This window comes from Cinclus cinclus, chromosome 5, assembly GCF_963662255.1.
Source record: "Cinclus cinclus chromosome 5, bCinCin1.1, whole genome shotgun sequence".
Lineage (NCBI taxonomy): Eukaryota > Metazoa > Chordata > Aves > Passeriformes > Cinclidae > Cinclus > Cinclus cinclus.
Genome location: NC_085050.1, coordinates 69,981,941 through 70,103,836, shown reverse-complemented (window position 1 = coordinate 70,103,836; position 121,896 = coordinate 69,981,941). Strand labels below are relative to the sequence as shown.

Here is a 121,896-nt window from a genome sequence, read left to right as displayed (position 1 = left end):
CCTGCAATAGATGAGCCTTAAGGAAGTGCTGCCATCCCTGTGAGCCACCTCTGCTGCTTTCCTGTAACCCTACATGTTCCTCAGCTGCAAATTCCAGCATGGCATTCTGTCCCAAAGGGACACATGCCATCCGTATGAACGCTGAACTCCATGTAACCTTCTTTTCCCAGCTTAAGTTTCTATTTTAATTAACCCACCAGCTTTGTGCTTTAAAAGGCCCTATGTATATTTGTATGTATATTTCTATGCATATATATATCTCTTTAATATACTGGCTTTTTTTGACCTCTTACACCAGGTATCCATCTATTGCATTCTTTATAAATTCTTTTCATATATGTTTCAATGTTGCCCATACTATGACTTCTTAGATGGGCTCTCTGCTTTCACAAACACTCTCTCTGGATCTTTCCCAGCAGATGAGACCCATTTTACTTTAACACCTGCTTCAGTCACCTCTCCGTTAAGGCTGACTTATATTTGCACTGTATAAAACAGTGCCCTTATTTTAACTCTATCCTTTAAAGAACAGTCTCTCTCAGATCATTAAGAGCTGAATAAAATGTGATGATTAGTAGATATGGTACCAGTATGGTCTCAGTTTCATCCAGAAGAATAAACAGAGCTAGCTGTTCAGGAAAATAATTCCAGTGGGAAATAAAGACAACTGTTGTGACATTTTTCTTCGAAAACAGCATGCTCAGAAATAGAAGCTGCACGAATCTTGGGCAGTTTCTTAATTTCGTGACATGCTGCAAACATAAGGGGTTAGCAGGCAGAAAAGCCAAGTGAGCTGGGTGAATATCCAAACAGAGAAATCTGGCTAAAGGGAGCAAGCAGAGCTGGAATTGTGCTAAAACATGTGTTTTGAAGTAAACATCATTCTAGGCCAGTGGAAGGGGCACTGATCCACACACAGGTGGCAGCAGTAAAGAGAGAAATGCTTAAAAAAATTTCTTTTTTGTATTGTAATTGTAAAGATAAATGCTTTAGCTTATGGATTCAGTAGCTTTCTGGACTGTGAAATATAGGGAAAGTATCTCTGGCAACTGGTGATCTAACCTTGGTAGCAGTGTCCTGTTCTTGAGGATTCCCATCTCACCTACAGCTCCTGTACACCCTGGCATGGTAATCCAGCAAATGTGTGTTTCTGAGTTCCTTTAAGGATCTCCAGAGCAATCTGAATTCCCATTATTACGTTTAGTGTATAAGCACATTAAACACAGCAGGTGTCTTCCAATCAATCTTCATATGGTACCTAATTTTCTGGGGGGAGGGCAAAAAATCTTGAAATGGGGTTGGCCTAGCTGTCCCTCTGAGGAGTGTTTTTTGGTAAGCAGCTCTCCACAGGCTTTTGAGTCAATGGAGGTGATGTTGAAAAACAAAGATAATTTAGAAAATATGATACCTAGAAATATAATATCTTAAAGAAATCTACACCATGGAAATAACTGCAAATTAAATCCAAGTACCTGGGGTTTTGGTAGCACTACCATTCTTGTCAATGGAAAAAATAGAATCTTTTTAGCTTATTACTACTGTGGTCAAACCCAGCAGCATCCAGAAAGCAAATGCTTCCAATGAGAATCTAACAAAAAATAACAAATTACCATACCAAAGATCTGCATGGCCTCTCTAACTCAGACTCCAAGACACGATGAAACAGGAAAACTGAATTCAGTTCAAGTTTCAGCATGTCTCTTCTGTCCCCATGTCTGTCTGCCCACTTAGAATGTCAAAAAAAAAAGACCAACAAAAAGTCAAGACTATATAATCTAATATTTTTAATTTTATGTACAGGAATATAACGTTATGGCAACTTTGTACATGAAATACATACAGTATTTAAACATGAAAATCAGCTAGGTAAGAATTTACATTAGCAATGAAACTGCTTCATGTGCAGCTCAGTTAATACTTAGTTTAGATCTGTATTTTATTGGGGGGAGATTTTAATAGTTTACAATCATAGAAACATAAACATTTAAAACAAGACTCTATAAAATAATTTACAGAAACCCTACCATCTACACTGAGAGAAAGGGCATATATCTGTGAGTTGTGTGTGTGAGTAACAAGGTGGACAAATGATGTACCTCAGCCTTTTAAAGTGTAAAATAATTTAGAAGCAGTTCATGCAATATGGAAGCAAAGGTGTGCCAGTTCCTCCGAGGTTTTCTGCTACCTTGGACATCTACTGCGCATCACATGTGGCTCACTGGACTCATGATAACACCACTGCCAGGTGCTACCAGACAGCACCAGCCTCAGCTCCTCCAGACAATGACTTTTGTAAACATAAATATGCAAGTTGATATCTTTTCTACACAGTACAAATACAGGTCACAACTTCTCAGCTGTGCAAGTAGTCAATCCGTATACTCGGAAGCAGGATAACGCTCAGTCCGGAGTTCCCTGTGTTCCTCTGCCCATGGGCACTAACAGAACTTCCTTGTTTTCACCAGTTTGCTCTGGTATTTCACCGAGTGCCCGCCGTGCCCTATCACATAAACATCCAGCAGGTAGGACTTGCCAGGCTGCAGGCCTCTGATTGTCTCTGTGGTCACTGCTTTCTGGATGTTCTGGCTGTGGAAGTATTTACAGAGAACCTTTTCCGACTTCTTCCTCGTGTCTGGACCCAGGCACTGGTTCTGCTCTCTTCTCTTCTGTTCTTCGTTGTAATTGTCATCCACTTCCCTCTTGTAGATACAGAATTTGTTCCTCTCCTGCGTGCCCAGCCACGCCACCGTGACCGAGGAACACGTGCGGAGCTTGTCGAAGGCTTTGATCCGCGTATCTTCGGGAAGGGAAGGGAACGACTGCTTGTTGGGCCTCGTTGTAGCCAGGACCTTCAGCATGGAAGCACCTCTCTTGCTGCCCTTCAGCCTAATCAGGTATTTAGCTTTTGCTTTCCCCCGGAGCTGGAACTGCCGCACGCCCTCCACGCTTTGAGACAAGAGAAGTTTTCCATCCCTCCTAACTTGGATCTGAACAGCATCCAGGCAAGAATGAATGGAAAAGGTGACTTTTTGGTGAGATGAAACAGGGGCAAAACGCAGAAATTTGGTTCCCTTTCTTTTGATGAACACATCTGTAACTTTGCCATCCTTCAGCTCCACTGTTTTCTGCTTCGCCTCCTCCTTGGTCCTGGCAAAGGTGCCAACATAGGCGGTGCTCATGTTGGTGTTGGTGTTCACTGCAAACATGTCAAAGTAGTACTGTGTGTCTGGCTTCAGGTCAGACACGGTGAAGATGTTCTTGTTCCCAATACAAACTCTGTGCAGGTCAACTCTCGGCTTTGGGGATGTTTGCCGCCCAAACTTGGACGGTTTAAGGAAACCACGTTCTTTGCCAGAGTTGTTGTCTGCAGGGAAGCCAAAATGGGCAAAGTCAAAGGGACTGAAATCCAGACCTGGCTTTGGAGCCATCATAAAGGCGTCATCAGAGCTGAGCTTGGCTTCAACAGCACAGAAGCTTTTGAAGTTGTGCTCTTTGTTGATGACTATGCAGTACTGGATGGGCTGTCTCAGTAAGGAGGCAGTGGGGCTCGGTTTCCATGCCAGTGTCACCGTTGTACGTCCCAGAGAGGTGACATCGATTCTGGGATCGTAAGGTAACTCGGGATAAGGCTGGTCTGACTCTGGAGTCGTGGTTGCATACACTTTAAAATGGGTGTCCTTCTCTGTCGACAGCAGATCCAGCTGGTACAACCCGGATGGGGAACTAGAGGACACAAAGTACTCCACGTCATTGCCTTTGTAGGAGAACAGCTCCGTGCCTTCCTCGTTGGTAATCTGCTGTTTCTGTTGCTCAAGGGGCTCTGGGTCACCTGGAATTCAAGCAAAATATTGTACAGGCACTCTCTGCAAATGTGAAGAAACAGAACTCTAACAGGCATGTTTTACTACATAAAATACAAATGTGAGATGGAAAAGGCTTCTGAGGAACATGTAATTGATCAACACTTCTGTCAAATCAGAGAGCAAAGTTGGTTTGGCACTCAGGTTAAACCCAAACACCATAGAAATGCCACCTGACCAGCGTTAATGGAGTCTCATGAATGGTAGCTAACACCTTCCACTGGAGTGTCAGGCATCCCACTTGGAGTAGCCATGCAGTTTTCCCCAGGAGAAACTCACCTGCCTGCTCCTGGGTATGGACCCTTGGCTTTGGCCACCTGAGTCACACTAAAATTTTGTTGGTAAACACAGTGGGGGCCAGAGGCGTGTCTGCCATACCATGAGGTGTGTGTGTGACAGTTCAGCACATGTGTCAGAGCCCCTGGTAGCCCTTTCCTCTCCTGAACAGCAGCTACACGGCTCCATGTCTGGAGATGAGCCCCTCCAAGGGCTGAGCTCAGTCCTGCTGCAATGCCAGCCCTGTCTCTCCAGTTCTTATCTTGTGTAAACACCTCACAGCAAAGCCCCCATCAAACTGAGTCACTCTGGGTGAACACAGTTTGCTCTAGCAGCATGCAGACCCCTGTGCCTGTATCCTCAGCTTTTACTTCTTTGTAGTCCTTTTTCTTTTCATGTTGCTGCCTGTTGTCTGTCTCCTGCACTGGAAGACCAAAACAGCAGAAGAGCATAAGGACAGGCCTGCTGTGAGACTCGGTGTTCGAGGAACCTTAAATCTAGAAGAAAAGCAAGGAAGGGGACAGGGGAAGTTGCTAACTGCTTGTTACCTGATCCTTCTCCACTGGCTTCCTCTGGGAGCTCCTGCACACTCAGTTTCCACTCCAGAGGGGCATCGCACGGTGTCACTGTCACTGCTAAGGGAGTGTTATCCTCTTCAACCACGAAGAAATACCTAGAGGGAAGTTCAGAGACCCTCATGTTAGGAACTCCTGATGGCAGCCAACTGACAAAGATTGACTTGACAGGATCAGGGATGGTCTTGGTGTGGCCAGGGAGTCAAAAGTGTTTCCAGCAGGCAGTGGGAACATGGGAAGGCTGGTGAACCAGAGCTAAGGAGCAGAGTTCACACATGGTGTCAAGGTAGAGCAGAGGTGTTTCTGGCCTTCTGCCCTCCCCTCCAGCAGCTTTACTTTCTACCCCTAAACTATCCTAGATACAAATAATCACAGAGATGTAAATGAGGGAAATGGGATCTCTCTTGGAACTTAGGGATGTGCTCTTCCAAGCAGGACATAGATTTTACATCGTATCCAGGTAAGCACCAGGAGATACACACACGCAGCTGCCCTCCCACACCCCACTACACATAACCTGTTAAAAAATGTTCCTCAGCAATGAAGGCTGGAGGAGGTATGTCATATGAGGTAATGCAGCTCTTCCCTGAACTCTTTGGAGCCTCAGGCTCTTCCCCAGTCTAATACTCAGTATTTTCTCACCCATAGGGTGCAGTTTGGGAAGTGGGGAGTACAGACCAGGCTGCCTAATGCTGCTTCTTTAAAGCACAGGAGGGAAGAGTGAAGAGGGACAAACATGGTGGGTCAAGCCTGTAGTTTCTACTTTCCTTCCCATTGCCTCCAGATATGGTTAGTGGCCCCACTTCGGGAAAATTCTCCGGTCTAGGGGAGCTCTGGCTCATCCCAGAAATCAAATATACTGGACAGACCCTCATATGGGGAAGCCAGATTTAGGATGGAGGCTCACATATCTACTTCACCAAACAGAACACTGGAATTTGTGTTTTTCTGGGATCCAATTTTTATCTTCAAGTGCCCAGCAACCAAAGCTACAGTCTTCAAAGTCCAGCTTCCTCTTCTGGACCAGACAGAAATATCTTTTGGGGGTATCAGACAGAAATACCTTTTGGGGGTGTCTCGGAAGAGGTAGCTGCTGATTTCAGCTCCGTCGGGGATGACTGACGAGTCGTGGAAAAACGCCTTGTCCCGGATCTGCATCTGGAAGAGCTCCTCATCCCTGGTGGGCAACTTCTGGGGCCTGGAGTGGAGTGGCAGCAGCAGCAGCAGGAGTGGCAGCGGGCAGCGCAGCAGGATCATCCTGCAGCAATGACAGGGAATCCCACCTCAGGAGGGGCACCGCGTGCAGCTCCTCTGTGCTGGAACGTGGGCACACCTACAATAACCTCATGTCAACTTTGTGTTCTGCAGGCACCTTCGCTGCCAAACAAACGCCAGGAAAATTCACTGTCACAGCACTTGGATAAAGGGTGTCACCAAGATTTTCCCATCCTGAACTGTGACTGAAGCAAGCCTAGGACTGGCCTCAGATTGGAATCACTACCAAACAGCAAAAGCCTTCTACATGCTTTGGTGAGTTACACTTTGATGCTTTGCCACAGCAGAAAAGGAGCTCACTGGCCTTAGAGCTACAGTAAGCACAGAGCAGATGGAGGGTACATCAGCTTCGCTTCCCCTAAGAGATTTTGGTTGGGCTTCCAACAATCCTCTGGAAAGTAAATATTTCCAGTGAAACTGTTCTTTACAAAAATAGTGAATTAGGAAAACATGTGATACAAACCCACACATATTCAAAGCACATTGGTATTAGCATGCAATTCATCAGGGCTTAATCCTCAAGCCTGATGGGAATTGCAACACACAAAAGCAGAGAATCCTTTACAAATTAGGCATAATAATTCATAATCTCAGCCTTTCATTATTATGTCTATAACTAGGTCAGAAATTACTACCCTAACATATACAGTGGGACAGGCTGAAAACCTCCTTTCAGTACAGTAGATGATCTCATATATAATCGCTCTGGGATGGGGGGGAAGGGGAAACAGCCCATTTCTGGTGCAAATATATCAAGTTTAAACTGTTAAATGATAACCATTTTTAATTAGGAAAAAGAAAAAAAGACATTTAGGCCATCACCTAAACTGTGTCAGCACTGATATTCTGGGGAGAAACATGGTAAAAAGCTGAGCTGTCAGGAATAGTTTTATCTTGTGCTTTGACTGAGTGTGCAGTAATGCACTGCTCTGGGTACTGCACTGCAAAGTAACTACTACTTTAGAGTAAACTCTTCCTTTTACCTTTAAGATCAAATATGCTGCTGAGATAGTTCTTTCCCACCACCCCTAATATTTTATGTAAAAATTGCAAACATAAAGCTCCTTGAGAAGTGGCACACTGCAGTCCAAGCCACACTAAAACTGCTCTTCCTAAATCCTTCTCCCTGCTGTCTCCAGCTCCCCTTCTGCTTGTCCTGCTCTCAGGACAGCTTAACACAGCCACCTACATGCTGCACAGCAGTGCTACTGACACCAGCAAGGCTGTGGAGGATAATCTTTCACTCTCATTTTGCTTCCTCTGCCTCTGATGTGGTTCCTTCCACCAGCACGCAGGTCCCCCCCACTCACCCCTCCTCTTTACTCTCCCCTGATATCAGCTCATTCCCTCCCTTCTTTCTACTACTGTTTTCTCCAATTCCTGCTGTCCAGCTCAGTTCCTTCATCTTTCTATTTTCCCATTGAAATTGGTGATGGGAGAGGTGAAACACATGGCAAATTCAGCAGTGTCCATAAGCCAGGGGTGACATGCACTGAGCAGTGCCTCACAGGATGCAATTTTAGGTCTCAGATGGTGTGCTCTGTTATCATTTGGGATGGTTTAATGACAGGTTACTGCAGTGTTCTGCCCTAACAGGGCAGAAGGGAAAAGAGTCCAGGGCTTTACCTAACACATGCAATTGCTATCTACAGGTAAATCCTGATTTAGCTTTCCCAGCCTTTGTCAAAATCTATCCCAATCAGGTCCTGAGTTAGCTTTTGATGACAGTGGATATAGTGCCTCAAATTCAGACTGAAGTGTTGATACTTACCACCGAAGTTAAAGACATTTGACCTTTTGGAGCAAAGATCATGAGTCAAAATACTTGCTGGCTTGAGTCACCAAAGCCTGCAGAAAGCTCCCCTCACACAAAGCACGATGAGTTTCGTGTACTCTAACACACTGTTTATTGATTTTTCCAGTATTATTGTTGGCCAACAGGGATGAAATTCCTTCCAACCTAATCACAACAGTTACAGCAGATTATTTGGTTAGGTAAGAAACTCTGACGCTTTCTGCAGACAGCGTCCTCCACATGAACCCCCTGAAACTGCAATCCTGTGTATTCCCATAGTCAGTTCCAGCACAATGTAACCTCTACTAAAATAAACCATTTTGATTATAGGCTAAGCTTTACTTCTTAAATAATTTCACCAGCTAATGCATTTTAAAAACTCCCATAAACAGTGTTTCTGCCCTCCCCTTAACAGTTACACAGCAGTGACAAGGTACAGATTTGTCTCCAATTTCTTTATCTAACTGTAAAAGCATTTTCGCTTAAAAATAACTCCAAAAAGACACATTAAATTTAGTTCTGTGATCCCTGCCCGTCCCACGCATGAAATGCCTTGCAAAGTTGTCACCTATTACTGAAAAAGGAAAATTTTATAATCTCTTTTCTTTGACAAATTAATAGAATTTTGAGTGCTTTCATTTTCACATATCTAATCTTGGAGGCTTAAAATGGGCCCAGTATTCATGCAGGACACTTCCAAAAGCAGGACAACAGCAAAAAGGCATCCAAACCTCACTCACAGTTTTTGGAAGCTGTGCTGTCGGTGTTACACCACCCTTTCACACCAGTTAATAAACAGATTTTAATTTTTGCAGTGTACTCATTATCATTTGGCAGGGTTTCAAGCTAAACCCTCTGTAGTTTACTCATGCAAAGCATCAAGAGCAAAGCAAAAAGCCCATTTATTCATCTCATGTTTGTTTCTGGGCAAGATCACCAATGACTTTGACAGAGTCCCTCAGAAAATGCACTTGCTAGATGTGAGTCTGTGAATTCATGCTCTGCCACCCAGCCCTCAGAAACTCCCAACAAACCATTTTCTTGTCTTGGATTTGTTTTTAGAAGCCAGGTACAAGCTGAGGCCCAAGAACTGCTCTTCTAAACCACACAAATGACTTGAAATACGTTGTATGACTTTTTGTTCTCTAGGCTGTGCCACCTCCTTAAATGTCTTTTATACCATTTTCTACCAGTTTGTCTTGTTTTCTTTTCTTTTAAACTCTGAGTCAATATTTTATTGATATATTCCTGCTGACTGGAGGGATTTGCCTGCTGTTTATCACTGAATTTAAGAGAGTGCCAAAATAAACAGTCCTAAGTGAAATAATAAGCACCGTTTTCCTTCTCCAGGATTGCAAAAGTGCCCTCTAATGGCCCATCTTTACCTCTCACTTCTTCCCCAAACTCTGTCTCAACTGAGCCTTAAGCCCAGAGGGAAAAGTCCTGCTGGCTGACCCACCCTGGGAGTCAGACTGAGCACAGAGCATCCAGAGGGTCCCATCTCCTCCCAGGCAGGGCTGCTGCCAGGGGACAAGGCCACTCAGTCTTGCCTGCCAGACACCAGGACACTGAACCTGAGCAGGCTGAGGGATGCCAGGGCAGGTGACTGCCTTGGATTTGAACCTGGAATGGGGCAGTGCCGTCCCCAGGTGAGCAGCTCCCAGGCTACACAAACACTCCAGTAGCAAGAGCCACACCTCAGGAGAGATTTGCTTCATGAACCCAGCTGTATTTACCTAAAAAGATCAACAGATGAAAAATGCATGCTGTACATTGAACAGGGAGATAGATGATTTTCAACACTTCAAAATCCACCTCCTTGCCAGAGGCTTGGGGCTTTTTCCTTCTTTCAAAAAGTATAAATAACCATTTTATAAATGGCATTTTATAAACTTGAGTTATAAGCACACACATAAAAATAATCATTAAGTCAGGTTGTGGACTTTATGACAATAGCAATTAATTCCTATCTTTTCAATAATCTCCTTACCCAACCTTTCCAAAATCCCACCTACAAAAGCCCTACACAGCCCTCTCTCCTGCCTGTAAGGCCTCCAGGTAACAAACTGCATCTGCAAATATCCAGGTAAACTGTAATCAGGACCAGAAGTGGAGGGGAAAATAGGATTTGCAGCTGGCTCAGGTTCTGAGTCAAGGATCAAATTAGCTGGAGCTGTGGTAGCACCTCATGAGGTTTTCCCACAGGCTCAGCAGGGTGAGCACATCCTCAGCCCGAACCACAAACAGGTGGCCCTGGGGACAAATTAAATCACCCCATTTTTTATTTCCCTGCTCAAGCCTATGGTATTTTCTGACTGACCTTTTTTTTTTTCCCCAGCACTGAAACATGGCTGTGCAGGGTATACTCTGTAAGGGATCAGAGGCTCCCTGCCCACTTCCCACCACAGAAATCCTACCCAGCAACCCAGGAATCCATTTTGTTTGGCTGTTGGGGATCCAAGCCGTTGTGTCCCCCTGTTTGGGTTTCACTGTGCATTTATTTCACACAGACACTGACAGGAAGACTCAATCTCACTGAACACACCCATGCTGTGGAAAAAGGGAGCAAAGTATTGGATTCACCACATGCAACACTGGTACCTGTTCACAGTCATCTCCTTTGATCTATGGAAATAATGTGCTTTAATCCTCAACTGTCTGAAGGTCACCAAGACCTGTGAAGGACCTGTGATACCAAACAAAAAAAAAAAAAATCTGCGTTTACCTGGAACAAATTCATCTGGAATAACCAAACCCTCACGTTAATTACAGAGAGTGGAAAGAGCACGACTGTAATTTAGTGAGGATAATTTCAAGGCACTGCCTGACACAGCACTCCTGTGTTGCATTTCTTCTCTTTTTATTGCATGGATGGTTAACTTTTTTCTTCCTTACATCCTATTTTTAAACTCTGGTGTGCTGGGGGGTGGGTTTTCTTTCTGTTTACATTACCCATGCAGTATCTCATAGTAAGTCTGCAGATTTATTGATGTGATTTAAGTCCAGTTTTGGAAATAAAAGGGCACTGTGTGACTTCTTTGACTTATTATAAGAATGCTGCAAGTAAAGAGGCAGCGAGCTTTTCCATTATACATTCAATTTCCAGAGATATATGCCACAAACACATGCACCTCAGCACACACAGTTATCACCTGAGGAACAGAGGAGTTTAAAAGTGCTTATAAATTTGGATTGTAATGCAATTAGTTATTTTTAATGTGCAAACAACAAAAAATAATGCCTTTGCAATTTAAGCATTTACTGGGAGCTGCTCAGTTTGTTTGTTTAGGGGGAAACCAGAGGGGAAAAGTGAAGGTCTGCTGTTTAATGCTGACTATTCCCTAAAGGATGTGGAAAACACTTGGTATGCTTTTAATTTGGGCTTTTTTGTGGTTCCTTTTTTTTTTTTTTTTTTTTTTTTTTAAAGCATTGCTTTTGAAAACTTGTTGTCCAGTCCTACCTGGTGCCTGGGGAAAAGCATGGACCAGGCAGGGCTGTGGGACCTCTCCAAGGGCTCAGGACAAGGAATGCAGCCCTGACAGGGATCCGAGGGTGCATCACTATCTCCGTGGATTTTAAAGAGCAATTTGTTGTGTAGTGCCACAGCCAGCTTGACATGGCAGCTTCTGTTGGCAGGACAGGAGCTCTTAGGGACCTGTAATCCATGGATTAATGCTCCCTAAGTATTCAGGGACATGATGGACTATAATGGTGCCTTTGAAGCATGGAGGGTCCACCGTGTCAATAATCTGTGGTTTAACCAAGCACCTCTTGCAATTCCAATTCAACCCACAGTTTTCCTTTGCTGGGAGTATTATTTTAGCCAAGCAGCATTACAGGGAAAAATATACAATCATGTAAAAATAGGGAGGAGTGAAGAAATAAGGGTACCAAGATTTCTACCAAATCTTAATGGACAACAGGGGCAGTGAGCTACAGCTTGGGAAGAGGTTAACTGCAAAGGGGCATCATTAGAAAATACAAAGCTGTGTCAAATTTGACATGTTGAAAAGCAAACATACTCAGGGAGACATGGTACCAAAAAAATCAAATTTTACATGGATTATTTTGTTTCTAAACTGAGACTTATTTATTTTTCCACTTTTAGTGGAAACAGATTCAGCCCTGATCACAGCAAAAGCGTCATCCTGGAGCTGGTGGCAGCTGGACCTCAGCTTCAAAAACCAGCTGAGCCAGGAGATGCCATTTGGGACACTCAAGGAAATGCCTCATAGTTTTCCTTTTTTCAATCAGAGACCACATACCAGCACTTCTCTCTTTCACAGCCACCTCTGCCCACCAGACTCAGCGCCGAGTGTCAAACCCAAACAAACAGCGCATCCCCGGCGGCCCCCGTTACAATGCTCGGTTGTTCCGGGCTTCTCCTTGTGAGGGGGTGGCAGCGGCACGGGAAGCAGGGATGTGCTGGAGCACGGGGTGGCTGCCAGCTGGCAGCCCTCCCCACAGGACAGATGTTACCTCCCCTGGCTGCTCCAGCACCGGCTGGATCCCTGCTGCTGTCTCTGCTCATCCTCCCGAGCCCATGCAAAACCTCCGCGTGGCTGGATGCCACTCCTGGAGAGGGCAGGCGTCACGGGATAGGTGACTGGTACCAGCTCCTCCAGAGGAAAATATGTCACACTCAGAGAGTCTGACCCAACTCAGAGTAGAGAAATTTTTCCATAGTCTCAGCAGGGGTTGAGCCCCAGTAGGAGAAATAAGGCAGAGAAATCTCAGTTTGCACAACTCCAGGCCGTTTAAGATAACCAGCCCTGAATGCCACGAAGCTCTACCACAAATCTTTCAGCGCAAGCGCTGGGGGTGTTTTATAATGGAAAGTAATTATTATCCCCTCGTTACAAGCAATAAAAGTAGGGCAGAGACTTTCCTTGTTCAAGGAAATCCCAATATAATCCTTTCCTTTAATCATAAAACAATAGCTACTTTCCTTGGGCAAGTCATTCCACCTTCAGCACAGCTCTCCGGGTGTAGGTTGCTGGCTCTCTGTAATGAATTTCAGCAAGGGGAGTAGCGGGGAGGAACACACGAACAATTACAAATTACAACCAACACCAGCGTGTTGGTATTTGCTACAGAGTTTCCCACTGTTCCTCTGGAACACTTCAGGACGACATTGTGAGTGAGCGCCCTCATCAAAATCCTCCAGGGACAATGATGAAACGTTAGGGCGTGATACAGAGCAGGAACAGAACCAGGATCTGCATCCTGCTGTTGCATCCTCAAACCGACGGGGCAGGAAGACTTGGAAAAGTGCTACAACACAAACCCAAAGCCATTAATTTAATTAACTACTAAAGGAGTTAAGGGCACCTGAGGCATTCCTAGGGAATACTGCTGGCATAGAAGCTGCTCCTGGCCAATAAGGTATTTGCTAAAGGGGAGAACACGAGGGGCTGGGACAGAGTAGGGAGCTGCAGGTCACCAGAGTGACTCCCAGCGCAGGAGCAGGGGAAGCCAAGTTCCAGCAGCAACCAGAGCACTCACATTCTCTGCAAACTTGTGCCACGAACACACCGGAATTCCTTATTCCTTATCCCCTTCTACTTTCTGGTTGGTGATTAATAAAGGGAATATTGCTTGGTAAACCTGTCAAGTGCACAGGGGCTTCCATCAGACATGGAATTTCCTTCAGCATCAGGAACACCACCACACACATACACAGCCAGCCCACAGGCACTGCTCTTCCCACTCACTTCCCTACCTCTACACACACAGTTTTCCCACAACAGTGACTCAAGAATTCTCCTTTGCCACATTACCACACTGCTCTTATTACCACCAAGGATTTCTCACCTGCTGTAGCACAGAGGGACAGCAGCAGCTTTCCAGGAGGCTGGAAAAACAGAGCAAAACAGCAGCAGTAACAATCCACTATGCTAATGTGCAATACCTGGGGAAGAGACTGCATCCCTGTGCTGCCACCAGAATGGTGTCCTGCAGTGGTGCTGACTCCAAAGGAATTATGAGTTTTTCTACTGAGTTCAGAGTTTGGCCCATTTGAGAATTGTTTAGGTTGGAAAAGCCCTCTAAGACCATTGACTGCAGCTGCTAACCCAGCACTGCCTAAGCCACAGGTAACCCGTGCCCCAGGTGCCACAACGACACAAACTTTAGATACCTCCAGGGATGGTGAGTCCACCACTGCCCTGGAAAGCCTGTTCCAGTGTAAAACAACCCTTTCCATAAAGAAGTTTTTTTCTAATATCCAATCTAAACCTCCTCTGGCACAGCCTGAGGCCATTTCCACTTCTCCAGTTTGAGAGTAGAGACCAGTACGCATTACTTACGATCACAGTTACATATGTTATATCGATAGTTGACACCGCAAAACTTCTACTCCCTGAATTATCATCAGAATCCAAATCTTTCTGATTGCACTTACTATCCAAAACTGGATTTAGTTTTAGTATTTTCTGCCTTCAGCTTTAAAAGTATGCAAAGGAAGCCTTAGGCGCTGCAAGTCCTTAATAAACCCTTAAGCTGTTCTCTCATAATGATTTGTTGCATATCAGAGCAATTCACAGATGCTGTGTCTTCTTTTCCCTAGCTGGAAAAGGTCTGCTGAAAATATGTAAACGTTTGTCAAGTGTTTGAAAATGGAAAGTATCAAATGTAGTGCTGAAGCTGTTGATATTTACATATTTCTACCAGCAGCTCTTAGTGTTCGAGCTGGCAGATCTCAGCCATGGTTACAGCAGCAAAGACTCCAAGATCCAGCATGGATATTGTCTCCCACACTTATCCCCATCATCCCCAGGAAGCAGCACACACCAGTTCTTAGCACTGGCTCCTCAGGGGCTGCAGAGGCTGAGAGCACAGGATGGCTCATCCTGGATGAACCACATCCCAGGGAGCACAATCTGCCTCAGCGCTGCTGCTCCTGGGTGCCACTCAGCAAATTCCCTCTTTGGCATGCTCGCTTTTATACAGTACATGGGTAGGTATGAGAAGGAGCAGGAATGCTCACACTGCCTAAATTTTGTATTTATTCGCCCAGCATCCTGCTTTAAAAAAAAAAAAAAAAAGGCACAGGTTTCTACAGATAAATTAGTGAAATTAGCTCAATAAATTAGTGAAAGTTGATAGTGGAGGGCATGAGCTGCTCCAAATTTCTCATCATAGTTACCTGCTGTCCCCACCATGGTGCCTGACACTTCACACTGCTTCCAGAAAAAAAACAAACCTGCCCCAGCTGCTCACCCAGCATCACTCAATCCCTCCAGCACTAAGAAGCCACATGACAGAGCAAGGATTTGACTCCAAAGAGCAAAATGATGGGGAGACAGTGAGGCAGAGCCGTGGAGATTGTCCCGGTCAGAGCTGGTGCACGCACGCCTGTCTGGAGAGGCTGTAAAGACCCCACGAGTCCAACCACAGCTCACCAGCCCATCACACCAAAGCAGGACAGGAGCATCCCTGGGAGCTGCAAGTCTTCAGTCTTCCTTCTAGCACTTTTTTGTTTCCTAAGCAGTGGACTTGTTCATTTCCCACCCAGAAAGTCCTTCCCTAGTGCAAAAGGGATTGCTGCTCCAAAGGGATGCGGCGCCAGAGGTTCAAACCTGCCAGGGTCAGCTGCAGAGCTGTGGTAAGGGGTCTGAAAAAAATCTGATTATCGCAAGGGCTGGTTTCAGCTCCACTTTACTGCTGGGCCAGTGTTTATTTGTGCAGGCTGGCAGGGGAAAGGTTATCCCTTTATGTGCTGGCTGCCAACAAAAGCGGAGGGAACCCATGCGGGGGGGGAGGCCAGGCTGTCATGGGTGAGTGAACATCCAAACACCCCAAAACCTCCGGCCTTCTTATGGCAGCCATACGTCCTGGGCTGACACAGGAGGAAAGAAGGGAGGAGTTTGTGCATTCAGAGATGACTGAAATGCACACCAAGGGCTTTCCTTTTCCCAAAGGAGGAAGATGTGGTGAGAGCTCTGGTGGGGGACCTGGTGCTGCCTTCTGGGGGTGTCCCTTCACCAGTGACTGGAAATGCCTACAACATTCTTGGGTGAAAGTTACTGCTCAAGGACAAAGCGTCATTCCAGCATCGCTGCTGATCATTGTTAAACCTGAAAAGCTGTAAGCTCATAAAAAAGTATCTGCTCCTTGGTGCTTTGTCCCCTCAAAGCATCTCAGCAGAGTCTTGGGCTGGAGCTCTGCCCACGGGGTCGATGCCCCCAGGTCCCACTTCGCTCTCACACGTCTCGCCAAGAGCCACGAGCTGGGGCCTGCCCAGTCGTTGGGTGAACAGACCCACAACGAGCCCACAGAGCCCAGTGGGGATGGTCACATACACTGTGAGCAACAGGCTGAGCCAGAGAGTGATTTGGGCTACTGGAAACACACTTTGCTGAGGTCTGTGGATTTTTGCATTTTCTGGTTTAAGCCCTAGTTGCCTGGATTTTCTCATAAACACCTTGCAACTGCTTTTTTCTTAGATGAGTAGGAATTAGAATGTGCTTCATAAATTAACACAGCACATTTCTTTCCCTGAGCCTGCCACCCTGCTTGCAAGGCAAGTCTGAGACCCTTGCTTTAAAATAACTGCTTAATTCAAACATTTAGACCCGTTCACATGATGTGAGAAGGTCTTAAAACCTATTTATTTTTCCTCTTATTATTTTTTCTGACTATTGTACTATAACAGGATTAGAAAAGTTTTAATAGACTGATATTAAATCTTCCCTGCAAAATTGTAACTTTAATACCCTCTAGGACTATTAGACATTTATTCATTATTTCTCATTACTGAAAAATCAGTTTGAGAGAGCCCCTAGGGTCTTCCCCAAGTAAGGATAAGATCCTATTAGTCGTACAAATCATACTCAAGTAAGTAATTCTTACCCAGGAGACAAAACTCCCAGGGAATTAAACACAGATTTAGTAGCCGAAGGAAGGGAAGGAACGGGGACTAGAAACTGTTAACACTGCTCACTGATGTTTTCCTTCGCATCCAGAGACCAGCTGGCAGCTCTGAGACACTTGGCTCTCCCACACCATCATCATCCTCACCTGTAAACCGCTTAATTTGCATCGTATTTCTGGATTTCAGAATGCTGAGGCACATTTAGATTGTTTGACTATGAACAAATTAGCAGTAAATCTGCTGCACCTAAACAAAGCAGAGAGAGAGAAAAAGAGAGGGAGCACTCACTTCTTCACGATATTCTGGCTGCTTTGTACAAACATCTTCCCTGTACAATCATCCCTGCAAATGTGAGTGAGGAAGCTGTGATCCCGCCACGCCTCAGCTGGTCTGGTGCTGCTCTGTCTTGGTGCTGAGCAAATTAAAGGTGAGAAAGATGAAAAGCATCATTTTTCTCACCTCCTAATAAAGTTCCAACAAAGTTGTGTTTACTCAAATAATACAGGGGGGAAAAGAAATAGACTCAGTTAGGCAAACAATGCTTTTCCCCTGTAAATCACAGGGGAAGTGTCGGCCTCAGTGCTGTGTCACCTTGGGAGCGTGCGAGGGTCACACTGGAGGGGCACTCATATCCGGACCCGTGGAGCAGGGAATGAGGTAGGAGAGATAAATTATTGCCTTTTTCTTTTCAGTTCTCCAGGTGCTTGCAAGTACCCACTGCTTCCTATCTCAGCTGTCACACAAGCAACAAACATCTCTCTAACCCCTGAGTTTAATTACCCTGAAGCCAGAGCTGTCCCAGCTCAGGCCAAACCTGAACAACCCTGAAAAATCTGTGAGAAATGCTGAAAATACCTGCCTGGGTGGAAGGGCAGAACCCACTGGGAGATGCTGTGTGCAGGATCTGCTGCACCCCTCTGGTAACTCAGGTGTGTTGGTGTTTAGTGAAGCAGAGTGGCGCTGGCTTCTCAGGTCGCTCGTGTTGCTGATTACTCCAATGTCATTTAAAATCCATCCATACAGTGCCCCCCATCAGGTTTTTGGTGAAGTTTGACTATCAGCTACCTCACACACATGAGGTGACATGACACACTACCTGTTTCTGACGTGTCCCACATGACTGACGTGCTCCCTGAGGAGCAATCAAAACCATCCATGCAGTCATGAGATTTTCAGCTGGTTCCTGTTACAGCTCTGACTTAACATTTGTCCTTCTCCTCTTTAGTGGGTGTCCTTGCATGCATCAAATGAGAAAATTAATTCTGAAATAGAAAACTTCTTTTTAATATTTGCTCTCTTTCTCTCCCCTCTGAATGTATTTCCACCTTTAAGCACATTCTCCTGAACTTATGATTTATTATCTGGACCTGTTTCCCAATCTAAGGGCAAATACTTCCTCTGCTAATGACATCTTGTTAAAGTTTGCAAACATAACATCTCCTCAGCCTTCAAAGCTCCTTCCATCCATCCATGAGCTTACTTCAGTCGTCTTCTCAGGCAGAAAGTATCCCTGTTTGATCTAATGAGGATTTTTGCCACAGAAGTCCATCTCATGATGTGAAACAGAACAGTTTCTGCGCTCTGCCTTTCCCCCAAAGTGCTGCTCACTCACTCACTGCTCCACTCATGAGTTAGCAGAGCCCAAGCAGTACTTGAGTCCCTTCTCACAAGTCTTACCTGGGATATTCTCCTTCCTTGGATGTAATTCTGATTTCTTCTGGTTTACGCCTGCCCATACAGTCAGTGCCACCAAAACACAGAGCTCACCAGCACTCAGTATCACACCAGGTGCTCATGATCAACATAAACATTTGTCTCATGGCCCATCTACATGTTCTCACATGAAACTTATATTCCAAACATGTATTCCTTGATCTATAACTAGCTGGGCTTATCTTCCCTGATGCTGGGGCATTCCCAGCAGTACGTGCAGTATGCTGCAAGGACTTGCAAACTTGTTTTCTTGTATAGAAGAGGCAGCTCTTCCCTCCTTCAGTCCAGCCTTCTCCTCTGCATTTTATAATCAAACTGAAAAAGAAAGCAAACCCCCCCCCCCCATTACTTTACCACGAGTGGCCGAGCTGCTAGCCCAGAGCAGTCTATCTCCTTCCAGGTTACCAACCTCAGCCCCTTCGAGTGCTGGGAAGGAGAAACGCGCAGCTTCCATGAGGCTGCCCCTAATGCAGAAAACGTGCGCGTTCCGCGGGGGCGAATGGAAACCCGCCCGCCTTCCCCGGAGTGGCCATCGCTACAAATTAGCAAAGCTGCCTCCAGCGAAAGTGAGCCAGGCACTGAGAAGATAAATACCCACTTAGAGCAGCAAAATAAAACCAGCCCCAGGAAGATGCGAGACCCCGAAGGGGGACTGAAGCAGCCCCTTGCAAACAGTGAAGTAATGGGCTTACAGTTTTATTATTCGTATAAAGTTCAGTGACTTCAAAACGAACGCGAAGCCAAGCAAGACTTGTTATCCCACTAAAAATCTGTGCTGTAACTGAAGCCAGTGCCCAGATGTTCCGTGGTAAAATCCACTGCCTTGCTGCATAAAAGCACCGCACACCCTGACGTACAGTCCTGGCTTGCCTTTATCCAAACCTACTTAGATTCTGGATTGTTTTTCTAGCAATCCTTTCAACTGCCATGGGAAGCATAAAAGGTGGTCGCCTACAAAACTTTTTGGTACCAGCTTAAAATGTAACCATTTGCAGAAATAAATCAGGATTTCTTTTTAATAAACTGTTTATCGCCAGCCTCTTGAGGCATAAATCATAGAAGAAAAAGCAGGGTCTGAGTTTAATAAACATCTCATCTTTTTATATATATTAAGGCAGAAGACCCTGGCACACTTGAGAGTGAAACATCCGGCAAACAGCCTCCATCCAGCCCTGCTGAGGGCATGGGATGGAGCAGAAGGCCACTGAATGGATGGAGCTTTCAGGAAAGGGTTTTTTCCCTTCCTTTTTAAGGGGATATCTAAGGTAGGCAAGCCTTCCTACCAGGAGGACAAAGGAGACTTAAAGACGCCCTTTCTGCCCCTGCACGCAGTTCTGGTCTGTGAGCCGAGTTGCTTTGGGGCAGCCTGGGCTCTTGGAGCCCTGAAGGATGCTCAGGCTCCAGCGAACGGGTGGTGCTGCACCCGGGGCCACGGCACCGACCCTGCCCACAGCGCTGCATCCCCGCCCTGGCAGGCAGGAGAAGGATGCGGGGAAAGCCCCGCAGATGGGCCGGGAGCTCCGAACGGCAGAGGAACACCGGCTCTGGTGGGAAGGCAGCGCAGGCGTGACGTGATTTTGAACAGCTTGCTTGACAGTTTGCACCAGATTGTATTTATAAACATCAGGGAAACCTCAGAGCTTTTCCTCCGCGTTTCCGACGCGCTCACCCACAACGACACAAGGCGCGCGGGGCGATCCTACGCACCTCTGCTTCGCCTCGGTGACAAACTTCTCACAATTAAATCAAGGGGCCCATAGTCACCACAGTCATCTCGGTGCGATCAGCAGCCTACACAGCGCTCAAAAATTCCTCCCGTCTGACCACCAAACCCCGGCCTACCCCGGGGCGTGAGGTGACCTGCTGGCCCATGACGCCAGGGGCACTTCACACACGTGTGCCAGGTGTGGCTGGCACCAGGGAGCTGCTGTCAGAGCCCGGCATGTCCCCCCTCAGGAGCAGGACATGCGTATTTTGTCACTTCACTGCTAGGGCTGCAATGATACTCTGCAGTGCCCACCCTCTACAGCACAGAAATCCACAGGGTTTCTCTCCAGGGATACACGGAGACAAGGAGAGTGGGATGCACCCACAGTCCTCATCATGGAAACGTGACAAGGAATTTTGCAGATATATTATAAAGCTCTTTCAAAATTAAGAAGGCCTCGTTGTCTGCTGACACAAGAAGCCCACGAGGAACAGGCATCACTTTGCTCACAAAAGGGTCAAACACAGCCACAAGGACCCTGGATACATCCTCATGGTACCCACATGTGATGCACTACTAACACATCTCACCACATTCCTAATGGCCAAACTACAAGGCAAAAATCCCTCAGTGTTTCAAAAAGTCCTCTCCTGCTTCAAATAGCAGCAAGTTTTAAATTCTAGGCATTGCTCTGAGTACTTCAGAGAGTTGTAGTGGCACTAGAAAGCTGCCCTGGGCAGCTCTCCTGCAGGTACGTGTTTTGCTATGAGGTAGGAGAGCGCGGCCGCGAGGATGAGGCATTCCTGACAAGAAGCAATCCAAAATGCCATTCCTAAAATAGCTCAGATTCAGCGATTTTCAAAGTAGGCTGAGCACAAACACCAAGTTTTTCCCCCTGCTCCCTCACGGCACTGCCAAGAGTGCTGACGATGTCTAACACCCAAGCACTGCTTTTATGGAAACCAGGTTATGGCCAAGCCAGCAGTGCCTGGCCAGGGTCACCGATGCCATAAATCACTCGCTGCCAACCGCCCAGGGAGGAATTCACCCTCACATCACTCTCGCCCCTTCCACTTCTACAGACACAACTCCACTGCCTCGACCAAGAGTGAAATGGGTGCATCGAGGCTGGGAGTCCATCCTCAGTGCCGGATGCGGCTGTCAAGCAGCCTGACTGCGGGATGCTCCGGTGGAGACATTGCCACGCTTGTACCTCTGAACGTCTCCCGCTATCTCTCTATGGCTGCTCACAGCCAGCTGGGACAGGGAGGTCCGGGAATTTACGGCAGGGACCTCTGCTCCCCTCTGCGCTCGCCTCCTGCAGTCGAGCGACTGGAACAGCGATACTGTTTAATTGTTCTAATTAACATTGTAACTAGATGCTAACCAGCTCCGTTGGTGGGGAGAGGAAATCCAAGGCAAGCGAAAGCTCCACGACCCGCTGTCTGAAACCAGCCTTGCAGGGGCTGCCTGGTCCACATCGGTGTCCGCCGGGATGATCTCCAGAGCAGCCCCGGGCAGCATGGCACAGACAGGATCACGCTCATGCCTGGCACCACGCTAACCCGGTCCGGGCAACCAGGGCGTGCTTAACGCTCAAGCGCTAAATTCATGCAGCACCAACACGCTCAGAGAATCGCAGCTTTTCAAAAATCTGCGCTAGCCTTTAACTGCAAAGGTTTAAACACATAAAAGTTCTATCTGCAAGTGATTAAACAACGCTTTGTAGCCATTGTCTCTGAGCTGTCGAAATAAAAACAGATCCAAGGCTGTGCGTAGCAAACCTTAGCACTTACATCCCACCGTAGAGTTTTCAGTCTGCTTTCTTTTGGCAGGCACTTTTTTCTTTTCCCCGAGAACAACGTATGATGCTGGCGAAGCCGAAGCCGCTGCCCGCCTGTCACACACCCGTTCCGCGGCAGCGCCGGAGGACGAGCCGGGCTTCCCGGCGGCCGCACGGGCTCCGGGGCACCGGCCACCGCGGGCTGCAAGAGGGCAAAAACGGGGAGGAAAAACCGAACCTCGAAGGCGAGGGAGGGACGCGAGAGAGCGCCGAGGCTTCTCCCGTCAGCATCCCGCAGAAGCCGCGGCGGAGCGGTGCCGGGACGCGGGGGCAGGGACGGAGCCGGGGTGGCCGCGGCCCCAGCCCCGCTCCGACCGAAGGTCCCGCAGCCGGGTCGGGCACCGTGCCCCCCGCCCGCCCCGGGGCAATGGGAGGGGGCTGCGCGGGCGGCCCCGCTCCCCGTGCCTTACCTTGGGTCGTCCGGTCCCGTCCCGTGCCGTGCTGTCCCTCCCGCGGAGGGGGAGGCTTGAGTTGTTTTTTTAGGGGGACGGGTGTTGACCTAGCCCCCCGCTCCGGCCAAGACGGGCTGCAGCGGGGACTGTGTCACGCACGTCCCTTCGCGCTTTATAGCCCCTTCCCTTCCCCACCCCTCCCCGCGGGGAAGGCGAAAAAAAAAAAAAAGAAGAAAAAAAAAGAAAGAGGAAAAACAATAAAAAGCTGGGGAAAGAAGCCGGGAGCCCCCCGGGCACTCGCCGCCGCCCGGGGCGAGGGCACGGCTCCGGCTTCGCCTCTCGGGAGGAGCCGCGGGGCTGCCGAGAGCCGGCAAAAGTTTGGCGGAGGGGGCGCGGAGCGGCGGCGCCCGGCGCGTCTCGCTGCTGCCGCTGCTGCCGCCGGGGCGGGCGGGAGGGCAGGGGGTGCCCCGCGGGCGCGGCCGCCCCGCCCCGCTCCACCGCTCCGCCACCGCGGGGGCGGGCCCGGGGGGAGCCCGCGGCACCGCGGGGAGCCCGGCCCGGCCCGGCCCGGCCCGCCGCCCCCGGCAGAACCGCGCAGGGGCAGCGCCGCGCCGCCCGGCTTTGTGCCGCGCTGCCAGAGCCTACTCAACATCCATCTTGGAGGGTTGGATCCTGCCCGAAAGCAAAGCCGGGACGGGGGAAATGCGGGGGGCCCGGGGGACGCGGCGCTCCCGCTCCTCTCTCTCTCTCAGGCAGACGCCGCTTGAATCGGTCGGGGCTGCGGGAACGCTGCGGAACATCCCAACAGCGATGGAGGCGGGAGAGACCGTCAAGGATGCGCGAGAAATAGGATTTATTAAACCCTCCTGCAACTGAGCAAACGGGTCTCGAAGGTGCATGTTCGACCTCTCGCCTTTTCCCTCATCACGTTTTGGTCAAAGGCAGCTTTCAGGTTTGGGGACCGAGGGACAATTTTCTTACTATTACCTGAGAGCTGCAGTGAAAAGACAAAAACTATCCCTTGCCATTTAAAAACAAACCTATCTCTTTTTGTTTCCTTTCCAGCACACTGGCCATAAAAACATCAAGTGCTACATAAGCATTAAACAAGTTATTACTGATAGCAGCTGATAGGTAACTCCCAGAAGCCAATTAATTCCTGTCCTATTATTTCAACAGATTGGGGGAGCAGAAATTAAATAAAACCCTTTTTTTTCCCCCCCTCTACTTGCAAGACAGCTGAGCAAATCTGATAGCAAAGCCTCAATGGAGGGATGCAAACTGTCATATTCTGTAGGGTGACATGTAGGGCGACAAACAGCTCCACTTTGCAAAGACACAACCCCCAGAAGAACTCATGCCTTCAGGGAAGCTTAGCTGTCCAGAACTCTGCTAATTGCCATTACTTACTGCCACTTACCTCCCACTCTGTCAACTCTCACAGCAGCAGGGTCCAGCCGGCCAGCATTCTGCCCAAGGGTCTGCTCAGAAATACAAATTCACCAAAAGAAACCCAGGATTAAGAAAAAGAGCCCCGTGGGAGCCCCTATCCAGTTAGCCCTTCTGTTTTCATGCCCCCATTTTTACGTATTTAACAACTCTATTCATCATTTTCATATAGGTTTAAGGGCAGGAGTTTAGGGAAGGGAGAGAGACACAAGTTTAGGATTAATTTATGCATGTTTAAGGAGAACCAAAAAATACCTGGTATTTGCAGACAGCACCTCGAGTTCTCCCTTCCTAGAGGATTGTTTGCTTCCAGCTGCAACACCTCAATAAAAAAAAAAATCTCAGCAAACTACATGCGCTCCTCTTCCGATGCAGGAGACAAAGATTCAATCATCCAAAAATGGGAGAAGCTGACAAAATGAGAAAGCCAAAATTAGCGAAGAAAACCTGGTACATTCTGACGAGCTTCCCCCAAGCCTTCGGAGTGTGCAAAAGCCAGCAGGGAGGGATGTGCTCAGGTGAAGGCAGCAGCTACCCCCGGGTGCAATTCATGGCACAACAGGGTTTTGTAGAGCCTGCAAAAATGGCTGGCTCGGGTTTGAGGTCATTAGAGGTAAAATATTGCTACCCAGCCCAAGAGCTCTAAGAGACCGTGCACCTCACACACAGGCAAACCGATTATTTTGAAGCCAAGGACAGTTTTAGTGCTATTGTTCTTAGGGGGTATCACTGTCTGTGATTCCAGGGGAAGCAATGTGACATCCCTGGGATATTATTTGCAGGGGTGTGCGCACACCGGCTCCTCTGCACAGATAACTCTTGTTTTGGATGCCTGCAGTTCCACCTCTATCACCACTGTAAATCTCCGTCATGATTTAAAGCCCAGCACAGAGCGAGACGTTCAGCCAGAGGCACAGCTAAAGCACTTCCACAACAAGATTCGCCTCCCCCAAAATTTATAAGGTACCAAAACATTCAATGCAGATACAGGAAGCAGATTTGGGATTTAGATGCTGGAAACTGCGGGAATGTCTGGAAGGTGCTGGGGCAGCCTCCTAAATGGAAACAAAACCATGAAAGCCAAACACGGAAAATTCTCCCGTGTAGGTGATTCCTTTGAAATCCATTAAATAGTAGCTGGGATAGTCCCAGCTGCTATCCCAGCTCTCAGAAAATTGGCATTGAAATACTCCCTCCTGGAGCCAGAGATGATTCACAATCATCTACAGGAGCAGGTCCCAGGCATGGTCACGTACAGCACCCAGGGCAAGAAGTCCTCAAGTTTAAAAATGCTGTTCCTTTGTCTTTGGGGCAAAACTGAGAAACCTAAGGGGCAGAAGAGCAGCAAACCTCAAAAATATTTCTCTCTGGGCACTCACCTCCTCCTCCCACCCTGCCTGAGGCTTCCAGGGAACTGAGTAACCAAATCATTTATCCACATGCGGTCTCAACCTCTGTCTGTAGTCGTGGATTGCTTCCTTGGGGGCTGAAACAGCTTTGATTCCAGTGAGCAAATAAATATCCCAAATTTTGAACATCTCTAATTGGATCCCAAGGAGGGCTGCCAACTGTGTGGTTAAAAACTGCACTCCTCCCAGTTCCCCCACACTGGGAGGCCCCGCTAGAGCGGATAGATAGGTGCTACCAGGAAACAAGATGCGTGTTCTCTACGATGGAGAAAAAGAGCAGGAAATGTTTAATAAGCTACCCAGTGAAAAAAAACACTGAATAATAAATCTTTCCGAAACAAAAATGGAAACGGGCAATTGGATATTCTAGGAGGGGAAGAAGGATAATTCATCATATAAATAATTCATTGCAAGTTTCAGCAGCCAGCACTGCCATGCATTTGGTATGGAAGACAGATGACACTTTGAGTGCTTGCGTGTGTGCTTAATTTTGTGCATATAAAATTTTTTTGCCCCATTATATGTTTTCATTGTGATGCAGGTCTGAAGATCTGTTATCAGTAGCCCATCAATTAGCATTTGTTACTAGGGAGAGGGCATTGCTATTTCTTAACATCATAAACTGAGGTGCTAAACCAGCTTTACGGATCAATGCTGCATGATAACCCAGGCTGTGATGGGTTTTAGTTATGCAGCATCACACAGAGCTCACTCTCCCAGAAGAGGGATGGGCAGGACAGCAGGGGCCTCCAGAGGCATCTAGGAAGCATCTGGCTTGGGAACTGCTACTGCCTTCCCCGGAGGAGCCACACAAGAGTGCCCAGGTGTAACCCGAGCAGCGACAGCGCCCAGGAAGGGCTAAAACCAAATGAAGATCATGCTCCTACTTCCAGCAGGAATACTGATGTTTCCTACAGGTTTCATCTGAGGAAAAGGGTTTTTTTTCTGCCCTTCAGGAAGCAGCTGGGTGCTGCTTGAAGCTGTGACAAAGGTGACAGCCCTGTGGGGCCGGGCAGAGCAGCACCTTCCGCTGTGTGCTGCTGCTCCATGAGCACAGCCAGGCAGGGAGCACCGTGCCCAGCACCCATGGCTGGCTCCCTGCTAGCCCCAGCCCTGGCTTCTTTTCCTAACAAGAGGCATTTTCCTCCCCTCTCCTGAGGGAAATCAAAAGCACGTGCAGTGGTTGGCGCATCGCTCGGGACCAGACCCAGTGTTCGTGCTGCGTCCCCTGGGAAGTGCTGGCTGGAGAAGGACAAAACGAGGCACCCCAACAGCACAGCCCCGTTAATGCAACACCACAACATCTCCAGGCTTCACCCAGATGCACTGCAAGTTCATGCATTGCCACTGACCCCACAAAATTACCCATTTGGGCTGCCCTCAACTCATTACTTCCACGTTTTATCCAATTATGTTTTATTTATTAAGCTACTCTTTAAACTCTCCTGGCGTTGACTGTTTTACACCTTCAGCGCATTTTTTTTTTAATCCTACTGTTTTATGAACTGATTAACAAGACTTACTGCTTCAACAGCACAAAAATGCAATACAAATCTAAAATATGGTCCAACTGAATCAAGAATCCAGCACTGGCTTTTCCTTATCACCATTGGAAAACACCTGCTGTTAGACACCACTGCAGCACTAGTTTCATTTTCCCAAATCCAATATAATATTATAAAACCAGTTTGAAGATGAACAGCTTCACTCTAAAATCCCAAATACAAATGTGAAAAGTAATGACAAGCAGAGCTTTCACGCTCCAAGCATTATTTTTTAATCATAACTTCATTCTACTGAGAAAGAAAAACTATGCTACTTTGCATAACTGAAATAATCTAATCTACATCCAGATAAGATTGTTAACAAACCATTGATTTAATCTCAAGTGCCCAACAGACCCTGTGAACTCTGATGCCGTATATCTCTTCTTTTAATTAAAACAAATGAATTTAATAAAGATGACTGGTATGGTAATTAGACATATTATGAAGTATAGGCTACTTTGATCAAGAACATGCACCCTTTAATTCTTGTGTGAAGGTGTTCCCACAGACACGGCCCAGACCCGAGTTCTTGTTATACTCCTGTCTTCAAAGAATAATTGCGTCAGACATGTCAATGCAAAGTGTTGATTTAAGTCACTATTTTCCCACCACAACTTATACACTCACACAATGAAGCAACAAGAATCAGCTGTTCAAAAATGGCACATGACATGAAATGCTAATAATTTTTTAATTTTTTTGCATTTAATGCTTCATGTGCCCTTACCTTCAGCTCTGCACCCATGTGGGCAAAGAGGACATTCTGCTGCTCATAAATCCCCAGTGCAAGCACAGTAGTTGCAATTTTTAGGGCCAATTTGAGGACTCCATGAGTGGTTGTCTGTGAAATGCAAAAGACTGCGAAACCTAGAAGACTTAAATGGGTTTGAAGAACTGATTTTGGGTTTATGTGATGGCAACTGGATTTACAAGAAGGATTTACCTTTACTCAAGACTGACAAGGGAAATCTGTAATGTCCTAATTTCTTCCAGGCCCCTGAGAAATCCATGGCATCAACTTCCTCTACTTTTTCTTCCTCCCTCCAAGTGAGGACCAGCCTTTGATACCCTCAGCTCTCATTTCAAGACCAAGACTTCTTCCATTCTGGTTAACCAGTGGCACCCAGGATTCCCAGGAAGTCAGATTGTGCAATTTAGTGAATAGGCAGAAAGCACAAAGAAAGAAAGACAAAGGGGAAATGATCACTCATTGACCAGTGATAACATTACTGGGAGAACCTGAAACACAGCAGAGCTAGTATCTGATTCTCTGTCATTACTGACAGGGAGCAATAAGAGAACAAACCTTTCTCCTCCGGGGAGCCCCAGGTTCCAACTTTGTCCATTTTCAAGGTCTGCACTACAGGCTGGAACAACACAAAGAGAGGTTAAATTAAGCATGGTGCCACATCTGGCTGCTGCAGAACTACAGCCAGCACTCAGAGCACACATCCAGCTCTGTTAAAGAACATATGCTCCTTTTTTTCCTACCCAAGTGCATCCAGCAGCACTCAGCAATTAGCAGGGATGTTTTGTGTGCTGGCATTCACATGCACACAGCGGAGGAGAGCTCCGGGCAGTGAGAGAGTGGAATGGCCAGCTACAGAAAGGTTCTTCTAAAGGCATTACTGAAGGCAAGCTCATCCTGTATGATTTAGAATAAAAGCTCATCTCACTGGTTTTTGTCTCAGCAAGCAAGAAATCCCATAGCATGAGGCAGGAGGCTCAGCTTCATGCTGGCTGCAATTAAAGCCTCTTAAATATGGACATATTTTTTGGTTGGCTGGTGGAGCTTAAAATAAATCTGTCAGCCAGTCTAACTTGGCTTCACCTTATCCCCAGGATGCCCCCAGCGCCACCAGGATGGGTGGCAGGGACAGAGGCATGCTGCAAGGGTTTGTCTATCTCATCAGGAGGTGAAATGAGTGGCATCCATTTGCTGTGTTTTCCATGCAGAATGTGACTTGTGGCCACCTCAGGCTGTGGGTGAAGCAGTGGCAGAACTCCACCGGTGCCTGCACCACCCATGTCGAAGATAAGCACCATGTCCTCAAAGCCAGAATGTTTACACTGCTCCCTGATGTATTGCTGGACCAGTTGGATGACACAAATAACAAATGGGCTTCTAAAAATGTGTTTCTGAAAAGCTTTTGAAGCACAAGGCCGAGAGGTGACGTGCGCACCAAAATTAGCGTGGCCACGATGTGTGGCTGGACCTCTGAATTTGTGGATTACACCTTTGCAGACTCAGACGTGCTTAATTCTGCTTTCTTTGCCACACTCCAAAGTTTTATTAGCTGTCTTGTAGCTAACTAAATTTAAGGCTGAATACCTTTCCTTTCCACTCCTCAAACGTTTGGGTTTTTTTCCTTTTAAACCACTAAGGAAGCTTTCCACTGCTTTGATTTCATATAGATTTAGTAACTAAGGGGTGGAGTTATTATAATTAAATATGAGAAGCACACTAAGGGACAGATACATTTGAGGGGATGAGTGTTAAAACAGTTCTGCAAAATAAGACAGCGACAACAAAATTAAAACATCAGTGAAAGCCCCAAGTACTTATAGCTGCAAAAAACATTTCCTTTTTCCACATCGTTAGCCCTGAACGTTTCCTGTTACAAGCAAGAGCTTGGGAAGCCAGGCTTGCTCAACTCGCCCCTGTTACTGAAACAATCCAATAAAAAACAGGTCTATGTCCTATTTTTCCAGCTCTTCGCTGGAGCTTGATCCCTCAGACACGAGCTCCATCTGGTGGGCTTTCCTAAAAAGTCGGAGCATCCATCCAGCCCTCCCTGGGGCCAAATACACGTGCCTCGGCATGGGAATTCCAGCCACAATCTGCTTCAGGGGATCCATTTTGGTCCTCGGGGTGAAACCCAGAGGTACAAACAGTTGCAAGGAGAGCTCAGAGGACCGACCATCCAGCATCAGCCCTTTGAAATTAAAGATTCTTCAGCCTCCTGAAGAAAGCGCACAACACTCTCTGAGGGTCCTGTTTGGCCACAGCCCCCTGTGCTGAAGGGCAAAACCTCCCATTGCCAAAAACATGCTTTGGTTAGCCAGTGGCATTTCAGATGGCACTGGGTGACTGTTTTTAGGTGGCAAAGTGAGCCAGGGGTGACACATGGCAAGCAGGGACAGCAGCCCCAATCCCTCAGCACCAGCTCCAGCAACTGCACAGAGCTTCATCGATGGGAGACAGCACAGCTCAGGAAGGACAAAATTCCCAAGTTTGTACTCCAGGATGTTATCAGAGTTTTAAATCCTCTCTTATAAAACTTGGTGTCCTGTGAAAGACATTTTGCTGTGTCTAAGTAGGACATCTCTTCCAAAGATCTATAATTGCTTCCCGTCTCAAGTGAAGAGATGATAAAGCCCAATGCAGCAGATTACAAGTTAATTGTAATAAATTGCATTGGCCAGGAAAGCAAAATTTAAAAACACACAAGATTGAAATGATAGAGAACACAATTATGCAAAGCTTCAAGCCCAACATCTTATGTAACTGCAGGAATTTGCCTGTGCCTCAAGAACACGGTGTGTGGGAAACGCAACCGGTTTGCCTTCGGAAGCGCTCGCTCCCAGTCGGAGCCTCCCCAAAGTGGGCAGGGGAGCAGGATTCACAAGGATACAACCTCAGATGTGCATGTGGAGGCAACAAGACCCACTGGTGTGTCTGTTTTTTCATAGCATTCATATGTTGTGAGGAGCAAAAGGCACAACAGAGACGCTTCTATTGATTTGTCGTTCCCCGGTAGCTGAGCACATCCGAGCTATTCAAAGGAAGTTGTTTGCCAGTCTGGAAAAGCTGCTTGTTAGAAGGTGGGCAATTAGCAGAAAAAAAATGCCAGAAGAAGCTGAGTGTCTGTGTGGTCCCGAGGAAAGCCCATGGGAGAGCTTGCTTCAAGACATCAAGAAATCTGTACAGAAGAGCTGACTATGAAAGGGCCAAGGAGGAATTGATGTGATACATCGAATTAATTTTTCCTGTCATTTTTACAACTCCAGCTGGAGGAACACAGGGAATAAATTGAATCAGAGAGCATGGAAAGAGCACCCCTGAAGTAAGGCTGGAAATGCTTTGGTGGTGTTACTATTCCAAGTGGAATTGTTTGCTTAAAGATAATTATTTTCCTCAGCACCAGCTTTAAGGTTTTTTTGTACAAGCCAATGAAATATTTTTTTCAGCCCCAGTTTGTTCTCCCATTTCTCCACACAGAACTGGCATTTATTGTCTGTAAACGCCCCCACAATCTGTTACATCTACCCCAAGGGCAAGCCCCAGAAAATAAGGCCATCCCCTACCTGTCAATATCCCCAGTGCTGCTGAGAAAATGGGTCTTCCAGGGTTCCTAAGATTTGCCAGGGTTAGCTCAGCAAGGAGAAAAGGAAAGGCAACAGCATTTTACAACCAGGCAAAAGCCAAATAGGAAACACACAGCTTAGAAGCCACCGATTTTCGCCATCACCATCTTTGAAAGCAGGGTAAGATACAGTACATTTGTTTCCAAATGGCATTATACTCCTGTTAAAGAAGAAAGATGGAGCACTAAAGAGAGAGATGACTTGGCACCAGGTGTTTCCTTAATATACCTCATTTTTCCAGAGAAGGTAGAGTGGTTCCTCTGTTTAACCATCAAGATGATGATGATGATGACCATGTCCAAAAATATCCCATTGCCTAATCAAGGGATGACCAGCATCAAAGCACTTCAGCCTGGCATCAGAGATGACATTGCAATGTATCGATGGGATCAGCTGCCAGCTCATTTATCATGCACTAATTCATAACGTTCTCCTGCTTTATTGACAGCTCTGAAGATTTCCTCTGCATTGGCCTGGATCCCGGTTGCAAATGTCCCATAATTTATGTCCTCATTCCCTCTAGAGCCACTGAAGATCCTGCCCAGTGCAAAGTCACAGGTGCAGCTGTTTGAAGAACGTTAAGACCTCCAAGGCAGAGGCGAGTCTGTACACCAGAGTAGTGAGTATATTTTGACACCCTTATCCAGCCGAAGTTCCCACTGCTGAAAATGGCCAGGTTGGATCTCATCTGAACATGCCCTGATTTTTACTTACACACAAACATGCACATGGTGTCACTGACACCTGGTCAGTGTGCAACACACATCCCACATTTATGTGTTATATGGCCTGCCTCTGCCCCTCAGAAAAACCTCACCAGCCTGCACCCTGCAGAGGCAGGAATGGAGATCAAACAGGCCTGGCTCACTGAAGCTAGGTCTCCTGGGGACAGGTCCCACCTGGCTGAGGTCCTGTTTGCATTCTCTGGTGTCCACCAAGCCCAGAGAACACGCTGAGATTTCCTTGAGCTAAAAGGTTCTCCTATCTTCCACCTGCCCATCTTTAGGAAGCCAACACCCTTGGAACCTGCTGGCTTTGTACCAAATTTCACATTTCATAGGTGATGCAAAGTCACTGGGAAGGCCTGACAGACACATGGCACAGCACCATAAACACTGCTCTGTAGGAAACCCAGCAAAAAGCATGGACCTGCTCCACCTGGGTCCCTTCCCCAGAGCTCCTAAAAATGTTCTGCTCCCTGTAACAAAGAGTTTGTGCCTGGCAGAAGGAAACCAGCTCTGAAGTGAGGAAATGGCCCAGAGAGCCTTTGGGGAAGCCAGTTCTTGTGCTGTATTTTTTCTCTACAAAAAGAGAAGTGTTTACATTGACAGGAATGGTTTTTCAGGCCTATCTAAAACAATGTCATTTTGGACAAAACCTTACTCTCAGCTGTGAGCACAGCTCTGCTGGGGAGGCACTGACCTTCTCCATCCTGGTAAAACTCCACATGCTGCTGGGTGGAGAAGGCTGAGCAGAGGAAAGCTGTCCATGCCCATTCCCATTCCAGAGATGCACCAGGAGCCTTTCCACATCCTGCAGGCAGGGAGGACATGGTGGTTTAGCTCCAGAGGCTCCTTATCACCAAAGGAAAAACAGAAGCAGAGCAACAACGCAGTTTTGTGAGCAGGAGAGACTGCTTTGGAGCCCAATTAAACTCTTCCAGTAAACTGGGAGTAGTCCTATAAAAGAGTAAATAAAACCTAATGGAAACAACTTCTCCCTCAGCAGAGGATAAACATAAAACCTGCACTGAGAAAGCGAGCAGGGTGGCAGGGAGTGATCCAACAACTACCACAGGCAAAGCTGCTCAGCCTGGGAAGACTTGAAAAATTATACCCTGGTGAAGCTTGAACTCCAGGCTGAAAGAGAAATCATTTTCTCTCACTACAGCACTCTCCCCTGGGGACACCGATTCTTGTTATGTGGCCAGGTTAAAAGTTTTAGCAACCTTGCTAAACCTCCAGGAGATTTCTCTCCTAGAGGGAAGAGCACGTGTAGGGATATATTTAGCTCTTACACTCAAACCTTCATAAGTGAACACTTGTTTTCTCTGTATGTAATAGAAATGGAAACATGCAAGTATACACAGGAGCACAGACTGTGCACAAACATCATCACCTGAACATACAGGCCCTGGACCACCTGGAAGAGCCTGAGTTTTCCACACACGTTTTTCTTACAGAACAAGGAAAATCCAAGCAGTTTAGCAAAGCCAGACTCTGTCTGGGCTCTGCAGAGCCCTCCCTCTGGGGACTTCAGAGGCACAATGTCTGCACAATTTCAGGGGCTAATATGCCAAAGCTTAAAGTAGCCTGAAGAATTTAATGGGGATTTAGATGCCTGCAACTGAAATGTAGTATTTTTGAGAACAGTTGCCAGAGATGAATGACATCTGCCCAGGAGTCATGAGACATCCTGCCAGTGTCACACCCTCCCAGCACACACAAATCGAGGTGCAATGTCTACATCCTTTTCTTCTCAGAAGGAGCAAGGCTGACAGTTGCCATAAGATGAAGCTGTTCCAAAACAAAATGAAACACTGCTTATAAACAGTAGTGGTGTTTACATACAGAAACTAAACAAATTTGGGCAGAATAGGCTGAATGAATGTGAGCAAACAAGGAACTCGTAAGGGATATTCCTTCCTTATTAATATCCTCCCCCTCCCTGATACTACTCGGGTTTTTTGTTTGCATTTCCCACATTTCTTATCTGTGCTTTCAGATACAGAAAGCCACACAGCATGCCATAGCTTCAATGTTTGCATACAAAGTGAAAATACCTATTAATAAGAATTCAATTATTTGGAAAAAAGTTCCTGCCAGCACAGCACCACCTCGCTAAGTTCTTCTCCAAAGGAAATTTTACTTTCTACAAACCTTGACTCAAAAAAAAAATAATAAAAAAAAAATAGATGGTCTGCTGTGACTCCAAAGTAAAGGACTGCAAAGAAATGAGCATGAAAAGCAGACCATGTCACAAGCATCTGTGGAACAGCAGGAAGTTATGGCCATCTTATGACAGTAGCACTAAGACTCCACATGGGAATGCTATTAAATTAACAGCACATTGAGATTAATTGCCTTTATTTTTTTCCTGGGGATGTATTTTCTCTTTTTTTTTCAGTTGCCCAACAGGTATCTTGTAATGCAGTGGGTTTGATTTGGTGGGGAGGTTTTCTGGTTTTGCAGACCTTTCTGAGCTCTTTCCAAGTCCTGTGTTATTAACTTATCACCCAAGAATAGAAAAGCAGCTCCAGTGCTCTGACCCAACCACACCCAAATCCTCAGGGAAGTCAGATGTCTCTTCAGAAGTCATGGGCAGTGAGATAACATCACACACACGCTTTGAATTTTAATTATCACTATTAAGGATTAGGAACAATCCCTGTGAGCAACAATTTTGCTGGCATTACTAAGCCAGACTCAAGCCTGCTTTTAGTTAACTGTAATGCAATATTCATGCCTCAGACCTGATTTTAGCGAGTTCCCTTCCATTCTGGAGCAAGTACATCACTGGAGGCTTCAAGTTCCCTCTTTGGCTTCCCTACCCTCACTACATTCTTGACCACAGGGGAATTTTAACAGGGAATAAACTAATCCCTCTCTTGCTACTGCCAACATAAGAGACTACTGTTATTCCAGTTCAGAAGAGATCAGCTTTTCTCCTGTTAAGCTTTTCTTTCCTAAACGAAAGCTGGAAATATGGGGAGATTGACTGCCCCTCCAAAGCTGCTTTAGTGTCTGAACAGGTCATTTACCCAAAGAAATTTCTTTGAAATATCCTGGTGTTGATGAACGTGTTTTTCTGGTATCATTGCTAATCCCCTCCTTTCCATGACCAGGATTGTTTCTCCTGACATTATTTCCACAGATTCCATGCTGGGGCACGATTATGAAAGACAGGCTGCAAATCTGGCACCGAGGAGAAAGAGGGAAAAGGAATAGGAACTGCAAAAAGACCAGCTCTCATTTTAACCTGTGGAAAAGTGCAGTTTTTCCTAACTTGTAGCATAGGGAAATAATCTGGCTGGTGCTTTGTGCCTAACCTTAAGTGAGAGTTTTAAGTGACAGCTATATGTAATAAAAGGGAGAGCTGGTTTGGTGAATAACTTGCAAAGAATCTGTGCATGTGCCAGCCCTGCAGGGTAATGCCGTTGTCTTAAACGGATTAACATGGGATTAACATGACCAACAGCTGACACACAGGATGCCTGAGCACAGGAAGGCACAACACGAAAACTTCCTCCAAGAAAATTAAAACATCTCTCTCTCTTCTCCCAGCTAAACCAAGCAACTAAATGAAGGGAACCAGGCAGATGACACAAAGGCCAACAAAGGACCTTTACCATTTGCCAGAGCTGTCACTTCTCTCTCAAGCAGGTCATACGCTACAAACATTAGCAGCACACATCCTGCTTTCACTCCACAAGACTTCCCTTCTCCAAATCCTCTCCCTCGGCCGTGAGAAGAGCCTTGGACCTCCCCTTGGGCTGATATCTCCCATTAGACCAAAGGTGCAATCCAAGTCTCACTGTTGTGAGGTCTCAACTCCTGCACTGACCAACAGACCATGAGGAAGCCACCAGGTCCCCTCCCTGGCTGCCCCAGCAGCTCACCACTGCCAGCCCATGGCCAGCGTGGGCCTTGGGCTCTCACAAAAGCAGCCCTTGGACAGGAAGCACCTGGGTGTTGCCCTTTTATAGGGCAGGTGGAAGCAGGGCTGTTGCTTGCTCTAAGTGAAAACACAGCATTAACCAGCATCCTGGCTCCTGGGGGGAAAGTGTTTTATTAATCAGGAAAATGTTTTCCACCCTGTGGTGTCTTGCAGACCTTTAAACTTGCATCTGCACAAAGCAAGAGAAATTCTTCTGTCATTCTCACAACAGTTAAAATACAGAGACCATTTTTAGACTTCAGTTTTTGTTTTTTTTTTTTAATAAGAAAGAGAAGTTTAACCTGATTAGAATTACCCTCTCAGCTCAGCACACAGTGATATGGGCAAGACAGAATTTCCAGGGTACATTCCCTATCCATTAAAGTGGGAAGCTTAGATTGCTTGACCAAAAGGCATGGTCATACACCACCTGCTTTTTCTCATTCTATTCCAGACCACTGAAAGAGAAGGAGGGATGAAGATCAGGAATGCTGGGTACCCCATAATCCTGATTACCCTGAAACTGCCGTGGAGCAGTGATTGGTAGGAGGCTGGGAGGATGACGTGAAGATAATGAAGTGCAAGTCTTTGGGTGTGAGGAGCCAGAGCCAAAGGGTACAGAGCATTATTTCACCCCACAGCGTTCACCATGCATTTCTAGTTCTGTTTATACAATTCATTCCATCCGAGAAACAAACATTTTCATGGATGGTGCGTTCTTGCTATAATTCATGAGACTACGGAATAAAACAAAACTTCTTCCCCACAAGAGGAAAAAAATTTAAAAAGAAAGTGGCAAAAATTCCCCAAAGACCCGAAGTTTTTAAGGGAGAACTGGGAGTGTTGATATCCAGTTTTGGCACAGCTCAATGAAGGAAAAAATATCCCTGTTAAGAACACTATGGTTGATTTTAACTAAAACAACTCACCCCCTCGGAGCTGTCTGGGTCACTGCAGAAAGCATTTCCTTTGGGGGTGTTTGAGCCTGACAACACTAATTCAGACAGATGACAGCACCTGCACTAGGGGAACATACATCATTCCAAGAAAAATCAAGCGGAAAAGCAACTTCCAGGCATTTTATGTGCAATTTAAAAGATACAAATTCTCTATCATACAACACCAGGAATACCCCACGCTTGGCGTGATTAGGATTTGCGTGAGCCAAAGTTTACAGTCTTGTGCCCGAGCCTGACAAACATTAAAGGCCTGTGACTATAAAGACAGCCCGGCAAACATCCATTTTCTCCCTGTGAATAGCTCGCGTTCAATCGTCCTTCAGGGCCGGCTAATGCTGTCAGATAATGAGTTAAGCACCACAAATGGATGGCGCAAACCTCGGCGGATGGCCGGGGAGAGCAGCGGCGGTGAATGGAGCCCCCACACCGAGCGCACAGAGCGCGTCTGTTCGGGGATTCCCGGCGGCTTTGAGCGCGGGGTGCTCTGCCCGCAGAGCTGGTCACCTGCTGGGAGCTCCCATTCAACGAGGTTACATTCTAATTGGATTTTCCGAAGGCAGCGCATTAGCATTTTCCATGATCTCACCCTTATTAGCCAAATCGCTAATCAGGAGGAGCGCGGCTGTGTTGTGCGCGGGTTACATTATCGGCTGCCGCAGTGTCTGCAAGCCAGCTCCGAACTGACGCAGAGATAAAAACTCCCCTCTCTCCGGCAGAGACTCGGCAGTCTATTGTGGAGCTAAGGTTACAGTCAAACTCCCATTTTCAATAGTTCACCAAAAAACAACTTCTCTCCAGAGGCTGCCTTGCCCAGCGCTTTGCTCCTGCTCTTCCCGAGTCCGCGCTACAAGTTAGGAATGTCAGTTCTTTCATTCCTGTTGGCAGAAGCAGCGCTGCTCTACAGGGTAAAAGCAGAAGAATCCTTTCCCATGGACTGCTCCCCACCGAGTCCAGAATCAACTGCTGGACATGCTTAATCCTGTAAGGATATTATTTCTATGCACAGGCCTTTGTATATTGAAAGGAAAGGAAATACCTGTTCTATAAGCAGAAATGACACATGCAGGCAGTTCTGTAGCTGATGACTGTCTTTGCACAGCCCAAAAAACTGTTAGTTTCACAACTTAAATCCACCTGAAGTACTCCTGAGCTACCAGGAAAGCAGGCAGGGCATCTCAAGTCCTTGCAAAATTCTGTTTCTTCTTTCAGGTGGGGTCCCAGCAGGTTTGGATACCTGGTTCTCAACAGCAGCCTTCTTAAAAGCCTGAAAGGAAGAGACAATCTAGCACATAGATTATCAAGTAATGCTCGCTGGACAGCGATCCACCAAAATTTTCCAAAAAAAATAATTGTCTAAATACAATTCCACTTAAAAAGTCAGGTTTTATTCTTGGTTAGAGGTTACATGATGAAGTTTGGATTCACTACAAGAATAATTTGCAAATATAAGGCCATATTCACTGAGAAGTTAAACCCATTCCATATTTCTACTAAAATTATTGCTATAGAAATAAGTACACATGGAAAAAAAACCCCTGTGATTATGTTTTATATGTAATTGTAGAGCCAGAACAAAAGGAGATGTGACCTGGACTCAAAAATAGGAAGTGGGCACCTTTTATCTGGCCTGGCATTGGTGGTACCCTGATTACAATAACACAAAGGGGCTTAAACAGTGAAGCAGATTTCCCTTTTACCAACCAAGGAAAGACAAAATTCAAAGTGATATATCAACAAATCATTCCCTGGAATCAAATAAAAACCCTCATAACTCCCAAATAACAACAGCAACAACAACAAAAACAAAAACATCACATCACTATTGGGCTTATAAGATCTTGAATTCAAACCAGATGTGACAGAATCCCCAACAAGAAGTGCATCTCTTCTCATCAGGCTTTTAAAAAGATTCTCACAAGGCAGCACAAACAGCATCTTCAGAACAAAGGGCAGTAAGGCTTCCCAGCAGAGTTTAACTGGATCCTGAGGATCACCAGCCTGTATGAGCTGCTTTTCTATTGTCCTTGCAGGGATTTTACCAGACATAAATCACATGCACTGAAGAGACAAAGGGCAAAAAAACCCAAACCCCAGAAGAAAACAGAGTAACGAAGTTGCAAGAGTTCCTTGCAGCCTTTGGTTTACACTTCTCCAGGCCGGAGGCTGTCAGCGATGGGCTCCCTTCTCCAGGGAGGAATCTACAAAAGCAAAATCAATGGCAATTATTGTGACATTGAGAAATACACTCACTCAGGAGTAATTTCACTCTATTTTGTAACACTTTCACACACACACCCTCCAAAGCCAACACTGTGCTTCATTACAAGACTGTAATCAAATCAATAAAAGGGACAATAGGAGTGAAGAAGCAAAAGAGACCAGGGATATCAGAGTGCTCCAAGAGTCTCTGTCTCAACTTTAATCCTGAGGGTTGATACAGAGCAAACAGGAGGGTCTAATGGCTTTAAATCCCCCTGTAAAATCTTTCCAGACTTCTAAAAAGATCAGATGACATTCAGCAGTGCTCTGAGGTGCACACTGGCATTAGGTGCAACCAAGAGAGCAGCTAAATCTGACAGAATAATTAGGTGGTAGTACCCGTGGCTGAGCAGGTGTCAGTGGTCCAAAAATGTGTCTGACTGCAAGTGGTTCAAGATAGGAAAATAAAACAAAATTGAAGAAAGGAAATACGCCATTGCTGGTGCAACACATACTTCCTGAAGCTTCAAAAGGTTTTGGAAATGCTCTAACACATCTCTAGTAGCATAAGCACAAGTGCACTCAGTATTTCACTTAAAGAGAAACATTGGGAATGATGAATCCTGATCTGTTGGCTCATTGAAGTAAAATGATCAAATCTTGCAGCTGTTTAAATCACATATCCTGTTCCTCTTCCCATGAGGCTTTTCTGCCTGGTACTCTGAAGAACTGCAACATATTCTGGGATCTTCAGCTCAAGCTGACTTTTAAAAGCACTTTAACTTCACATGTTCTGGAGTTAGGAACCAGGAGTGTGCTAATGGCCTTTTTGCAGCAGCAGAAATCAAGTTGCATCAGTAAAAATGCTGAAAATAATCACATTTTCATTCCCGATGGGGATGGCAAGCTGCTAATTAAATCTGTCTTGACTACTTGGAAGCACTGATAATTTCTCATGTAATGTATGCACTGAGGACAGGCTAATACCAAAAATGTTAAGGGTCTGGGATTTTTTCCAGGAAAATTAAGATGTCTATTAATTGACTTATTTTTTGTCTGGCTTCTACTGAACGCCTCCACAAATCAATTTTTTCAGTTTTTCATATTTTCCTCCCTCTCCTTACAGATGTCATTATTTTCAGTTGCAAACCCCACACTTCTCCCTCCTCTTCTTCCAATTAGCTGTAATTATAACAACATTAGCAGCAAATTAGGTGCCTTGAGGGCAAAAATCTGGGAAGCAGCAGAGTGTGTGTGGAAAGGAAGAGGAGATGAGATTATAATGGAAGTAAAGGGGCACATCCACATGCTCATCTGGGCACCCTTAGGGCTTTGCAGGTTGAGCTCTGCTGTGCCAAGCAGAGGAGGTGACCAGCTGCTCCCACAAGCCTCCAGAGCTACCCCTGGACAGGGAAGCAAAACGCTCCACACTTAGGCTTCTCCCTGTACCTGGTATCACTGGATCCAACATAAAACCATCCAGCTCAGGCTGGAAAAACCCACTGGTTCTATCTGAAGTTCTGAAAGGCTAACTGGGGTCCTTAAATGCATTTACTGGCAATGTTTCTGCCAAGGAAAGAAATGCAGCAGGATTAACTGTGGAAGTGAAAAAGGCAAGATGTGCCAGCAGTTGCAGCATGCAAAAGGGTTCTTGCTCCGAGTAGGTTTTTAAGCAATAAACCTTTTTTCCAGAGAATTTTGCATTAAAAATCTGGGTCCAGGGAAAATCTCCAAGATCAAGCTGTTTTTTGCAACTGTCTTTTCAATTTTGCACAGTTGGAAAAGGAAGTCAGTCATCACGGCTTGCCAAATAAAGTGACATTAAGTACATTTGCTGGAAATCTTTCTGCCTTGGTCCTTAAAAAAAATTATTAAAAAGAAAAAACAACAAAAAACCAACCAAACACAAATCAACCACAAAAAACCAAACACAGTCACATAACCAAAACCAAAAATGTCAGGAACTGACATCAGGAGTGTGACAGAGCACAGAGAAACTTAGGAGCTAAAGTTGCTCCTAAGGCAGCACTGCTGGTCCAACAAGGCTGGGAGAATTTAAGCACAATTTAGGACCTAAGATTTCCTGCACAGCAAGGTACCTGGGAAGGGACCAGTCCAGAGGTGGAAAAGAAGAGTTATTGTCTTGGAAATACATTGCCACTACAGTAAGGAAAAATCTCATCATGTTCCTTAATCTCTGTCTTGTACCACCTGCATTTCCACTTTGCTTCTCCTTCTTTATTGTGACCTTAAAGGAAACACCTTTGCTTTTTTGGAAGACCAGCTGAATGCTGCTATGAGTTATCTGAGGTTCTAAGCAGTTTTTTGAGGGTTGGGGTTTTTATTTCCTCTCATTTTGCCCACCCTATTCTCCTCATACTTTCCTGTTTTCTGATGAATTTATTGCTAGTTTATTAGAAAGGGCTCAAATCCAGAAGTGCCAGAACCAAACCATCACAAACCAAGAGGGCTGAGTGCTGGACATAACATTGTATAAGTGATCCTCTGCCAACTACAAGACCACATCTCTGGGCAAAATAACAGTCTGAAGAGCAAACTTCAGAAAATAGCATCAAATAGTATTAATCAAATTTCTGTAGCAAAGGGTTGGGTTTTTATTTAAATTTAAAAAAAAAAATCTTCAGAGATCATCCTATATTTATAGATGCTGGCAAAAAAACAAAGTGTTTCTTTAACAAAATAGAAGGATAGAATGGGCTTAACAAAGGCAGCAGTCCTTTGAAGACAGCCTCCTCTTACATGGCAGCAGCTAAGGAAAGTGGTGCCAGTCAGAAGAAAAGTACAGATATGGTTACAGGAAAAGCAGAAAACATGAGATTGCAGCTGGTTACAGAAGGACCTGCAGAACCCAAGTCAAATGCCAAAGGACCTGGGTGCAAACAAGAGAGGGAGGGAAATGCAATGAAAGTGTATCTATTCAAAACTACAGATAAAAAATAGCAAGTCCTGCTTAGTGACATACACCTTTCAAGTCCCAATCCCATAATGAGACCCACAGATTTCAGATAGCTCTAAACAAGGCTTTTCAATGGAATATTATCAAAAATGTCAGCTTCCCGATTCATTTCACTTGTGTTCAGCCCTGAAGTTATAACCTGTGACCTGTGTTTCATAATTACTACTTAAGAAAAAAAAGCACAGAATCAAAGGGAAATTTAAGGGAAATGTAAAGGTTTTCCCTAGAAACAATCTACTGAAATCTCATTCCTAAAGGAAACTGTTTCATGCCTAGAAGTTGCTGCACAGCTGATTTGTTTCCTATAATGAAGACCTAGCTCAGCAGAGAGAAGATTTATTGGTCCATTTATAATCTACTGAGAAAATGAAGGATGAGAACTGAGAATCAGGAATTCTGCTGCACATACTGGCTCATTTAGACCAACCAGGGTAATTAGCACTAGTACAAAATGGAGCAATGAAATAGGAATGTCAAGAATTCTTGCTCATCACATATTCTTGGAGCTTCTATCTTGGAAACTTTTCTGAAAATACTTACAGGCAGATTTAATATAGACAACTATACATAAAGCCAGGCTAGTGACTGGATATTTTGGGAGTGGAAGTTTGATTTCTGTGTGATCAATGGATAAATTAGCAAAAATAATCTGTTTTAGCAGCCAGGATAAAAAGAATAATAGCCCAGAAGGTGTTAAAGCAGACATCTTACACAGCACTGTGATGGGGCTATTAAGAAATCCTCTTTAAAGTGACTGGAGCAAAAAGGGAAAGTATCCAAATATCCTAATCCCTGTCGTGTTGAGGAGGAGGTGTTTGGATATTGTGGGCAAGGAACATTAATAAAAATTTGGAGCACAGATTTTTCAAGAAGTTTTCTTCAGGGAGAGAGAAGTCAAGTCACACAGTCAAGCAGGGTAGAAGAAGAATTCTCTCTTCAGATCCCCCAAGTGCACTGCCCTGGACCACAGCTGCAGTTGGTGGCTGGACTGGTTTCATCCCCTGTTATAAACATCCTCCCTGTATCCTCTGGGGCAGTAAATCACTTGGAGTTTGGGTGGGAGGAATGGCAAAACTCATCTCCTGGTCTGTTGTGCAGGCACAGCACTACTTTCCCTGTGACCACATCAGAATCCTCCAAAGAGCTGACATGTAATTATGGGATGCCCATCAGCCATTTTGGTGAGCTACATTCCCACCCTACCCTCTCTTCTGCGTAAACGTGGATGACAGCAAATTATGGAACAGTTCCACTGTAGCCATCATCTTCTTCCAGATGTAACAAAACAGCTTCTGGACTCAGCAGTCCCTGCCACCCCACAAGGTACCCACTGGCACCATGGGATGGCAGATTCCCACCCAGAAAAGACTCCTTGTGGTGTCCATCTTTTGAGTGATCTGAAACAAGGACTTCAAAACATCCAGGAGTGATTTCAAATCCAGATACAAATATCAATTACTCCTCCCCATATCCAAAAACCAATTTGTACTGATGCTTTGGCAAGTATTGAACTCTGTTCACTTGCACGGCTCTCTTTTCAGACCTGGCACCCTGAACTTCCAGAACCTATCAGGAACAGCAATGGGCAGCATTTTACCTTTAAGGTGAAGCAACATCCTAAAGCCTGCACTTTGTTACCAAGGTGCCCTAAACCTGCCCCATGCTGGCCCCCAGATTTGGCACATCATTAAATTCAGTCTTTGCTGGAAAAACAGAAGCTGTAAGGAGAATTCTGAGGGTATCTTTTCTTTAGAACTATTACTAGGTGTTTAATGAGGCAAATATGTGATCCTGTAATGTGTAACAGAGACATTTTATGAATTGCAATAAAGCTATAACATGGATGGTATTACATCAGAAACCTCACCTGTGTTGCACACACACCAGCCTTGACTCTCCAAGGCAAAGCTGTCACATAAGCACTCAACAGATAAACAGGAAAGTTTACTCTACATCCCTCAAAGGCCTCCATTTGAAAAAAAAAAAGTACATTTAATACATGCTCTGTACAGCTGTTGTCTTACCATCTGCCTTGTGCTGCACATCTGGCGGAAGCTGGTCAGGAACATACCACTGATAGTCTGGCTGCACAGAACAATAAAACATTATTGCAGCAATATGGACTTCACAGGCACTTCAAACAAAAGAACAGTGACATGATAAAAACGTAATTGTGCTGTGAAGCTTCTCGTTAGCCTTACAAAAAGCAGTTGACAAAAAAAAAATCATCTTATATTTAGGTTTGTCGCCACCGATCCCAGTCTTCCAGCTTGCTTCCTTTCCTATGGCTTTAGCAAAATTGGTGTAAACCTTTCTAGATCCCACAAATCACAATGAAACATTAAGAGAACCAAACCAGATTTTAAAAGGGCTAAGGAATAAAGTGCAGCAGAAGATACCAGCAGGCACCTCCCTCTACCCAAGAGCTCCAGAGAAACCTGGCCCACCTGACAGGTGAAGCTGCTCCAGTTTGACTACATCTCTAGCAGCTGTAAAATGCTCCAGTGTGACAGGAATTAACCATGAAATAAAGTTCTCTCCCCTCCTCCCTTTCCTCACAGGTTAGCACTGCTGTTACTATAACATTAGCTGTTATCAAATAACTTCCTGAAAACACCGTGGGATAGGGAAAATTCCCACCTTTCTCATAAGAGGAAGTACTGGGAAAGTTATGTCCATACAGACATAGTTTTGTCCAGGGAAATCTTGGAAGAAATAGTGCATTATATTTTATACCACCCACTGTGGTAAATGAGTAGCAAATTAGCACTAGAGAAAACAACTTTGGGACCAGCCATTTCAGCTGAAGCTGTGTTAGGCTGTCTGTCTGAAATAAGTAGTCCATGCAAGCTTGTCAAATTCTAGGTAATTGCTGCTTCAAATCAGTTACACTGGAAAAATGATTATTGTTTTGCAGAAATTCCACTGACAAAATCATTGAGTAGTCCCAAGGGGAATCTTGCAGATTTCAATTTGCAAGGAGAAAAATTCATAGCCTCCTACAGAAGTTTTGCCTGAATTAAGATGGCAGGATGAAGCTGTAGATAGAGAAAACAGATTTAACTTCTACATTTTGCTGTCATTCATGCTTGTACAGCAGTAATCCCTCTCATACACTGTCAGGAAAAAAAAAGGAGTTAATGCATTTGAAGTTATATTGTACCAGTCACCAGAATTATTAACTAACTCTGTGCTTGTGAGCAAACAAAGTAGACTTTGATACAAAGCTTTAAGCACAGACAGTTTCTCACCAATGGCTCAAATTACACTCAGTTGCATTGCTTTTTTAAGTTTCTGGTGAATTTTATGTTATCTGATCCATTCTTCTCTTTTTACATATCTATCCCTTGCAAACTTGAATGAATTTCAGGAACAAGATATTTATTTCACATCAGACTAACCAAAATGTTTCTACTAGAGTGCAAAAAAGGAAAGAAAAAGTGCAAGAACAGAAAAAGAACAAGAAAGCAAAAGCACAGCTGAAACACGCAGGATTATATATCAGGACACCCATTAAATTCTAACACCTTTCTTCATTGCTAACAAATTGCTCAGGGAGGTACCCAAAGCTCAGAGCAGCAACTCACACAGGCAAAGAATTGGGGGGAAAAAAAGGGTCAGAATGAAACTGGGAGTTACAAAGCAACCAGTCAGACTGACACCGGCACTCCAGCAGGAATGACAAAGTTGTAAACCCAGTGATCCCTCACAGAATTAGAAACCCAGATGATGAAAGTTCAGGGAGAAGAGCCAAAATAATCTGGGCCAGTGTCCAAATTGCAGGGAAAAACATTCTGCAATACTTCCAACTTTGATAAATAGGCAGATAAGCACACTCCTGAAGCACACAAATTACTTGTCTGACCACAGCTTTTCCATTGGATTTCTACAGCCTTAAAGCCTTGCATGCATTTTGGAAAAAGTCAGCTATAATTTCTCAAATAATGAGCATCTTTCCATATGTGACAGCTTTATAGCCAGAAACAGATATTGTGTATTTAAAATGACATTCACCATGTTCAAATGCATTCTCACTAGATTGGAACAAGCCAGCCCACTTAGATAACCCAAAGCACTTCAAAAATATTCTTTGAAGCAGTATTTTCCTTGGAATAAATAACTCCCACTCACAGAACCTGCTCCAGTGCAAAGCTATTCTTCACGCTGAGGAAGACAGGACCTTTTTGTGTTCCAGGAAAAAAGGCACATTTCCCATTGTGTTAGCCACACTCAGAACTTCCACTTCTGCTGATTTGGTTTTTATTATCTGATGCTGAAGGCTATGAGCAGACCCCTAATTCAGAAGTAGGGCAATTATACAGCTAGAAAGGGCTCTAAATGTGTGTCATGGAAATAAATTAATCTTAGAAATCAGCAAGATTCCAATCAAACAAGCTTATTTCTTTAATTAACAAACAAATGTAAAATAATCCTGTTTTTCTTCTTAGTGCTGTTACACATAAGAGTGTTTGCCAAAGTAAATTCGATCTTGATCTGGACTAAACAACATGCTAGGAAAGCACAGATTGAGTTGCTGCTGAGGATGGCAAGGTGATGGCACCTGTGGTGACCGTGCTGTGAGAAAAGCAGCATCCTTGTCACACAGGTGATGCTGGGAGCCTTACCGAGTGCTGCTGCTGCTGCTGTGCCCTGTGAGGCACCGGATGCACCCGAGGATCCGGGCAGCGAAGAACCATCCCACAACCCCCATAACTGACACACGGAGAGAGGAAGAGTGGAGCTGGGTAACTGGGCCTCTCAGGCTGCACTGGATGGCCTTTTGCCTGTCAAGAAAATAAGAAATGCATCAGCAGTGGAATACAACCAACAGAACATTCAGGTACAAGCGGGTTGCAATGCTGCTTGTTTAGACCCTTCAGACTACTTATCATTAAAAAATTATTTAAGACAGCTGACTTGTGCCACACCAGAGTCTTGGAACACTGGTTTCAAGACATGACAAGCATATTCCTGTGTGTCTTTTATATTCAAAAACAATTCTATACTTGCATTACACACAGTAGCTTTCAATAGTTTGAAGCAGAACTACGTGGACAGTCACTTGCATGACAAGAGAAATAAATAATTTTGGTATAGGATCAAAGTCGTTGGCCTCAGATTTGGGTCTGCTTTTCTTAGGCCCTCTGCATTCCAGTAGAGTCAACAGGAATTTGCCTAAGGACAGAGCAAGGAGGGGTAAATGATGATTAATATTCTGTGACTCTGTGAGTCACAACTAAATAATCTGCCTTAAGAAAACAAACTAATAAATATTTTATATGCTTGCTCTCATCTTTTAAATCCTCCACAAGCTCTCTTTAATCAAATCCCAAGGCAGGAAAAGACAAACAGGAAGATCTCCAGAGTGAACTGCTGGTGCACTGCAGGGACAGTCAAGCACAACATGGCTGAAACCAGCTACAGTGAGGGGCACTGGGCAGCAACCAGCCTCTGACACTCCAGCAACACCCTACCACCCTTGATGCACAGCTTGGTTGAGAATAAGACAAGCCTGAAGTTTCTGTGTCACAACAATGTTGGGGAGGACAATAAATCACCACAGAGCATTTTGGTAATCAGCCGTTCTTTTAAAGCCTTGCACAATTTTGTCAAGACAGGAAACCTCGGAATTTCGTCATTCTTAAATTGGGATTGAGCAAGCTCAGAGTTTTGCATGCCATGATTTTGCTATTGCTTCCTACTGACACTACTTTGAAGAGATAAAAAGGATGTTGCAAGAAAAAATTATTGCAGAGGCTGCTTAGCTAATTTGTATGGAGACCGTTTTTTTCCTCAGTGATATTAACATCAGTCTGTAATTCAATTGCAGAGGTCAGGATTAACTACAGAAGCTCTTTATTTCAAAAGTTGGTTTGATCTCACAACTCTTATATCAAGTGCCAGTGAGACAATCAAAGTCCTCTGGATTTGTTTTTGGTTGTGTCCACCCTCCCCTCCTCCATTTTCAGATATGTTTGTAAAGTTTTTGCAATAAATACTCCCTTCATCTACTTATTTTGGAAGTCTTCTCTAATCGTTTCTCATCTTCTTACTGCATTACTTCAGAATGATTTCATCCCAGGTGGTGACCTCATATAAAATCCAATGTCAATTAATGGAAGCCAGAAAGCCTTGAGTTGTGTGGAAAGTGAGAAAAAAAAAATAAAATACACATGTGCTGGCAATGGGAGCTTTCTTTTGACTCATACCTGAGAGCTGAGTTTACTCAGTTGAGATTGTAATCTCTCATTAATTTTCTGCAGTACTTCTTTCTCCTCATTAAGCCTCTCTCGGTCAGATCTCTCCTTTCTGAAGTCTTCCTCATATATTTGGACCTGCAATCATCATGAGCAGTATGTGAACTTCAGCAGAGCCACTTGGTGGGTTGGTTGATTTCTAAGCACTTCCCAAGCAGAAGGGTGAATACCAAGGGGATCCCTGCTCTGTACAATCCTCCAAACAAAAGTTTGCCTGGTCTTTTTTGTGACCAATACAAAGTGACAAACAATGTCAATTCTCCAGTGGCACACACCAACAGAAACACTCCCCAGTGCCAGTTTCTGTACAGCCTTGCAATTCAAAATGCTCACTGGCAAATATTAGTTTTAAATATTTAAACGAGATAGCAAATACTAGTATCGATCTTTTTAAGGGACTAGCAGTAGCAGAACAAACATTTTACCAACATTTTTCCAGCTTTCTCTTCAGTTATGGGCACTTTTAACTCTCTCCTGTATCTCAGGTACAAGGACTTGGAGAAGAACCTCCCCATCCCAGTGAAGAGGCAGAGGGGAGTGTAATGTACACAATTCCAAATGGAATGTACAAAACCCCCAGTGGAAACACAGATGTTTGACCCTGTTCCTAGAAAATATGCTGCCTTGCAAATGCTGAAGGATGGAGTGGCTTAGTTCTTTATGTGGTCAGGATAAACAGGGCTTCATCCCATTAGAAAATATCTGACCACCCCAGGCATAGGCAGTGAGCGCACAGATTTGGAAACAAAATACAAATCCATAAATTATTTGACGTTAAGATGACTGCCTTAATTTTTCAGCTAATGGGTAGGCATCCACCTGGTGAGAAGCCCGAAGTTGGTGGCACTTCTACTGACAAATAACAGCAAAGGCATGTTTGGGTGGGAACCACCACTAGAACTTTCAGAAGACCTTTCATGTCCTCTTGGTTGCTCACAAAAGCCTGCTGACAGTCTCTTCCCAAAAAACTGGCTTGCTGTGCCTCATGCCCTGCCCATTGGACAGATCCAGTTGTCTTTTTGCTGGAGGCAGTGCTATGACTTCACAAAAGGGCTAGAAAAATGTTAATAATCCCAGGGGAAGAGAAAGATCAACACAGGGCTCTATAAATTCTTTTCCTGACCCTCAGAAGCAGAGACAAAGCTGTTACTTGCAGACACTGCTGCATCCCTTGTCCGTCTACACACTTCTCTCCTCAGCATTTCCTCATTTCTTCTCTCCCAATTTCTTCTCTGCTGTCTCACCTCCCTCCCACTCCCCAGCTGTACAATCTGCTGGAGCTGCAAGGGAACCTCTTTTCACAGTTTTGCCATTTATTCTGTTGTCCTGACGAAGAGGGGACACCTCCCAAGGAATGAATGCCTTCATCTCCATTGCTGTGACCAGGGATGGGCTGACGACAGCCAAGCTCCCATGGGACTCTGTCACGTCCCTCTTTGTCCCAAGAGTCCCTTCTCCATCCAGTTAGAGCCTTCTGCTCCACTTCACATAGAAGGAAGTCTGGACTCACTGTACTGATTTATACAACTAGAAAAACACATTCATAAAATGGATACCCCATGAGAATTTCAGGAAAAAATGGTTTACTCTCTTTTTATTGTGTAGGATGAAATAACTCATTACTGTACAATCAAGTGCAGGATTTTGTTCTCCAGCATGTGGCAAGCATTACATTAGAGAGCAAAATCTGGCTCTGCTGTCAAACGTGACAGAAACAAGTATTTTATTCCCATTGAATAAAATTCCCATTCTGATCACATCCATTTGTGTGTCAATAACGGTAACCCTGACACTACCCAGGACAACAGACCTGAAGTGTTAAAATGATCTGAAAACTCTATTTTTAAACAGATTCTTTCATATGGAAAGAAAGACAGTGCTCTAAGCATTTGAGTTGCTCAGAACCAAGATTCAAAAATAAATAAACACAAATCTATAGTCCTTGGGATGCAGGTTATGGATGTAAATTGTTTGTCTCTCACTTAGAAAAACTGCAGTGCCAGTGCTCTAGTTTTCCAAGACTAGGATGATTGGACTGTTCACTACACTGGCAACTTCTAAGATAAAGGGAGCAGAAAACAAACCAGTAATTGATGAAATTTAGCATTCCCTCTGGATGACATTCAGCCCCTAGCAGAGAGCTGGCAGGACACCTCCAGGAGTCAGTCATTTTGCTCCTTCGAGTCCTCCCCAAGTCCTTGCTCCAGTCCTTTGCCAGGACTTAGGCAAAGTTTCAGTTTCACTTTGTGGATACTGCTGTGATGACAGCATCTGGGGGAAACATCATTCCAAAGGGCTGGGGCTAAACTGGCTCTTCCTTTCAAAAGCTCTACACAGGAAGTTTACCAAGCACGGGCCATGGCAGAGAAGGCAAAATTATGCTTTGTGAAATCCACCCAGGCACACTTGAGTTGTTCTTACCTGCTGTTTAAGAACTTCAAGTTGAGTTCTCATCTCCTCAATGCTGTTCCTGTCACCCTTCCCTGGAAGAGTCCCAACAACAGGTGGGTGTTGCTTTTTCAACGCATCCAGAAGGGCCTGAAATGTCAAACAGCAAAATTTCTAATCAGAGATTCATTACGTGGAAAAGAAAAAATATCCTTTAAAACTATTAGAAAGAGGTTTCCCCTTCACTTGTAGCTGCTTCAATTATATACAATGGATATAAACCCACTTTACTACAAGTCTGACTGAAACGTTTTCTGCACTAAAAGTAGAGATTCCTTCACATGGAACAAAGTGTATAACAAAGTATGTATCTCGTGTTTGAGAGGAAGTTGTGTTGTCTCGATAGTTTGTCACTAGAGGGAGTTACGAATACACACAACACTGCTACCCCTCAACTCAGTTTTACACTGATACTCTGCCACAGTTCTTTGCAGACTGTTTATTTGTAACAGTACTGCACATCTCTTCCTTGGACTGGAATCATCTTTAAATCTCTCCTACATCTCTCTGTCTATACTACACATCATAATTACATACTACTTTCTTTATTTCTATACCCAAATACCATTCAGTACTTTTCAAATTTACTCACGTAAGATATGAATCCCTAACTTCACCCTTTTTAGAAATTGTGTTCATGCTGACGATCCTCAGCTCTCCCTTGCTGCCCTCACTCCATGCAGGAAGGAAGGAAGATATTTGGAGGGGGAAGAAGTGGCTAAGAAGGAGAACCAGTATCCAAAGTAATCCAAGGATTGGTATTAATTATCCAAGGCCCAATGAAAACCAAGCACTTTCCATGGAAGGCACAGAAGAAGAAAGCTTTTTATCTGATGAGGTGCTGTCCCTAAGAATTGTGCAGAAATGAAACTGGTATAATGGTGGCAAGGTTTGTGTTCCATGCCAATACATAAAGAAGGTTGAACCTAAAACCAGGAGGATGAAAATACAGACACCCTGATTACTGATTAATCCTTCTGCCCCTTTGAATCTCCCTTTAATCCCCTACTGAGGAGGTTCTACAACTCAGAATTATGGAGGATGGAAAAAAAAGAAAAATCCAGAAAATTCAATCTTCAAAAGGTTAATGGTAAGCTGCAGATTATTTTTAAGCTACGTTTGGAAACAATACTTGGAGGTCCTGCTTTATCCATTCACATAAAAAGAAAAAGTTGTTCGATTTCAGCAATTTATAACTTCAAGTGGCTGAACCGGAAACAGCAGGGGACTGAAGTTAAAAGGGCAGAGGGTTCCTTCCTGTCTCATGTGTAGTCATGACACGAGATTTGAAGGATGGAAATGCACAGAAAATCAGAAAATTACTGTTGGGAAGGTGTATATAAAATTAATGCTTCATTTAGAAGAATGGTCTACATACCCATCTGTCTTATTACAGCTACATCATAAGCAAAATAAAACATTTAAATAAGTTGTTTAACAAACCAGCCCTTGACTAAGGTCAGACTGGAATTTTGAGGAAGTCTTGTCAATGCATTTCAAAAAGAGCTAGAGATCATGGATTCTGTCAGATTATTTTTCTTATGGCAACATTATGTTTTCTGGCTTTACTTCTGTCTATCATGGCCCTCTAGCTTATTAAAGCAATTATTAAAGCTACACAGCCATGGTTACTGCAGTGCATTTCCTCAGGAAGTGTTTGTGGTTCACCATGAAATACAAAATTGCTAGAAAACACCCACTGCTTTATGTGATCTTTTGATGAAACTAAATTACATTTATTACTTTCCCTCAGTTAAAAAAAAAATCCCATGTAGCTATTTAATGACAATTTCCTCGGTGAGACATATATACAGATAATATTATAGGTATGAATATGTGCATGTATGGATATACAAAATAGGACAGGATCATGTCTTCTGAAGAGCAGCCATCATTCTCAAACACAGAATACATGTAAAATGAGTTTTTAAGCTCTGTGACCTTTCCTTTCAACCACAGTCTTACACTAGGTGCATACAGAAGTATCTTTGTGCCATTTCCCTTTTGCTCTGGGAAGGGAGGATGGCAAAGGGCTTAGACATGACATATGGAGAGGTTTTATAGGAGAAGCCAAATATTTTTTGAATTTTTCTCCTTTCAATGGACCCCTACTACCTGCCAAGAGCAGCATGAAAAGATCTGAGCTCAAGTGAGTTCTTGCTTGCTTCCCCAGCTCCCAAATGGTGATCATGTGTTGGCCACCAGGTTGTTCACCCAAGACTGAAAAGATGCTATCTGGGAGGTCACTGACAACAGAGATTCCAGAATTAGAGGCATCAGTAGCTCACTCCTGTTCCTACCTTGTTGAGACGACTTATTTCACTCTCATAGTGTTCTTTCTTTCTGGTCATTGAGGCATTCTTCTGCTTCAGGAGCCTGTTCTCTTCCTTCATTTCATGGAGAGCTTCACTGAGGACTTCTGTATCTTTCTGAGATGCAAAAATACATAAAGATGCTGCAGAAATGCAGATGGAAAGAGTTTTCAAGACCTATTTTCAGAATAATCTTTTGACAGATGTGCTTCTTTTTTCTTGTCCCAAAGACAGTTGGGAATGGAGGCAGCAGGAAGGCAGATCATTAGTACACCCAGAGATGATAAAGTCTGGAGAAATTGTTCTGACCACTCACCATATGATGAGACAGAGACAACATACCAGACTAAATCCCTGCTCTCTACAGTTGCACGAAGGCATGGGAATGCTGGCAGGCCAAGCAGATCAAAATCACATCCACAGTTACCCCAGACTTGCATTTCCCTTATGTACTCAGAGAATAAGACCAGGGCTAAATGCCAGTGTGGTCCCAGCCATTCCCATTGCCATAGAACATTGAAGACAAAAACAGGGATAAAAAAAAAGGCATTTCAATTATTTTCTGCAGCTGCTTATGTGAATAAAAAAAGTGAGATCCAACAATCACAGGCACAGCACACCACAGGAATGGGTTTTCTTCTGTGTAAAAGGCCCATCTCTGTGCAGTCAGCCACAGTTTGGGCTCCTCAGAAGTTCATCACTGTGTGCTAATTAAGCCAGTAAAAACCCCTGAGTAATTGTTGCTTACACACAAGAAAGCTTGACTCCGCTGTGTTCTAAGTTAGCTGGGACATTTTCATTTTCTCCAAAAAATAGGCAAGATGAGTAAGGTATTTCTGCAATAAGTACAGGAACTCATCCAGCAGCTAGCTCAAGCTGACAAGCACTTAACTGACAGAGTGCATATCTTAAATCTGCAATTCTTTTCAAGTTCCATGCTGGTTAACCCGTTCTCATAAAAAGGTTTTGGACTACATCATCATTTAGTTCAGTATTTGTGTATGCAGTAAAAAAATTCTGAGTGTACTGCTCATCCTTATTTTTATGGTAGGTATTTTCCCAGGTGTTATACATTAAAAGGCAGGCAGTAACATGAATAGAAGTACGGACTGTGTCACACTGAATCGATGCTCAGAGCAAATACAGGCAGTACATAACACAGTTTGTGCTAAAACTATGCAGATTGAGCCGTGGATTTGGAATCAAGTATGTGCTCAGCTAAGACTAACTGATAAGCAAGCAAGAAGAATGTTCTGCTTATGCAGATGTAAGCTAAGGGGGTTGCATCTCTTTTCCTGCAGCAGCTAACAGACATATTATCTGAGCCTGGAAGTGATGCAATTGTGATGCAATTGCCACTTATTTCAGGTTACCACGTGAATAGAGAAGCCCAACTTGAGCCATCATCACCATCCAGAAACTCTCACTAGAGGTTATGAAGTACATGATACCATGAAGCAGAATGAGAACAGGAAGCACCACCCTGTGGGGTTTCTAAAATGGAGCACAAAGTTTTGGGTAGATACCCATCATTCGGGCTGATGGCTTTACTGATGTGGGAATCCAGCTCAGGGATCTAAATTTAGATGGACAAGTCCACCACAAGAGCCAGTACCTGAGGAGCCCTAAGAGAGCAGCCCTACCACTCTGAGGGTGAGGTCAACACCACTCTGGAGCAGCTGATCAGCCCAGACACTTCCAGCCCTGATAACTGCACTGAAATTGTCATGAAAATCTGCAGGGAGCTAACATAGCTAGCACATTATGAGAGCCTGCATTGTCAATACCAAAACCCTGGAGACTGGAGCTGCATTCATTCCTCGAGTATTTCTTGCCAAGCACTTGCTGCAACAACTGCACTGGTGTTCCTCCCCCATTTGAAATAACTGCAGCATTTTCCTTCACAAAGAAATGCACCCTGAACTGAACTGTGAGGAGGGAAATCTGTGCAGTTTAGATATCAACCTACTCTTTACTCCCTCACACACAGAGTAATGCTGTGCTGTCTCTGCCAGTCATATTGAAATGACTCTTTCCCTACACACAGTTCTGTGATGAGGCAGCTCAGCAGCTACTGCCTTGGGTAGGATATTGAGGAGCCACAGCCTCACCTGTGGGCTGTGCACAGCCCACGCTCTGCCTCACACAAGGGGAGAAAAACGAAAGGCAAGAAAGAACTCACCACAGAGCACAAAAGGGGTGCCACAGGGCACCCTCCTACCTTTTCCTGCAGCAGCCTCTCTCTGCCCTGTGCTCGCCACCTCTCCTCCTCTGGATGCTGCCGGTGTCTCTCCTGCTGCAGCTCGTTCACTCTTCTCTCTGACACGTCCAGCTTTGCCTTCATCTCTGCCAGCTGAAAAGCAAGTGACAGACCATGCTGGGCTCACTGGGGATTCTGAAAGGCACAGCACCTTCAGGGTGTCGAACCAGAGGCATAAAACAGTTCCAGATTAAATGAGGAAGAGCCATTTGGATTCCTCTTCTCTTTGTGGGAAAAAGAAAATGAGTTGAGCTTTCTGGAAAATATTAGAGAGAAAATTTTCCTGATAAGCACATTAAGTCATTCTATAAACTTCCTTTTCATAGCAGGAAACAGTAGTTGAAAAGTGTCAGTCAATGAACCAACAGGTTCTGGAATACCAGATGTAATTGTAAGCACTGAACTTTACTAGGCAGCTGATGATAATGTCTGCAGCAGTGATGCCACACAGCCATAAGCAAGGAATAAAAGCTATGTCAATTGGATCTTGGATAGGGGAAAAAACAAACAGAAATCAAATTATTTATTTACAATTAAATTTCAATGTCTCTGCTGAGAGAGGGCAACTTTCATGGAGAATTTACCAGGGATCTCCCAGGCTTCACAAGAGATGGGACAAGAACCAGCACATATGTGATGATGTGGATCAGGAGCTGGGCACACCAGGCTGGTTTTCTGATAATTGTGCTCTCAGTTCTGTGCCATTTTGACTAGAGTGTGGAGGGCATGAAGATCTCTGCTGTCATTCCACACTGGTTCCTGCTATTTTAGGGACACCCTGCTTCTCTGGTTAGTTTGTCCTACTGCAGATTGACACACATTGGCTTCACTTTTATATGATGAAGCATTTTCAGTTTATGAGCTCAAGACAAAGAAAGTTATTTACCATGACTGGTATTTAAACACAGACTTAACTGTCAGCGGGTGGCACGCATATTGCAACAGAAGTTGTCAGCATTGTTACCTGCTTTTCATAAAGCTGTTTCATACTTCTAAATTGATGATCCCATTGCTTGTTCACCTCCAGAAGCTGTAATTACCAGGAAGGCAGAGTAAATAACCCTTATTTCAACATTTTCATTAAATCAAAAACAGACTGGCATTCTAATCCTCTGCCAGTGAGTTGTTCCCAACCTGCTCATCATCTGGCCAGTTCATTTATTTCAGAAGAAGCAAGTTTAAGGTTTGGCAAGCCTTGCAGCCCATCTGCCAGTGCTTTAGTATTTCAGTTAAAGCACATGAACATTGAGGAAGGAGCACTCAGGAAACACGCAAATACACAAGCTACAGAATAAGCTAGAGGTGGATCATTTGCAACACTGCACAAATCCCAGGCTGCCAACTCCTAAATGGCCAAGGACTTTCTTGCTAGTTTGCTACAAGTTCCATGAACATATTTCCAATTAGAAGGTCTTTGACTTCAAACAAATGAATGGAAGACTTCTACTGACTGGAATACTACTGGGTGCAAACCCTACTTGTTGTTCCTTGGCCTTTAGCAAGAGTGGTCATTAATCAAGTTTGCCCTTTGCACTAAATAAAGTACAGTAAGAAGTCAGCTCTTCCAGATTCCCAGGCATGGTACAATCCATCATCATGTGGTTAAGGGTGTCTTTAGGATTACCTCTCGTCTCTGTCTTTCCAGTGTACGGATCTGTTGCTCCAGAGAATTGGATGATAAAGGCTTCTTTTTGCTCAGTAATGTGTGCCTTGACTGGAGAAAATAAATGTTCAAAAATTAACACCTCTGGCCTGCTTTCCAATATTCTCGTGTAAAGCTCCTATCCACCCTGACAGGTGCACATAAAGAAACTGAAACATTTTCTTACACCAAATTTCTATCTAAATACCTTCACACCTGCTGACAGCTGATTCTGGAGCGTACATCAGCTTTACACCCACTCAGGCTGTGTTTTAATTGAACCATTATACAAATAGTCACTGAAATAACCAAGATCATATCTATTTGTACCATCTGAGACACAGAACACGAAACAGGATTTTAATTATCTGACAGATGACAATACAATCAAGGAGCACATGCCACACAAGTTGAGCGTGACTTGGTGTAAGTAGCTCCCCTCATTTACAAGAACTAGAACAATTATATTATTAAAAATAACTGCCCCTGGTAAGTGCTTGCAGCCCAAGGTGATAAACTTTAGCACAATGGGCTCAAAAGAAGCAATACCGAAAACAAACAGGTAATCTGGAGAAATTTAGAAGATCAGTCTGTAATTATTCTATTATTCTGAAGTGTGGAGTTTCACCCATGAAGGACAGCAAGAGATAGACCCTCATTTATATAATGGCAGTATTGTATATCATAATTTCCAGGAAGTTTCTATGGATTGTCATGAAAACAAACATGTGATCTATTTGAGAGAAAGAGAACTCTACAGGAAAAAAAAAAAAAGAGACAGCCTCATAAAAATAGAACGTACTCTGTTCAGATACATGCTCAAGGATTTTTGTTTCCCTCCCTAAATTCCCAACCAAAGTATATGAAAAACAAGAATAATAGTGTGAGCACTTCTGACGCCTGGAATAAATCTTCTGTAGATAGAGAATTTAATGCTGAAGATCAAAGGACAGTTTTGCTGTGTCTTTTCAAAGGCAAAAATCCCAACCACATATTTGCCCCATGGCCAGTCCTGCTGAACTCTGATGTGGAGCCCTTGACTTCCAAGCCAGAAAACACTTAATCCCTCTTCTTGTATTTCACAGACATGTTGAATTTACAGTATCTGAAGCAATACCTGGCAGCTAATGGAGTTATTCCCACGCTGAATTGCTTCCAGCATCTGGGCCTTAGGCATGTATTGAAGAGGATGTTTAAGAACAGTGATAAAGTGAATAGGACAACTCACAAATCTAACAACCACACATACACTTGGCACCAACTAGCCCAAACATGGCTCACAGCACTTCTGAGGTCACTCAAATGAACCACTTTGCACCCTTTGTGCAACTACCCCATTAGGAAAGGGCTTCTTTCTAAGGATGCCATCTGCAAAAATATTTTTAACATTTCCTTCCACTCTTACACAGTTTAACAACTCAGAAAAATCTATTAGAACACAAAAATCAGCCCATCACTGTCAATCTACAAAGCGACCTGCACCGGCCCCTGTTAACCAGAAAACACTTCATAGAACAGCAAACACAGGCACTTACTTCCAGAGGTTCTTCTGGAGCTTCCATGTCACTCCCACCTTCCCAGGTGCACCCAAACCAGCCTGGAGCGTTTCCTTTACTGTGGGTCTTTGGAGGAAGAAGAGCAATGAAAAAAAGAAGATAAATGATTTTACGTGGGCTAAAGGAGCAGGAGAATTGCTTTCAGACCCAGAAGATCCAGGAGTGCTGCCTGTGGAAGCAGCCAAGGTCCAGAAAGAAGTGGTGGAATTCTGATTTTAACCTTTTCCTTCTTCCTGGCTGGGGCTTCCCAGAATGGATGAAGCACAATGCCTGTGACTAATGTCCAGGCAAGGCAACTCTCTGCTTTGTGTGCATGGAAATCACAATTGCCTGGCCAGCTCCCCCCAGAGAGGAAGTTGCATTTGTAGGGAAGGAAGGGTATTGGCTTTTTCAGTAAATAAGAGGACAGGCTTTTCTATCCCTGCTTCCAGTTATATAAAAGGACTTCAGTAATTACAACAATTATTGACACTAAGAGTGAACTATCAGAACAGAAAAAAATCAGTGAGTCATGCTTCTAAAGGAGCAATAGCAAAGTCTGTTAACAGCTACAAGGAAGAGCACCCCCATACACAAAACCCAAGACGTTTAGGGGAAAACCAAAATTGGAAAACTGATTTGTTTCCCTGAAGAAAAGCTGCACGAAGATGAAGAATGACAGATGTTCTATTTGCACTTCTGCACTTAACCTGAGCATGGATCCAGCTATAAGCTACTCAAGATTTGGGCAGTCAAATGTAACCAACACTCCAAACTTGTGCCTCAGTCTCCATTTGGAGGAAGATGATAACCTTAGTTTAACCAAGTTAAACTCACAGAAAAGATTAACAAAAAGCTCCCACAGACTTCCTATAAAAAGCCAGAATGAAACAGAAAAGTGCAAAGTGTTCTTCTCTTCAGTCTTGCAATTCTGAATAATAATGGATTTGGAGGGAAGCATGACAGAAAAATCCTGCTCCTTATTGTGGAAATATCCCTGGGTCTATGGCTTTTGCAGTGGCAGCAGAGGTTACTTATTTTATTTTCAAGGAATGAAATGAAAGCTAGCCTGTGAAATTTGACATAAAATAATAGAAATCACTCTCTCAATTTCTGAAAACAGATTTAGACAAAAGTAAAGCAATCCTGTGAAATGCTGGAGTTTTGCAGCTGCATTCCAGATCTCTGGTTCACAATGCGTGACTAAAAAACTCCTCTTTTGCAAGATACAAACCACAATTTGGAAGAAAGCTACTATTCTATAATATTTGCATATTAAATATGTCCTGCTACCCTGACGTTCTTTCCATTTTTCTCCTAGTTTATGGAGCAGCTGGAAAACTTATGGAGTATCAGGAGAGCAATAAAAAAACCCAAAGGTTATCTTAATGAAGGCATTTCAGATTCTACATAGGTGTCATCCCACTCATCAAAATTCAGAAGAATTTTATCTGTACCTGTATCAAAACTAGACATTAAGCATATCAGGTACAGCACTGAAAAATATAAACTGGTGCAGAAAAGCATCAACACTGGGTATCTGATTAATAAAAAATATCATCACAAACCTTCAACATTGCATATCTGCTCTTGAGGACCATGCCTCTCAAGACCAGACACCGTCCCTTCCCCAGTTCCCATTCTCACCAGTCTCATCCCCACTCCAGCAGCACGTTCACTTTTAGAGAAAGCCCAGGTTGAACAGCTGCATTTTATGGTCTGGCCTACAAGACAAAGCAGCCCCAGTTTCTGGTTTTCTCACAAGAGCACGTTGGGATGTGGTGAGTGAAGCACTGAGTGGTCCCCGCAGTGGGGACAGAGGAGCAAACCCAGAGCACAGCCCCACTCATGAATCACAGCTCCCACTTGAAAGATATTAATGCTCAAATTACTTTGAAGAGAGGATGAGGCTGAGACCTTGGTTGATACTCTAATTTAGGTCACAACAGTTTCCTGGAGAGCTCAAGTAATTTCCTGGAAAGCTACCTGGACCTTAGGACACCAAGTCCTTTGTTAGTGATTTCTTCATGACTGCAATAATGACAACTTAAAGCGAATGATTTTACATAAAATTAAACAATAGAATTAAGACTCAAGTACTTTTCAGTGCCTGCCTCATCCAGCCTAGCCATCATAGGGATAACTGGTTGCCACTAAAAACAGATCAAAGAGAGAAGAGTATGCCTGATATTATGAATAAAAGAAATGCCAATGAGTAGGGCAAAAAATTCAAAAACAAAAATTCAAGCTCAGAGGTATTCTGATGGTATTCTTCCAGCAAAAACTGGAAGGTTGAATCAAAATTATTGCCAGTCTCTGTGAAAACAGTTAATAGCACCAAAAAGAAAGAGAAGGAGATGACAACATTCATTTTCATTGGTATCAGAGTGATAAAGACACTACATTTTATGTTTACGACTATCAAGAAAAAGTTGTACAACCGCAACCCAGAATCCTGGGGTGATATAGAGAGATATACAGAAATCCTTGAAAGAAGGACACTTTGAGACCTATCAGGTTTCAGAATTCAAAAAGCCCCACAAATACTTTAAAGCATTTATACTTGGTTTGAAGCTCCTGAACAAAACACACAGCTTAAAATTGCTTGGAAAATTCCTGTTGAAAACCAGACTGTAAATGCAGCCACAAACCTAAAAATCTGCCAGGTATGAAAAACGCTGCTCAGAAAGTAAATGGGAGGATTTGCTGCCCTTCACAGTCCCTAAATTAACTCCCAAGTGGCATGTAACAACAACTCAGAAGCCTCATATTAATTTCTATTTTACTTCCATGATACTCTGTATTTCCTATTAGTAGCAGCTTTGAGATTGTTGTTTTGTTTTCATTTAATGTCCTGTTTAAAAATGAGAAATATTTTAGTTAGTATTCTAGGATAACCTGAGCTTCCTGAGCATAAAGGTCTTTCAGGCATCTTTGGGAAGCTTGCAGTGGGAAAAAAATCAGAGCCTTGGAGCTGTAGTCAGCCCTGAATCCTCTCTCAAGCCTCAGCACCACAAGATAATACAAGTTGTCATTTTCAGAGTGCTGGATCTTAATTCTGGGAACAACTTGTGTCACAGTACTACCAAATATCACTCATAAATTCAGATAATGAAAACCATTTCTCACTTCTGAAAAGTTCAGTAACTGCAGTGAAACCAAGAATCATTAAAAGGCCTGATGCAAGCAAATGTGAGCCTTTCCTTGATGATAACAAAATCCACCAAAGTAACAGAGTCATGATTTTTTTCTAGCTGATCACGCATCTGCTGTGAGGTTTGTTGGGGATTTTTTTTTTTAATTTTTTAAAAATTATTGTTCAGTTGCAGACTTGTAGAAGCTAGATTAACTCTGAGATTACTTGAGTTAAAATCTGATGGAAGCCTTCTTTCAGTTAAGCCTTGCTTTTGGCTTTATTGCTGAAGCCGTTATGCCACAATATCCCTTTTCCCATTCTGAGGCATGTGGTGAAAAAGTTAAAAATGAGAGATTTTAGCTGAAGAATAAAATTGCCTCTTGAACCAGAAGAATCTGCCTCTTCCTGCCTCAACCTGGCCCCCATGGCCAGAGAGGAGTGCTAGAAAGGGATTTTACCTTCACTAAGTGTTTCAGGCTCACCCTTTTGTGCTGCTCAGTTATTTTTCTGTTAGAGGGAGCATGTAAATACAAATGCAAATTTGTGTCCTAATAAGTGGGAACCATATAAAATTAGAGCAAGACATGGTTTCAGAGGAAATCAAAATATTTTGAGCATAGGCTCCTGCTTCAGGATTTCCTTTATCCACTAACCATAAGGGCATGGCCTCCCAAGTACCTAAGCATTTGCAAACTCAGACCTGCTGATGAAAATCCAAATTTCATGTGAAAATAATTGGATGACATTAGCAAATCCAAAAAATGCAAATCTATTCCCTTTTTTGGAATGGAGAAAGAAGTATCAGGACAAGTTGCAACTGAAGGATGTGGTGAGAAGTTCATTCTGCAGACCTATATTTTCTCTCTTAAATATTTCCATTTAAAACCACAGCAATCTAATAAATTTTATGGAAAAAAATCCTGGCAAAAAGGGGGATTTATTTACAGACATTTACAGATTAGCCTTGAAAGTGATTTAAGGTCAGATGGAAATGCCATTCTGCAAAGAGCAATTTGTACTCTTCACTCCAGAAAAAAAAAGTTACAGAATGAAAATGACCTGCTGGCTCTGACAAATAACTTCCTGATCAATGAGTGACACTATAAGGAAGGGTACACTTTTGTTCCATTATTCCATTATTGTTTTGTTCCATTATTCCATTTTTCTTAACTCTTAAACATGTAATTTGCCCCTCATTTTAAGTCTAAATCAGCATAATTTCACAAAGAGGTATTTTCTGATGTGGAGGGGTTTTTAATATTATTTCATAATCTTTACAAAGTCTACTAGGTGTTAAAAGTATAACCTCCTTTCCCAAAACACACAATCCAAGACAGGTACTCCTAGCACCTTACGCTGAGGTTGTTGAAGCTCATCAGAACTGTCAAGCTGTCACTCACTTGAAGCCTAGCTCAATAACCAGCCAAGTGAAAAGCTGTTTGTCTTAAAAGTATGAATAAAAAATAGCCAGCACATGTCTAGTGCAGAAATATCATCAAATGTCCCTCCTTAAGCTCTGAAAACCACAGGCACACACACACACACATTTTACAGGCAAGGAGTGCTATAAATGCAAAGAGCACAAAAGCACCACAGATTAAATTCTGCCACAGTCTCCCGTGTGCAGCACTGCAGCATCCTTCAGAAAGGGTCCAGGTGAGCACACGTGTTATCTCTCTTCCCCACATTGCCCAAATCCCTTCCTACATCTCCTTCTGTGGGAGAGAGGCTAACGTGTGGAACTTGGTGTTTCCATGGATCATTTGTGCCTTGCAGTTTCAAAGGTTGGTTCTGCACTGACTTCTGCTTCAGCACGCTTATTTCTCCCCTGCCTCCGGGAATCCCCATCCCTCCCTGTGGCTTCTCTGTTACCGTTTCTAATCCCACCGGTCTGACCCTGCGGTGTCTCCTTAGGCTCGGCTCAGCTTCACGCCCCGAGGTCGTGAGTCATTCTGGAGATGGCGGTTTGCATATGAAAGGAGCTGTGTGTAATTTCGGATTTCGTAGAAGAGAGTCATCTCCCTTTTACCTCCTCATTAATTTCCTGCACCGTGCCTCGGGGTGCAGCCTTCAGTTTTCCTTTCCCCATCCCGTGCTGGAGTCACACAGGTAAGAGCGTCATCCCTTTGCAGGTGGAACATTGATGGTTTAACCACTCCTCTCCTCCACACCCCTCCCTCCTCCTGTTCCCACTTCTTGGAAAACGGGGAAATTCCTTGTATTCTCGCTATTTTAGGGGAGAGGAGTGAAACTGAGAGGGAAACCCAGAACAAGTTTCTGTCAGGCTTGTTAACCACTGCTTCACTGCAGGCAAAGAACTGCCTTAGCAGGTGGCTTACAATTTTCTGTTTGCAATACCACAGAAGTGTGGGTTTGAATCATCACCATTCTCCTTCGCCTCTCTTCCTATTCATCTAAAAGCTTTTTTGACACTTCCACAGGTCTTTGTGTCCCACACCTCTGCTCATTCCCAGTTAAATCAGAACATGCAAATGCACAAAAAATGGCAGTGCTTTGGGAGTTACACAGTTCCAAGGATCTCTATTATCCAAAAGGCACATCCGGCTACAGGGTTTGTCACTTAGGATAATAAACAGTGGGTTTAGCTGACCTTTTAAAGCACTACAAAATCTATCTTCTCAGTCACTCTTCCTCATACCAGGAAGTAGCTATATGGGGGGGGGGGGGGGGGGGGAAGAGTGTAGCAAGTTCATTGCATCATTTCAGAAATCCTAATGTTTCATGCATAGTGAAGGCCCGCAGAGAACATCCCCTGAACGTTCTTTCCTGGCAGATAAACATTGCAAAAGCACGCTGTGATTACCTTAAGGGAACACGAAGTTCTCTGAGGGCTCAGCCTCTCTTGGGCAAGAGGTTTGGGGTCCTCATGCATCTCCAAAGTGTTGCTCTTGCCTATCAGGTTCCTAATTTCAACATCCAGCTCTTGACTTTCACACCTGCTTAGGAAGAAAAAGCAATATTAAACTGCACACCAGAACTTGAGGCTTTCTTCTCAATGTGAGAGTGCAGAGCTGGTCCTGCACCAGGCTCCTGCTCCCTCCCTTCCTGGTAACACAAACAGAGAGGCACCAATCGCTAATGCTTTGTGGCAGAAATTAATTTGAAATACTTACACAAGAAGCCTTTATGAATTGTACCACTTTTCACCTACAAAATTCAAATTGACCCTTTTTGGGATTATATGAAAACTGACATTTACTCTCAACCTCGCCCACTTGCAGCTTCAAGAGTTTTAAATTCAACTTCAGCAAAAATGCAATCAGAATAGTTGAACAGGTTCAGAACTGCAAAACCAGGTGCTCAGTTCACAAAGTCTTTTGATGGCACGCTTTGTTTTCTCTATCACTTTGCAGCAGACACCTGACATGCATTTTCAATTTTTTTTCCTTAAAGGTTCCTTTTAAAAACAGTCATATCTTGTTAAAAATTGGTCTGTTGAGAACACAATTTTTTTTTTTTTTGTGTGAAGATTTTCTCTCGGTCTCTCTGCTAAGAACATACAGGACCTAGGTGCACATAGGGTCTTGTTCCAAATTCACAGAACAAAATTGCAATTAGTTCTGAGTCACGTGATACACTGTAATGGTAGAATGTGACTTCCAGATAATTAACTGAGATGTAGTTAACACAAGCCCCTACATCTCCTAGATGAACCCAAATTTTCAAGAAAGATTCATCTGTTTTGCAAGCTTAAACTTCATTGTCTAACCAACTTAAACTAATTCCAAACATAAGTAATGCATGACCAGAACGCAAACTGCAAGGCTCAGAAATATCACCAATCAGTTTTAGCAATATTACTTCTTGATTTAGGCAGAAAATACAAAAACATTTATTTGAACCACCAGAAAATCTGAAAGCCGTAGGAGTTGATCAATTATACTTCCTGAAGTTCAGACAGGCAAACCTGAGGAATTGCACCACAGGTTCTGAGGAAACTCCTGAAACAAAATTGATAAATTTTTCCAATAAACAAACCAATCTATCTTAATCATAAGAGTAAGTGTGGTGAATTTCATGCTGATAGCATAGAATGATTCATTTAATGCTTCATATTTAAAAAGCAGCTGCCATAGCAGAAATGTATCTTCACTAAGCATGGATACAAAATCATCTCGAAGAGGAAATAAAATAACATCAACGGCAAATAAAGGCTAGTAAAATTCTATAGAGTTTTGTTTGGGTTTTTTTTTTTTTTTTTTTTTTTAAATTTAGTAGCTAGATAAGCTGTACTTTTATGGCATGAGGATTAAAAGCAAGACCTTCCCGGGCACATTTTCATGAAGTCCCGGGTAGTGCAGGAGGCTGCAGCTGCTCTGAGAGCTGGTGGCATTTGCCAGAGCCTCAGCTGTGTGTGGGTGGCAGGTGAGCCCCAGCAGCAGCAAGGGCAGCACGTGGCAGCTCAAGGAGAGAACTGCAGGAGGAAAGCAACGACCCTGGCCAAAGAAATCCAGCCCTCCTCTGTCTGCCTAAATGTTGCAAAATGCTGGATAAGCCAGGGCAAGTGGCACTTTTTACTAAGCAATTCTGTGCTGAGGTTCCCAGACCTCAGCAGCAGCAGCAGCCAGAGCAAGCACTCTGCACTCTCAAGTGCACTTCCCTGGAGAACAGCACCTTCAGCCCATTTGGGCTCCAATTCTAGATCCTGAGACAGCTCTGTGTAACAGAGGTGCACTTATCCTGTGCAGAGCCCTCGCTGGTTCTGAGGCTGCTCAGAAGAACTGAAAAGCCACAGCACGGAAGCAGCCACTCTGCTGCCATTTACCACCCCCAGCTGCCAGCACAGCCTACTCCCCCAAGCAGCCAGTGCTTCTTCAACTCTTTTAAGCCAAATAAAGCAGCTTAGCCTAAGGAAAAAAAAAAAATACTCAGAATAAAGGAGCAATGCCTAGGTGCAGCCCTGGGGACAGGAAAAGACGAGTAGCAATCTGGCAGGAGTGCAGCAGCAAATGCTTGGGCAGGCTGCACTCAGCTCTGCTTCTGGTTCAGCCACAGCAAGTGGAGATGTGTGACCACAACCTCCTGACATGAACCAAGCTGAGAAATACCCCATAAACATGGAGGGTTGGCTCTTAATATCTTTTCTCAGCCAGGAAGTGTTCATTCCTCTGCTCTGCTCCCCACAGTTTGATGTAGCTGTAAATTATATTCACCTTTGGCTGCTCCTACCCTTGCCTCTCTGCGTTCTTCTTTCTGGACTCACCTGGGTAAGAGCAGGACCTAGCTGTGCCTGGGAGAAAGAAACAAAGAACTACAAAAAGCTCACATCTCTACAAAAACCCATTTCTGCTCTGTAATATCCATGTGTTTGAAGATTACCATGAAAGTCAGAAAGTTATTTCATTTTCAAACTGAGAAACTATTACTACGTCTATCTGTATTTTATTATCAGCCTCGTTGATAATCAGAAGGATACAGTTATGGTGAGCTAGAACATTAATCATATCTGATGTGTAGATTTAGAATCTGGACTTTCAGAGCACACAGATGCTCTGAGTGCTTGAATACATCAAGGGACTCATGATTAGGAGCTACCCCAGACCAAGACAAGCTGACTATCAGAGCTTCCCTCAGAGAGCTCTAGAGGGCACACAGCATTCAGATTCTGCACAGAACAGTTTTCAAAACTGCTTTTGGTTTCCTGGAGTTCACAGGTATAGGCTCTGCACCATTAAAACTTTTGAGAAAATATTAAAAGAATTTTTCTGTGGTCATACAAGGTAAAGTATATCCCTTCTACGTGCTAAAGCTTTCTAAAGTATACAAAGATATAAAAGCTACACATAGCAAGCTGTGACTGCTGCAGGAGACAACAAAAAGATTAGAGTGTTAACTCTCCTTTGTATACTTTGAGTTAGTTGCAAAATTTCCCTTTTTTTCAAAAATTAAGATGCTTAAAATAGAAGCAGAAGGTACAGATGCAATGAAGGAAGCTGGCCTCCCAGCACAAGTTTTAGCAGCTTGCAGGGAAAAAAAAAAAAAAAAAAAAAAAAAAAAAAAAAAAAAAAAAAAAAAGTGTCCAACCTTCCTCACAATTTCCATGTCTTATCTGAAAAGCCATATCCTCCAAGAATAAAAAATTAGGCATGTTCCCTTTGGTTTTCACGTTTTCATATCCTTGCAGAACTTCACCGTGCACTCCATTAAAGGTGCTTTCATTTCTCCCATGTGTTCAACTTGCTGCCTTTAAAATGGTTTCCACTTCTTGCCCCATGGTACATCTTGGCACCACTTCTGTTTCTAGGCTCCACTGGTCTATCTATTTCTAATTATTTGCATTACTTATAGTAGTATAGTGCTCTACACAATGATTGTCTGCTTTTTTATAAATAGTTGTGTGTTTTTGACAGCAATTCCATTTTAAAGCTGAGAGCCAGAACATACTTTGGGTTGAACAGCATAGATTAAAGGCTGAGAAATACAAGTTTCTCAAATAAGCAGATACAAGCTCCCTCAGAGTCCCAGTTTTGCATCTCTTGGCTTTCCCTGTTTCTCACTGGTATTATTCCCTACTCATAGCAGTTACACCACAACAATGGACATACCAAGGTATTTATTACCATGTCCCAAGGTATTTATTGCACAATATTAATACCAAAGCCATGTAATTCTATTTTAAATATTAATTTCAAGGCTGGTGTGAAGGGGTCATTCTCTTGTGGTGGTGAAAGCACAAATACACACCATAAACAATTGTGAAAAAAGGCTTTAAGCCAGGATTTACAGCCAGACGCCAACACCATGGAGTCATATTTTGATGGGAAATGAATTCCAGAGTTTAATGGCAAAACATGTGCTTCATCCCCTTGGGTGGGCATTTGGGATGCAGGATTCTTGCTTGGCTAAGCCTATGGAGTAAATACACAGAAAGAAATTCCTGCATTTGAATTTTGGAGAATGAACTAATCAGATAAATTAATAATGTGGCAAATTTCAAGAGAAATTGTTTCAGCTAATATTTCCCCTACTTACGATAATAGACTTCAATTCAGAAAAGAGGCCTGTAGAATAAGGGGGAGAATCAGACTGAATTACAGAATATTTAATCGAACTTGTACTAGTAATAGACTTAGTTTAGAAATAAAAATAGGGATATAATTCTGTAAAATGGCAGTTTATCTGTAGAACGAGCCTATTCTCTTATGTTCCATGTAGTTTTGCAGGATTTTTGCTCCCTTTTAATTCCATTTTGTATGGGATTTTTATATTGAAATCTTCTCTAGATAAGACTAAATAATAGCAAAAGAATTTCCAGTCCAATAAGCAATAGGAAGAAGAAAATTTTGCCAAGAAGACAAAAATACTCGTTATAGAAAAAAAATTTGCAGCCCCATAAGCTTTTGGAAGTTTAGCAGACTGAGCTGACAGGGAATAGTTAAAAAGTGGTGCAGCTCCCTAAGGACCAGTGGTGCTATTCCAGTACTCAACACTCCACTCAAAGTTTAGGCTTGGGAATTTGAGCCAGCACTTTTGAAATTAAGCTCCACTCATTCCATGTTCCACCTCACATGTACCACCATAAAAAATAGTTTATTGGGCATAAAGCATACTGTGCTGGGACAAACACAAAAAGAACACCTGCATTTGATGATTATGAGTAGATACTTTAAAAGAGAGTTTAGGGGGGGGAAAAAAACCTAAAGGCAACACATGATTTCAGATTGTTTCTATCTGAATATTTTAACCTGAGTTTCACAACCAAAAACGTATCCAGTATTTCAAGAGCATAGCTGGAAAGCCAGCCAAGCATCAGCTGAGATCTACCTGGTAGAACTGTGCTGTCTTCAGAGTGAGATGTCCCACAGGTCAGTGTGGGATTAGGGATCATCTCACCCCAGTGCCAAGAAGAGAGCTCCATAAGGTGTATGATAGGGGTTAAAACATGCACTGTGACCATAGCAGAGAAACCACTTAAAACTTTCCCTCAAATCTGATGTAGCCAAAACATCTGCCTCTCACCCCATAAACGTCCCTACACTTCTGTTCCCTTTACGACAAAGAATGGGCCTTTTAAGGCACATTTAATAGCCAGCAGCTGTTGGGCTGTCAAATGCCACATCTGGAGAAGCTGTGTGCTGTTAATGTGAGCAGAAACAATTATTCCCTAATACTTTTGCTTAATTTTAAGAATTATACAGATGACAACAAAAGGGAGGCATGTTCTTAATGGAAACACATCTGGTTTCCTCTAAAAACAAGAAAGAAAAAAAAAAAAGGGGGGGTAGTGCCCAGTGATTAAGTGAAGCTGCACCTAAAATCCATCCCAGTTCAGTGAAGGACAGCTACTGATATACAGGCACTCAGTGTTTGGCTATTCCTCTCAGGAAATTTCTAACATGCAAGAAGACCATGGCTGTTGGTTTGCATTAAATGATGTTATTCATGACAGGGTGCTGTTCCCTCTATGCCTGGATATTCCTGTCCCTTGGGAATTTTCCGTGCTGTGCCTCACTCCTGTACTCTATACAGCTTGTACATCAGGAAAAAGAGCATCATCCCCCTTCCACTTGGATCTCCTATTTAATTATACTACCAAGACATCGGCTGTCTTCCTGATGGACGGCATTTGAGCTGCATTCATACCTCAGGAAACCCAATTAAATTATTTCCATCAACTTCCTCAGGCTTCAAACGAGCTGTGAGTGAGCTGCAGACAACTGTCTCCCTGGAGAGGCAGCAAGTGGGACACTGTCACCCAGACTCATCCCCTAGGCCTCACGTAGCTGCGTGTGGATCACCAGTGGAAAGGGAATTGATTTTTGCCATGGAAATCAATCAACTGGGAAGCTTGGCCAAGCAGAGCCACCAAGCAGCACGTGCTGTATGAGCAGATGAATTCCCCCACTGAAAGGCACACATGCAGAAAGCTGTGGGGAGGTGGCAGGAAGGTGTTGAAAGAACTGAATGCTAGAAGGATATGAAGGGAGGCAAATCTAGATGTTCCCAAGTGCTCACTCTTTTTCTGTGGAGATCAATGCTTAGAAAAGCTTGTGCCCCTTTCAGGGCACTTCCCTGGCCTCCCTACGTGCCTTTTTGGAGTGGTGTCCCTCCCACGGCCCCTTCTGGACTGGCTGCTTCCCCTGCAGATTCAGCTGGAGCCCCACGAGTCTGTTCATGTCCTACATGTGCGTGTTCCCCTAGAAAGTTGTGACTCTGATGCAGTGCAATGGCACAGAGCTGGCATTTTTAACAGGTACTTGACACCACTACTCTCTTTTCCAATCGGGCATCACCACAAGCAAACCCATCCTGCCTCCTACTTCAGCCTGGGCCAGGATAGGGATGCTTCACCTATGCCTTGCTGAGCTGGGCTCACAAGCTGGGCTGAACCTCTGGAGGAAAACAAGCCCATGATTCATTTGAGTACATGTCTTCCACACAGAGCTGAACTATTTGCAGTCATCTGCTAAAAGCACCAGCAGGACAGGCAGATGAAAACCATTTGGAAATGCAGCCAGGAAATGTAACCTACAGTAGCTGACAGGGGACAACCAGCCCTTTAAGTCACGTCAGTTCCCTGCCTGTGGTGGCTGCCAGGCAGCCTCAGCTGAAAGGGAGAGGGCACTCACTGCATTATATTTAATATTCTCAGTATTAAGTATTATTACCTTGTGAAACTGCAGGTGCCCAAAACATTTTTAACAAAGGAGTTTTTCCATGTAACATCAACACAGTACCTTTCCATCTCAATACACTGATGGGGGCACAGTTCCATGCAATCCTCTGCATCTTTCTTCTTCACTTTGAGCTTTTCACAGTGAATCTATTAGGAACAGGAAAGAAAAAAAATCAACACTCTAAGAAGAAAAAGTTAAATATCCAATTACAATGAGAACAGATAACAGCACTCTGTATTTCTATTTTATTCTCCAAAAACTACAAATGGTTGACAAGCAAGCCAGGAATCTACTTCCTCCTCCCTAGCACCATCCTCTCTTAAGTCCACCACTGTGTCAAGGACAGTTCTGCAAGGGCAGGAGCAACAACAATCTCTGGCTGCAGTGACAAAAATCTACCCAAGGAACAAAGCTGCCAGCAGTCACAGGAACACTGGAAAGGTTGCAAGAAGGGCTTTTATTCATCATCCTAAAAGAATAAATTATTTCTCATACTCTAGAATTCAAGCATGCCCTCACATTGTCCAAAAAACTCCTATGCTTCATGGAAGTGCCCAGTAAATCTACTGCTCCACAATTAAGAGAATTTGAGTCATGACTGAACTAAATCACTGGGAGAGAAGAGAAAAGGAGTCACATGTAAGTTATTGAGCAGAATTGTGTTGTTCGAGCTCTTTACAACCTACTAACCAGCTTCCCTCTGGTCAGGCAAGTTACTCTCCAGCACTGCATTTCCAAAGAGAAGGGAGACAAAATCCCAAACCAAGCTCCCAGAGAAAAGGTCTGCTACAGGGTAACAGTAGCAGTCCACATTAAGATAATCCCTTGAAACTGGAGGTTTTGAATTAAAACGCTGCGCATGAAAAAAGCAAGCACCCCCTCTCCATCTCAAGTGGGAGAAGATATTGTATGAGTGAGCCAACATCAACTCATCCAGAGGAATCATTCTGCTCCTGTGCTGCAGGCTCATGACAACCCTGGCTATGTTTCCTCAGACACCTCTAGCTCATCAGAAAAAGAGCCCAGAAGCCTTATTCTTCTCTTTAGAGCAAACAATATAATCATGTTAGTTGCTAGAATTGAAAAATTACAGTTTTCATAAGACCTATATTAAGGACAGCAAGGTAACCACTGAAATGAAGTGGGGAGCCATCCAGAGCTAAACCTGCCATTTATAAGCAAGTAAGTTTCCAATTACAAGTCACTCTCTTCATTGGTAACATCAGCTTCATGTGAAACCACAGCTGAACATTTTATAAAAACCATGCTGCTTCATCTGTGTGCAGGGCAGAAATTTGAAATGAAAGGTTGCCAGCAGAAGATCTGAGGTGTTTGGCATCCCTCCCCCTTCTTAATTCCAATTCCTGCAGGCACTTCACACATTCTATATGCATCTGGTAATCACTAATTACAAGGATCCTATTTAGAAAAAAAAAAGTCAATTCAGTTTCATGTGAAACTTGATTCCATCTTGTCTGAGTTTTATGAGTGTCTGTTTAATCATAATACAATCACACTGAAGTATGGAAAGCTGCATTTGATTGATTTCAATGGGAGCAGCAGACACTGGGGACTACTGAGGATTAAGCCTTAGTTTGAGTCCCTGAACTTGGCCTGCATGTGTCTAACTTAAAAACATCAAATTCGAAAAACATTCATCTGGAATGAACACTCTACTGCCACTGAAAAAAACAAAAAAACAACAAAAAACCCAACCAAACAAACAAAAGCAAAATTACTAAAAGAAATCAGAAGGAAAACAACCCCCAAAACTGAGCCAGAACACCACAGAATTCTAGCTGTTACTCCAGTTCTAATTTGTCCCACTGAGCTTTGACATTTCACCAGTTTCAGATGTATTTGCCAAGCTGGGCACAATATTGCAGCCCACATTAAAGGAATGCAGGTCAAATGTTACTGCAAATATGACACCCATGTTGGTAACACTCATGGAAGAAGCAAGCAAAAAAAAAAAAAAGATTTTTCCTTCTGAAAAACTAGAAACAAAAAAAGCAGTGGTGAATGAACAGAAACCCTATTTATTTAGTTATCAGATTTGTTCTTTACTGGTTCAGCAGTGTGAGCCAGATTTGGGGGCCCTGCTGAGGAGCCCTCTGGGGGTGCAATGAGGGTGATCCTGGTTTTCCGTGTCCCTGCTCTGCCGAGCCAGGGAAACACAGAAAAAATAGCTAAAAACTGACAAATCCCACATCCCTGCATGGAGCAGCTGCACACCCAGGCAGCATAAACATGCATTTCTTCAGAAGCCCTGCTGCTCATGCTGCTGGGGTGGGGGACATTGTGTAGGTCTCCTGACTCTTAGTCATATGCAGATTTTGCAGCTAAAATCCAAATCTCCATTTGAGAACCTGAACGAAAGAGATGCGACCCAATCCTTGTGCCCCGTGCAAATGTTTGTTATTAGAACAACCAGAAGTTTTTACAACCATAATATGCAGTGTAACTCTGTAGGTTTTTATTAGATCTGGCAGACTGAAGCCAAAATGGATAAAATTCAGCTCCTTCAAAGAATTAAGGCTCTGTAAAAGAGGGGGTTGTAATGGTCATGTAAAAGATTGCTCAGAATTACAAATTTTCTGCTTTCTGTCAAGGCTTTTAACAACAGGAACACCCTGAAGTAAAACAGCATCAGTTCTGCTCACAGATTTATGGGGTTTTGCAATAATTAGAAATGTTTGTTAAAAAGTGTGCAGAATTTCCTTGGTGCTCACCCCCCAGATTTATCATGGCTCCAAGCCCTAAAATATTTCCTAGATACACCCAGAATAAGTCAAAAAGGCACCTTTTTGCTTGAGTATTAATTTGCACTAAAAACTAATTTCCCACATGGAAAAAACACATTTGGAAAAAAAAAAAATTACATTCTTCAAGAAAGACAATGAGACTCACTAACTCTAATGAAATCTTCACTGTAGAATTAATTACAGCCAGAGAGGCACTCATCACACTGGTGTTTCAAAATATTTTCCACAATGCTTTTCACAAACATTCTTATTGTAAATGTTAAATCCTGCACTGCTCTTGCCCCATTCTCTTTCTTTCCCCAGGTCTAGTTCTAGCTTAAGAGCATCTGATGTTTCCAAACCCTTGCTCATTGTACCCAAACTTGCTCAGTAATCCACTTATATTTCATTTGTACCAAACCAATATTTTGTGGGAATGCAAAGTAAAATGAATGCCAAAGATGAGCCAGAATAAAAATGCAGAAAAGGGGAAAGGAGTTGTTTGGTTTGATTTTCCTAACTAGATGAACTCGATAGCTCAATTTTACAGATCACCATCATCACCAGACATTGTCCCAGTAGAGAAAGCAGAAAAGAAGCAATACGCCCAATAAACTGAAGTACATGCTAAGAAAATTAATACAAGGAATAAACCCACTCTTAAGTTACCTTTCCAGTAATATACATTTTTCTGTTGCAAAACCTGCAGGGCCTGTCACAGCCAGGCTGAGTAAACTTACCTCATTTAAGCATTACCCACATTGCAAAATAGCTCCAAAACCAAGTGGAACAAACACCATCACCAATGCTGTTGATAAACAAGCCAGCATGTTTCATATTATTTTTGTGTGGCTGTCATGTAGGAGGAGTGGGAGGGAGAAATGCATTATTACAGTAAATGTGATCAAAATGGAAGAACAACCAGAGAAATAAAAGAACATTTGATGCAAGAGAGCCTAAACAGCACTCACTGAAACTAATCTAAAACAAGAATAAAGCCTTCAAGACTTTTTTGGCATGAAGAAACCAAGCATAGAACATTTCTGCCATCAGCCCCTACCTAGACATTCCCAGGTTTGGTTCTCAGAGTAGCACCTGAACCAGCCATTACAGTGCATATCTGTCTGCCCTTTGCTGAAAATGCAGCTTCATGCACACAAATGCTGCCTAGAAAAAGCCACAAACACAGCAAGATCTGCCAGTTGTCTCCTCCCCCCGTTATTTCCTGATAAAGTGCTGAAGACTTCAATATAAGGCAGTTTCTAACCAAAATTTTAAATCTGAAGCTTGATTTTAGCCAAAAATAAAGAGTAGATAGTTTCCTCAGTTCTGTCTTGCCTAATTTAATTTGGACAAAATGAAACTGGTACCTGACGCCCTGTATGATGAAGGAAGATTTAACGCTGTACACCTTAAGCTGATCCCAATATTAAGTAGAATTCTCCTTGATTAAGCTAACAGATTCTGAGCAGCAATCCCCACAAAGAACTTAATTCCCAAATTCCCTCCCATGGAGCTGTGACAGCCACAGCTTGGTAAAAAGTGTGGGCTATGCTCCCCCATACTGGGTGTGTGAAAAGGCTCCTCTTGACATATGCAAAAATTTGTGTCAGTGCAAAACACTGCTTTAAACTACAGGACCTTACCCAAAATCAATACAACACTTGTTTCTTGAACTGAAACAGAGAAAAAAATAATTTACAGGCATATTTCTCCCTTAGCCAATCAGCAAATTTCTAAACATCTTTGGACTGAAAATCTCAAGAAGATGTAAAACTCAGAGGGCGATTCCTCAGTGAATACAAATCCCTTCTTCAAGCAGAAATCTGTTGCACAAATGTCACCAAAAAGCCACCAAAATCGTGCTCAGCCTCGGGTGATACACACTTTACATTTGGGCTTAGCCTGTCAGCCACTCCACACAGGCACCTGCACAAGTGACTTTAAAGCACACAGACTCGTTTGAAAGGCCACAAAACATGAGCTCGGTGCCAAAAATAATTTGACCACAATTCCAACATGCAAAAGAGTCACATAAGAAGTGACCAGAGGAAGTTGCATCTTACCAAGCTATCAAAGTCTCACACAGCCTACCTCAAAACACCCTCAGTACTTCTCCTGTTAAAAAAGAGACTCCTCATTTTTAATACATTTAGGAAAAATCTTCTCTTCATGGCAAATGTTCAGTTCAGCTAAAGTGTGTACAATTTGTGTACAGAGTTCTGGGTGCAAAGTCCATGATGAGCACATTGTACACGATTTCTGTGGAAGTGAATTGCTAATAGAACACAAACTAATTTAAAAAAACCAATCAAATACGTTGATAAAATAAAGCTTTCAATAATTAAAATATTTTCGATGCTATTTTCTCATTATCTGTGTCCAAGTTTTATTTGGAGGTGGACAAGATGGGAAGGAAGTACTTAGTTATTTGTTAAATGTCAACTGTAAATTATGCAGTTAAAAAAAAAAAAAAAACACAACAACTTCTTTATTATTATTCACTGCCAAAGCCTGGATAAGAAGCTTTCTGAAAGATAAAATACAGAAGCAAAAAGGAAAAGTGCTGCAGGATAAAAGCAAGATGAATAACTATGATAGTCATTGATAGTGCCCAAAATATGAGGTTTTTGCTGAACAATTTTTAATAGAGTTGTCACTGCAGGGAAACTGATGTCATGACAGGAAAGGACAAAACTTTCTCATATAATCCAAACCAAGAGATAAAAGTTAGGATGTATCAAATCCATGACTTTGGAATCAAATCTCTGCAGCATAAGGCAGTAGAATATTAAAAAAATAACAGAAAGGAGATTGCTCTAAGTACAGGAGCCACGTGGCTGCAAAAAAAGGCACAGGCAGCCCTATATATTAAAAAAAAAAAAAAAAAGGCAAATTTAGCAGCAAGAAGAAAAGAAGGGTTGATTTAGAAGAGGAATGCAGCTCTGTTCTATGTAAGATTCATGCCCTCCAAAAAAGCTTCAAAATCCCAGGACCAAAAAAACAAAACAAAACCAACTAAGAAGAGCCCACAGAAAGGTAGGAAAAATCCAACCAGCCAGTAACAAAAAAATCACTGGCATTGCTTGGCTGGTAGGAACACCAGTCCTAAACAACTCACAAGCATAGGTTGCTTTCCACACATTCCAGCACTCCCACACTTTTGGATATGTGGTATGCTGCTGCCAGAAATTTGGACTCTGCCGGCAGCACATCATGATGTCTTGAGGATCCGGAACCAAGCCAAGGGAAGATGAAAACTTTTGGTTCATTTTGGGAGTTCCTACAGCTGCCCCAGCACAAACAGCAGTGTGGCCTCTGGCAGCAAACAACACCGGCCATGGAAAAAGGAGGTTGTAATACTGCAGCTCCAAGTATTCCTTACTCAAGGTTAGGATGCATCAAAACTTCTGGTGTGCAGCTTTAATGCCAATTTACAGCCACAAGTCAAGCAAAATATCACCTAGCTCATTCTCAAATGCTATGTGGATTATAGAAAATAATTCGTAGTAGATGTCCTAATAATAGAGCTACCTAAGGGAATCTTGTGACTTCTCCAGGCAGAGTTAGTAGCTCAGAGAACATCCAAACTCCACAGAACAGAAGAAACTTGCCAAGTCCTCAGCAGAAACCTTATCCAAAAATGGGGATTTGGGTCAAACCCAGTACACGTGTGCCGAATCTTTGCATCACTAAATTTACCCCAAAATAACTGCTTCATATAGTCAGTAATATATATGGCAATATATCCTTTACTATTGCTGTACTCTGCATTGTCCAAATTTATTCAGGAAAAGTAAATAAAAGAACATTCCTATGGTGATTCTATATAAGCAGTAGGAAGAAATTAAAAAGCCACTTAGGAAAAACAAACTTGAAAATACCAGGTTTTGGATTTGAGGTCTTTTTGGTAGATGAGAAGGGAAAAGAGGCACATGACTTTACTCTGAGGCTAGGAAGAGACCCACCAGCAGAACTTTCCAAAGAATGCAGATGTTACTCACCATATTTAGGGAAGGTGCCCTTCTCTGTACTGGCAGGCTAGGACATCCCAGTCTCAAATAAAGGCTCTCTGAATCAAATGAGAACTAAGTGGTTTGGAGGCAAATGTGTATCTGTGTATATATATCTCAAGGTTTAACCTACACCCCAGGCTTAAGGGAAACCCCTTTCCTAAAGTCATTCTACCATTGAGAGCACACTCATGTCTCTCAAACAAACACAGCCCACACAGACCTACTTGAAAGCACTGCTTGTAAGAGACCACAGAGGATTCCCTCTCATTCTTCAGATGAGCACGGAACAGTGACACGACGCTTCGCCCACGCACCAGCAAGAGCTGCTCTGTGGGAAAAGTGGTGGTCTGGCATGGTGGAAAAGCTGCATCAACTCCAATTCAATAGAACACAAATATCAATCTAGAAGCAGAATAATTTACTGTAAGGGGCAAATAGGTCAGGGAGCCATTTCTAGGAATGCATTTTAATTAGAATTTATTCTAAAGGTTTCCCTTACAGAACTAGTGCTCAGTTTGACCAACTACAGTCTCCTCATCAGCAGTGACATTCAAGACAAGAAACACCACCCTATCACATCTGATTTCCATTCTCAGGAAGAAGGTTTATAGAGGTGGAGGTTGTAGAAATGCCTCCCCTTCGCCAGACAAGAAATGATGCAGCATTTTCAAGAATCCACTATTCATTTCAGGCTATAGCCCACTGCACACAGGAGTTGATTAATCCATTTTCACAGATGATAAAAACTAACATTATTATGCTGTCACCTAAAAGTGAAAGATTAACCATAGGTAAGCTCAGAAAAACACTCATCTCTAAGTCTGATTGTTGTATCGGTTTCGGTTTTGATGACAACAAAACCTGTGCAGTTCTGCACCGAGGACTAAAAACCCTGCTGAGATTTTTAGGAGACTCCTGTTGTAACACTCGTGATCTAACTGCCCTGAGAGCACTCCCATCCTCCTAGCAGAAATATCTCAGCTGTTCAGGAGAGCAGGGTGGATCATCTTCTGTCAGAGCACTTAGCTCCTCACGTGCACACAGAGAGCAGTCACTTGCAAATTCATGATCAATTCACTGCAGGTTTGTCCAAACCAAACTATTCTGGAAACATTTGCAATTACAACAGAGGAAACAACAGGCCAGGGTCAGGATCAAGATGTGGGAAACCAAAGTCCAATACTTCCTCCTACCTTCCCCTGAAGGGAGTTTAACTGTGTTTGTACTTCCTGGATCGATGTTTTAACTGATGGAGATGCAGGGTGATTTCTCCAGTCTTTTGCAATAATAATGTTCCACTACATATGAAGCATTTACTGTCACTTTCTCAGACAAAATGTTAATGACTTCAGTCTGATGGTTCACACATTTACCAACAAGAGTTCAGATTTACTGGCTGCTTGCTTAAAATAAATTTTGAAAAAAATGCAACAGCATCAACATCTTCCACTTCTCAGAACAGCATCCTATGCACTCAGCTCCACATCAGTCACTTCTTAGTCTGACCTCTTGCTTAATTTTATATAAACATTTATAAAAAAGCTGAACAGCCTCAACAGGGGACATTTGAAACCCAGCAAAAGCTCAGTAGCAAAGTGCTGGAGCAGTGTCTTGGGAAATGAGTGACACACATTCAAATCCAAGCAGCAAAAGAAATCAAAGCCAAGAGGTAATCCTCTAAGGGGAAATGCTTTTCCCAGTGGATGACTGAATAAGAAGGGAATACCATTAAATAATACTCAGCAATGTGTTCACACAGAATGCAGTTAATTGAGCCTTCTCTGTTTTTGGCTTTCACTGCATTCAAGCACAGCTTTCACCTTTGGATGGACCAACACACTTACTTGCAATGGGACTGGAAATAGTTCAGGACGTGGTTGTTATTTTGTCGTCATCTGTCAGCTCAACAGTGATGGGCCTAAATTAAAACTCTGCACGTATGCAGCTCCTGGGTTTATTATCCATCACCTGTTCAACTGAACCACTGTGGTTTCTGCCAGGGATGCCAGGAATAGCCACTTTCTCTTCATGCAGGAAAAGGCAAAGCCAGGACTGTTAAGGCTTTAACGGTCAGATGCCTTCTTATGCCATCCCATGAGCTAAGAGAAGATGAGAATTGATTCTGGGAAGCATTCCCTGAATAAAATGCTAAACACAAATATTTTACCTGGAGTTCTTCTGAGCTTGGACGTTTACTGTTCTGCTGGACTACTCCAAGCACCAGCCATGCCCAAAGCAGGCACAGATCTGTCTGTGCAGCAGAGGTTAACAGGGTACAGCAGCCTTCCTGCTTCCAGAGAAGAGAATAGAAGATGAACATATGGGCCCTTCCTTTCCTGTTAGCAGCAGCTTCACAACCCTCCTGACTCCAACAATTAGAGGGTTTTCTTTCTTAACTCCTGTAAACATTGGTGATATGAAAGTATTGACATTTTCTGCACAGAAAGGCAGGCACAACAAAGTGGTTTGTGAAGGCAGAGAAAAGCAGTCAATGGAAAATTTGAAGGGGGAACCCTTTCTTTTTAACCTCCAGTGGAAAATTGTGGGGGTACAGCAGAAATTGCCTTTTTACCACTGCCCTCATTCAGAAGAAGAAAACTCCTTTGGCTACACCACACATAACTGAACCATAAAAATTTCATTGCTCCTTATGCATACTCAAACCACTTATCAAGGAAAAGGCCAGGTTGGACGGCTGCCATTCAAATTATTTTATTGTCCACTGAAGAACTGCTTGTTTAGGGGCTTCCCATAGGGGAAAAATAAGGAAATGAGTTAGAGAAAATTTAATATAATGCAAAGACAACAGCTTCAAGTACCAGATCCTTGGTGACTTGTAAAGGGCTTAACTGACATGTAAGTATTATTCAGGAGAGAAAAGACAACTACAAGGAAGAAACAAGACTGCCGTGGAAAAAGCAATTTCACAAGTGCTCAACACACTTTGGGACTCCAGTATTCCAGAGGGGCAGCTGAAGAGAGATTTTCTACCCAGAAATGTTCTGAGATTTAACTTGAAGTTGACACTTTGATACCACACTTAGGGCATTAGGAGCTTGTTCTGCTGAAACAAGGCACCCTGCTGTCCTCCACACAAGCCTTACTCACTCCCTGGCTGTCTGCAGCTGTACTCCTCTCTCTCTCTGGTGCACAAATGAGAACTGCTCCCACACACTCAGGGCTTTCTCAAGCTAAAATACTCTCTTCTGCTTCACTCCCAAGTTGGTTGGCTGCTCTTTTTTTAGTTATCTTTGTCTTGAACAGGTTCATATGCCCCAGATCAAGAAGCAGCAGTGAAATAGCCAGTCCCAGTTGTCAGGTTTTTGAGGTTAACTAAACACTTAAAGGTGAGGTTCTCTCTTATTCACTCTTCATACACCATTCAAATATATTTTTGTGCTTACAGAAGTGGCTAAAATCTCAGCGAACTGCTTTGATTTTAGTTTGGACTAACAGCTTTTCCTGAGATGTATGAAAAGTCAAGGCACTTCCCACCCATTTTGTTCCTGCTTGCTGTGTGGCTTCACTGCTTAGCTGTGAACAGAAGACCACCCACAACAAAATCACTCTTCCTGATGGAAAAATTGGAAATGCCACAGCTCCTTTATGAGGTCTTAGAGGGCAATTCTATGAATTCTCTACTTTTACTCAAATATATTATGCTATTTCACTGGATTATCCTGAAGATGTTCATGAAGTTTATACATCAAGTATGAAAAGAGGCTTTACATTAGGCCAGCAGCAGGTTCCAGCAAAACATCCCTTCCATCACATTTGTCAATCCCACAAACTTGAAGCGTGCAGCTTAATGTTATCTTTTCTTGGCAATAAGGCCACCTTGCTCCCCTGCTGGCTGTCCACCCACTGATCTCTACCACTACATTTTTTATTGAATTACTGCAGCGGTTAAATTCTGGTTCAAATTGGAATTAAACCTAATGTTTAGCAGTGTCTAAATCCTCCAAGGAAGCATTTTCTCTTTCTGCACCAACTTCTGAGAGATTTCTTCCCTATCCATATATGCTTTCACCTGCTTGACAATTACCAAGAGAGAAAAGTCAACCCTGGAGCTATGCTAAATTTACTACTCTCTACATCAATGAAATTTTAAGCAATGTTTAGTGGTTTGACAGAAAAGTGACCTTTACCACATGGAGACATGGTATTTTTGCAGGAAGCAAAGCATTTTCACCCAGATTCAGGGACTGCCAAAATCTGCAAGTTGCAGACACTTTGCTGCCTTTTGCTGTATCTTGGCTGAGCTGCAAAACTAAAATCAGACACAGAGCCCAAAGCACTCAATTTTATCAACAACTTCATCTACCACAAAAATAAGTTCTTCTGGTCTCTGATTTTTATCTCAGCAGCAAGGAGTGCAATGAGCTACTAGGTTCACCCAGAACAGTGGATAACTCCACAGACAGGATTGAGAATAGAATAAGGTGACAGACAACAACATGAGTCTAGCTTAAAATGAAAGGAAAAAGGAAGCAAATTAAGAAAAGGAAGAAAGGAAATAACTCTGATGTACCCAGTGAGAGATGGTGTTTGCCCTCAGTACAAGTAACTGAACAGAAGATACCTCCACCTGGGTTTGTGAAGAGAAGTGAGGCTATCTCAGAGGACGTATCCTGGCTGCTGGTGGACTGGAGGAAAGGCACTTGGGTGGACAGGAAGGTGGGGAGAGGTGACACATCTGCATTTCATATGAGAATTGTACTCTTTCCTAGCTTCTCTGGAGGACCTGATGACCTTTCCACAGCCACCAGCATTCATCACAGCACTGAAGCAGAAGTTGTTCATCCCACCTTCCCCATGAAGCATATGAATCTAATTTTCCCTTTTTGTGAAATCAAGAGTAATATCTGCTTACAACTCTGCAATATTGTTCTCCAAGTGTGTGGTAAAGCTAATAACCACACAGGAGAGAGCTCTCTGGCTGTTAGAAGCCAGATCCAAATATTCCTAAGGCTGCTCTCCATCACATAAGCATGCAGACACACACACACAAATCTATAAAGGCAAACACTCCTATATGTCCAACAAGCAAACTGCCTTAGAGTTGTTTCCTGTTGCCAAAAGAAAGGACTATAAAAATGAAGGAACTCCTGATCTTAGGCTGCTATTTCCACCTCATATGACCCTAATTTTATGGAAACTGTACCCTTGTGTTATTTAGATTTTACTCATAAAACATAGACAGCGGTAGTGTATAGGCATTGGGGAACAATCAAGAAAAATGTAAAACTTCTTTGAACAGTAAAGAAAAAAGTTGTCAAAATGATTAATCTTTATAAATAATGTAAGGAAAAGCCATTTGCTGGAGTGGAGATAAGGGTTGGTTTTTTGGGTTTTTTTTCTTTCTTTTCTATTTTCCTTTAAGAAGAAAAAGAAACAAAATAACGAGTTCTTGAAGCACTGAAATATTGCAGCAAACAAAGTTCTACTTCCCTTACATACTTCCCCAGCAATTACAACCTAGAATAAACATTAAACACTGAGGATTGTCTTATAATGTAGGGATATTTATCCACCTATTAATCATGACCTTACTCTAAGCTTCTGCAGTTCTCTGTGCGTCCTAGTCTGAAGGAAGCCTTTTAAAACACAGCAGAGTGCCAGTGAGGCTGACAGATTACTGCTTGTAAGTCTTCTAAATGTCTGCAAGCATTCAAGGTTAGTTCAACCTAAACTCCTAAAAAAGCATATTCAACCTTTGGTCCTGTTACCTGAGAGGATTGCAGCTAAGCAAATCAGGCATTAGAGGGCATTGCTATGGGATTCTGAGTCTTCAGCACTAAATACCTTTGAAGAGATGCCAACCCAAAAGCATTTTGGGGGTTGAGGGACGGAGCTGTGTCCTTCCATTCAGCACAGGCACTCCTGGCAGGAAGCTAGGAGCTGACTGTCTCCCAGTCTGCTTCAGAGCAAGGCCCTTTCCAAGCATTCTTCCTAAGGAAATCCCCCCACCTTCAGCTCTGAGTGGTTTTTTAACTGCTCTCTTTCTTACAGCATCAGTCAAAGGCTATGGGAAATTGTACATCTTTGTGGCTTTTATTAACTTATTTCCTTTCCAGCAATATGCTGTAAAACCAGTAGTGAGACTCCTTTTACACTCGAGTGCTACTGTGGTGCTACCAGCAGCTTCATGGTCCTTTTCAATGCTCAACAACCACAGCTTTCAAGATCTTAATATTGAACACCTTGATACAAAATGCCTTTAAATGGTGCCTTTTGTGGCTTGGGGGGGGGGGGGGGGGGTTGCTTTGCTGTAGCCTGTAGAAATTCTCAGGTGAACTCTGAAAATAAGGATGGAAATCCAGAACTGAAGGGGTGCAAAGTCAGCGTTCAGAGGGTAGACCTGGACTGCCTGCATCCCTGACACAACCAAAGCCTACTTCCAATTACCATCTCCATCATGAACACACAGGGACTTGGAAATTGGTCAAAACTTCAGCATGACAGAGCACTGCAGCAGTTACTTCAGATGAAAGAAAGTGATAGACAACGGTTTCAGAACATTGCAGCTTAAACCAGCAGGGCTAAACCAACAGTAATATAGACATGAAGATAGTCAGATTTATAATGAAAGAAGAAAATTGAAAGCAATCTTCCATGTCTAAAATAACCATTCTTAAAGCAATTCAATTTTGAATCCCTAACAAACAGACACAGACACACAAAAAACCCCAACCAAATTATGCTTCTTGCTGAATTGATTTTAATATCCATTGCCAGAAATACACAAACTGTTATGGTTTGGGGGGGTGTTTTTTGGTTCTTTATGCTCAGCTTCAGAGACATAGAGCTGCTTTTCAGCTAGTGATTGGTTTTCATCTATTAGACTTCTAAGCTGCTTTCTTGTTACTGGAATTGCCATTAGGTCCCTAGTAAACAAACCAGCAGCAACTCTGCTCACTCCCCCAGACCTTTCTCTACTTTCGACTGCAACCTACGCAATGGAACAGGATTCTATTTTAGCAATAATACAATTTCATAGTTGGAATCCCCTTCAGCTTGAAGCAAACAGCAGCAGTGACTCATCACAAGGCGCTTTTTTTTAAAAAGGGGGATTTCCTACTCAAGTAAAGCACCAATGAACATCACAGGAGGCAAAATTCATCAAAGATCACAGTAAAGAAGAAGACTAAAGATTCCTTAGGGATGTGATAGAACTACAGAAAAAAAAAATGGCTTTTATTTCAACTGGAGGCTCTTGATCCAAACTGGATTTGTTATTCTAAAACTGAAACCAGACACACCAGAGTGTGAAGCTTCACTCTGCAAACCAGCAGAGCCATCAGAGAGCTGCTTTCAGCAGCCAGAAGTGGTTTTGGAGCTTTTGATTAATTCTGGCTTCTGGCAGGGACAGAGCCACCATACACATCACCTACAATATGGTACCTGACACAGAAGTAAGCTTGGTTTAACTGCTGAACCAGGCAATAGAGGGGAATGTTAGCATTCCCCAATACCTGGGCTCCTTCCATGAGTCACAGCCAAGCACTCTGCTGTTGTCAGTAAGCATGAAGGTCACCTTTCAAGTTACTGTTTCTAGTAAAGATAAACCCCCCTGCACAGTGAAGGCAGCACAGTGGTTGCAAACTACTTGGGTTGTTTCATACATAGGCTGTTCATAGGAAGGAAGGTGCCACCTTCTGCCTTGAACACAGATGCCAGCAATTAGGATTTTTAGTAACTGGGTGTTTGTTCAGTGGGTGAGGCTCTCAGAGCACTGGCACACCAGCAAGTTGGCAGTGGCATCACATTTTTGGGGAAAGATCAAGAGGCAGAGCCTGAACTCGGGGTTGTTCTGCAACTGGACCACAGTGTTACCTCACCAAGTGACAACTTCTGTCTGCTTCAGTCCAGGAAAGAATGAAAACTGCCCAGCTTCATGGCCCTCCTGCACTCAGCCCACCACAAGAGGCATCACTGCTGACTGGGCTGCTTTAGGAATCATCTCTGCACTGAGTTTGGCTACAGAAATTCTACTTCTTCACTACAGAGAGATGGAAACTGGAGGTAACACCAGCAGGTCAGTCTGTTTTCTGCCTCTACCTGTGCTATCTGCACACAAACAAAACACCACAACACTGAGCAACAATTCAAATATCTCACTTTCAAATGCTAGGCATGGAAAGCAAGAAGTAAGCAGGTAATATCAATTTACATCAATTAAATAGGAAAGCAATTTAAGGGGTATAAAACAGCTTAATGTCTCCACAGGAGCTGCAGAAGAAGACCTGGCCAAAACCTCCCCCAACTTGTTTGTGTATTATTAATTACTATATAAATTAGAGATCAAACTCACCCCTTTTGTAAAGCTGTTAGCCTTTCACGGCAGGGTTCTGTGGAAGGTTCTTTGAATAGAAGAGGTCCTCTGGCCTGATTGATAGATTCAAATGTTACAGACCCCTTTTTAGTTTTCTCAGGCTCAGCTGGCCCAGTGCTTCCATCTAGAAAAAAGACAGAAACAAAGAACACTCTTAAAGGAATCAACTCCACAGAAGCCTGCAATGGCTAAGGGAGGGGTAGAAAGCCAGAGGCACCAGGCATGCAAGGGAAGGCTGAGTGTTTAGACAGGAAAAAAATTTAAAAAAAAGAAAAAGAAAAAAAAAATCGATTCAGCTGGACTGTGCTGGAAGACAACCCACAGCATTTTATAGAAGTCTCCAATTCTTCCTTCTCAGTCAGTAAAGGATCAAGCTAAATTTCCATTCATTATACTTATGCACAAGCAGAAGAAATATTCTTCTGAGCAAGTAAGAAACAGCAAATCTTTTCCAAATCTCTTTGTGCAGTAATTTATCTTGCTACATCACCCATCTCCTCCACTATAATCTCCACACCCATAGGCCCAGCAGTAAAAAACAAAACTTTTATTTGGTTCAAATTATTTCAGTTTGGTTCAAATTTTTCTAAAATCTGGTCTGTCTCAAAGAAACCCTGCTCTGTTCCTCCAGGGTTAGCTGGTGTTCATCTTCCGACCAGTGCAAAGCAGCAGGCATTTTGAAATGCCAGATAGGTGAAGCTGCAATCAGCACAGAACTTTAAGAACATAAGAGATCCTATTTTAACATTCTGTACAGGAGATTTTTAGTTACCCCCAGACCTGGCCATTTCAACAAAATGAGAGCAAGCAACAGGAAACAAATCTTTCAACACATCTACCCAAAACAGTTATTCAGTATCACTCCACAGGAAAAAAAAGGTCTAAGGTGAAGAGCATCAGAAGGTTTTAAAAATGAACTACTGGATAGTGAAATATCTATTAAAGTTCTCTAAATACTCTTTTTTAACAGATTTTTAAAAATTGTTTTGGATATTTTTCCTGACCAGTTTATCCTCAGCACATTAAACATCTACCAGCAGGACACTGAGCTATGTACTGAGTACATCTAAATCATGGCAGCTGCAACTGACTCACAACACTCCCATTTCTCATTATTTCACTCCAAAGTCAATCTGGCTATGTTTATTTCTAAAATTTAAATTTTGTTTCTAGATAATATTATCTGTATATCGACAATGAATAAGTGAAGTGTTTAACACCTCAGAAGGACAACTTGAACATGAGAAGGTTTATCTGTGTAGTTTATTTTTAATTATAGGTGAATGCAGAAGTTTAAGTGTATCCCAGTATTTGGGAGGGTTTTTGCACAACAAACCTTGCCGTTTCTTCCTTCCCCAAAAAAGCTGTAGGCAATTCCGTAAAACATCCCACAGGGTGTCACTAGAGATGCATCAGCCAAAATACTCCCCAAACACCCTTCCCTATCCTTGCTCCCTCTTCCTTGGGAACATGCTAGACAGCTTTAGAACAGGATGTGAAAGAGTTAATGCCAGAGCAGGATCATCCTGGTCCAGTGGGGGCCTTTCAGCTGTAAGCAGCAAGGCAGTGATTTGAACAGCAACTGAACCGAGTACACACAGATCAATGGGCAATGCAAACAACTTCAGGCATCATCCTTTAATGAACTACCTCCAAAAATTGACCCTAATAGAGAAAAATAAATAAAATCAATCATCAGCTGTGCTTCAGTTCCATGCTAATGCTAGGAAAGATTGTTTGTCTCATTATATTTTGATCATTTCACAGTTTCATGCCCATCTTTCACACCTAGCCCTGAAAGCTACACAGATGTCCTGCAAAAATCTGCTATCAGATATATTGGTGTGCTTGTTTCCTCATTTATAGTTACCAGTTAAGGCCCTTTCTATGGAAGGCTGCATGAACTCAGCATGAATTCAAAACTACTGCATTTAAAAATAATACACCCTCTCTATTTCCCCTTCTATCACATCCCTGTATTTCCCTTTCTTGAAAAAAAAACCCAGAAATAAAATATTAAAAAACCCCAAAAACAAAAAGAAAACACCCCAAACAAACAAACAACAACAACAAAAAAATCACCAAAAAAAACCAAACAGATCTCACTGGAGAGAAGGGTTGCTTCGTTTGAAAACTATCTCTGACACAGCTATCAGTCAAAAATTACAATCCAGTATCTAATTATTCATAATCTCTAAAAGATCAGTAGGATTTGGAGCCTTAGAAAATGACAATTGCTCACAGGTGAACAGAGGCACAGCTGCTCCAAGGTGCCCCAAGTACACCAGGTGTAAGGACTTACTTTGCCTATTGCCTGGCAGACACACAGCTGCAGCACATCTTCCAGGAACAAAGTTCCAGGAGCATTTGGGATCTCCAAAACATATTTTAAAAATTAGGAAGGAATAACACAGCTAGTCTGTAAGTTTACTTTGGAGAGGAAAATACCACATGCTAAGAAAACTACATTAATATGTTCATTTAAAAAAAATTTAAAAGCCAGTGTTTGCCTTGTTTTTCACAAGATTATAAAATATTTCCATTAAAAAAAGTTGATTACTGTAATTTCAGAAAGTTCCTTTGCAAACTAATACACATCAATACCTCACTGAAAAATACTACCATTCCACAAGCAAATGATGACAGACTTTCCACTTCTTCTCATGGTTTGTGTTACTTTGGATAGCCAGGAATCTTATCCTCCATTTATATTCTTAACAACTTCAAATAATATTTTCATTTGCCCTAGTATTTGTGGAGCCTTAACTTAAATTACTATGGCAAGACTTGGATTTTACAGCTGATCTTGACAGCCTGATAAATTTGTTTTCCTGCACAAGGGTATTTTTTGGTTTTTTTTAAAACTTTAATAGCAAAATTGTTCCATACCCTTTGAGAACTTAGAGGGCTTTTTTTAGTGTGCATAAAATATTTAAATGAGTATCTGTGGAGACTGTAACAAAAACAGGTTTTGGTTTTCTTTTTTCCCCTTACTTTTTGAGACCTTTTATAATTTTAAGTTCACTCTTAAGAAACTGAGGTTTCTCCTGGTTGCTAATAAATAACACTTTATTCTCTCCCCTTTCCATTTCCCCCTTTGGCTTCCTTCCACTATATCCCCAGATTTGGGAAGGGGGGTGCCTACAGCTACAGGCTTTTTAGTACACTCAGGGGAATCTGGAAATTACTTGTCTGAAGGATTTCAGAGAGCCTTGACCTCTTATTTTTTTGTAGATCCATTCTGTAATTTGTATTTCAAACGCTCAGCTTCAAAAGCAAGAGACCTAAGAGTAGTATTTGTTTAGGAAAACAAGTTTGCCAAACAAAAGGGATGACTTCTAGATGAAATGCAAACATCTGAAATACAATAAAACCAATTTTGACTGGGCTGTTTATACCATTGGTCCTTGTTCCTTCAACGAGCTCCAGCTATTTTTCAAAGCACTATTACACAAAGGAAAAAAAAAAAAACCCAACCCATCTCTCCATGCTTCTCTCTAACCCTAGGGAGAAAAGAACTCTATCAAACCCTTACCAAGTCCTACCATGAAACACATTGTTCCAAACGCCTGCAGGATAACAATTCCCTTTGGATGGACTGGAAGAGCTCGGCTTTTCATGTGCAGCAATGGTGCCATCTACAGCCCGAGCGAGGCCACAGCAACCCCGCGAGCTGCCGGAGCCGCACATCCGCTCTTCCAAAATTCAAGTCTGCCCGAGGATGAAACCTTAATATTGTATTTAATACTCGTATTTAGTGGGATATATTTGATACTTTATCCATGGAGACACTAAATATTTTTTAGCTGTTTTTTGTCAGGTTGCACGGTCTTTAAGATTCTTCAGCTGTGGACTGAACTCACCAATAGCTAAATTGGGTGTTTAGCAGATGTATCTATGGAAACCATGTGGTAGAGGCAAGAAGCAGAAGGACATTACATTTCTGTTGTCACACACGCACAAAAGACGCTGCACAGAGTGTGTTTTCCAGACTGCCAGATGAAAGTTACTGGACCTTTTTCTAAGCCATAGTTTAGCTATCATCTGTACAATGAAGACTGACATCTATACTTGTTATTTAAAGCAAAAAACCCCCACAACTCTCCCAGTGCAGCAGCAATGTTACTAGAGGCCTCACTTCCTAGGAATTAAAGTGGAAATATGTCAATAAACAGCCTGAGAAATAAAAAGTCTGTATATAAGGTCAATTCAGGAACAATATACACACGCAAGCCCAATGTAACCAGTAGAGTGGCAAGGCCGTTCCAAGGGTACCTGAAATAAGGACTGGAAATGCAGTTTGGAATCTGATAATCAGACTTGATGGAATAAAAATTCCAAACCACAGAGCTGCTTCACTTTGCTCTCAAAATTCATTGCCTTGGTTATTCTAATTTGTATAAAAGAGATAAAGTCACAAGGAGTTGCTTCAGGGAAAGCAAGAGGGGGAAAAAAAGGGACAGATACTAAGTGAAGAAGTAAAACAAACCAGTGAGATAAATAAAAAGGAACAAGGCAAAAGGCAGAAGTCAAAGCTCAACGTCCTACTAAAAGTTCAGTTGTTAAGAGAAGAGCTCTTAGGTAAAAACAGCTGCAGAGTTCAGTGACACCATGAAAGCAGAAGGTTCCCAGGGATGCCAAAAGGCAGAGCACAGTAGCCCTGCTACCAATTGACACACTCCACTCAGCAGCTTTCTCATCCTGCACAGCAGAATCTGCACATTGGGGAAAGACACCCTAAAAAGTAATTAAGAATAATTTTTTTTAAACCCCCAAACATGCTGATGTTTTTCTTTTACAAATAGAAAGATTCTTTAGTAAAAACATATTTTTTTCCTAAAATATCAGAAGCCTTTTTCCCCTCCAGTGTGATGGATCTGAAGTCAGTGCACTTCTGCTTTATTAAGTCAGTCAAGAATTTATTTGTCAATGCTGGAAAATACAGTTCAACCCTGACTAATTTTTGCTTGAGCAAACTGGTGAAGCAGAAAATGAAATTAAAAGACTGCATCTGTGATACCACAGGAGAACTATCTCTGCTCCTGCAGCAGTTCTATGTCCATACATTAGAATATTTATCAAGGTGGCATAAATGCAAATAGCAATGCAAATATCAGTCTTAAAGGTGCAGAACTTAATACCAACATAAACAGAACAGAAGATTGGGGATACGAGCATCATAAAGTCACCCTAGGATACAAGGATGCCTATTTCAGATAGGAAAAGGAAATGGATTTACAAATCAGATCCAAGAGCACTGAAAAAGCCTGAAAGCTTTCTCATCAATATCCAAGATGCAACAAGAGATTGATGGAGACTGTGCCATAGATTTTAAATCATTTAATTAAGGCTTTGCTCAGGAGCATGGGGAAAGATGGTATAAGACCATACAATTTAATAACGCATGGAAAATATTAGAGAAAAAAAGGACCATGTCCAAGGGAACAGTAAATTTACTTGATGAGTTCTGAGAAACCCTGGTGAAATTAATTTAGAAAAAATTAGTGATGGCATTGCAAAGAGCAAATAAAAACTAGAAGGCTGTAAAGAGATCTCAACAGAAACTTTTTAAAAAAAGACATTTTCCTCTAACAAGTGCTAATGTAGAAAAAGCTTTTCAATAGAAGCACATTATGTCATTTTAGGACAGAGTCCCTTTCACTAACTGAACATATTTCACAGAATGTTTGGGGAAAAGGTTTTATGATTATTTCTCCAAAGAATAAGAGATAAACAGAAGTTTCTGCTTTGTAAAAAAACAAAAATGGAAAATGCAAGGAAATAAGAGCTTCTCACAGAAAGCTTTGTATTAACTCCATAGGAATCTGAGAAGTAAAACTGAACCTCTGTCAGGCAGCAAGACATCTTTTCAAGTCTTGGTTACCATTTTAAGCACCCTACAGGGCACAGATGCAATTTGTCGAAGTCTGTTTGTATCTCTGCTAGATTTCTTCTTTGATGAATGCATAAGGGACACACAAATACCATTAAACCTTCTCAAAAACAACCCTGGCTTGTAGGGCAGCACTTTTGTGGCAAAACAAACATTGTGTGAGCCTACCTTGTAGGACTGACAGTCTATTTCTTGGAATGAAAGGAACCAGGCCCTAGTGCTTTTGACTGAGCAGGTTTTGTTGTACTGATGTGGATGAGGAGTTGAGGGGAGATTAAACTCTCATAATAAACAAGTATGTGACCCTTCCTCTCAAAACACACCAGAGCTTTCAAAATAACTTCATAATCCATCATCTTCACTAGAGCTTCAACAGTGGAAGCTAATGGTGGCTTGCATGCCCACAGTACTCCTGGAAGTCAGTTTTAGCAGGACTTTGAGTAAAGACAGAAATAAAGAGATTGTTATGTCAGTGTTTCTGAAGGGATATACACAATCTTTCCTCTTTAAGTGTGCATTAAGTCCACATTTACCTTTCTCCTCCTCAGGCTGGTGAAGCTCCTGGTCCCTTCCACTGCTCCCACTTGGAGAGGCACCAAAGGGGCAGTTTCCACTCCTCCCAGCCTTTTGCCCCGAGATGCTGTTCTGTTCATAAAACTGCTCTCTGAAAACAGTTCCCAAACTCTATCAACTTTTCTAACAATCAGATCAGCTCTAATCTAAATCAAAACATAGCTTGCCATGATTATCTTCTGCTCCCATCTCTTGAAGTCAACAGCTCTACTAAAATCCTTTCCCCTACTTACTCTTTTTTTTTTTTTTTTTCTTTTCCTTCCCTGGGCAGTAATAATTTACGTCTCCTCTTCAATGTATTTCTCCCATCACTCAGGTGTCCCTTTCACTCAGCTGAATTACTTGTTTCAACAGTTTCTGCCATGCTCAAAGACTCTGCCAGCAGCACATCCAACCACTGCACAAGAGCTAATCCTGTCATCAGCACACAGACAAGGCTCACACATCTCCAGGCTGAGAATTTATGTACTTACTCCCTGGATGCAGGCACATCACACATCGCTGCTGCTTTGGCCATCGCTGGCAATTGGTTATTCCTTGGAATAGGCCAATATTGGATTTTTTTAATTGCTACCATCACAGTTACTGAGAGGGTTCACTCCCTTCTACTCACTGTTTGCCTTGTTAATGCTCTGGTATCAGTTGAACAAGCTGACCAATCTGACACTTGTTCCTCATCCATTCAATTTCCAGAGTCTCTGTTCAGTTGGATGTGTCCTTTCAGGCTCCTGTCTTCATCAGCCTGTCAGTTCCTGGCATCGTCTCACTGCAACTTAAAGGCTTAGCCCCTTGCAGCTGAGAATAAAAGAAGTTTCTCTTTAATTTTATCAAAGAAATTGTAAGTAGTTCATAACTAAGATAATAAACTTGAATAAACATTTTTCCTCAAACAACAAGCTTTGATAAATATTCCCAGTTTAGGGAAATGAGCGTGGTTATTTTTTCTGTTCTCTGATAAATTCACTTGCCAGGAATATTTTTGTGATCAGATGAACCACGCAATTCTGTTTCTGGAAGACAGAAGTAAGCACAGACAGGCTGAGGGACAGCAGGGCTTTTTCTGGTCTGAAGCACTCAGTTACAGCCACACGCTGGGTACAAGCCACTGCAAGGGACAGGCTACCAGCCTGGACTCAAAACTGACACACTCCAACAGAACATCTGGTTTTGTTGGCTAAATCAAAGCTGAAGCTCTGCCAGATGTAAAAAACATGGGCAAAATCCTGGTGGCGCTTACATCAATGCTGGATCATTTATTGCCTGCAGCCAGGACAAGATTACCTGACTTCAAGACAGCAACTCTGTCAAAAATGCACAAATAATATAATTACCATTAAGGGTAGTATGAGAACTGTGTTTTATATTTTGGTTTCTATTTAATATAACCATAGCCCCAGAAGTCTGTGCTGAAACATTTATCTCTTCTCTTCTACTTTAGGAGGAAGTCCAAGAGATTGGACTTTTTTCCCCCTTTCTCACCTTATTCTGTAGTGTCCTTTAAATCACAGCTCTCAGGATTACAGGAGCAGCTGGCATCTGTAACAGGACTGGAATTTAATCACTAAAGGGGCACACATAAGATCACATGCATCTCTAAACAAAGAGAGACTCTAAGTTTACAGCAGACATCCCCTCATGCAAAACAGCAGCAACAAAGCCATAAAAGAACTTTAATGAAAATAAAATTAATACTACAACAGTTATTCACTGACGCAACATTTTATGAGACAATAGAAGAAGCAGGTAAGACAAAACAAAACCATAAGATACTTGGAAGTTTTGGTTAAGTGCTTGTTAAAATCTGTTACTGAAATTGGCAGTGCAAATAAATAAATAGCTTACAATAAATTAGTTTTCAGTCACAGATTCTGTGCACACACATAGTTCTCACCATCAGGCAGTTAAACTTTACATCTGCTGAGGAAAAATATAACCTATTAAGATCTTAATTCCTGGCCCTCAGGACAAGTCAGGAACTTTCTGTCATTGCACAGGAGTGTATCACATAGAATATAAAATATATATATATATAGGTAAATAAAGTGTGTCACAAACCCATTGCAATCCATAGGTACTAGAGAAGGATCCTATTACTTCCAAATTATACAAGGTTATTTTATCCTAAGTTCTCATTTATAACAAAGTGTAAAGCAGCAAAGTAAAAAAAAACTTAAATTGACCGGCAGAACCAAGGTTCCACAGGTGAGGTAAGGGGTGACAAAAGAGAGCACTGACATTTTACAGGCTGGTAAAGGATCCAACCTAACTTCAGCTGGGGTGGCAAATTCTCCATTTCAAGGCCTGATTTATGGGATCAGATCCCAGTGTGCCAGTCTAGATCACACTTCTCCCCCAGCCCCACACTGACAAACACACCTTTCCAGTGTTGCAGTTTGGCCTACCGAGAGCAAAAACATTTAGAATTTATATGGATATCAACCCCACAATTTACTGTGAAGCCTAAAATAGCAAAGCACTGGTCCAGTTCTCAGGCAGCAATTGATCCCCTTCAAAGATGAACAGACAGAAATATACAAGCATGTCTTCAGAGAAGTATCTGGTCAAAAGACCATGATATTCCATTAAAAGTCTTCTGTGAAGTCCCAACACGCTCTGGATCCTTATAAACTTCCAGAAAATGGCAATACCACCATTTCAACCTGAGAGTCACGTGTATGAGCACGACTGGAAGTTCAATTCAGTATTTGCTCTACAGACCACACCTCCTGCATCTGCACTCTCTTGTAAGCACTATTTCAGCTTCTCCATTTTCCAGCAGAACAATACAGTTTGCAGGACAATACAATGGCATTTAAATTTGTACCCAAATAATTAACCTGTAAAAACAGCACAATAATCATGCATGCATTGTTAATTACTAATATGCTTCATGTTAACAAAATCTGAACGTGCATGCGATGTTCGAATCTTAAATCTCCTCAGAGTCATGTCTGGATAACTCTTTCATAATCCCTTTCTTTCTTTCTAAAATAGAACTGCATCTCAGTCTCCATCTTGAACTCAAATCTGAAGCTGCTGGCCGCAGAGCTGCAGAGAACAGATCTTACAATGTCAGCCCCATGTCAGACTTCCAAGTTTTCCCAAAAAGGTGCATGTTCTCTCCATAGTTCCTGTCTTCTGGCATTCAGCTGTGTACAGTCCAGACACAGAATAAATGGAGCAAGCAGCAGCTCTTTTGTTGTCCTAAAGCAGAGGGCAAACAAGCCCTAAATTAACTCAGGAAGAAATTTATTTTTTTTCTCCTTGAAATCATAGAGTAATGTTATTTTTCAAAGTTTTACTCCACGTCTTTATAAAATTAATATTACATTTTCTCAGCCACTATCCCAACATTATTCGAGTCCACAGATCATTTCCCCCCCTCATTTCAGCATGCAAAGTAGTAAACTCTTTTAAATGGCTTATTGAAATGATCATAAAGAGAATTTATTCTCCATTCCCAAACCCCTTGTGATGCTACTGTCCATTTCCTACTGCAGAGTGCACAGTAAGCTCAGAGCTGAACAGGACCAGGTGCCTCCTCAAATTCCTTTTGGAAGCTGGCTGATCACAGAACTTGACCTCGATGTTGCCATCACTGAACGCCTCCCTCCTGCCTTCATCTGAATCCATGGGATCTCTCTGAGATGCACTTGGCTTTTGTCTCCTCATGGTAATTCCTGAATTTCCAAGCTGCCTGCCTGGGGATGTGTTGTCTTTCACAATGCAGAAGCAGAGGGCAGACAGAAAATTTTTCTTGAAGTTCTCATTCATGAAAGCATACACAATAGGGTTGCAAATAGAATTGAAGAACCCTATGATCTGGACAATTGCAAAGATCATTTTGACTGTCACATCATCATACTCCTTCTCAAAATTACCTGGAGAGGAGAACAGAAATATGCTGTAAGCACAGAACGTCATAAATGCTTACTACTTAGCCTATTTATATCCAGTTTGGCATTAGATGCTTTTGTTTAAAATCAACAAAAACCCACGTTGGAATTTTTTAGCATTAGCAATTGAGTTTCATCAACAAGATAAAATCAAGATCTACCACACAGTCCTGCTTTGTATTTAGGTACTAACAGAATCAAAGAGAACAGAAAATTCATGAGCTAGAAAAGCTGACTGGTTGAACAATTGATTTATCTGGTACAATCTTATTTAACGGGACACAAAGAAACAGTTCCTGCCTTTAGCAAGGAGACTATAATTACTGAAAATTTCCTCTTGTTCCTGCACATAGGCTTATCCAGTATCCATGGAGGAGGTGGGAGATGAACAATGGAAGAACTCAGAGAATAAGGCAAATCGCAAAAAAAGCCAACACAACAAGCACTGAGGACATTTCCAAGCCAGCTTTCAGTAAAGAGCACTAAAAAACTCCAGCTGGATTCATTGGGCATCATTGCTGTGATATCTGGTATTTATATTTCCAATATACCTACCTCAATAAAAGCAATAAATGTTTCATTTCAAGTTTAACTCAGAACAGTTAAGTTAAATTAAATATAATAAAAAACTTCAAGAGGTTTTCTGCTCAGAAATAACTTTTACCTTCCAGCCAAGCACTTTTGACTTTTCAGCAAATGAGGGCAGCATAACAGACATGGTGAGAAAAACAATCTACACGGAGATGCTCATCCCTCTAATAGTCTTGTTTTTCCTCAAGTCTTTCTTATAAGCAGAACATCAACCTTTGCTAGCAGAAGGTATTCTAGAGCTGAATGCTGTAGCATCATCACAACCCAAAGTTACTAAAAATAAAATAAAAAAAAAAACAAAAAAGCAAACCAAAAAGCCTAGACCTTGCTGTATGAGATATGGCAGGTACTCACTGTATTCCATCATCATGTGAATCACGTGGAAAGGGGCCCAACAGACTGCAAAGAGAAACACCACTGTCACCATCATAACAATTGCTCGCTTCTTCTTCCTGAAATTGCACCAAGAATTCCACACTGAATCACTGGGAACTGGCTGGCAGTGACGTACCTCGCTTCAAGTTAGACCTGTGACTGTGCCCTGATGGCTGCAAATGCAAATAAAACCCTCAAGGAATGCTCGGAACTACACAATTCCATTGGAAACAAAACAAACAACAAAAAACCCAAAAAAACAAAAAAACAAAACAAACAAACAAAAAAGCATCATCATATAAATCTAGCATTTTATTTCTTTTTTTTGGGACAGCAGAGCACTTTGCAGCATGACATTAGCATGTCTTGCAAGGCATTTTCAACTTTGCTCAAGAAAAATAAAATGGAAGAAAGCTTCCTACAAGTCCAACTTCCAAGTGTATTTTGCTTACAAACCTTGCTATTTTAGACATTTCGCTCCCATGAATGGTTTGAAGAACTGAAGAGTCTCCCACTCGTTTCTTAATCCAGAGTTCATAGCCAATTTTAGTGTACAAAAAAAGCATCAGCATCAGTGGAAGAAGGAAGAGTATAACAAGAATAAAGGTTGTATAGATCTTCTGATAAATGGGACTGGCCCATTCTTCCAAGCAACAAACATGCACTTTTTCATACAGAAAGTCATATTTAACCTGCAACAAATGTAAAGATGAAGAATCACTAAGGTGATTATCCCAAGTGTAAAACTCAAGCACATCCAGATATTCCTTGCTCTCAACTGAACAACCAATATTCAACAGATTTTTTGAAGTGACAAAATTCTTTGAAGCACTTTTCCACATCAAGTGTTGTGCTCAATCCACACAAAGAGAGGCTGGAAGATGCTCTGATTTTCACTTCAAAGGAGACCTTGGCTACACATTTCATAAGTAAAGAAGGATGCATAGAAACTCACGTTAGCCACGTTAAAAAAAAAAATGAAAATTATTAACATTCAGACTCACAAGCAGCAGATTCTGCCAAGCCTCCTACTTAACCTCCAAACGTGTGTGGTAACTGATCAACTACAATTAGCAGCTAATTGAATTTAAACTAAGCACAGTTCTTCCAGATCTTGGGGACAACTACGTCATCCTCAAACAGCAATCTAAGCCCTCCCCCACTGTGTGCCAGTGCACCTATAAACCAAAAGAAAGCCACAGTGGAAGTCACAAATGTAACTATTGTTCTTTGATGTCATTAGGGAGAGTAGGCACAACTAGTCCCTCTTGGTATTCCTTCTTCCAGTGCATGCAAGTTCTAATCCTTAGCCTTTCCCAGGCTGGCACAAAGAACCAAAGCTCCACCTCCCTTATCCCCCTCTGATTTCACAGGAGTTGATTCAACTTCACCTAAAGGTACAGGAAGATCCAGCAAGGACTGAGTTGAATAAGCAAATCCCCATTTGACCTAACCTACCTCAAGCCGTTGCACGTACCACATGGGTGACCCAACAATAAGAGCCAGCAACCAGACTATGCCTGCAAGCAAATACATTTTTTAATACTTTGTCCAACAAGCAGGATTTGCTATGAACAGTTTAATAGCTTTGAAAAGTCAGGAAAGGCAGAAAATTGTAGCCAAGAAGAAAGTTTTCTGTGAGGCATACATCAGTCAACACCCACATCAATAAGAATATGCTCTTTTAACATCAGCTTTCTGTCTCTCAAACCACCTCCGTTTATTGATATTCCACAGGAAAAGCCACTTCATCTGCATAAGGAGCATTAAGTAAATCTCGTTGTGTAACAATGGAAGGACCATTTCCCTGTGACACTGCTTAAGCAGTGCTTGTACATTTTGAATCTTTCTTGCAAAAAAAGAAGAAATGGCTGCTAAAGGTTTATCTTTGTTAAGTACATTTTTGACTTCAGATGCTAAGTCCCTTGTGAGAGTTTTGGCCAGAAAATACTGTACTTGTAGGCACTATCCTTGAGCTATTTTATAAAGGTCAATTAACTCTGCCTCTGAATCACTGGTCAAATCTGTGCCTTCTGCTCTGGCTGTGGACGGCCATGCCATCCACAATGAAGATTACTTCTCTCACAATTACTGGAGATGCTTAAAATCTTACCAAGCATTGTGAAGGCTCTTTTATTGGTGTACTGCCACTTCATTTTTAGTGGATGCACAATTCCCTGGTGTCTTTCCACAGCAATGCAGGTCATGGTAAGAATCTCAGTTACGATAGCAGTGGACTGAACAAATGGCACCATCTTGCAAGCAAAGGCACCTGCAATAACCAGAAAATAAGGCATGCAACAGCTATTAACACTACACTCCATTACTAAAAATAACAGACCAAGATTCTTAGATTTAATGTAACATCTAAACTGCTAAATCACCTGTTTAAGCCATTTGTCAGATGCAGCTCTCCACAGCCATTCTTTATTGTACACATCTGCAAAACCAAGATTTCTAAGGACATATGCACTTGCTCTGTTACCAGTCTGACACTCCTATTTCACTTTTGACCATGTCTCTCATCATCTGTTTTCAAACATGTCAAGTTGCAGAGACATTTATTATTTTTTCATTTTGGCAGATTACTCTCCAGTTTATGAAGGTGTTAGCTGTTTAAAAGTTTACCTTTTCTGCTCTTGCAAACACATTGCTTAAGCTTGTTTGGGCGTCATTCTATCTGTACACTTTGGCATTTAATGCATCATCCTGTCAAGTGAGATACATAGAGGAGGAGGCATAAGAGGAAAAATTCAACCTCTTCATCATCCTTCTGTTCTCCAAGTCTCCCTCTCTGCTGATTACCAAATTATGTTAGTGCCTCTGTCCAAACCAAATGCATTTTCCTGCCTGCATTTTCTAAGTTGCACATATCCTATTGTGTTTATGCAACTTCAAGTTTTATTGCTGCCACAGCTCTCCAAAGTCCACATTCAATTCTTAACCCGTTAGTCATTCTCCACTACTCATTCTCAAGTCCCAGCCATCTTAGAAAGTGGTATAAATCATTATGTAAAAAATGCCCTTCCCAATCTATTTCTCCCCCATTTTCTGACCCTGAGATAATTCTCTGTCCATATTTTCACAATTCCCTCACACTCTTACTGTTGAGTATCAGCTATTCATTTCAGCAACAGGGTTATTTTCCTTACTAAACCATTGTTTATACCTTACTCAGATATCATCTGTACACTCAGAACAGCCTAAGAAGTAGAATCCAATTTTCAGTCAAGCTTTAAAATACTACAGACACCTTAAGCAGTAACAGCACAGAAAACAGAAAACTCTGAAAACTTAATCCTACCTTCCATGAAGGGAACAAGGAACAGGGAAGCTCCTGCTTGCTAGGCCAGGCTACAAGCCACTCCAGCTTACAACAAGGAACTGATTTGCTACCAAAACCAATTCTAGTTGCCCCAAAATCCCTTTTTCTGTGGCTCCACGAAGGGAAAGAGAAGACATGCAGCATTGGGTGGAAATCAAGCACCTTTCAAGCACATATTCAACACCAGCAACACGACAGATGTGCACACAGACCTGGTCAAAATCAGAACAGAACCACATCATTCAGCCCAGTTAAAAGTTCCTTGAAGGAAATTTTAGCATGGCCAGTAGGAACTGCATGGCTGAGGATGCATATCTGTTTTTCACCCAGTATGTATTTTTCCAGGGCATCAGGAAGAGCCAAACAAGACATCCTCACATCTTGTATCAACTGCAATTTATAAAATACAACTCCCCCTGCTTTTTCCTTGGCTTCAGTAAAGCCTAAGCAAACACCTCATGAAGCGCAGCCAATATTTTACTAACTCAGAACCTCATTGGTTTCTCACTATACCCAGTACACAATATGCTGCACATATGGCACCAGACCCACACTGTCAAATGCACATCCTTCACCCAGTGGGCTTTAACTTCTGTTGTGGGAAAAAAACAAAAGCAAGCTCAAATCCTACCTGCACTCTGAACATTGCAAATGGTGAATGCAACCAGAGAGATGGTTTTATGTTTTTGCTTCACTAAGTTAGAAGGGACTCCTGCTACAAATAACAAAGAGAAAAGCAAAACTTCTTAATGAAATGTTTCAGTTCCTGTTCCACTAAGGAAATGAGTTCAAGTCTGAGCGCTGAAACTGGGGGAAAACTAAAAACAAGCAAACACAAAAGAAAACTGAAAAAAAAAAAAATCCAAACTTTCACCATAGGCTATTTCTTTACAGTTTGAAAAAGGCCAGACTTAAATTAAGTCCACATGAACTAGACCTGCCTTCCAGGGATTTCCCTGTAATACACTACTCCTCCACTGAAGTCCCAGCATCCCAGGGTATCCTTTGGAAGCAAAGAAGTAACACTATTACTGAAGTAACAAAATGAGACAGAGAATTTCACCAGCAGTATGGTGCAATTTCCAGCTGCTGCCCAACCACCCAAAGCATAGAGACAATACCCCAAATTGTATATCCCAAATGTGTGAGAGAATTCCCAAATTCCCAGATGTCCATTGTCTTTTTACAGATACCTTCTCATTTTCTTCCCATTAACCACACTGTCAAAGAGCACAGACCACCACTCACCACGCCTTCAGCTGAACTCCCAGGAGAAAAAAAGGCTGCAAAAAAACCCCCCTATTTCATCTTTTTGAAGACAAACACACAAAAAGTAATCACTCAAGCTATATAAAAGCAGCTAAAAGCAGAAGTCTACATAATGCCAGCAGGTTGAGCCTACTGAGCTAGACAAGGAGTGACATTAGCATTTACAGAAATGGGTAGAGAAAGGGTATTTGCCACTAGACACAGTTGGCTGGAATACAAACAACTGCTCTGAGGCACACAGAACACACTTAGGGGACTTGGAGGCCACAGCAAAACAGCCACAAGATTTTTTTTTTTTTTAAATAAGCAACAAACATGACAATATTTTCAAATTAATAGTAGGTAAAAGCTATTCAAAAAGCATCTATGTACCAATAGTAAAACTAGAACAAAATTTCAGCTTGCTGGAAGCTTCTGGTGCCACCATGCACAGGGTCTCTGGGTATAACTGCTATTAACAATATAATATCATAATACCCCTTCAGGGCTCTCGTGCTTGCCCTGAATTGTCACTCACCACACAAATGCTTCCCATTTTCTGAAATCACAAGACCCTCAAAAGTGCCTTGAAATTCAAACCTTCATCAAGATTTAGAGACTGCTGGGCAAGGAAGTCAACTCCCCTTCACAGAAACGTTTAAAACAGACTTGCTTGGGGGAAAAAAGGAAAGAAATAAATTATTTAGAATGTCAGGGCCAATTGAAGAGCTATCAACCTCAAAGGAATTCTGACATCAGCACACCTGAGATCCAGCTCCACCATCCTTACTCTGTTAGAATGGGATTTAATCCTGAGATGCCAGGAGTCCTTGTACTTGGCAGAATAGTCAATGTTTTTCATATCATGCCTCTTGTTAGTTTTCAAACCCATTGTTTTATTTAAAATAAATATATAGCAGCCATTCCCAACTGCTTAAATAATTACTAGATAATTTCTCCAGACTTTTCAATACAATAAATTACCTCACTTATGTTTTCAAACTACAAACATTAACAGGCCTTTACACATGGAAAATGAAATTTACTGTAAATAAGATAATTATTTCAGAATACTGCATGCACATTTCACTTTATATTTAATCCATTTGTGCAGGACAGACTTTACCTGCAGCAAGAAGAAATTGATACAACCCCAAGTGTCTGTTAGTTCAAAGTCCCTTATGGAAAAAATGAGAAAAAAGGGCAAAATTTTACTAGAAGAAAGACAAACTGAGTTTTGAGGGAAAAAAATTAATTATACTACTAAATATAATAAATACAGTGAAATTAAAATAAGACTGAGACAGGCAAAAAAACATTTGTGTCAAATACATACATTAAAACCATTTCAAGCGAATTTTCACAGTTGTGTCCAAACTTAATGCAGAGTAACAAGATTTTTAAGGATTATACTACCTTAAATCTTTGTTATAATCCAGCTGGTAAAAATGTGGCTGTTTGGAACATGGTTTGAAGATTATATGACAAACAAAAAGAACAAAAGTCCACTTCAGTGAGGCTCAGTCAAGATTATTGAAATCTCCCTCCATAAGTTTTTCCACTGCTGGGTTGAAGGCTACAGTGCTGGGATCACCTCAAAATCACTGGAACTGTGTTAATTTCTGCACTGGTGGCAGTACAGAAAAGTGTTGACTCTCCTGAATAATTTAAATAATGATAACACTTTAGTTAGTATCTTAAGTAGGTATCAAAATGTTTCAATTTCCACAGTGTTAGGCTTCCAGAGAACACTTCCAACAGATTGTGGGTCAAGACAGCACTACAGCATCTAATACTGACCACTTTCAACCGGGAAAGAAAATTATTTGCAGCAGAACACTGGGAACAAAAATAACTAACTGCTTCTCTTTTTCAAGAGGCTGTAAGTATTCCCTATGCACTGCCTGCTAAAAACTGCAGATTATTCAAGCAGTGAATGGTTTTCCCAGTAATAACACATTTGAGACTGCAAATATAAATGGCATTCCCTTAAACAACGTTTTATGCTTTCATTATCAGACATTGTGCCTGGAACTGTGATTTAGTAATTTCAAATATCACTTTCCCTTTTATCAGGGTAACAAAAGTAAAAGCCTGAAACTATTCTCTGATAAAAATTAAATTGCTCCTTTCCTCTGGTAAAATGCTGTTGATCAACCCCTCACACTAGAGTTTCTATCACAGCTTGTAATGAGCTCCCTCCACCTGACTTGAAGCAAACAAGTTGATTTCTCTCACATTTTGTAACTTGGGGCAGTACACAAGAGTCACCATCACACAGATGATATCCCTATGGGTGCTGCATACCTGGGCAATGCACTGTTTTACATCAGCTCTTGATATGGATGCAAGATTTAGTTCTCATCCCTCAGCAAGGAATGCTCATGTGTTCTCACACAGTGGAGTTCTAAGGCAGCACACTGCTTGACACAAGACATTTGGTGAGTAACAGAAAGCACCTCAAAGACTCAGCTGGGAGAAGGTGTCAGTTTTTCACCAAGCCTTTGGAGAAGAGTAAACTGTCACATCAAGAGGCACCAGACCTGACAGCAACACACAGAAGACCCACCCCTCTCCTGAGTGGCAGCTGGAGGCCAGACCTGATACACGAGGACACCTCAATATTCAGGAGTGCCTCTCAAAGCGACAGTCAAAATCACCCTCAGACACCTGTCTTGAGAATACACATTCCAACTGATAAGATGCAACATTCACAAGAATGTACCACGGTGCTGGCTGTATGGTAAGCTCAAGTTGTTCCCTTATATTTCGCCAGTTAGACTTATACAGTTACACTGTTATATCACACAACATGAAATTAGCCTCCCACCACCCCAGGCAGCCCTGTAAAGACAGCACTCGGCTAGCTAAGCAATGTCAGGAAACAAAGCAGCTGCTGTAATATTTGACCCAGAGACAAAAGCCCAAATTTATCTTGAATAGTGCTGTCATCAGTATGACAGGACCACTACTGCTGCCTCCCACCTATAACTACATGACAGCAAGTCCTCAGCTGCTTCAGCTTGCACCAAGACACTACATTGCTGTATGCATCCATTCACTCCCACGTGAGCTCCCATTTCATCCTTCTTATCAATAAATACGATCCCAGGGATGATTTTTGACAAAGCCACAGTCTTCATTTTCTTCTGCATTACAGAGAGAAGGGCAGGCTGGATTTTCATTCAAAGCTCCCCTAGAGATGACAGCCATTTCAGCTGCAAAGTTTAAATTTGGAAGTTAAATCATATTGCCACTATTACACTCACAGCTACACAGATTCTTGAATAGACCAGTGAATCAAAAGCAGGACCAATTCACATCTATTTTTAGTCAATATGGTGCTGCCCGTGTTAATGCTGCTTGATCATCAGGCAAAGTGAGGCACACTGAGATTTTTAACTGCAGGTGAAGTTAACTAAGTGAAAACACTATGGAGAAAGTCACTGCTTCAGCTACTCTCAAACTGTGGCTGTTCTTTTGTTTGCAGTTCTCTCCTCCCCTCTCCCATCCTTCTGTGGGTTTCTGAAGTGAAAGAAACACAAACATGTATACAAGTATGAAAATAAAGAACCAGTTCTAAACTAAGGATAAGTACAAAACACACACATCTCAGCTCACACTACCTAGTACAGATGCTTGTTTTAGTGATGCAAGTAAATCAAGATATGAAGTGATTAGAGGCTCAGAATCCCCAATAAATTTCTAGCATGGGGTGTCTCAGGATGCACCACTTTGTCCACCAAGGATATATCAGAAGTCAAATCACCTTTTTTATAACAGAGTTGGGTCCTGCATCACTCGGTGCATTACAGTGGATGGGAGTAAAATTTTTTCAGATTCCAAAATGAAAGGCAAAAGGCATATTAAACCAGTTAAGCTAGCAAGGAAAAGACTCCTCCAGGACTGGCAGGCTCTGATTTGCAGTACAAATGCAATCACCATTCATGTTTCAGTGTAAGCATCAGGAATCAGATCCCCTTGGGATATCATCAGCCCACATATTTGTTTTCCTCAGCTTTACTTCACACCCCCCATCTCCCAGAGTAAAGGGTTAAACACCCATCAATGATATTTCATATTATATATTCCCAACACTGTGCCAGTTGAAGTTCATGATTTCACCAGATCAAAAGACTACAGATTCACTTGTACTAAAAATGCTCTAGCATAGCAAAGAGGGCACACAAAAAATACAGTAACCCCCAGAGAACAGTGTACTTTAGCTACCCAAATACTGAATATCTGAAGAGACTTGTGGTAACTGTGTTAGACCTTTTACATTCTAGATTTTTGTCAGGCACCCTCATTAACAGAGTGTAAATAAAGACATTTTCCCCACGCTGTTCCACATGCACATGCCCTATCTCTGGAAATTCACACCCCACACAGAGGCTTCAGTTGGTTCTGATCAGATGCTTGGGCAGATCAGAGCCTTCCTCAGGAGAAATAAGAAACACAAAGGTCATCTTCCCCAAAACAGCTCATAAGAAAATAGCACAGTTGTCCTTAGTATCAGTAGTCCCAGGAGCTTTGGATTTACCACTTCCCACTGAAGTTTCTGTAATAAAGCCCATTTCTCACATGTGCTCCAAGGCTCCTCCAACCTGTCCATTCCCACCCAGCATTCTACTCTGTGGGAACTTCTGGAATTACATCTCTATGTTCTCACAATAAGCTTCACTGTCTCCAAAAAACAAACACAGTAAGCCTGGAAAATTGAAACATAAATGTGTCACTTGATCAACATCTTTCCGGATCATTCTGAAAAATATTTCAGTTTGTGGCTGTGACAAGACATTGTCTGCAACTTGCTGCAAAATCGTTCCTTTTATTTTTCCACTTACAGTTGTCAAACACCGTTTTAAGAACAAAAGAAAAGGAAGCTAAATACCATATACAGTTCTACTGCACGTTTCTCTGCTTGCTCTTTAGTACTTTGGAACTGAGATGCGTAGAAAAGGTAAAAAAAAAAACAAAAACAAAAAGCCACACCTTTTTTCTAGGCATCAGGGAAGCTTTGCCAAAAGGTTCTTCACATCAACAGGAATACAATATAAGCCCCAAGAAAAAATGAGTTACAGAAAAATTAAAAGGATGCATTATTTCAGCATAAAGTCTACATGTTCTCTCAGCCACCTGTTCCTCCAAGGACTTCCTTTTTTCCCACAGAATGTTAAACAGGTCTGTCTACGAGCTAACAGCTGTCAGAGAAACTTCAGCTGTAAAAAAATGACTGATATCTCACTTGCAGACAGATTTCGTTACTTAGCGAGTAGAAGAGAGGAAAAAAAGAGAAAGTAGTACGGCAAGGCTTCCTAGCCAGCTCCACACAACGAACCGCTTCCCAACACGCACACCGCAACTTTTTAAGGAATACAAGCAGGAAAGCGCGCTGGGTTATTTTAACCTAACCCGAGGGAGGGATGCAGAAAGCATCCCTCACGGGGGACGGGAAGGGGAAGGGTCCCGTCACACGGAGGGCACCGAGGGTCCCTCGGAGGCGGCGGAACGGCGGCGCTGCCCCTCACGGTCCTGCCCGCCGCCCGCTCCCTGCAGCCCGGCCCGGGACCGCCCGGCCCGGCCCCGGCACCCACCGCCGAGCCAGTTGGAGGAGATGTTCTGCAGCATGGTGAAGGGCACGCAGAAGAAGGCGATGAAGAGGTCGCTGAGCGCCAGGGAACAGATGAAGATGTTGGTGACGGTCCTCATGGCTTTGCTGCGGGTCACCACGTAGAGCACCAGGCAGTTGCCGAAGAGCGCCAGGGCGAAGATGAGAACGCAGATGAGGACGAAGGCCACCTTGGTGCGCCCCGGCAGCTCCGGGATGTACACCAGCGGCTGCAGACCGTAGAGAGCAATGAACTGCTCCCGTGTCACGTTGTTGTCCCGGAGGAGCTGCGCGAACTGCTCCGGGGTGATGTTCAGGGACCGCATGGCGCCCGCTCGGGGACCGACACCCCGCGCTCAACCACCTCAGCGCCGCCGCCCGCGCCCCGCCATGGCCGGGACCGGACCCCGCGGTGCGGCGGCGGAGAACTGAGCGCAAAGGACCGGGAGCAGCCCGCGGGTGGCGGTGGAGAATGGTGAGCACAGGGCCGGGAGCAGCCCGCGGGTGGCGGTGGAGAATGGTGAGCACAGGGCCGGGAGCAGCCCGCGGGCGGCGGCGGCTCCTCCCGGACACAAACTTGGAGCGGCGGCGCCGTCCGCGGCCACGGCGGGCGGGCGGCCGGGGGCGGCGGCAGCCAATCAGCGCCGGGCGCGCGCCCGCCCCGGCCCCAGCGCTGCGGAGCAGGACGGGCGCGAGGCGGCTTCCGTGCGGAGGGAGCGCGCGGGCACCCCCTCACAGCGCCGGGAGCCCCCTCATGGCTGCCCCCCCTCCCCTCACAGCCCCAGGACCTCCTCACAGTTTCCCCTCACACAGCTGCCCCTCGCTGTGCTGGGCCCCCCAACCTCCCACTGTGCTGGGACCCCTCATAGCTGCTCCCCTCGCAGGGCTGGGACTCGCTCACCGATGTCTCCCCCAGCCCAGGCTCGAAATGCCCAAGGTGGGTACTGAAACTCCCAAAGCAACCTCTCTCCTCACAGTCGGATCAGGCTGAGAGGGAAAGGAAAGAGATGATGCTGTGGGGAACACGGCCCCCCCGCATGAAGGGAGGCTCATGCCACCCACAGCAGGTCTGGCTGCTGCTGGTTCATGCCCAGCCCAAACGAGACAGCACAGGGATTTAATCTGCCCCTTCGTGCCGACACGACTACAGGCTCTCCCCAAAGTCCAAACAGCAAAGTAATTTTCTAAACTACACTGAGGCCCCTGAAGACGCCTTTCCCAGCAGTACAACCACTCTTGCCAGAGGAGCTGTGACCAAATTCCATCCCACACAACCTGGCTGGCAAGGCTACTCAAGTAAGGTCATGGAGGCTGCTAAGGTGCACTCAGCTAACTGGCTAAAAAAAAAATAAAATAAAACAATTTTTAAAAAAAGCCTCTGCAGTTTAAACATTAATTATAATGACACTTAAGGTCTAACAAAGGGACCCAGTTGAAAAAAATGCATTGATTTCTCTTCCAGCCTGATTTAAATTGCCCAGTATGGCTTTCTTACTAGCACAGGTAATATTGCCTTTGTACAATATCACATTGAAAACAAGTCACTTTAATCAGTGAGGTAAGAAATTGTCACAAAGTATCCAGAGAAGGCAATAACAATATGGAAGCCTGTCCTGGCAACACTTTCCACCCCCACAGAGATAGATGTTTCATAGGGAAACCACATCACCACAGAAAGCGCTGCAAAATTAGATTTTGTATAGAAAGGATGCTCCATGCCCTGAGTATATAAGTTTACCTATACAAGGGAACTCTAGGAAAGAATGGAAAAATTCCAGCAAAAGCTGTCTTGTTAGAGAGTTTCTGGCTTGCCAAGGAAAACTGGAGAAGGGAGAGTTGACCACCAATTCATTTTCAGCAAAATAAATACGCTCAACAAGACCAAGGACATTTTGTGTCATCTTTGGGGGGAAAAAAACAATAAAAATTAAAAAATTAAAAAAAAAAAAAAAAGGAGGGAAATCAATGGAAAGAAATTCCAATGCCTGCACTCACCTGTTCTGCTTCAGTCCTCCAAGGGCTGACAATCCTCTCTCCTAAGGTGTAGGTCCATGGCAAAGACTGTCTTTATTATCCCCTGGTGAGAGGAGATGTCACTTTTCTTTGGTGCAGCATCGCCGTGCGTTTTCCACTTGAGACCAACGTCATCAGGCTCCCTCTGTGACAGGCTTTCTAAGCCTTGTTCTGGAAGGCAAATCCTTATTAGACTGACTTACGTGCTGACAGCCCCTTTCACATTCCCTTAGGCCTTCCTTGTTGGCTAGAAAAGCTTGGTCTGTTTTTTCCCATAATGATCCTGCTGAGCTTATGCTCCGTATCGCATGGACTTCTTCTGAGATCAATTTTCCCAGCACCCTCCCTTGAACTATCCATTAACTATGCCAGGTACAGCCTGAAGCCACCTTCACATCCTCTGTTCACACATCCTTTCCTGTATTTCTTTCTCTTTTCCCTCTTCCCCCTCCACTTTGTGCTGGTAACAGAAACCTCATTTAGGAGCTCTTCTATTACCAAACAAGCCAGATGTGTTTTCAGCAGATTTCATTCCTATTATTGATAAAGGGCCAAACCTGGAGGCCAGTCTGTCATCATGGACTGCTGTGTTGTATTGTTCATTGTAAAAAGCATCCAAGCGTATCAGGAACAAATAAATGGGAATAAGCTCTCACCTAAATACTGCAGATATAGTCTGGGTTTATGGTTTGCATGGACATTTGTTTTTTCATATATCCTAATATTATTACTATGATTGCTCATTACAAGTAATCAAACAGCATTCAAAATGAACAACATCTGAATGGTTATTCCACAGAATATAAACAAATATTGAAGCTGTAGGCAATGGAAGGGTGCCATTGCATCTAGAGAAGATTTAGCTGGGTTTTTTTGCATGCAAAGACAGGCACAATGCAGATCATTTTACAGCTAGCTTTTCTTGTCAATACTTACCTACATGGAGAAGATAACTGTAGGATTTACACAAACTTTTTCTTTTTCATCCTTTTAGCTGAAACAGTAAGAGCAGAGACATACAGGTTGTAGGGCAAATCACTAGTAACTGTATTTCCCAGCTCCTTGACTTGGATGGAATTGTATTTGGAGTTAAAAGGGCTGAGTTACAAAAGGTGACCTCATCTCAAACCACTTGAAATTACTGAAATGACTTCTCTGCTTCCCTGGGCTACAAATAATTGGCAGGTACTGAAAAGTGTTTACTCTTCAGAGCAGCACCTTGTGTTCTGCCTCATCCTGCACCCCACTGCTCCAGCTCCTGCTGCTTCCTGCAGCCACAAAGCAGAGCCCTGTGAGGCTGCCCTGACTCTCCCCACACGGTGAAATCACCAGCCATGTAAACAGGTTTTGGCTAGAACTGGAAAGAGGTTGTGCAAGTCTTCTTATCCAAAAAGGTATGAAACTGCCTTGTGGAACAAAAGGAGTTTTTTTCCTTAACTGACGTTCCTAATTCAAAGATATGAGCAACTTCCCCGCTGCCTTGCTCACCAAAATATGTACATGCACACATACCTTGCTTTGTCCTGCATGACTGCTTTCAGATTTTAATGATGATTTTTCCCAATTCATATCAGCAACCTCCAAATCCACTTCTGGTACCAGTGAAGTCTATGAAGTTCTGATATTTGCATCCATGGGACATGGGTCATGCCCTCACAATCTTTGCAATAACAAATTAATCTCTGCTCCAAATTTTTAGTAGCTTGTACATGATAATAAAAATAAATTACAAGGCATTGGTCTGTTCCTTTGACATTTATTAAACTGATGCATTTACAAGTATAAAACAGGGCTTGAAAAAAGCCCAAAATCTTCAAGCAAATAATTGATTATATGGAAACAATGCATTTCCCAGAACTAACTAAATAAAAAAAAATTAAAAGCCTCCTACTAATTAAGCGGCTAGAAATATTTTATTTCTGTATCTAGAATACCAGTGGAAAAAAAATTTGCAACTTGAACACAGATCAGATCTTGGATAATTCTCCTTTGGCTTCAGAAGGATTGTGTTTTCTTTGGTCACAAACTGGAAGGCTGATAAGCACAGAAAGCTGTGAAATGTGTGTCGTACCAGATTGCACTCTTGTCAAAATCACTCATTCCTTTGTGCCACCTCACAGTAATTTATTTTTTTTTGCCTACATGATTTATCTACATGACACTTGCTTCTCATTCAAAAGAGACAGTGGGTTTTCTGCAGAATGAGAAATCCTGTTAGTCAGTGAGTAACCTTTTCTCTTACAAAGAGGAAAGAAGCTGCACTTTCACTCTGTTTCCCTTCTAACAGCACTCATAGATCCACGTCTGGCAGCTGTGAAAAAAGGAGTGACAACAAAAAACTATGAGCCTTCATCGCTTCGCATAAGTTTTGACAACTGAGCATGAAGTTTGTATAAACTGTGAACAGCAGACATTTGGAACACTGACTAAGCACATGCTCACTTGTACAATCCTCAACCAGAAATTTTATAGCACTTTCTTTTCCCCTTCCAAATCACTACTCATACTATCTAGCTCAGGCAAAAGAGATGATAAAACAAACAAATAATCCCTTTCCTCCTCCTCCTCTTTCTTCATTCCCTTGACATATCAAAATACTTTTGAAGAGACAGTTCAAGATCCACGTTACCAACTCTTAAGCAGCCGCTGCAACTAATGATGAGTAGACCTTCCTGGCCTTGGATCCTTGAGTAGATATGTTTGGGATGAACTTCCTTCTAATCCAGATCAGTACCACAGCTTTTAGGATGATTCTTTAAAGCAATGGAACAGCTTACCATCATCATTAGGGTATTGTAGCCTAAGTCAGAAACAGAGCGGCCCTTAAAATTGTCAAAGCAATTTCTGAAACAAATTTAGATAAAGCATTTGCTGTTGTTGAGAATATATGTTTGGAGAAAGCACTGAGGCAGAAACTTCAACTTCAGATTTACATGCTTTTATACACTTTTCCCAACTGTAAATTATCTTGGAAAAGAGAAAACTCAACACTAATTGGACTAGAATCTTACTTGGTATCTAAGGATACAGCTCAAAGTTGGTCTTATCAGTGTATACTTAATTTTTCCTAATGTCTCATCTTCATGCATACTTCACTTTCCATCACTTGTGGAGACAGGCAGCTTCCACAGAACAATATTTATGAAGAGAAGCATCAATCCCTAAAGCAGAGTAGTGCACAGTTGCAAAGTATATTGGAGTGGCTGAACTGAAAATAAATTTTGTTAATTTAACACATCGGCTTAACTCCAAATGTTTTGTCTCCCAGTGTGGGGCTGTGCTGATAAACACTGCTGGCTGCTTATCTTCATTCTTGTGAAGCCTCGTGTCTCTGCACCTCTGGATTTAGGGATCCCCTCTGAACTTTATTACCCAGCCCCTTCTATCAGCAATGTTAATGCACAGCGTGTGCATGGCGTGGTGGAGGACACAAACCTCACAGCCCCATAGAGCCTGCGGGTCATACTTGATACAGCAATTAAATGGCAGAGAACTGCATGCATGAGCTGGCCTTTGTTTAAGCTTGGGAAGCCCAGCCTCACCAGGCTGCAGGTGCTCCAACAATTCCCCATGGGACCCTGCCACTGTGATGTGTGAAGAATGAAGACAGAGACTAACTGGATGTCTTAGAGAAAAAGCAACCACCCACCCCAGTGCAGGCTCTTACTCACCCAAGGCAAGACTTTGTTGCTCAGGCTGTTCTGACATTATTTGATTTACAGTTTCTATCCCAAATTGTACAGCTGGCACGGACATTGGTCCATTGAGCAACAAGCTTTTATAATCGCCTTGAGAAATTCTTCCCTTCCCTCCAAAGAAGCCCATTTCTCATAGTTCCTGGTGCATGTGACACTTCCACTTACTCTTAACCCTACCTTCTGACAATCTTCCCTTGTGTTTTCTTTCCTTGGGCTTTCTTCCTACTGCAAATGAACACTTCTTTTAACAAAGTCTGTGCTGGACTAGGACTCGTTCTTTTAGACACTTTGACTCCTCCTGCCATTTGTTATCCCAGCAATGTTTAGTGAACTTGTGGAATCAAAAATGAGCTGCAGCAAGCACAATGCTCAAAGGAAATAATTTAATGTACTTTTTTTTTCTAGTTTTCTTCCCTTTCCCCCTATTCCCTTTCCTCGTGCAAATGAAATCAAAAAAGAAAACGGTCAACAATTCCACACCTTTAAAAAAATTATACATGTTATAGAAAACATTTAACTCGCAAAGGTTTGGGGTTTCTTTGAAGACTGAGTTTAATTTAAAAAAAATAGCTAGTGATCATATGCAAGTACCCTTTGATATACATGCCAAAATACTAAGCCATATATTGATCGGGTTTTTAAGTTCCTTCCTGGTGCTGAGCAGCAATTCATCCATCCTCAATTCACTAATTTTTTTTCCATTTCCATAAACAATTCCAATTGGCATTCTCTTTTATCCACATACACAGAAAACCAGCTATTTTTGCCACCAGTTATCAACTTCTTTGGTTAGATATGAAATGAAATTTCATTTTGTGATTTAATACTAAGTCTAAACCCTGGCCCAGTCCCGTTTGCTAGGGATAATCTCAAGTCCCACAACAAGCAGTGTTCTCCCTGCCCTGCCACAAATCTACTTCTGTTGTTCTCAGAGCATCAGGACACAGTGGCAACAGCACCATGATGCAAATATCCTCACTCCTTGCAGCCCTCGTGTCACTTTAATTTCTTTCAATGTCTTCCACCCAAAAATCAGTTCTAAACCTCTGATAAACGTCATTTACACTTACAGAGAAAGGTTTGCAAGGGCAACTATTTTCTTTCATCCAGAATTTTTCAGCTCCAAATATATTAGGAAGTCAGAACACCCCTTGCTTGTTCTGTCACTTAAAGTCAGCATTTTTGTAGTAATTTTTATGACTCTGGTTGACTGTCCCACAAAGCCTTAACTAATTGTAAAAGGCCAGTTACCTAGCACAGCTTTTAGCATTCTATTTATCTTGCACCAGAATTAATTCCCCATCTAAGAGCAGACTGAGTAATTTCCACATTTTCATTCAAAAAATAAAAAATAAAATATAACAGTAATTTCCTTTTCTTCCATTCTATTGGCGCTAGTACCCAGCATTGTCATTTACAAAATTTGGTGTTAAATGTCTGTACTGCAGTGAGCAGGATCTTTTGCTTCTCAAGTAAAGACCTACTTATCACAAAAAAAAAAAAATCTGATTCATGTCTAGATGTCAGCTTAAAATTGAAGGATCTAAGTGTCCACAGGGACATGAAGAACACAGTGTTAAAAAGATGGAAACGGGAAGCTGCTCCATTTTGGAAAAAAAAAGCACTTAGGAGAATCATTAGCATTTTAAATTTAAGTTACTCTTGTGATTTGGTGTATTATTATTAAAATACTGTGATATGGAGATTATCATAATGTAATGTTCTCAATAATTTTCAGTGTTGCTATTCATAATCATTCATTTCATGCTGTCAAGTAGAGATTCAAGCTGTTTTAACCTGTAATGACTGTGTGACAGAATCTCAGTCTCTCATTTTCACATATCAAATACCCCTTGGGAAAGGTTCTTTTTCTAAAGAATATAATGCTGTAGTTCTATAATGTCAGGTATTCAATGAATATAAATGACCCCAAATTATTTCTGAAAGAGAAATCCCTGTTATAAAATGTACTTTAAAAGGCAAAATGAGCTCATTAAATTTCTGTAAGCAAGATACCAGAATCCTACCTTCTGGCCAAATGAAAATACTGATTCACCAATAATCTTTTGAAAAGCTCACCAAAAAGAGCTTGAGATCTGCTGCAGAGTTCAGGACAGTTCACTGCTGTCAACTTCATGGCAATGATCCAGATTTTGTTTAGGATGGTGGGTTTCGTGCTTTATAGCTTCTGCATCTCCAAGAATGGCTTTTGCTTTCTGTAAAGATACTGGTAAGCAGTTAAGGTATGTTCTGACATTTTACAAGCTTTAAAGGCTGCATATTCCACACTCTGGAGCAAAGCAATTGATTGACTCCATTTTTATCCTTGTCTTAAATAAACACTCAAACATCTCAACTCCTGTTGGACCAAATGCCAACAGTGGCAGGCAGAACAGGAGGTGCCATATTCACTTCCACGTAATGATTTTTTTCTAGATGACTATTTGCAACCCTTAAAAATCCTTTTACAAGTTACAATGGATTTATAAAGGAATAATAACCACTTCAAATGCAAGAGAGGGTTGCTGAGGAATTACCTGGGGAAAAAGCTGCTGAATAGAATAAGAAACCTTGGAAATACAGACCACAAGAGAAATAACTAAGGAAGATTAACATAAAAATATTATGTTTGGCCCCATAATTCCATTCCACAAAAGAGCTTTCAGAGTAGAGTAAAATTAAGGAGGCCCACAGGTAGATAAAATATTTCGTACCCTTTTTGATGAAATCAGAATTAGACTCTCAGACTTGTGTTCACATAAGAGTCTTCCTACTGTGATTAATCTGCACTTTCTCTGAGAAGGTAATTAAAACAATCCCACTTCTACAGAAGGTTTTCAAAAACTATCTGATGGCTTAACAAGCACCAGTCCCACTGAAAGGCACCACCCACTTAGGAAACTCAGGAAATGGCTACTCATACCCTTTTTGATCTGGGATTTTGCTGCTTTGCCATGATTTGAGCAGCAGCTGAATTTCTCCCTCTAAACTTGATTTTATTACATCCAAGAACATTCTAACCCCCGCATGTTTGGTCTGATTGGCAGCACTCTCCTAATTAAAAGATAATCACAATATTTCAGAAAGGATTAAAACAAAATCAGTTCATGAAATACCCTGTGTACCACTCTACTTCAAACGATCCACGTGGTATTCAAGGATAAAGCCCAGCCACGTGGGACTCGTGTGAGGGCTAATGAGGCTCTTTGCCTGTAAGCTGCCTATCGTTTAAGCATTCTCTAGTACTGTTGTGACTGATGACCTTGCTACCATGTTATTGCACCATGGTTTAGATATGATTAATTTCATATAACCCTTATTATTCTAAATTAGATCAGCTTGCTCTGAATGAGCAATTTCTTTCTTTCAATTAGAACATTAAATCGTTCTTCTTCCTTTCTAATGTTTAGCATAACGTCAGCTAGACGGGGTGCCATCATGTGCTACACAGCAAGAGGTTTGTGCTAGCACATTGCTGCTGCTTGTATTGCTGTTACCACCTGCTGGCCCCAAAAAATCAAATTTAAAGAAAGGGACATATGTGCAAACACACAAATTTCAAAGCACAGGCAGATTCCAGGGTGTAATTATAAATAAATTTTTTTTTTTGACCTTTAACTGAGAGCATATTAAAAATGCCAGGATCAACAGCATACAGAAGCAAAATTGACTTCTGTGCCTTTAAGGGCTTGGGGGTTGTTTTCCACTTGGCTAAAGATGATGGTGAGGACTTTGGGACAGGTTGGGTAATTTATTTTCAGTTAACACATCTCCATGAATCGAGTGTCAGACATTGCCACATAAGGTTAACAGTAGGACGGGGTAAAATTTGTCACAGTCACAGCAGATTAACAAGGTAGTCACTGAGCTACCAAAAGGACTGGCAAGTGGAAGACTGAGGAGAAAGAAGAGAAGTGGGAAGAGATGGGATCTCACTCTCACAGCTCCCTGTGAGCAAAACAAGAGTTTACCTCCCCCTTCAAGCACCAATGGGTTGGTCATACCTTGCTTTTGAATAACAGGTTAAAAGTGAATCTGGTTTAAAAAGAACTTAAAATACTCAAGTATTGAGAAAGCAAATGTCAATTAACTAGAAAAAGACACATAGGATTTTCATTGTCTGTCACAGAATTTGTTTAAGGCTGGAACAACAAAAAGCTCTCCTAGGTAGATGCAACCAAGGACCAGAAGTTTGGACAATTTTATGCACTGGGGTGATATTAAACAAAAGGAAGTTTTTATAGCATACCTAATCTGTCCATAAGAGAAGAGTTATTTTCACAGGTAGGAATTTCTTCAGAGTATTCCAAGGACAAAAAAAAGTCAAGCAAGTAAGAAAAAGCATTAAGGACTGAACTGTGTAAAAAAAATCTCGAGAATTTTATATTAACTGAAGTGCAATGGAACAATCTGATCTTTAAACAGTGTCAGCATCAATAAGCATTTTTCACATTACAGAAATGTATTCAGGGCCACTGTGGTCTTTGTTTTGTATGAATGTGAGTGGCTTACAAAGTGAACACCAGGAAATAAATCTGAGGAGTTTTCTCCTGAATGTAAGAGAGACAAGAAAAATAGAGCTATGAATCAAATCCTTGCCGTTAAATATTTCATAGCTATTGTTACACTACACACTGCTCACCATGAACTTCTAGATAATTTTATATGGAAAAAAAGAGTTCAGAAAATATTCAGCCAATTAAGGAATCAAAGGCAGAGAACTCCATATCTTTTTTTCAAGGAATGTTTTGACCATGGCTCCATGACTGTTTCCAGTCATTTACTGCATAAATGAATTATTTAGTTGAAATAGGCAAAGACACTGGGCAAAAAAAAATCCAGTAAATCAGGAAGTCTTATGCCAGCCCACAAGTTAGAGGTTTCCCAAATCCTCAAGAGTTAAACCACTTGTGTACCAAGAACCTAACCCATGTTTCTCTAGTAGTGCAAGGAGTTTGCCAAAACAGCTGATTTGTTTGGACAAATAAGCCTTGGACAAGCTTTTGTGTTTGAGGAGGCCACAGGTAGCAGGGTAAGTGCATAAAATGAGCTAAGTGCCTAACTCCTTAAATTCCTAGCCAAGTTTTCCTAAGATCTGGGCTTTCCCATTTCACTCATATCCAGAACAAATTCCTGGCTGCAGTCCCAGGTGAACAACGACAGGTTTTAACAAGGAATTCCTCCTTCTGTTAGAAAGGTCAGAATAATGACAACAGTTAATGGCAAGTGATGCCTCTGGAATGCAGTCTGGCTTGGCTTGCAGACTGTCAATCAGCTGAGATTCATATGCTTGACCAAATGCTGTTAGCAGGGAAGCTGAAGTACAGAGAGATGACTTCCTAAAGGTTATCCCACAAACAAAGCCAGGCTTGGCCCTTGGGCATTAGACCAATGCTTTTTCTACTAAACTACAACTCCCCCATCATGACAAATTCATCGCATAGGTTTGCTCTTCTTTCCATCAGCTCTTGCCTAAGATAAAGTGTGTGCCACTAGACAGTGTCCACCTTGTCATGGGGGAACAGGGATCTCATCTGAACAGCTCCTCCTTTTCCTAACACCGTGCCCCATATCCCATCCTGGCAAGAAGGAAAACTTACCTGGGACAAACGTGTGGAATCATTTTAGTTTAAGAGTCAGGAAAAGTTAACATTTCTACAAAACCTTACCAATGCACATCAGCCTTTGCAATACCAATATGTTGAAAGTGAAATGCAGTTCTGATTACTCTCAGTTAAAAGACAATCAAGCCAAACTGAAAAAGGTGTGGAGAAGGATGGTTAATGGGACCAAGTTTTCCCATGTCCAAAACTCTCCAGCTTGAAAATGCACGACTAAAGGGGAGAGAGCAGAAGAGTAATAATAACACTGAGCGACAGAAGCCGGTGAAATGAGCATGGCTGTTGCTTAATATAAACAAACAAACCAAAAAAACCCTCAAACCCAAATTAATTTCTCTGGTTGTTTTCTCTTTTCAAGCTGACTACAACATAAAATATTAAACCCACAATTCTGAGAAGCCAAATAGTGTTTAGTTTTCCAGCTCACTGTTAAGTCCATTATGTTAAAATATTAAATGCCATGAAAGAAAAAAGTAATCATTTGACCCAGACCAAAAACTAATAAACATCATACCTTGTCATCCTCAGCTCCAGCAAGCAACCAGAGCTCAATGACTCAGGATTTTGTTCACTGCTAACTTCAGGTTCCAGGCTGACAACACTCGACAAGCTTTGGAAATTGCCCTTCCTTGACTGTTATCCAGAGAAAAGTAAAAATCATCCCAAGCCTACAAGAGTCATGAAATGTAAAAAAGAAAAACTTTTGAGACACAACTGAGTCCAACTGTGAAGTGTCCCTTCCGTGTCACTGCTCGGTCTACCTGACATCAGCTGCTGCTTCAGTCTGAGCCCTGGCACGAGAAACGGACCAAGAGCTGTGTGGTGGGTGACAGCTGAGCTGGGGCCGTGGCTGTGAAACAGCTTCTGATCTGCTCAAGAGAAACAGAGCAGGAAGACACAGCAGCCAGGTGAACTGAGGCTGGAAGGAGACCAAAGGAAAAGCAGGATGCCTGCAGGAATCTTTTCCCTAGTGCTCACTTCCTTTCTGGAAACCCAAGTCCTCTGCCCAAGGGCTCATTTATGAGTTACATTCACAAATGGAAGGAACCTGCTTCACCTTGTGCGGGTGGGACACAGGTGAAGAAACAGGGGATAGAGGAGAGAGGGAGCAGGAAGTGGTTACTGGACATGGAAATGGCATTTTCACTTTCCACTGATTTCAAATGACAGCTGAACTTTACCTGTGTTCAGGAAAAAAGTATTATTTTCTCTTTTCTCTGTCTTCCACATTCTCAAGTTTATGACAGTCACACATTTCAGTGCACAAAACATTTTTCAAGTTATTTCTTTCAAATAAAATTCCTGCAGCTTAGCTTTTGCCTAAATACATTTTCTACCTAAAATAACACTTGAAAAAACTACATTTTTTAAACATAACCTAGAATTCTCAGAATTGGCAATTAAGCACCAACATTGTAGAGAATAAAAACCATTGGATGAGGAAAATCACTGACTGAGGAATTAGTAATAGAGTTTTTTGATAGCTGTCCAAGTGAACTGTTATGAATTGGTCCTATAGACTTGGCTTCCCTGCAAATCAGCTTACCACAAAAGTTATCATTCAGTGCAGCTCAGCTGCTCTTTGCAAACCAATTAAGTATGAATGCTAAAGGAAAGGAAATTTGGGTATGAAAACATGATTGCTTCCTTTTGCTTTAAATCAGTCCTCATTATTTATTCTTATCTTTTTGCCTTTGCAGAAGAGTATAATTGAGGTCCTTTCCTTATAATTTTCATGTATAAACAATGAGTTTATTTTCCAGAAGATGTTAATATGGATTTTTTTTTTAATTCAGAAGCAAAATAACCACCACAGCAATCAGACACTTGCCATTTAATATTTGATAAAATTAGAGACCTTCAGAGAACCATCTGCCGGATACCAAGATTTCATTTGAGAAGGGCATATCTGTCTTTTCTTAGCTTTATAAAACTCTGCTAACTCCAGAGATTACCCTGCCTCATCACGTGAAGCTTCTACAGAAGCGCACTGCAGAAAAAAGTTTTAACATTTTTTCTTGCCATTTTGCAAGTTCTCACAGAGCCCGAGACTGGGACTCTTTCCCATTTTAATATGGTTCACTGAAAATATAGACACAAGCTGAAAGCCTGAAACACCACAGGCAACCAGATACCTAAGAAATGTTTCAAGAGAAAGTGGTCCCTGTTTCACTTGCTCCTGAGCCACGTTAGTTTATCCCAGCTTCAAGCAGCTGCTCATCCTCTCAAGTGTTCTTAGTGTGCTTAGAAAGAGCTGTCAGCTTCTCAGATACTGTTTTGTTGTCTATTTACTGGAAAAAACAACTCCGGAGGGAACCTCACGTGTCATTTGTCAGTTCTGTTTTGCCCTTATTTAAAGGCATGACTCACTGAGCTGAGGTATACAGCATAAATAAACAGCATGTCAGACAGCAAGTACTAGGTTGGCCTGGTATCCCTTTTTGCCCTCTGTTCCTGTCACTTAAATCACCAAAATTTTGCTTTCTTCTGAACTCAGTGCAGCTCTCAACTTCTGGGAATGAGAAAGCCCTACCCATTTTCCAGAACCACAGTCTTTTGGGCATCTTAATAAATGGCATAAACATTTGGGCATAAATAAATAACCGTTACTGTTATTCCATTGTCCTCAGACCTCTCACAGGTAGCCCACAATAGCCAGGCTGAGCCTTCCCGGTCCCAGGGGCTGCCCCAAGTGATGGCTGGCACAGTAGCCACCACAAGAAATGATACCTGAAATGTGAATGAGCTCCTAAGAAACACTGTCAGGTAATTAAAACTGTAATATTGAGATGATAGACAAGAAAAATACCTCTGAACAAAGATTCCTTCATGTTGTCACAGGCTGAGCATAGT

At 42.7% G+C, this 121,896-nt stretch overlaps 3 protein-coding genes across 3 annotated transcripts; all 3 read right to left on the bottom strand.

Annotated features, from left to right (window-relative positions):
- Nucleotides 1-2,438: 2,438 nt before the first annotated feature.
- Nucleotides 2,439-5,968, bottom strand: NDNF (neuron derived neurotrophic factor). The gene is made up of 3 exons (XM_062494002.1): nucleotides 5,775-5,968; nucleotides 4,685-4,809; nucleotides 2,439-3,829 (listed from the first exon to the last, which is right to left on the bottom strand). Exons 1-3 carry the CDS (start codon nucleotides 5,966-5,968, stop codon nucleotides 2,439-2,441), a joined length of 1,710 nt encoding a protein of 569 aa, XP_062349986.1.
- Nucleotides 5,969-38,866: 32,898 nt separating this feature from the next.
- TNIP3 (TNFAIP3 interacting protein 3) lies at nucleotides 38,867-74,220 on the bottom strand. The gene is made up of 13 exons (XM_062493676.1): nucleotides 74,113-74,220; nucleotides 71,165-71,250; nucleotides 64,291-64,423; nucleotides 58,331-58,417; nucleotides 56,778-56,867; nucleotides 56,118-56,183; nucleotides 55,115-55,246; nucleotides 52,882-53,010; nucleotides 50,555-50,671; nucleotides 48,086-48,211; nucleotides 46,502-46,660; nucleotides 43,901-43,961; nucleotides 38,867-38,898 (listed from the first exon to the last, which is right to left on the bottom strand). Exons 1-13 carry the CDS (start codon nucleotides 74,218-74,220, stop codon nucleotides 38,867-38,869), a joined length of 1,326 nt encoding a protein of 441 aa, XP_062349660.1.
- A 21,922-nt stretch (nucleotides 74,221-96,142) lies between these two features.
- Nucleotides 96,143-108,037, bottom strand: QRFPR (pyroglutamylated RFamide peptide receptor). Its single transcript, XM_062494000.1, has 6 exons — nucleotides 107,698-108,037; nucleotides 99,641-99,799; nucleotides 98,986-99,047; nucleotides 97,984-98,219; nucleotides 97,507-97,604; nucleotides 96,143-96,546 (listed from the first exon to the last, which is right to left on the bottom strand). The coding sequence occupies exons 1-6, from the start codon at nucleotides 108,035-108,037 to the stop codon at nucleotides 96,143-96,145; spliced, it is 1,299 nt and encodes a 432-aa protein (XP_062349984.1).
- Between the last annotated feature and the right edge of the window lie 13,859 nt (nucleotides 108,038-121,896).

Bases quoted from the DNA above. Each gene is read 5' to 3' on its own strand.
- NDNF (XM_062494002.1), bottom strand. From the start codon at position 5,968: ATGATCCTGCTGCGCTGCCCGCTGCCACTCCTGCTGCTGCTGCTGCCA. The intron at 4,810-5,774 runs GTATTTCTGTCT...ACTTCCCTCTAG, and splicing joins TTCCGAGACACCCCCAAAAG to GTATTTCTTCGTGGTTGAAG. The intron at 3,830-4,684 runs GTAACAAGCAGT...CTTGAATTCCAG, and splicing joins AGCCAGTGGAGAAGGATCAG to GTGACCCAGAGCCCCTTGAG.
- TNIP3 (XM_062493676.1), bottom strand. From the start codon at position 74,220: ATGAGCAAGGGTTTGGAAACATCAGATGCTCTTAAGCTAGAACTAGAC. The intron at 56,868-58,330 runs GTAAGTGCCTGT...TATTTTCTCCAG, and splicing joins CTCCAGAAGAACCTCTGGAA to TCAAGGCACACATTACTGAG. The intron at 53,011-55,114 runs GTAGGAGGGTGC...TTTGCATCTCAG, and splicing joins AGAGGCTGCTGCAGGAAAAG to AAAGATACAGAAGTCCTCAG.
- QRFPR (XM_062494000.1), bottom strand. From the start codon at position 108,037: ATGCGGTCCCTGAACATCACCCCGGAGCAGTTCGCGCAGCTCCTCCGG. The intron at 98,220-98,985 runs GTAGGTTAGGTC...CATTTGTTGCAG, and splicing joins GGTACGTGCAACGGCTTGAG to GTTAAATATGACTTTCTGTA. The intron at 96,547-97,506 runs GTGAGTACCTGC...TCTCCTCTCCAG, and splicing joins TCACATGATGATGGAATACA to GTAATTTTGAGAAGGAGTAT.